Below are 144,179 nucleotides of genomic sequence, written 5' to 3' on the forward strand. Positions count from 1 at the left end.
CTTCTTTCCAAGTCTGCTCCCAAGAACTTAGTTGACCCCATTTGGGTTAGAATGTTCTCTTTCTACAAACAAGAATTAATTGTAGTCCTTGATTCAGTAACACTGGAACTCACAAAAATGTCCTTCTTATATGCCTGTCTACCAAAACACGTACAACTAAAAACAGAAGTAATATGAGTTTCCTCTATTTAAAAAGCAAGTAATTCTGTAGTATTAAATTATCATTTATATACAAAGCACTTGTCAAAACTTTAGTTGATCATATACTTTGATGTCAGCAGAGTAAAAAAGGAAAGACAACTGCATCACCTGAGAGATGATATAGTTCTATTGGCCAAAAGACAAAAAATAACTCAAGAAGACTTGGGGTGATGACTGGTCATGGATGCTAACATGGATTCTTACTACACCCACCTAAGGCTCCATTAATTCTCAGCTACACATTTTGGGTACCAATTTGTAAAAAATCAAGGCATTTATTGAAATATCAAGTAGTCATTTCCGGACTTACTCCAATAAGTTAAATTTTCTGATAGAAAGGATTTTTTAAATCCTTAAAACATAAGTGTTTTCCTGAAAATTTTGAAATTCACCTGAGAAAAACATTTGACTCTGAACCAAAGTAACGTGGATTGACATTTCTCCAAGTCCTATGTTCAAATATTATATTCAATGGAGAGCTATGCCCAGGGGCCATGAATTAATAGAGTTTAACTGTTATAATCATTGGTTGCTGTGATTATGTGTGATTTTAATAATGTGTAATATATATCATATATTTTTGATATGTAAATGTAGTTTGTATATAAAATGTTTATATATGTAGTTAAATAGTATAAATATATACATGCAGCTTAGATAGTGTTACAATGAGTATGTGTTTCTTTTATGATTTAGAAAAAATAAATTATTTCCATTCTTGGTGGGGAAAAACTACATCTCAGTAAATTCAGATTTTGAATATACCAATTTAGGAATTAAAGTTGTGCCAATATAGTACTTCTAGTTTTAAAAAATAATAGTGCCATATATATGTTTACCAACTTCTAGGAATTTCCACAGAAGATACACTTTGAACAAAATTACATATGGATTAGGTTATTCATTGCTATATATTTGTAACTACAAAATATTGGAAACAGTTAAAGGCCCTTACATAGGAGATTGACTTAATTAACTATGGTAGTCAACAGATCTTTGACAGAGGAGTGAAGGCAAAACAATGGAGCAAAGGTAGTCTTTTCAACAAATGGTGCTAGAACAAGTGGACATCCACGTGCAAAGAAAAACAATTAATCTAGACAGAGACCTTACACCCTTCACAAAATTAACTCCAAATGGATCATAGACGTAAATGTAAAACACAAAATTAAAAACTCCTGGAAGAGAGCATAGCAGAAAACCTAGATGGCCTTGGGTATGGTGATGACATTTTAGATACAACACCAAAGGCCTGATCCATGAAAGAATAACATAACTACACTGAAGGGGGAAAAATTAATACAAGTCATTTTGGAACACAGAATTGTGATTATAAATTTTTAGTCTTGAGACACAAAGAACTAAAAACATTTCTTGAATTCTACTTAGTAGATTTGTTTCTCTCAATGGTCTTGGTTAGTAATTCCTTCATTCTTCATATTATAGGATTGAGCAAATGAGTAAATATGTTGATAATGTTGGGAACCAAGTTTCTCACTGTTGGAGAAGGAAGATACCATTATGAAATGAGAAAGGGTTAGAAAGAACCATGTAGTACTGAATGGTAATTGAACTCATTGCATTTTACACATGTAATTATAAATATAAATAGAGATATAAATAGAGACACATAGACAAAGAGATGTAGCTATAGATTGTACTCTTGTTGACTAAAGGAGCCTAGATACAATGATACGCCAGAAGTAATTAGGGTACCAGCACCCACTAAATGGAATCAAGGCTCCTTGGAGAAATGGCCGATTCCAGAGTTAGCACAGATAAGTACAAGATGAGCTTAAAACATTATTTTTGGTATCAGAAAGTAAGGAAGTTGCTCAGAAAATAATGAGGATATGTCAAAAGGACACAAGAACCCACCTGTAGGAGCTTGCACAGGCCAAATTTGGGGCAATTTGAATACTTAACTAAACAATGATTCCCTGTATTTTAATCAATTGGAATAAAAAAGAATCCATGAGTCTATATAAATAAGAAACAAATAATAGGGCTTCCCTGGTGGCACAGTTGTTAAGAATCCACCTGCCAATACAGGGTACACGGGTTTGAGCCCTGGTCCGGGAAGATCCCACATGCCGCAGAGCAGCTAAGCCCACGCACCACAACTGCTGAGCCTGTGAGCCACAACTTCTGAAGGCCGCTGCCCGTGCTGCACAATAAGAGAAGCCACTGCAATGAGAAGCCTGCACACCGCAACAAAGAGTATCCCCTACTCACCGCAACCAGAGAAAGCCCGCGCACAGCAACGAAGACCCAACGCAGCCAAAAAAAAACTTAAAAATAAAATTTTAAAAAGAAACAAATAATAAACAAACAAACAAAAATAAGAAGGGAAAGCTTTTCCTTACAGTAGAAAGCTAATAAATGTAGAAGGAATAATGGCAGTTTTTAAAATCACCCTTTTGCAATTGTCATAGTAAAAATTGAATCAGGGAAGAATTATTAATGGATACTAAAGACAGGTGAAAATTTAATGAGAAACAGAATATTTATAGGGGCTCGAGTATCTCCCCACAAATAACCTCTAAATTATAAGGAGAAAGTACTATCTTTGCAGCAGAGAAAACTGGTGAACACCAACTTAACCAACTGACCAAATTTGGCATCAATAATAATGGCAAAATTGAACATCTTGTGCTTCCAGAAGTGAAGCACCGAGGACACACTGTCACTGATGTAGTGCTCCTGCCAAAAATGCAAAACATGGATCCAATCATAAGGACATATCAGACAAACCCAAACTGAGGGACAGCCTACAAAATAAATAGCCTGGACTCTTCAAAACGTTGACATTATTTGGTAAAGGCTGAGGAACTGTTGTACCAAAGAGGAAAGAAAACTTAATGCAATGCATGATTCTGTTTTGCATCCCAGAAAATAAAATATTTTAAAGGACATTATTGAAAATGAGAAAAAATTAAACTTGATCTGGAAATTAAATAATGATGTTGTATCAACATCAAACTTCCTGACTGTGGTTGTGTGACTTAATGTCCTTGATCTTAGGAGATACACCTTAAAGTTCTGGGGGGGTAAATGGGCATAATGACTCCAATATACTCTCAGAAAGTTCAGGGAAAAAAATAAAGCTATCCATAAACATACACAGAGAGAATATTAACAATCAGTGAAGATGGGTGAAGGTTATACAGAGTTCTTTATACTATTCTCACAACCTTTCTGTATCTTTGAAGTTCTTTCTAAATAAATATTTTTTAAATGCAACTAACTTTATTATTTACAATTTCAGATTTTAAAAGTAAGACAAGATCATTATTTAAAAAGTAGGCTACAGGGCTTCCCTGGTGGCGCAATGGTTGAGAGTCCGCCTGCCAACGCAGGGAACACGGGTTCGTGCCCCGGTCCGGGAAGATCCCACGTGCCGCAGAGCGGCTGGGCCCGTGAGCCATGGCCGCTGAGCCTGCGCGTCCGGAGCCTATGCTCCGTAACGGGAGAGGCCACAACAGTGAGAGGCCCGCGTACCGCAAAAAAAAAAAAAAAAAAAAAAAAAAGTAGGCTACATACTGAAAGTTATAAAGTAACGATTGTAAATCCCCTGTAATTCCATGAATTGTTAAATCAGTGGTGTCTTTCCTTAAGAATGATTTTACACATACATATTTCTTTTTAATGGGATAGATTATACCAAAAAAAAACTTACACCATCTCTATGCAAAATATGCAATTTTAATGTTTCTCTGACTGAAATTTTTATTTCTATGTTGAGCACCCATTTGATCTGATATCAAAAACAATTTAGTTGCTTTAAGAGAAACTCAGAAGCAATGAGGACAACCAGAGTTAAACTCAGTTCAAGGTTGTGACCATCCTTCACTTGTCTCCCCCCATAGTGGAGTCTAAATTCCAGGTTATCTTAGCTAGTTTCCAGGCCACAGTGGGGCAGGGGACCACTGATTGGAGGAATTCTGTCTATATACAGGGCATCAACATTTTTGCCACATAGCTGGAAATAGTTTCCAATTTTTGTCTTGTCTTTCAGCTTCTCTGAATTGTACGTTTTAAAACTAACTCTATAAGTAGAGTTTAAAAAAAAAACCAATGGCCCTAAGCTAATATTTAAATTACTTGTAATTAATGACCATAATTCCATTGAAGTCCTAATAGAAATAATTTGTTTTTTTGAAGCTCGTGCCACAAGATTTTTTTCTCACCAGCAAAGCCTGTGTCCCCTGTATGAACTGGTCTATATATATCAGAAATGAATCTGGAACATTGCTATTCTGCAAATCCAAAAATCTGACCAATGATATTGCCTCCCAAATGAGTACTGGGATCTCTTTGCTTAATAATCACATTTTGAAAAATTAAAGAGATACATATAGAGAGAGTTTTTTAAAAATTTTATGCAACGCCAAAAGTCACAAGATAAAAATTTTATCTCCCTCTTAGTATTAATTCCTGCCTCTCTCCACCCTGGCTTTAGTGTACAAATCAAGGTTGACAAACTTCAGACCATGGGCCAACTCTAGCCCCCCATCTACTTTTGTAAATAAAGTTTTGTTGGACACCAGTTACTCCAATTCCTTTTACATATTATCTATGACTACTTCCTTGGTGTAATGGCAGAGTTAAGTAGTTGCAGCAGAGTCTGTACAGCCTGAAAAATTTTATTATCCAACACTTAAAGAGAAGTTTTGCCAGCCCCTGAAAAATGATAGTATACTATACATGCTATTCTACCACTTCTCTTCATTGAACAATAGTCATACAGTCAATATGTAGATCAACTTCTTTCTTTACAGTAGTGGAATCGCATCCCATTGATTGCTTAAATAAACTCCATAATTTGCTCAACAAGTCTTTTAGGTTACCTTCTGGTCTTCGTAAAAGATGATATTTTCATGCATTTCTGCAAAGTATATCTGTTGACACCACTTTTACAAATGAAATTACTGAATAAAGGTAATGTGTACTTTTTATTTTAATAAATATTGCCTGATTGCCAAGTATAAAAAGTTTTATAACAAAACTGATGTAGAACTGATTCAAAAGGGAGACCTACTTCTCCTACTCTCCCTTCTATTTAGATAATGCTGGGAAGAAAAATATAGCCCAGGATTATAAGTGAGATAATAAATATAATAAGCAAGGAACAACATAGCACAATCTCTGGCAAAAAATGTACAACTTTAAAATAATATATTTTTATTGAAATGAAGAAGAGAAGAGAATAATGAAAATTATACAACATGGCTTTTAGAGGAGTCAAGGAAAAATAGAAAACTTTTACATTCTTCAGCAGAAAAAATCATTTACAGTTTGCCAAAGTTGTCTTATATATTAAGTTAAATAATGGTTTCAAATGTGGGCAAATATGTCTTTAGTTGCAAAATTTCAGAGACAGTCTGTAATTTTTCCTGATAAAAGTCAAGCCCAGTAAGAAGTTCCACATCACGGACCCGGGCAACATGTGCGTTGAATCTTTCTTCAATCCAAAGAGCTTCTGGTTTATTTTCCTGAAAAAGAAAAACAAAAGACTATTTTCCCTGGGGCATGATTTTTCATTAACAGAAAGATCTTTTATAACTTAGAAGTTGTCCTTTTTCCTGTGTTTTTTTGGTTGTTGTTGTTGCTTTTTTTTTTTTTTTTTTGCGGTACTCGGGCCTCTGACTGTTGTGGCCTCTCCCGTTGCGGAGCACAGGCTCCGGACGCGCAGGCTCAGCGGCCATGGCTCACGGGCCCAGCGCCACCAGGGAAGCCCACAGCCATTTTAATATTTACTTCAGATACAATTTTTTTTAAAAAATGAGACTTTAAAGATGAAGTTAAGTCCCCACATTCCTCTACTCAGAGTTAATCGTTATCATGAGTCAGTGCGAATCCAGTTTGTGTTTTTACACTTTTACTGCACATCAGTATACAATATATAGCATTGATTTATGTTTTCAAATTTATAGAAATCATGTAAGTGGCATTCTATAATTACTTTTTCATTCAATATTATGTTTGTAATCTATTCATAATGAAATATCTAGATCTAGTTAAGTCTTTTGTTTTTAGCTATGGTTTGTGGTAGCACAGTTAATTTTTTTATTGCCATATTGCTAGTTTTTTTGGCATTATAAATAATAGTGTCATGATAAATTACCACATGGCTTCTGTGTTCAAGAACATGAGTTTCTAGGATATAGAAATGGAATTGCTGGGTCATAGAGTACATGTAACTTTAACTTCACCAGATATTAAACCTAGCACTCCTCAAAGTGTTTATACCAATTTATAGTCCCATTGGCAATGGAGGATAATCCCCATTTCCCCACATCCTTACCAAACCATGATGTGAAATAGTGCTTTATCCCTGTTTAAGTGCTATTACCCTGAGTTATATTGAGTATCTTTTCAGATATTTCTTGGCCATTTGACTTTCAATAGGTTTTTAACTACATATAAAAAACAGTATAGTTTAAAACAGTATAATAAATAGTATAGTAAAAAAATGTTTTATACTATATATATAAAGGTTAGTGCAATAATTTAGAGCCATGGATTTCTGTGAAATTCCTTATTCTTTATTTATTAATTTCCTGATATTCATATGATATTGCTAAATTTCCAGTTAAATTTTTTAAAAGTAAGAAAGTTTACAAGTTTGTTTAATTAGATGAGTCTGCTTAAATGACTTTCAGTTGACTTCAGCATACTGGTTCACTTGTTTTTTAAATATGCAAGATTAAAATAGGCAGCTACTATTTGAGCCAGAGGAAGTATAAGACGAAACCACTGTTTTGAACCTCTGAAGTATTTCTCCATGTGAGATTCATGAAGTGAGTTATTATTTTTTAAAATAAATATGTGATGTACTAATATTAACTCATATTTCTAATGGGAATCCAATTCAGTCTTTTTTTCTTGCTTGCACTATTTCACATTTTAGTAACATTTAATAGTTTTGATGACGTTTTTCATAAAGTTTCCCCCCCATGGCTTTTATAACTCTATTTTCTCCCAGCTTATTTGGTATCCATCTAACTGAATGTTTAGGGAATACCTGACAGTCTTCGCTTTTTTAAAACTGCAATGAAATGATCTTAATGATCTTAAATGAAATGAAATGTACTTAAATGATCTTAAGTACAACATAATTATAACTAGGCAGGGGTGATACTCAAGCTATTCCATATCAGATAGTTCACCAGCACCAACCAATCTGAACAGAAGCCAGCTGTAGACAGCTGTTCTAGCTGTACCACTGCATCCCAAGAGAATAAAAGCCTTGTGTATATCAAGTTTTTATGAGCCATATTTAAATATATGCTTTTAGATATATATATATAAAATTTGTTGGTTGATTACGTATGTACTAGACCTGTTACATAAATAGAAGTATTGTATACACCTAAAATACAACTCAATTTGTTAGTTTTTTGAGGCAATACCAGTTTCAGTATTTTTCTCCCCTAACCACCTCCTTAATCTCTTCCTTATTCACTTACAGTCTCGTTATCACTGCCATCACACTGACAAAACCATTTTGTCAAGGATGACCTAACAGTAGAATTTTTGTAGACCTTTCACTTAGCTATTACCCCAAGCTTCTAAAAGTTCCTTCTTTGTCTTCCATAGCTCTGCTTACTTGTTTGATGACACCTTCTGTTTCCTCAGTTGACTTTAGTTTTTTCTATCCTGGAAGAATAGACATTTTCCTCCATCTGATCTTTGGATCTCTTCTCTCTATTTTCTCCCCTTCAGAAATTTTATTTCACTCCCGTGATTTAATACCAAATCTATCTCTATAGTTCTGTTCTCTTCCAAGTTCCATACCTGTATTGTCTACCCCTAATTCTATTTACAGTACAACCGTGTACCCCCAATTGCATTTCCAATATATACTAAGTTACAATAATGATAGTCACTTGGAGTTATGGCAGCATTCTCATTTATCTGACAGGAATTCAGCCATACAAAGTTGAGGGGAAAAAAAGAAAAAGGAGGAGGAAAGAAATGATGGAAGAACAAAGGAAGACGGAAAATATATAAGGAAATAAGAATCTAGTTCGCTACATCAAGTGTGAGGTGGAATCGTGAATCTACCATTTCTACAAATGGCATCTGTTCCCTTAAACATTTTATAGTGTGAGTACCTTCCCCCCACTCAGGGATTAGAATATTTAAAAGTGCAGAATGTTCATACAACATGACGCTTAAAGAAAGCCTATTTCATTGGGTGCTTAAAGCACAATTACCTCTTCTAATGCTGGTGGAAATGTTGGCTGAATTGCACTTATTAGGGTACAGCTTGTGTATGTACAGTACTTTGTGGGTGATTTGATTCTGGGTGATTTTATCTGTAAACAATTTCACTTTATGTTGACTTTAGAATGTAATTGCTTAATAAAATGTGATTTCTTTATAATGGCTACCATTTGCTTACTATGTATTTAGAATTCTTAGGGGTTTATATGAAATATTTAATTTTCAAAACAACATCATGAGGGGGTGAGTTTTTTATACATTTGAAGAAAGTGACACTCAGTTGTTTACCCAAAGAGGCCAAATCAGTAACTGAACCCAGATATCCAACTCCAAAACTCATGCATTTGCGTTCTATTCTATACTGCTTCTCACATACCCTCCTAGATATGCAACTAGTTTCTTATTTATTTATTTATTTTGCGGTATGTGGGCCTCTCACTGTTGTGGCCTCTCACTGCGGAGCACAGGCTCCGGACGCGCAGGCTCAGCGGCCATGGCTCACGGGCCCAGCCACTCCGCGGCATGTGGGATCTTCCCGGACCGGGGCACGAAGCCGTGTCCCTCGCATCGGCAGGTGGACTCTCAACCACTGCGCCACCAGGGGAGCCCTCAACTAGTTTCTTAATCAGAAGACCACCAACAGCAAATGTATCCTTCCCAAAACAACTGATTGTCTTATATATTTCCTGGCCAATCACACCTAAATTTTCAGTCACCTTTGGCTCTATCCTCTCTTCCCTCCCTATATCTAATTGACAGTCACATCTTACTAAGGTCACAATCTCTCTTATAATTATAGCTTGGTTTAAGTTTGTTTCATACTCATCATATTATGCCTCATTGTTATCTTTATAGATATCATAGTCTGATTACTATACTGCCAATTCCTTAAAATTTTGGAATATGTCCAATTTATTAGTGATCACGTCTTATTCAATAGAGATGATGCCCTGTTAATTTTGAGATCATCTCCACATTGGATGTTCAGGGAAAGCTTCATATCATTTGTACTTTACCTTGAGGTGTAGGTGGAATTTTTAGCAGATGGAAAAGAAGGGCATTCTAGAAGAGACAAGAGCGTGGGCAAGCACATGGAGGTAGGGAAAATCAAGGGGTGTTCAAGTAATTTCAAGAACCTCAGTTCGCCTGGAACTTAGGTCTGCAAAGTCAACTGAGGGTAAATGGTGAAGAGCCTTAAGTACAGGCTGGGAGATTTTTGTTTGTTTATTTTTGTAGTTTTATTCAGGGTAGATAGACAATCAAATGGATGAGAAAGGACGTCGTCATGAAAAATTAATTTTAAGATGAGCGACTTGATAGTGAAATACAGAGGTGAAGGAGAGGAGGACAGGAGACAGTAAAACTACTTAAAATTCATTTTCAAAAGTCCTGATAGAAGACAATAAGGGCCTAGACCAGGGATAGCGAATCATTTCTTCTTTTCGCACCCATTCTAACCAATCCAAAATGGCTGTCTAGAACCTCTATGATAAAGAACTATTTATTCCTGATTCAATGGAAAGGAGCACCACACCCTATCAGTCACCAAAGTCTGCCACTGGAAGATGAAGTGAAGAATGATGGCTTCCCCTTGTCTCGACTAAATAAACTTCTGACAGGACAAATAGGAAGAGATTCAACTACACAACATCTCCTGATAGCTTCTTGTTTGGAAACTCTTCCTCATTCTAGGACTATGAGTGACCCACTGCTTAGCCTCTAAACTTTGCCATCCATCTTGAGTCACTGAAAGCAACCATTCAACACTCAAGTCCAAATCCTATCTTCAAGACTCAAGCCTTCCTTACCAGAAAGTATTTTTCTTTTGAAATCCTACTACGTTTTATCTGTCCCTCTTTGTGCCACTTATTTTTCTTTCTTTTATTTTACTAGGCTTCTAAGTGATAGACTATGAGCCTTTTCTGCTAGAATTCACGTCTGATTTATCTGTGTATTGCCCATAGCACACAGTGCGATGAAGGCAGTTATGTGTTGAACAGATGAAAGAATAGAGATGAATCCCAACCTGGCTTAGAACCTAAGCTTTAACTTCCATCTCTACTAGCTCATGGGATTTTCCATGTGAACACCCATTTCTACAAACCAGATGTACCTACACTTAATTATCCTACCTACCTGCCAAAACAGTTCTCATTCCTAATCTCCCTCTTTTGTTTCCCCTAATTACCTGCATTTAAAATCTCTGATTCAGCTTTGAGTCTCCCTTTTCCTTTGGTTCTTGCATCCAGCCAGTTGCCAAGTCCCTCCCTTCTTCATTTCCTCCACAGAAGAGTCTTCCTAATCCTTTCAATCTGTTCAAATTCTGCCCATTCTTCAGGGCTCAGCCCTACTCCCACCTCAATTTATGTAACCTTTATTTGTTATTCCAGCCAAAAGTGTTTTGAATTTGAAACACTAAATACTTACAACAGTGTTTGACAATGAATCCCAACTTTGTAATGTCTCTTACTTCTAATTTTTAAAATAATTCTTATATGATCGACTGGCCCATTTATGTGTCTGTATCTCATTTATATATCAAAGTTATATATGAACTCCTTGAGGGCAGAGACAATGTATTCTTCCTTGGTGCATTCTAAAAAGCTTCTATCGTGATAATGTTTACTTAATAGGTATTCAATATATTAGCTGAATGACTTCAGTAAAACCCAATTACCAGAATACATATGTTTTTCTAGAAAGAACATATATGAAGTTGAAGTAACTATTTACATATAATTTGCTTTGATCCAAAAGGTTTTGAGGTGGCCTAATTCATGATGTTAAAAAAGGAATGTTATTCGAGCTAACTTATTTTGTAAATACATATATGTATTTAGGTAAATATATATACACATATATATACATACTATATATATATGTATTTTCAGACCTCATGTTTCAAGTCGATGGAATTTTTATATTTACATATTCATTTAAGAAACATTAATTTAGTGCCAACTTTGGGACAGAACCTTAAGGTTTGCATTCAGAATAAAAAGCCTAATAAGATACAACCCCTTTCCTTATTAGTGAATGTGAATAAAATACATCTAAATAAAATATATGACATGCATATATAAACACATGTTCATGTAAGCATATACATGTTTAAATTGATATTAATTACATAGAGATCAACAGTCTAAGGAAAAGTTCAAAACTGAGGTCATATTTACTACAACTCTAACCCACGAAACACCTAAAAAGTATACTGTAGTCAGAGCCACTTTTATGAAAGCCCAGATGAGCTCTGACTAATCATTTTCTCAGGGCCCAGGGCCTCTCCAGGAGCATACTCACGGGACAGCTCTCCACGTTGGTAGGTCGGTGAGGGATGACAAAGGGTAAGACGTCCAACCACCCAGTGCAGGCGTTGGGGGTTTGGCTCGTATTTTTACAACTGGTCAAGACCACGAAGTAGTGTGTTGGGATGGGAACACGGGTGTTGACTACATATCTAAAAACATAATTGAAAAGATTTGATGTTATTATACTTTTGCTTCTGAAGATTAGAAATGTCTTTTTATATTTTTAAAGAAATGTCAAAGTAAAATTATAGTAAAAGAAAGTAAATAAATAGAAAATACAAAATCTTACCACACATTTTTAAACCTTAATGAGTCTGAATCAAGATTATAGAAGTCCAAGCCTGGTCATTTTAACATCATGGGAAAATATTAAAATACAATGAAAAGCAGAGCATGGTATTCTGCCTCCTAGCTTTGTTGACTTATACATCACAGTGACGTGTCCTAATAGAGTAGGGGCTGGAAATGAAGGAGCTGGGATTTCAATTGTAGCTGCGCACTTCTACTAGTCGTTTGGATGTGTACTAATCCTCTAATAGTCTATGACTTTCTAACTTTCCTCAACTTTAACACGGAGGTTTTCTTATGCTACCAACTTCGCAGCATAGACAGGGACAAATCCATACAACTGATACGACAGTCCTTTAGTCTCAGATAACAAACATGAAAGTGCTTTTAAAAGTTTCAAATGCAAAGTAAAGGTAAGCTATTAGTGTGAGTCCACTAAAAGGAAAATGAACTGGTATAAGTAGTAATGTATTACTGTGATTTAGAATCAGAGCTAGACTGTCTGGGTTCTGGCTTTACTACTTAGCTGTGGAACTTAGACAAGTTAGTTAACCTCTCTGTGCCTCAGTTTCCTTTTCTAAATGGGAACTAATGGAATCTAACATGTGGTTGTTTTTCAGATTAAATGAAGTATCTGTAAATTCTTAGAAGCATACCTAGCATGGAGTAAAGTGCTATCAAATTGTTTGCTAGGATTATTAAATGGTGAAAGACAGGGTCAATAAACACTGAAATAAGGACAAGGCAAACAAAATTTAAGGCCACACACTTAGTGATGACGAATGTTATCTTATCAGAAGGTATGAGTATAAATCATTGCTTTACATAATCTAGGCTTAGTACAAGAGTTCAGCACTGTCCATTTTGATAATAAAGAGAAATCATGGATGACACTTCTAAAACTCTCTATTCCTGTGTGCTGAGTTCAAAAGTAATTCTTAGCAACGTGTATGACCAGGTTTAGTCCAAAGGTGTACAGTTTAGTAGGACTAGTTTTCTATAGGAAGCCTACACTATCTCCTGGGAGATACTTTTATGAATCATCCACTATCCAAAATATTGGGCAGTATTTTGTTTTTGGGTTTTTTTTGCGGTACGCGGGCCTCTCACTGTTGTGGCCTCTCCCGTTGCGGAGCACAGGCTTCGGATGCGCAGGTTCAGCGGCCATGGCTCACGTGCCCAGCCGCTCCGCGGCATGTGGGATCTTCCCAGACCGGGGCACGAACCCGTGTCCCTTGCATCGGCAGGTGGACTCTCAACCACTGCGCCACCAGGGAAGCCCTGGGCAGTATTTTGAATAGTCACTTCTTGATTTTTTTTATTTATTGCTGAACTGCTTCTCTATTTACTGATAGCACAGTGAGTCTTCCCTACCTCCTTAACCTTGACAAAACCACGTTTTCCCTTTCACATTAGTTTAGAAATTTTCCAAATAAAATTTTTTCTAAACTATTCCTGGACATTTTTTTCTTTGCCTATTAGTTTAAATCTTTGCCATATAAAATTTTTGCTAAATATTTAGATAGACTAGTTGAAAATAGTCAACAGTTGCATCTCTATATAAATATGTTATGTAATGTTTAGAATGCTGAGCTTTAATTTTAAATATTGAGGTTTCCCCTTATGATACCCTATTGCCAAATCAAAAGTCCATTTTGTTTCAAATTACTTACTCTGTAATTTCATCTGGAGCATCAAAATGACCATCGTAATTATAATCAAATATTGGTCCACTAACCACATTGACTCCATTTCTTTCCATGGCATGTTTTACAAGAAGAACACTATGGAAGTAATTCCACATTGCTAAAAATAAAAGAATAAAGGGTTAAAAATGTCTGCCTGTATTGAACATGGAAATATTTTCTATTATAAACAGGTACATTTAAATAGCATCCAATTCTGCTTTAATACTTGTCAGTGGTCATTGAGTAATACTGCAAAGTAGTCTATGCAACAAAAATAAACAGCCACATCCATGATAGCTTTTTGTTGCGGATGTAGTTACAGTCTCGAAATTACAGTTAAATATGTCTCCAAATGCCTCCCTAGGGCTGAGTTGCTTTGGGGACTGTATTAAAAAATGGTCAGAACACACACACTGCCTTATTAATTGTGACTCTAGGGACAAACACTTTTCATTTACTTATGGTGAGTATCAGTAGAATTTTATTTTGTGGTTAGCTCTTTACAGTAAAATTAGGATTAAAAAATTATCAAAATTCTAGCAACAAGTCACCCAAAGTTGAAGTAAGTTAAAAAGAATTTACGTTAGACATCCTTCCTGTTTCCATATTTAAAACATTAGAACAGGGACTTCCCTGGAGGTCCAGTGGTTAATACACCATGCTTCCACTGCAGGGGGCACGGGTTCAATCCCTGGTCGGGGAACTAATATCCCACATGCCACAAGGTGCGGCCAAAAAAAAAAATTAGAACAAAATGGCTGATAACAGAAACAAATTGCAATAAAAGATGTGTTTAGTTTAGAAGTTCAAAGAGTCACTTGGGTATTTTAAGATTCATAATCTAAGTATATACTTACTTTTGAATTCTTCATACATAGGGACCAAATTACTTGTAATTAAAGCATCATATTGACTATCAGAAGTTCTATTGTTTGCTGCAAAACAAATGAATTTTATTAAATCTAGCTATAAGAGAAAGTATGACATTCCACATAGTAGGCCCATTAGTATAACATACTAATGTAAATTTATTAACACACAAAACACAGAGATACAAAGCACTCTCCAGTGGAAGTCATCAATAATGCAGGCAGTTTTATGCATTTGATTGATAACTATAGTGGGCTGGTGACCCTCAAGAAGGTAGGTCCACGTCCTAACTCCCCATTACCTCTGAATGTGATAGGTAGGAAAATAGTGTCTTTGCAGATGTAATTAAAAGTTCAAGATGAGATTATCCTGGATTTAGGGTGGGTTCTAAATCCAGTGACTGGTGTCCTACAAGGAGAAGGAGGATTGAGAAGAGGAGAGACTCAGGGGAGAAAGCTATGCGAAGATGGAGGCAGAGACTGGAGTGATGCAGCTACAAGCCAAGCAACACCTAGAACCCCCAGATGCTGGAAGAGGTAAAGAAGGATTCTACCCTAGATTCTCTCTTGCAAAGGGAGCATGGCCCTGTCAACACCCTGATTTCAGACTTCTGGCCTCTAGAACTTTGAGAGAATAAACCTCTGTTGTTTTAAGCCACCAAGTTTGTGGGTAATTTGTTACAGCAGTCTCTAGAAAACAAATATAATACCGATAGGAAAGCATCATTATTGAATATACATAAAATAATAATGCTATGGGCTTCCCTGGTGGCGCAGTGGTTGGGGGTCTGCCTGCCGATGCAGGGGACGCAGGTTCATGCCCCGGTCCAGGAGGATCCCACATGACACGGAGCGGCTGGGCTCGTGGGCCATGGCTGCTGGGCCTGCACGTCCGGAGCCTGTGCTCTGCAACGGGAGAGGCTGCAACAGTGCGAGGCCCGCGTACCGCAAAAATAATAATAATAATAATAATGATGATGATGCTATGATAAATAACTCTTCCAAAGTAAAATTTTCTTAAGAAAGTGGGTTTTAACTCAGTGAAGACTGCTGACAGCACCACAAATGGTTGGCTTTGAAGACACATGGACTTGCCATCTAGAGGAGTGTGTGCTGAGCCTGTGTGCTCTGGAACTAGACTGCCCGGGTTGGAATCCCAGCTCCACTGCCCGCCAGCTGACCCACTTGGGCAAAGCGCTATGTCCCTCTGTACTTCATTTGTCTCATGGCATCTCTCTCACTGAAATATTGTGAGGATTTAAACTGCTGCAAGCCTATGAATGTTTATTATAATGTTTTTTACATTTAAACTACTCTTGGCTACCTTAACTAATACCCAAATGAAAGGTCAATGTATGGGAACCAAAAGGCAAGGAGAAGCAAGATTTTTTGTCTTTTTCTTTAAGATTTCACATGCTACTCACGGTCCTCAGATCCTCTACAAGCCTTTTCTACTTGTTAAACTAAACTTTGAAAGTTGTAAAGTCAATGAACATAACATTATCTTCTTTTCAGGAAACATAAGAATCTGCTTATAATGGAAATGCTAACAATTTGTAATGGAGAGTTAGAAGGTGGTTTCATTCAATCCTTAATATTTTTTGAGACAAGCTGTTTAGTTTTTCATTTCATTTCCTTGTCAAGACAAACATTTATAAACCAACCAATATCTTAGGGCTTAACAGATACAATTTTATAATGCCAATTTAACATTTTTTATTAATAAAATGTTGCAACTATTTAAGGTTTATCCTAGGGTTTACATAAATTTGGTGGCGCTCTAATTGTCTCTAGATATTGTGACAAGATATATCAGTTTATTATCCTAATTCTCTGTTAGGAATTTTACATTGATGTGCTACTTGCTTTCACTAGGCCTTTTTTTCCCCACTATAAATCTCAGAACCTCTAAATTATAAATCTCTAAATTGACCTCTTTGGTCATGGCTTCCAGAAAAATGAAGCCAAATATCTGGAGAAAACCCATTCTCAGAAGCTGAAATTGTTGAAAATCTCATGAGTAAATCAAGGAAATTACAATCCCTGCTGAACAGAGAAGAGATTTGGGTTTTAGAAAAATCACACTGGCTTTTTTCCGTTCCCGAGAGAGAAGCTTCCTGAAAAAATATTTCAAGTTTATTCAGCTGCTTAATCCACATAAAGCTGTTGGATATACAGCCTGAGCGAGAGGCCCCAATTCCAGCCTGATTTGTCTTCACAGGCACAGCGGCATTCTCAATGCAAGCCTTAGCTTGGCCAGTTACCAGAAAAAAAAAAAAAAAAAAAGTGTTTTTTTAGACGCTTGTGTCCCTCTCCAAAGAATCTTCAGTTTTAAAATTAAACTTAAACCTGCCGAACTCTCTGAACATCTGGGCCAGATTAGAGCTGATGTGTGGTTCCCAGTGCAAAATTTATTAGTCTTTATTATAGCTGTTGCACTTCTCCAGGCCAGTCCACAATCACTGGAAGCCTCCTGGGCAGCTAGTTCAGCCCAAGCAGGTAGTTTTGGTGGGGAGCATATGTTTAGGGCACATGCCCACATCCAGCTGATGAGGGCTTTCTAAGCTGCTGCTCTAAAAAAGAGTTATACAAACCAGGAGGATAGAGGAAGCCGTGGGTGATATTCTTGTCTGCTAAAGAGAAGGAACAATTTTGGCTCTCAGAAGGAGCAATCCTGACATCAGCCCGCAGACAGTCTGGGACAGTGGGAGGAAGAGGCGATGTGTCTCCCTGTTGAAAGAGAGAAAAGAAAAAAAAAAAAATGACGCCCACATTGTGGCTCACCCATCGCCTTACTTGGTTTGTAACTTCCCTAGAATGTTTTTCATTTAACCTTTTCTTATTTTGTTAGTGAATCAGGTCTACACAAGCAATGGAAATGGATGTCTTCAGCAATGTTTTCTTCTGTGGTTCCCTTCTGGTTAGGGACACGGGAAGGGCAAATCAAATACACCTTGGAAAGGAATATTTGCAGGTTAAAACCTGAATTGAGTGCAGAGGGATAATGGGAGCTACTGCTAAAAACCCAAATCTATTTCAGGCTCTAACTTTAGGTGGTGATATATACTGTGTTTGCAAATAAAAACTGAAAATAAAATATAAACTATTTTTAAAATACAGATATGACTTAAGGATAATATTCTTCAGTTGAGCAAGAACTTCTAATTAACCTAAGATTAACTCAAAGAAGCTGTAGTTGTATAAATTTACTTATTTGGGGACTTTAATAAATTTGTAGCTATGCTTTATTCACCTTGAAATATAGGAATATATTTTTATAATTTTCTTTGCAACTTTAAAGACTAATACAATAATTTATTTACTAGCAGGCATCTATAAATGTGCTGCCTAAGTACTTAAGGTAATACAGTATTACATAATCATATTTTGATGAGCATACAATTATGAGTATGTAAACATTTTGCTATTCATTTAATTTTTTCAGAAATTTTGATTTATATGCCCTCTACTGCCCACAACATATATATTTCTTTAAAAATTATTTTATAATTTATAAAAAAGAAGATTAAATTAAATTAGAATGTTCTTCCTCTATTCACTATATTGTGCTAAAAGCAAAAATTAGCTATGGTGTCTAAAACATATGTGGTAATTATTTTATAATATGTGCACACAGCAAATCATCACACTGTACACGTTGTAAACTTACACAATGTTATATGTCAATTATATCTCAATAAAGCTGGGGAAAAGTAAATAAATAAAATGTACAAGATCAATTCACAAAGGAAAAGGCAGCACACACTGTGTGCTACATTCATAGGCAGGAGAGCTCCGTGATGAGATACAGGACAGGAAGGAGATGAAGATGAGGGGAAACACAAGCAGAGGATGTACGCCTAACATGCTGCAACACTCCGGTTGGAAAACACTATACAGCAGTGGAGTAAATTTCTCAACTTGATTGTACACAAACATTTACCTCTGCTCCCCTCTGAAATCCCATTAAAAGAACAGTAATGATGAAGACACATAAGAGATGATAAGAAATTTTCAGAAACTGGAAGTCAGATAAGCATATGTGTTTACTACTGTAACCTTGACTTGGTAAACCAGTAAACACTGATAACAAAGAGCCTCTGGTTGGGAAAAGCCCAAAGAAACTGATTCCTTCTGTAGAACACCAGAAGCATAGAACTTGGAGTCTCCTAAAGACAGGGAATGTATGTAAAGTTGGAAAGAAGAGGATAGGTTGAAAGTCTGTAAAAGAGGCCAGACAGAAGCTTTACTCACTGGGGAGGTTGATCCAAAGAGACAACCAGACTAAAGGACACAAGGCACCCTGGAAAGCAGGTGAAAGCAATGGAATTAAATTTTAAAATCTATGCACTGAATGGTAAGATTCCCTCCAGTCTCATCACGCCCGTGTATGTTGGTTCACATGAGAAGTGTCCTTTCTTTGAAAAACAAACCAGCCTGAAAAGAAAACTAGATACAATTGGGAGTCCCCAACAAAATGTCTGGCTCTCCTCCTGATTAACCTGTAATGAAGCCTATCAGCTGGCAAGCTCAGCCCTGTAGCTTAGTGCCTCACCCTTAAATTATGAGCTGACAGCCAAGGACCACCAGATATGCATTGGGGTTGGGGAGAGGAACCAAGAAGAAAAAGAGACAATACAGACAGCAGAAGAAAACTCACTTCTCACAGAGATGAGAGTATGTACAGTATCCATAGAGAAAGAGCAGAAAGCATTTAAAAAGGAAAGAGATAACAGAAAGAGCTCTTGGGATTTAAAAATATGACAGCAGAAATAAAATATTCAATAAGCTCTAGAAGATGAAATTGCAGATATTTCTCAAAAAGTGAAGTAAAGAGAAGAGATGGAAAAAAGGAAGGCACATATAAACACATTAGAAGTCTAATGTCCTATTAATTTTGAAGAAAAACTGTTTCTAAAATTCTAAAGCTAAGCCCTCAATTAAGCATATAGATAGAATAAAAACACTTTGAGATGCATAAAGTCTCCAATATGTATCTTCTCCTCTTCCTTTCTTAGGAAGCTCCTCAGTGATATAGTCACCAAAACAAGGAGTAGACCAAGAAATATGAAGATATTAGTATTAGATGCAGTGTACCCGCTCCCACCATTTATTTCATTCTCCTTCTGGTGCAGATACTAGAAAGCTAAAAACATTTGTTTATATTCTTTCAGAAACATATAGTGAACAATTCTGAATGACCAGGTTTCTTCACTTGGTGTAAAGGGGCACATAGAGACGATGCAAAGTGGGAGAACTAGGGAGATTGACAGCCAACCCAGTCAGCCCTATAGACACCCAGAATATTGTGAGTTGATGTTTCCTGCCACACACCTTACCATTTTACTTCAAGAAATATGTAATATATGAATGCAGCCATTGATGCATTTTCCACAATATAAGGAAAGCGAAGTGCCTATATTCAATAGTTAAAATTATAAAAATCTTAAGGAGGGAAGTTTATTGTAATTTTAATGTGCCTGCAGCTATGGAAGTTGTGCTCAAACAATTCAGTTGGGCAAAATGTTTACTATTTTCTCAAAGTGGCATAGACTTTGGGTTGGGAGAAAAGGACCAGGATGTATTTAGTCAGAAAGTACTAAAAAATAGTTACACGTTTTCTGCTAACTGAAAATCTTAGATGTGTTTCTTATATATCAAACTTGAACCCCCAAATATAAATACATCAAGACTGGGAAAGACAGGATATGGCCTCCTTTATAAAGGTGAGATCATGCAGTAGGCAGCTCTCTAGAAGGATGGAGGGGAGGTATAGTCACATCATTTCTGAATCTTGGGCTCTTGAGAAAAGGCATAGTGAACTACCACCTTACTACCCCACCACTCCCCTACAGAAACACACACACACACACACACACACACACACAAATAGTTTCATCCTTCCGTCTGTTCAGAGTTCCTTAGAGTTTTTTAAGCCAGGGGATAGAAAGTCAGGAAAACAATAAATAGAATTCAGACACTCAGATGAAATCTGAACTCTAGTTCTCAAAATTCTTCAAGGGAAGTAGATGATAAGCACAGACAGGAAAGTGAGATACTTTCATTTCTAGTCTGGCATGGAGACAAAATAGAACTTAAACAAGGGATAAAACTATTTTCATTGAAGTTATATAGACTCTCCTTATCTGTAGACTGAATGTCAAAGATAAAACATATTTATTTGAAGATTGGATAATTGTGATCTTGCCTTATGGTAAGGATAATTATACACGTTTAAATTATTTTTCTGGTTGTGATTTTTTTCTATAGGGAAAAATATTTCTTATAGTTCAAAAAACAAAAAAAACCTTTTGCAATACACAATAATGTTCCTAGTTTTTAAAGATTCACAAAACACATTTGGGTCATAATTTACATTATCAGTGCTAACAAGCTTTAGAAACAAAAAAGACTTTGTAAAAATTTAGTTATGGGAGATTTTTCAAAGTGTACTAGATTTTCTTCTCTGAAAAAGCCCTTCGACTTCATATTCAATTTCTGAATTAGATATGCTAAATAATTGTAATTCTTGCTATTATTTTTAATTTTCCACCTAACAACATAAAAAACAATTCTCATCTTCCTACTGAGGAGGGCCAGAAGCAAAACCCTTATAAAGTCTGATCAACCTTAATGGTTTTGAAGCAACTGCTGTAGGACCATGATCTCAAATCACAGCTACTTCCCCCAAACTCTTCTGAGATAATAACAACAACAACAATTAGAAAACCCACCAAAACCACAGAAAAACAAAAGTTCCATAAAACTTAAAGACACAAGCCAATTGGATCCATGCTCCAAAAAGTGCTTATTTAAAGTCTGATTTTTCAGACACAGAGCTGATTTACAACATTTCTCTGTGAATCTCAAAACATCCTTGTATGTAATTTTCTTGAACCACGACATACTAACAGAGCAATTTCTGAATTAGAAAGCAGAAAATTGCTAGAATTCCATCCTCTCACATGGAAGGAGAAATACACAAGTAGTTCTGTGGGATCCTGAAAGGACAGGAACTTTGGGTAACAAAGAAGCTAGTTTTAAAACAATAACAAAAAAAGAATTGTACTAAACTCTTAGTCTGAGACCACTTGAAATCTCTCTGCCTTTGGTTTCCGTTAAAGCTCATATAAATTCAGGAATGCAAGACAGCAGGAGAAAGTATTAAACACATAAACATTCCCCTTAACTCCACATAATCCCTGGTACCTGGACTTTCCAAAATAGAGAATTGAATAATAAAACTGGCCTTGAATATACTGCCGCTCTCAAAATCAAAAACAAAATAGAAATTATTTTAAGGAATAAATAACTTCCTATTATTGTTTCATAGTACGCTTCATAGCATGTTGAAGAAAATCACAGACAACTGAACACTGTGCATATTAAGAAAGTGATGTTGCCATTAACCATACATATGAACTCAGGTAACTTTGTAAAATATTTGCTCACGTTGGAAAACAACATTAGTGCTCTCCTACCACTGACCACAATTAAACCATTGTCAGCGGGAGAGTTGACTTTCAGAACACATAAAGCCATAATTAGTAGTGGGAAAATATGCTTATTCCAGAAATCTTGAATTGGAACAAGAAGAGTAAATGAACTGGATACAACCAATCATTTCCTTTCCATAAAAAGAGATGGAAGATCTGTACCCTTAACAAGAACAGTAATAGGTAGGGGTTTGTCATCAGAATCTTTGTATATAAAATACTAAGATTTTTCTCTACAAAAACAGCTTCCTGATTATTTATTTACCCTTCTGGTTGGAAGTACTGCTTCATCTTTAGTTCTTTAAAAATAATGGTTGGGATTAATTTATCTGATGCATTCACTCAATAACCATTTACTGGGCAGCGGTATTGTGCCGGGGAATACGTTAAATAAAACCATTCCTGCCATGAAGGAGTGTTTGGGCTGATTTTTGGCAGACTTTGATTTTTGCTTTAATTTACATTTCCCTGATTGCTAATAAGTTTCAACTGCTTGGTTCATATCCTTTGCCCATTTATTAACTAAGATGCTTGCCATTCTCTTGTTTATTGGTAGAAATTTACTAGCTATTCCGGATCCTAATTAGTATTCTGTATACTCATCACTTGTTTCTTACATGCAGTGCAAATATATTGTCCCACCCATAACTTCATTTTTTTGGTCACACATTAATGTTAATGTAGTAAATTAATCAGTTTCCTCTATGTAAGTTTTGTTTTTGTTGTTGTTCTGTGTCCTAAGAAATCCTTGTCTATCCTGAGGTCATAAAGATATACACAAAGGAAAATATGGATTTGCTGTTCACATTTAGGTCTATAAATTCACCGTTAATTTAATTTTGTATGTGGTGTGAAGTAGGGATCTAATATTTCTTTTTCTTATGGTAGCCAATTGTCCCGGTGACATTAATTGAAAAGGAGTTTGCCAGATAGTGAAAGAGGTAAGAGGATTTAAACAATTGGATTCTCAACCTCAATCTGCAGAGACCTGTAACATAGGACACCTATACATGTAAGTCTAGTCTGGCTTCTTAGAGTACTAGATCCTTTAGGGAAGGATTACCTCTTACTCACATTGTATTTACTGTGCCTACCATGGTACACAGCAGATAGTATAGTATTTTAAAGTAATCAAATAAATAACAAAACCCTTTATAACTTAGTTACCATCACCTTTTAGGTGCACCCACCATATACTTGGGAAATACCAAATGAAATGTGTGCCTCTGTACTTCCTGTTGCTTCTCTTTGAAATCTTTTTTTCTACCTGCCATACCAATTAACCAATTGGCCTATAAACACTCTGCTTTCTCCAGGCAAAACACAATGTATTCCTCTTTTGCACCCATGTAGCACCTACAAGTACTTGTAAGTAAAACCTGGGACATTGTCTTATCAATACAAGCCACAGGTCCATTGAGCTCCCTTTGGGATCTCTACTGCAAATCAAAATTCAACTTTTAGTATAGTAAAGAACTACAATTTCTTTCCAGCCTGCGTGAATCAATGGACACAGGAACTTACCGGTTTAGGGACTGTATATGAACTCCAAAGGGGCATCCTGCTAGTTTTGTCAAATCCACTGACGTATTCCCTGTGATAAAGAAGACAGAGTTCCTTGTTCTTCTGTATAACCCTGGGCCTTCCAAATGGCAAATTTAGTTTCCCTGTTGTTTTTACTAAAATAAAAATAACATAAAATTAAAATGTTTGTGAAAATTAGCAAATGTTTCTATGTATAGTAACTACCCATCTCTGATGGATTATTATTTTCCAGGTACTCTGATAACTATTTTACATATTTAACCTCTTTTAAGTCTTACAACGACCCTATGAGGTAGGTGTTATTATTCCATTCTATAAATTATAAAACTAAGGCTTATATAAATTACTTAGCTAAACAGCTAACAGTTCACAAGACATATCCAAAGAGATAAAACTTTAAAATCAAAAGCACATACTTTATAACAAAGATGACTTACTTTCGTAATTGTCCTAGGAAAGAAGTTGGAATTTTATTAAAAGTATGCCTACTGTATTTATTCATTTTTAATTATCTGCCATTAGTCTAAATTCCACCAATTACTGATGGTTAAAAAATGTGCAGGGTATTCATGCCATGGAATAACACTCAGTAGATTATAAGAAGATTGTCAAAACAGCCAACGTATTTACTGAACTGTTACTGTGTGCCAGGCACCATTCTAAGTACACACGTATGTTAACTCATTTAGTCTTCATAACAACTCTAAAAGTAGGTATTTCCATTTTACAATGATGAAACAGGCCTAGAGAGCTCAATACAAGAATACTTGAAAGATAACAGGTTGATTGTAGTTAATAACACAGTATTGCACATTTGAAAGTCACTAAGGGAGTAAATCTTAAAAATCCTCATCACAAGAAAAAGAAAGTTTTTATAACTATGTATGGGACAGACATTAACTAGACTTATTGTGGTGGTCATTTTGCAATATATACAAATATTGAATCATTATATTGTACACTTGAAACTAATAAAATGTTATACATCAATTATACTTCAGTTAAAATTTTTTTAAGTAAAAAATAAAAGGGATAACAGGTAATAATAATATTGCTCCAGAGCAGACACTGTTCTACATTCTTTCCATGGGTTAGCTCTTTTTTTAAAATTTTTATTTTATGTCAGAGCATAGTTGATTAACAATGTTGTGTTAGTTTCAGGTGTGCAGCAAAGTGATTCAGTTATACATATATTCATGCATTTATTCTTTTTCAAATTCTTTTCCCATTTAGGTTATTACAGAATATTGAGTAGCATTCCCTGTGCTATACAGTAGGTTCTTATTGGTTATCTATTTTAAATATAGCAGTGTGTACATGTCAAGGATTAACTCTTTCAATCTTTTCAACTACGTGAGGTGAGTACCATTACTATAGAAGAGACTGAGGCACAGAGAGGTTAAGTAATTTGGCCCAGGTTACACAGAGGGGAAGAAGTAGACATAGGACTTAAACCCAGGCAGTTTGTCTCTTCACATCTAAAAAAGTGAATAGGGAACTGTAGACAACGCACCACCATTTCAAGGAATTGTTGAGTGCTTGAGACCATCATAACTATTCCATGCTGCTACTGTTGTTATTAGATCTGGGGCATTTTTCCCTCTTGTGTATTGGCAAGAAAATCTTTATGTTCAAAAGAACCTGTAAGCTTATTTTGGAGAACCTCCAAAAGGCAATATGGTATTCTGTTAGGTCTAAACATCGAAGACTTAACGTGCTTTCTATTGACCTACTTTCAGCTTGGGTGAGATTTAGCATTTGATTCACGCGTTCAAGGTCAGCATTCTGCAAGATAACATGGGAGATGGGGAGAAAGTGAATCATAGTAACAACACATGTTTTAAAAGGTGATCAAGATTATTTCTGCAGTAGTCACGTGAATGTTTTACTACGGAACAAAAAAGCCAGACTAACTTGAGTTTAAATTCCAGTTCTGCCACTACCTCAGAAATATAGAGACATTGCTACTCCCAGGAATACATTTTTTGTGTGGGAGTCTGCAAAGATGTAATTGATGATGGGGCAGATCATTCTGACCGTAGCTGGAATCAATTACTAAGCTGGGATGACAACATCCCAGGGTTTCTCAAGCTTTAATATATATATACACACACACTCACACACACACACACACACACACACACACACACACACACACGAAACTCCCTTGAGAGTCTTGCTGAAATGTACATTCTGATTCAGTGTGAGCCCAAGCTCGGGGGGCCTGAGATTCTGCATCTCCAATGAGCTTGCAAGTGATGCAGATGCTGATCCTGGGACCACACTGAGCAGGAAGGGACCTTCCTTACAAAGAAGAACTTGGGGTTTGCAGTCACATAGACCGAGCTTCTGTGACACTGGACAATTTACCTAACTTTTCGGAGCCCTCTTTATCTCTAAAGTGGGGAAGAAAACACCCACTTTATAATATTTATTATTATTACTTTAAATAGTGGTTCCATTGAGGTTATCTGGAGCAGTAGGAAACCCACACATTTACTCTGATTTTCAGGATGGATTTGATTTTTACTGGGAAGTTTAGACTTTTGCCCCTTTAAATCTTTTTTGGTTGGTAATTTACTTATGCATTTATTTCTGTGATATGATGTTATTTTGAGGATCAGAGAATGGAAAGCCTTCCCTGACCCCTGGCTCTAAGAATTCTTACCTGAGGCAGCTGGTGTTTATTTAGCTTTACAGCCACCCTTGGGACTTGGCATCAAATGCACCTCGACATTAGTTTTAGCTTGATGGAGTCCCGATAGTGGGCTCCAATTCCATTCCGATATCCCAGCCCCACCCATGTGCTTTAATTCTCACAGCGGGGCTTGGTCCTTGCATTCTGAGCTCCTGTTCTGATTGCTTGCCTTTGGGAGACGCCTCTTAGCACTGGAATCTCACCTGGTTGAGAGTCTCCTGGGATCTGAAATCCTGCTGCTGAACTCAGCTGGGCATCTGATCCACTAAAAAGACCTTCCCAATGCTGACTGTCTGTCAGGCAGCCTCCAAGCGTCCTCTCATCAAAGGGTTCTTCACTACTACCCAGAAGAATACCTCCCACTTGAAATGCTAGGCTTCCGGCTGAGCAGACTCCACAGCACCTACCCTAGTGGGTGTGTCAGATGCCAGATCTCAGTCCCTGCCCCCGCGGGCTATTTCTGCTCTGAAATAACCGAGTATGACCGTCTGATTCTTAAGCTGTAAGAAAGATGGTTTATGAGGGAAATCAAAGAGATTCCACTGTTTTGAACGATTACGGACAGTTAGCTCACCGTGGATTAACAATTGCCAAATAGTGCTTTCCAGCTTACAAAACATATTCACATACTTAATCTTACAATGTACCTCTCATTTCCAGATAAGGTTCAGAGAAACCACATATTCTCTTAGTAAATATCTGAGCTAGAACACAAACCTGGTTGTTAGCTACTCTGGTTATAGATGAGTTTGCCCCTTTACATTCTTATGGATACATGAAGTTATTACTTACACTTTGTAGCTCCGGGCATGAACATCCTAGAGTATCTGTGGGCAATGGAACAGTAAAGCCACAAACAGAAAACTTTGACACTTCTTCTGCATGAGATGGTTCATAAAAAGGCGCCTTCAGAAGATAGTTTAAACTACCATGGGTACCATTGTTTGGTGCTGGTTGAATGCGTAGAAGATCTGTTTAAAAATTAAATTCAAAGTAGTTTTAAAAAAAAAAAAAAAGTAGTTTTAAATTAGAAGGCAACAACATCTATGCAGAAGATGGGAGAAAACAAACACTTAGTGTTCACTTCTTTAGCAAATTCTGCTGCATTCACCACTCAGTTTAGCAGCTTCCCCCTCCCCTCCCAATTTCCATACCTAGTCTTTCTAGAAAATAGGAACAGTTGCTGTAAATGAGCCACAGGAATGTTTGTGAACTGTTTCTGTTCCTCCGGAGAAAAGCATCTCTGCTTAAATGATCACTTTGTGCCTTAAGTATATCATGGTTTTCTAGCATAAAAAAGCTACACTTTTATTAAAAACAAGTTTAAAGAACTTAAATAATTTACAATCTTACTTGTAGTATATTTATTTAATTATAGGAAAATACTCTAAGTACAGATACTTTTAAAATATTAAACTAGTGAATTTTGCTTAAAATTTAGAGAACTTTTTATAGTTTTTCCTATAAAAACAGAACATACAAATATTGCACAAACATAACCTTGTAAGTCCCTGCTGAGGACTACCAAAGAGATCTCTCCTAGAACTGCAATCCTAACTAGTTCTTTTTAAATCTTTCCTGGAAAGGGCCAGTAGCCCTGATCATAAACTCAGGCTTGGGAACAAAGAATTTAAGTTAATGCTACAACACATTATTTTTAAATGGATACTCTTTGGTCTCTAAGTTACATTCAATTACCACAGGCCAGTGGCAAGATGAAGAGTGACAACTGTGAGTGTACTTATGTTCCCAAATTCCTGTAGCTAAAGGTGAAATTGCAACTCAATTCATTGCCTTGCCTAGCTAAATGATGTGTGGTCTGAGGTAAGCACATAGGCAGGAAGGTAGGTTAGATTCCCCAAAACTCTAATTCTTTACTGTTTTTTAACATTGAGTGTAATGTGTCGATCCAAATAGGACTTTTTTACCATCCTTTTATTCCAGAAGCTTTCTCTCTGTAATTACAAGAAAATAGTTCTGTTTTTTGCTGTGTTATCCCTGCTCTGAAAAGTTGGAAGTGTAATTTTATTTATCTAAGCTCTATTAAATTAAATTTTCATGTAGTAACTAACAGAAAAGTTGGTCTCCCAGGGTCTAATGTTTATCATTACTAAAACAAAACAAAATGAAAAGAACTCACATTGACCGCTAAATAATTCTGAATAGTAAATAATTCTACCTCATCTTTCCTACTTTCCGTCTCCTTAGGACAGAGCATCTACTTCTGGGATTCAATTTATCACCAGCTTCAAAATTCATATTTTTAAAACTCAATTCATATATGATTGTTGAAGTTATATAGGTATACTTACCACACATTAGGTTATAGATTTCAATATTGTCAAACGGCTCAACTTCAGTCTGCTGTTTAAAACTGGGTCCATGTGCCAGAAAGATAGCCTAGGCAGTAATAGTCCACCTATTACTAGATGCCATGTAATCTCAAAAACAGATGTTGGAAGAGACACAATTTTCTTTTTCTCACAGCTCTTCTATTTGTATCTTAAGCCTCTTTAAGAATTCCTTTCCAGATTTTTTTTTAACAGTATGTTTTTTTTATTATTGAAGTACATTTGCTGTACGATATTATAGGTTACAGGTGTGCAGTATAGTGATTCACAATTTTTAAATGCTCCATTTATAGTTATCATAAAATATTGGCTGCTTTCCAGATTCGAAAATGATTTTTGCAACATTTCCACCTGAGATGTTGTACCAAGTCCAATCAAATATAATCCATACTGTGTTTACTTCTAACTCCGCCTGCTTCCGTAGCACCTCCTATGTCAACAGACTAGGAGAATACAAGCAGCACTGGACAACCAATGCCCGCACAATTCTACAATATCTGGACAACAGAAATTAGAAATTCATCATACAACATCATATATTCTTTTTATACTCCTTTCTTATCATTGTTCACATATGTTACTACTACATGACAAAAAAATGCTGACATTTCTAAGCATTAAATATTTTTGCACAACTTATACTTGCTCACTCATTTCTCAAAGACATCTCCCATTTACGTTTAGGATGAAGAGACCTAAATATTTTTATTTATGTTTAAATAATTAAAGGTAACTTTATATTATTTATAACAGATCTAATTTGTTTTAGATTCTAAATATCTAGAAGAACAGTATCAAACACGGATAGGCAATTCTTTTCAGGCTACAGGAATATAAATATACATATATATATTTTCCCAAGATAATCAGCAAAGAATTGGAGGCATAGGTTTTTCTTGCAGTAATTAACTCAATTATCAAATAGTACCCTAATTAATAGAGAAGGATGCTGTCTCCAGAAACTTCTCAAGTATTTACAAAGAGATATAATTCATCATGACAATGTTAAGAGGCAGTATATTCATATAGAGCCTAACACATTTTTCTTTCTTTGGAAAGGGGCGTGTGTGTGTGTGTGTGACAAATGGAACTAGATAAGACAATCAGGTTGCAAAATCATGAAGCTTTACTGAGGGGGGAATATTGGCTACACTTTACTCATGGGCTCTTTCAAATAGTTTCCTCCCTGGGCTCCAAGGACAGCACACTCTCCTGGTTTTCTTCTTCCCTCACTGGCTCTACCCCCAGGTCTCTTTGCTAGTAACTCTTTGTCTCCCAATCTCTTCAAGGAAAAGTGCTTAAGGCTCAGTACTTGCTCTCCTTCTCCACCTACGCTCAATCCCTGAGAATGTTACCTAGTCACATATCTTCGAAATAATTTATATACCCAAAACTCAATTTTTTTATCCCTTTAGGTAGACTCTCTAATTGCCTATATGTAACATCTCCACTTGCATGCCTAATACCTTGAATTTAACATATCAAACTAACTCTCCCTCTTTCCTCTCCAATCAGTGGCAGCCATGGTCTAATATCCTAACAGCCTAACAAAAGTTCTCTCACCTCCAACATATCAGACACGTTCCCATCTTAGGCCCTTGACACTGGCTGTTTCTTCTGCCTTGGACACCTGTCCCCTGAATACTTGAAAGGTTAATTCTTGCACCTTCTTCAAGTCTCTGCTCAGCCGTCATCTCCATGAATCTTACCATCTCCATCTTAGTTAAAGTTGCACCCTGCCCCCATGTCACCCCCAAACACCCCCAATTTCCACCTACTCTGCTTTACTTTTTCTTTATTTCCCGTGGCACTTATCTCCTAACATACCAGCCATACATTGCTCTGTTATGTCAATTGTCTATATCCACCTGTTAGAATGAAAACTTCATTAGGGCAGGGGTCTTTATCTGTGTTGTTCACAAAGGTATTCAAGAGTCCTGAACATTGTCCGTCACAAAGTAGGTGCTCAATAAATATTTGTTGTAAAAAAAAAGCAGTAAGTTACCTCCATGCTCTTAAACTCATTGTTATAACCATGGTTGCCTCCTCCACAGGATGAAGATGCTTTAGTCCTATAAAGAAATAATATTATTACATTCTGATGAATCTATTAATATGAGACCTTATTGCAAACTGAGCTTTAGTGGATTTTGATGTAGCCTCTCCTTTTATATAAGTAAAATTTTCTGTCAACAACAGCATAAATATATTTATTTTCGTGCTCAAATTCAGAGCCACAGAGGAACAAAGAGTGGTAGGAGAGAAGGAAGGAGAATTCCAGCATCTATAAATAGAATTCAAAGTATGTGGCTTTTAAACATTAAGAGGAGGATATACAAAGGCACTGATTTTTAAAAGCTTTGTCTTCGGGCTTACCTGTACATTTACACATTCATGTCTGTGTGATTAAGAGTAGTTTGATGAATATGTTAAGCGTTTCAGTGCTTTAAAAATAAATCTTTGGAACTGGGAAAAAATATCAATTCCTATTTTAGGTCAGAGATATCTAGGGAAAGAATATGAAAATATGAATAGAGAATACTCAGGGCAAGTTAATTATAATACTTGGGAAGGAAAAGCCAGTATATTCTGTAAAGTCAGAGTTTAGTTTTAACTTTTGGGATTTTCTTCCATAGGTTGTTGTTCTATTACTTGAAAGACTTTTCAAATTTAATTCGTTTATATTTTGCTACATTTTCACATTTTAGTCTTTGAATTGAGCAGTATTAGCAATTTTATATGTAGTTAGTTTTTATACTTGAAAACAAAATAGTGATAAAGGAACCTAGATCTTTTTAAAAGCAATAACGTTATACAGGTTCAAATTAGGCCCCTAAAGGGAAAATGACTAATATTTCCAAATGTTGGCCTTAAAAAGTATCTCTCATTTGTTTCCCCAATCCCCAGCTCCCAGCCCCTGGGCAAATACACACACACACACACACACACACACACACACACACACACACACAGGCACAGTTTTTGTTTTTTACATTGTAACCTTAATTGAGAGCAGGACTTTAGTGTCTTAAAAAATCAACTTTTAAAAAATTCATAACTGATTCTCACTCAGCTTAAATAAAAAAATAAATCACAAAATAAAAAATAAATCACAAGGCCACACTCAACTCTACCCAATAGAGGGAAGAAAGAAGAAACTAAGTACCACCTAGAATGGGGAAAGCAAGAGTAGTCCTTTTAATAGGGGGTTTAAGTTCAGTTACTCTGAGGTGCCAGTTCATGTCATCTTAGTTAATGCCAATAAAATTGTTGGTATGAGGTAAAACTTGTTCTAAAAAATATTTTATACTTATTCCATATATATTTGGTTCCCCAAGATTACTGGAGCTATTTGATTGAGTATAATTAAGTTTTAAATTCTGTGTGGGAAGCTAGAGTATTCATTAATGAAAGAAAGGAAAGGTCTTTTGAACTAAGCCATTGGTAAAATTCTCTAAAATTGATCCTTTATCTTTCTGTTTTCAGATAAATCTAGTTTTTGTTGGTTTGTTTTTATATTTCCAACCCCTAACCCATCTTCATTAGAAAACTTTAGTATTACAAAACCATATTTGGAAGCAAAAGATAAAAATATTGCTAGAAAAACCTCTCTTTTTTATTGCTTTCCAAGTGAAAACTTTAGAAGTCTGCTTTTCTAATTGCTCACATTCAAGCTTTCCAACCATTAATTTGCCTTTGGAAATTACATATGGAAAAGTGGAAGCTGGCACTTGGAAAAGATGAGTTGATTTTACCTTTCATAATTTAGCTCAACTTCCAAGTACTATCTAAAATCTTTTGGAACAAATTTCTTTTATCTTCTCCATGTCTAATTAATAAAGTCAAAATTAAGGCCCCGTTCCTCTGCCACAGCTGGGACATGACACACATGGGCAATGAGCAAGTCTTCTCTCCTGATACCCAGTTAGTTGCCAAGTCCTATCTTTCTCTGTCGTACCTGTTACATTTCCCTCGCTTTCCTCTACTGCCACCATTCTAAGCTAGATCTGGCCTGAATTGGTTATCCTGACTCTGAACTCCAAAATCTTCCCACATAACTCGTACACATACACACACCCCTAATTGTATTTAACCCTATATGTCCCTGCTGGAAATGGAAACATATATTTTAATGAGTACAAATGGAAGACAGAATATAATGAACTGGTACTATTCTGGAAAATCTGGGTCATAAGTTCACCATACTTTCCCAAAAGTGTGCTGACTAGTTTTACCATCCCCTACAGCTCCACTGCCTCCCTTGGGGCTGTCACCATGCTGAAGACTGGGTCACAACACATCTTTCTAACTGGCCTCCCTGCCACTTGCTTGACCATCCTCCTCCATATGGCAGCTGGAGTGAGCTCTCAGAAATGCAAATCCCAATATATTCACCTCCAGCCACCTTGTATCTCCCAGTGGCCTCCTACTCTTTTCACAAAGTCACACTCTTTAGTCCTGACAGATAAGGTCCTTCATGCAGGAGGACCTGAATGAAGGCAGCTTCATTCACTAGGTGCTCTAGCAAAACGGAACTACTTGCAATTCATGGACTCTAGTCCCTCTGCCTGGAAACCTGACCCTCTGCTTCTACCTTTCCTTGCCCCAGAGCTGCTACTGACTTAAAAAAAAAAAAGGGACTTCCCTGGTAGCGCAGTGGTTAAGAATCCGCCTGCCAATGCAGGAGTCACGGGTTCGAACCCTGGTCCGGGAAGATCCCACATGCCACGGAGCAACTAAACCTGTGTGCCACAACTACTAAGCCTGTGCTCTACGGCCCGCGAGTCACAACTGCTGAGCCTGTGTGCCACAACTACTGAAGCCCGTGTGCCTAGAGCCCGTGCTCTGCAACAAGAGAAGCCACTGCAATGAGAAACCTGCGCACCGCAGTGAAGAGCAGCCCCCACTCGCCACAACTAGAGAAAGTCCACATGCAGCAACGAAGACCCAATGCAACCAAAAATAAATATAAAAAAATAATTAAAAAAAAAAAGGTGATCCACTGCTCTGAGCAGAGAAAGAAGCAAATCTGAGAAGACACAGCCTGGCAGTGCTCAAGGTGTGGCAAGCAGAGGGGTGCCTTCCAGTAAGGAAAAGGGGTCCTTCTCCTCTGCAGACACAGCCTGTCCAGGCTTGGTGAGCTGAACAAGGGTTAGATTCCCGCTCCCACTCGTCTCCTTGGTTGAGTGCCTCTGTACAATGCACAGACTAGACAACTGCACAGGGAGACCCACTTATGTGACAGCATTTAGCCTAACCCATCCTGAGCCTTCAAAACCCAGAGCAGGAATCACACCTACGAGGAAGCGTTCTCTGACATTCTCTGGCATCCGCACCTGGGGTGTGAAATCACTCTTTGTTTCCTTGTGCCTTGTACTTGATCCCAGTGCAACAGTTGTTCACCTGATTATAACTGTTGTCATCCTCCCTCCCTGGGTGAAGATCCTTCGGGTGGGGACTGTGCCTATCTCCATTTCTTAGAAACGTGCCTGGACAAATCGATGATTTGTCAGTTTCCAGTCATAACATAAAAAGCTATTATTCATGTTATCTAAAAGGGAACTTTAACATTACTTCAACTAGTTTCAAATAATTGGGTTTCCCCAAATTAGTAAAATCTAACACATTTTATAAAGGGCAAAATAAGGAGGAAAATAGATTACACTAAATTTGCTATAATTTGAAAAGGCAATCTAGTTATCAAATATTGAACATTATAACTAAAGATGACATATTTTAACTTAGAAAATAGGCAGCCTGAGACTCATGTGTTAAGGGTTGGAGATAGGATACACCCAGGACTTAATCAGATGAGACTTCCTGTTGCTCTGATTGGGGCTGTAGTCAGCATTTCTTCTGATGTAAGTTAGTTTACGTTGTATATGAATAGCAAGAGAATAGTAATACCAGGTTCGTCTTGTGTTACAGATGAGACAATTGAAGACCTGAGATATTTATCTGTGCAAGTTCTCACAACAAACTAGGTATGGAGCCGGGACTTGAACTCTGGGGCTGCTGCTCTATGTACATCTGACTGCTAGCTAGTACATGTACAAAGCTCACAATTTGAGACTGAGTATTAATGTGTGAAACCCAGAGGTATCCTGGTGGCTGGGCTCTCCTTCTATAACCCATAGTCCATGTTGTTGAACTGATGGGCACCTTCTCATTTTGCACCATTGGTCTCCTAACTCCTTTGATCTCATACTCAACAGTAAATATTTGGAGAACTCACTCACATTTATATATTACATACACACACTACTAAAAATCTTATATATTTAACGTTAGTAAAGCTTAATTTATCTCACGTAATTTAATCTTCTTTTAGAGAATGCTGTCCTGACCCACAGGACAGCCTACTAAGCCAAAGGGCTATGAAACTCCAATTCCAAGAAGAAAGGTTAGTGTCATCTAGTGGCCACGTGTTAAACTGCACACTCCCTGGCCTAGCGGTGCCCTGCTTGGCTTTCCTGTTATCTCAGTGAATAGACTCTAGCAAATCTCCATTTCCTCATCCTGCACACATTTATTATGTTAGGAGCCCAACTTCCTCTCTTCCTTTGTCTCCTCTTCCTTTACTAAACATATCTTCTATTTATATCCACTTATGCATATGGAAAAAATACTGGAATAAAATACAAAAGTAGGGAATGTGAGTTAAACTACCAGATAGTGTGTATTTATTTGTTTACTGGCTTATTATCAGGCTTCTCCATTTGACAAGGAGGGCAGGAATAATTCCTGTAGCCCAAATGCCTAGAACAGGGTTTGGTACACACATAGCAAGCATCAATAACATTTTGTTGAGTCAATTAATTAATTGGTTATTTGGGGATAGAATGATTCAGAACGCTTTATATTTTCTCAAAATGGCCTTCTATTTTGCAAATGCTCAATGATCAATATGAATCACAATTATAGCTAGAAAAAAAGAAATGTTACAACTAATTGGTTAGCTTGGCCTTACAGCCATAAGCATGCTCTTTCAGAAAAACCACAAAGATGACCAAGATCTTAAAGAGCTATCTAATCCATTACTCGTTACCAGCCTCTGAGACAACTGATGCCATCTTTATATCCTGTCTGCCACCTAAAGGAGACCACAGTGGTCTCAGTGGTTAAGAGTGTGCTGGTTCTGATAATCTCTCGACAGTCAGCCTTCTTCCTCATTCTCGTCTACACTGCAAAGATTAGTAGGCTAAGACGGGCAACCTCGTAACGGTCATTTCAAATACAGAAGTGCTAGATAGCATATCAAAGGTCAAGCCATTGTCATACTCAGGAAAATTCATGTGATCTTAATAGCAGGGTAAGGTCAAGGAAATTTATAATGAAAGATGGCTGTTAAAAGTATTACGAGAGGGCTTCCCTGGTGGCGCAGTGGTTGGGAGTCCGTCTGCCGATGCAGGGGATGCGGGTTCGTGCCCCGGTCCGGGAGGATCCCACATGCCGCGGAGCGGCTGGGCCCGTGAGCCATGGCCGCTGAGCCTGCGCGTCCGGAGCCTGTGCTCCGCAACGGGAGAGGCCACAGCAGTGAGAGGCCCGCGTACCGCAAAAAAAAAAGTATTATGAGATAAGTTAATAGGCACACAGACCTCACAGCCTGCCACTGTCGATCCATCAGAAGATGAGCTTTGTCAATTCTGACATTTTTGGCATAGTGTAGGCGTTTTGGCAAATCAGGAGTCAAATAGGGTGTGAAATGCTGATCAGGTTTTCGGCACTGAAAAAGAGGTAAATTATTTCTTCATGACACCTATAAGATATGCAAACGAATTCAACAATTTCACCTCCTAAGATGATTTGTTAAACACTTTTTAAAAGTAAGAGAGCTGATTCACTTTGTTGTAAAGCAGAAACTGACACACCATTGTAAAGCAATTATACCCCAATAAAGATGTTAAAAAAAAAAAAAAAAAAAAAAGTAAGAGGATTTAAGCCTGGCTAATAAAATAGGAACATTAAACTTCTTATGTGTAGTCACATTCTCTAGTTATATTGTTTTTAATTGTTGCAACAATATTTAAGTTCTAATTTAACATATGATGTAAATTATATTGTTTGCTGTCTGAAGTTTTATTCTTGTGTATATACATTAAACCACCATAAATCTCCCCTCCTTTTTCGACAGAGAATAAATATAAGTTTGTATTTAGAGTAGCAATTACAAATTTGGAGTCTAAATTATACATGAAAAGTCTTATATAGACATTAATAAATATGAGTAAAAACTTTTTAAATTAGTTAAATTGCACCAAAAATCCCTTCACAATTGACTCAATTTACCCTTTAAATAACCTACATTTGCTTAATTTTCAAATCAAGTCAATAGTTTTTGAAATCTAGCCCAGTTCTCCCACTTGTGAAAAATTCATGGGTCTCTTCACAAACTGGAATGAAATTTTATTTCTTAATAATAACTGCTGTTAACTAGATGGCGTATTTAAAAACTTGGTAAAGGTGCAAATCATACTGGTATCTATACATGTAAAAAAAGTGAGCAAATGAGAAATAGAACTACAAAGAACCTTTTTCTCCCTCGACTTTTTTGAGAAACAACAGAAAAAAAAAAAAATACAGGTAAGGATAAGGGGAAATGAATTGTTTTCTACTTGCTCAGTTTCTTATTTATTTTAAGCGTCAACAATCTCATAAATATTTCAAGTCTGTGTCACTATTATCTCATGTTCAATTTGCATAAGAAAAAGAAGAGACCCTACAACATTGATTTTAAAAATTTAAAAGAAATATAGAGAGTAGGAGAGTGAAGAGAGTTATAGAATGAAAAAGGGCAGAGAAACTTATTTATTGCACAGATATTTCTGCCAGATATTTCTTTTTCTTGCCTACTTTTCCAGTCTTCTTATTTTTCTGCTTTTTCATGTATCATTACTTCTTTCTTAAGCCGCTATTTCTGTAACTTCCAGGCAAGCACATTGTGGCAGCTGCCAAGGATGCAGCTTCCTCAAAGGTCCAAGGGACTAGAATGTGCCCTTAAGGACCGCCGATCATTTGATGAGGCGCACTTTGCTGACTGGATGTACAGCCCGAGTAAATCCAGAGAAAACTTGTGGTACACTGCCAACCTCTGAAGAAGTATGGGGTTATTCTTTGCATCTGAGAATTTGAGATGAAGACACTAGAGTTGAGATATAATTTTGGTCCTTTTATCTAAGAACAAAGTTGATGCTGCTGTCTGTCATGCAGCCAGCATGTGTGGAACTTGCCACTTCATGTTTGGTTATGTTTGTCCAATATAAGCTCAATATAGGCCCACAAATCAGCATTCCTGGAAATATTGTACGACCACTTGGAACTTTTCCCTGGGAATAATGGGCTACTTCATAAAATGATAGTCCATTTCCTCAGGGCTCTGCAGCTCCAGGCCTGGTCCTATCTGTGATGCCATGTAATGGATTTCCAAAGCCTGCGATATCCAAGCCCTTTGCACCCCTAGGATTATTAGACATTTGCCATCATTTCACCAGTAGGACTACAGCTATATGGATCATGAGGTGATGGAAAAAAGGGAAAATGATATGTGGATTTAGAGAGTCCATTTGCTGGAAATTCTCCACTACCCTTCCAGTCAGCATGGGCACATTCCAGGTACACCCTTCACCACCTTCACCAGTAGGGAGTGAGATGATCCATCATGCTTACTCCAGATCAGAATATTAGGTATAAGAGACAAAAGGAGTGACTAACGCTAAAGAATTTCTGCTCAAGCGTTCATTCTTACTTCAAACTTGCAGTGGGTCCCAGGTTATAGTAACCACTCTTTCCCCAGCGTTTCCTTATTCACATTTTCAGCGTTCAATGATTCACATTTTATTCTCACAGTTTTTACTATGTTTGCATATCACCTATACGTAAATAAATCTAGCCCTATCCCAAGCCATGGTAAACTCATGAATCCATATAATAGATGTATATTTGCAAATATACTTTAAACATAGAACCATTAAAACCACCATAGAAGAATATTTTATTAATATTAAATATTTCATTTAATATAATGGTGGTTTTATACATAATATAAAACAAATAAATATTTCATTTAATATTAAAAATATTAAATATTCTAATATTTCGACCACTTTAAGCTATCTGGAATTTGTCCTGCTTATTTACTTACAACCTGGGATGCAAGAACCAATCAAAAGCAGTTACATTTATACTTAAGGGAGTTGATTTTTCTGACCTGTACAAAAAGATCTATAATATCTGTGCTTCACTATTTTCCAATATTAAATCATACAAAAAATATGAAAAATGATGCCGCCTGAAGCTCACTAGCCCAGCTCCTTTGAATGAAACATCAGCCCATTCAATTCAGGAGTCAGTGCCTCTGATACCCAAACAAATCTCCAATGGTGGTGTCAACTCCAAAATAAAAACAGCTAAGGTAAAACCAACTGACAGGAATTTAAAATAAAGTTGATGGAGGTTTAAGAAATAAATTACAAATGGCTTGGACTCGAAAATATAGAATACAGCTTTCTTGAAACTTAGATTAAAGACATCCATTAATTTAAACATATGTATTAGAAGACTGTATACTTACACTGAGGTTCCTAACAATTTCTTCAGAATTAACTGTTTCAAAAGAAAAAGAAGTAAATCACATTACAACTGATACCTGACAACTGCAAAAAAATATAAACAATTCAGGTGAATTTGACACAGACATTTATTAATGACTGTGATCTGGTAAAATCAATTAAAAAAGTACTTTAAGCAAAGAACTATTTTAGCATTTAAGAATGGAGTATATTTTAACTTAACAATATTAGACATTACCATAGACTTTAATGACAGACTGTAATTAAACATGGGATTTTCTCATTTGCTTCTGTGTGGTCTTCCCAAGAGGTGAGAAGAGGGGGCCTGGTAATCCCCGCATCCTCAGAATCAGGAGGCTATGGTTATTTGCTTTCAGTATTACCTTTATTTTTTTATGTGGTCATCTTCATACTTACAAGTAAAAAAATCATGAGGTATATTCAGAGTCCTGATGCGGGGGGCAGGTCCTCCATACATGTAGAAGTTTATTTGGGAAAAATAATTAGTCATATATTCTACTTTGTCACAATAAGTCTGATCCATTCCTGAATTAAAAAAAAAATTATTCACTGAATGTATAAGATGGTAACAATCGGTTGTCTTTGATCAGATCAAATAGGAGATATTTTATGTTACAGATCTCAAACCAAGTTTGACTGAGAACCTTTACAATTTACCCAATTATTTTATTCTAATTAGCAGGCCTTGAAAATCCTGGCAGTGGAAGACAAGGATCATGTTTATAAGAGAAGAACAGATAGGAATTATAAACAGATCATCTGTTCAATGTAGATCTGTTAAAGTAATTTCGAAGAAGAAAGTTCTCTGTAGGAAGCTAATTAAATCTTTATAACATCTGATTTTACATAAAGCAACATGATATATTTTTAAATCAAAAAATAACATGCATTTTTATAAAACAATACATTAAGCAAGAGAACAAAGTCTAGATAATTTTTACTTTTCATAAGTGTATTATTTAAATTTATATAAGAAGCATATGCTTTAAAAAAGAATTGGTAGTTAAACCTTTTTTATTTGAAGATTCTTCAGACTCCATCCATATTTTTATTATTTTTACCATTCATTTTATTATTTTTATATTTTATAATTTTTTAACAAAATATACATTAAAATATTTTCTTCTATTTTAAAACAATGGGTCAAAGTATTAGGGAACCATTTTAGAAACTTAAAATAAATGACTATGTCTCACATTATCTTGTTGTAAGATATAAACAATGTCCTGCAGACGTGTCCCTTTTCCTCTTCTCACCCCATCTAGATTACCTTGTCTAGAAAAGGTCCACTTCTGCTTTATGTACTTCCTACCACACCACATCAAGGAAAATACTTGGCATTGAGTTAGCACTTAAAAAATATTTGTTGAATGAATGAGTACTTTAAAAGTGAGGTTGCAGAGGGCATGACGCCTGTCTCACTTCTTTTAATATTCAGGTTGACTGAAATGGAGAACTACCCTCAAGCAGAGAAGTGTGGAGTGACAGGACTTTATAGAAGTCTATTCACATGACCAAAAAAATACACAGATCATGGTAAAACTAGCCAATTCAGTAAACTGCAGCCAATCTATATGAATGAATCATTCACTGAAAAGAAGACACTTTTTATGATGACAGCCCAGCCACATCCTTTTTAAGTACTACTAACTCCAAATATATAGAAAATTAAGTGTATGGATAGATTTTTCAGAGTGAATGTTAGAATAATTAAACTAAAAGTATAAATCTTAGTCCTCTATTCATCACAGCCTACTACAAAGCTCATTCTTTGCTCATTTAAGAGCTTCTAGGTCTAGAAATAGACTTTAAAAAATCTCTGTTTTTTTGTATGCTCCCCAAAGTGATAAGATTTAATCAATGATAAAATATGATTTTAAAGAAAGCATACCATGGTCAGCCAAGAGGATTATATTGACACAATTGACTAAGTTTCTCTGCTTTAGGCCTTCCATCAACAATCCAAAAGTGTAATCTACTAACTGTAAGGCTTGAATTACCTAAGGAAAAAAAATTGGAGTTAAGATTATCTTCATGGATTAAGGCTTAATTAACCAAACCATTATCTAATCAAGTAAAAATTAAATAATTTCCTTCTCTGAAATTGTTGGGTTTTGAAATAGGATATCAGAGCCCAGCACCCATACTACATTTACCAAATACCACTTCCCTATAGTTCTATAGACAAAAAAAAAAAAAAAAAAAAAAAATTAAACCATATTCCTTACAAAGGGAAATAGACTACTGGCCAATAAATACCTGAGAAAAAGTATTCAACTTCAACATTATTCAAACATTATTTAACTGCAAAGGTTTTCATGATAATTTCCAGTGCTGGGGAGAAGAGTCCATAGACACTTCTGTAGGAGGCTAAATGGTTACACGTGTTCCAGAGAACAGTGTGACAATGTGTAGCCAGAGAGTTTAAAAGGAGCATACCCTACAACCTAATAATTCTGTTTCTGGGCATTTGTCCAGAAACATACAAGGATATTCATCACATTATTTATTTACAATTTAAATAGAAGAAAAAAATTATACCATATCCTTAAGTAGGTATACTCAATAACCATGAAAAAATATTTAAGCAACCTAAATATCCATCAACAGAGGAATGTATAAAGAAGATGTGGTACATATATACAATGGAATATTACTCAGCCATAAAAAGGAACGAAATTGGGTCATTTGTAGAGACGTGGATGGATCTAGAGACTGTCATACAGAGTGAAGTAAGTCAGAAAGAGAAAAACATATATTGTATATTAACGCATATATGTGGAATCTAGAAAAATGGTACAGATGACCTAATTTGCAAAGCAGAAATAGAGACACAGACGTAGAGAACTAATGTATGGATACCAAGGGGGAAAGGGGGTGGGGATGGGAGGAATTGGGAGACTGGGATTGACATATATACGCTATTGATACTATGTATAAAATAGATAACTAATGAGAACATACTGTATAGCACAGGGAACTCTACTTAATGCACTGTGGTGACCTAAATGGGAAGGAAATCCAAAAAAGAGGGGATAGATGTATATGTATAACTGATTCACTTTGCTGTACAGTAGAAACTAACACAACATTGTAAAGCAATTATACTCCAATAAAAACTAACAAAAAATATTTTTAAAGAACAATGGCATAGGAAGATGATCACAGTACAATGTTAAAGTTAAAAAATTAAAGCCAAACTGTATACACACCCATACATATTGCATAATCCAATTTTGTTTTTAAATATATTCAGCATTTCATAGTAAAGTCACATATATGGAAAACCAAAAGAAAATATATCAAGGTACGGTTAATGGTGATTGTCTCTGAATAATGAGTTGGAGTTCATTTTTATTTTATTGTTTATATTCTTTTGTATTTTTAGACTTTTCTACACTTTATTGATATAGTATATTTAATTGACTTAAGGTTTAAGCAAATAACTTTTAACTAACATAACCTCGTCTTTTTTCAATGAATAAAAAAATATAATAGCACTTTCCCCACAGGATTGGGAAAAATGTTTAATCTTCTTAGTACTATTATAACAATGATTGCCTTTTGTTTTCTTTTTTGAGAAAGGATTTTACAAGCCAATTACTGTTAAGAGTGTTAGTGCATTATCTCATGAAACCTCTCAGCAAATATTCATGGAAGGTGCTATTGGAATTTCTAGCTATAGAGACCAGGAAACTTGAGGTTTAAAGCAGTTAAGTGACATGCTGCTGATCCCACAGTTACTAAGGGACAGGGCAGGACTTTAACTCAAATCATCTCTATATACTGCTAAATCTATTGTCAACTCCATGACACTTTCCTGACCCTCATTCCCAGGGTGACCACGCACTCTGGTTTGCCAGTGAGAGTCATGGTTTCCACCTGTCATCACAGCATAATTATGTTCCCTTTCACACAGTCCACCTACTCACTCCTCCCGGCTGTACTCAGAGCACTTCCTCCTCTGTCCTCCCCTGGCACCCTGGCATCCCGCTACCTTTGGACTCTCCACAGTTTAGAAATCATCTGTGCCTGTGTCCGTCTCCCCAGGAGCATGGGAGCTCCTGCAGGGAAGGGACTGTGCAACCAAACTCATCACCTGCTTCCTAAGCACAGAGATGTTCACAAAGTACACATTCCATAGATGGCACGTTGCACTGAACGTGAAGTGAGTAGATGCCAGCCTCCTAACAATAGCAATAGCAAAGCCATAAAGCCTTCCAGTTTGTGCATCTGTTTGGCCTCTTCTTAAGTTTTAAATGAGGCTTTGTCTTAATCCTTCTAGTTTCACTCTTCACTCTTTCTTTCCTTAGGACATCTCCGCTTCCATGCACCATCTGTATGCTGCCAAATGACCTGATTGCCATCTCCTTTGAGCTTTAAATCCATATTCTGTTGCCTTCTGGACATCTCCATTTGGATGTCACAGGCACCCCAGTCACAACATGATCTTCACCTCCAAGAAGATGCCCTTCAGTGGTCTTATTGGAGAAAACTGCCTGCTTATGCTAGAAACCTGAAAATCACCATTGATTCCCCCACCCCATCACCCATCTCACACCAAGTCATATCAAGTCCATCTCTAAAATGAATCTTAAATATACCTTCTTCCATCCATGATGGTTGCCACTACAACAGTCCAAGTCACTATCATCTCTTTCCTGAAATGTTGTAAAAGCTAACTCATGTCTCCCCACTTTCCCTTGCTCTCTCTAGCCCATTCCTCTTACATGATAAAAGTGATATTTAAATTCACATAGATCTGATCATGTCCTTCCTTGATGAAAATGCCTCAGTGCTTCCCATTGCACGTCTTATGGCCTAGAAGAACTCGCATGGTTTGGCGCTTGCCTACTTCTGTAAGCTTCCTCTTAGCCCTCTCCCCTGGTCCACAGTGCTCCTGACACCAGTGAGAGATAATCCTCATATAGCAATTCAAACAGTACCTGGCACAGAGCAGCACACAATAAGAGTTAGCTGCTATTCTTATTTTTACCATTATCATATTGTCTACTTGTCTAGCTACCTGTCCATTTGTCTGTCCATTTGTTCCTCTAATGTGCTCAGCTCTTCCCTTAATCAGGCCATTTGTGAAATTTTTATCTTTTTTGTTATTCGGAGAACTTTCTAACCATCTCCAACCCAGACTAGGTTAGCCCCTAAAGACCTTACAGGGCAACCTGATCGTTCCCTTTGCAGCACTTTTCCAAATTACACTTAAAATTTATTTGGGTACTAAACTAGAGCATTGGATAGAAGAAAAAGATATGGCACCTAAAGTCAGCTGTAGGGGTCAGACAAAGGCAGATTAGAGTATCCCCTCTCAGATCATATAAAGCAGGGATAACAATTAAAATGGAAAAGAAGAAATGGTGAATATGCTTTAGATAGTTACTAAGCCATTCACCCTTAGAATAACCTGATTAAGTGTTAGATTCCGTGAGACACTCAAGGGTGGTGTAGGAATATAAAAGAGGACTAATGGGTTCAGAGTGGTCAGACTTGAGCAGGGCTTATATTAGAAATCATTTTGATTTAATGAAAAGGAAGAAGAAGGGCATTTCTGACAAACACCTAAGTCATGCTGCCAGAATGAATATGCTTGCATTGCAACTGGGGAAAACTGTTAAATGAGTTTCCGTGGGGTAAGGAAACGCCATACTCATGGGGACCTTTGCAAATTTATATCATGTCCAAGACAATGCAGCCTTGAGTGGGTTTTAGAAGAGAATCTGCTTTTTTAAAAAAATCATATTTAAGAACTATATTTCTGTAGTAAATACAAAATGGTTTAGATAATGAAGTAACAAGTATTGAAGAGTCTACCTCAATTGTAATGGGGGCCTAGAAGGCGAATAACTCTACCTGATGCAATAATATATTGTCCATTTATAAGGAACTTCTGATTGGAACTGTGCTTGAATAGACAGCCATATATTCCACGATGGACTTTCAGGTGACATGGCTCGAAATGGGCTACATTAACATGTTAAGTTGACACACGGGATCTAGCCTTGATGTTCTCGTGATGTGAGATAACAATGCTGCATCTAAGTATTCAATAAGTGTTATCAAATTAATCAAGATGTGCTTAATAAGGCAGATATTCTTTTTACACTTTTAACTATTTTGTGGTTATTAAAGCAGATAATCATTTAGACTTTTAACTATTTTTATGTCTTCATGTATATCAAATACACTCGTATTCAGTGGAAATTAAAGAATAACGTTTCACGCTGTGGGTGAAGGCTAGATGATTTTAGGTTTGTTTAAAAAGAAAAACTTACTGCGGCACTGACTGGTCCCTGAGCATGTCCTGCGGAATCAGGTTGTTCCACGTATATGGTATAAAAATCAGGTCTAGGGGTAAAATTGAAACAGAGAAAGACGTTACCCATTTGGAATAAAGGTACAAGTTGGGTGTGGGAGATTTGTAGGTCTGGAACTTTGTGACAGTTTCCTCCTCTTTTTCTCCGGTCTTTCCTTCTCTACAACCAGGCCCAGTGGTTCAGTGGTTCTGCTTGGCTTTGGCAGGGATAGTGGTCTAGCAGGAAGTAAATGAGACCTTCCAGGATGTAAGCACTTGTCTGACTCAGTGCTGAAAATCTCTCTTGTTCTTGCTAAGACCTCTCTTGATGAGCCACAGCCCTCTGTACTTCCTACTTTATGACTTTCTGCTGACTCTTTTCTCTGCCACACTAGTTCTGTCTTTAAATGTCTGGTTTTAAGAATAATTCTTGGAAAATGCCTGTAAAAAGGAAACGCCAAGTTTTTTTCCAAAATGGTAATTTAAACTAAGAAATACTTTCATTTTATGCCCACAAACGTCCCGCTGTGCCAGCACTTCCCTGACACTAGATATTACCGTTCAGCTTTGGGCAGGTCCAGCCACTTTAACAATGTAAAGACCCTTTCTTCATATGTGACACTTCTGAAATGAAAAGTAAAAATAATTTTTAAAAATTAATCATATCAAAATAACTTCATTATATGCCTGCTCAGGAAGGCAGGTTGATATTTTCAGATATTTTGTGTCCATATATTATAAAAGTACTGAAAGGGATTCAGTACTACTCAAAGGGATTCCCGTTTTCAATACCTATATGGAGATACACTCGACTCACTATAAATTCAATGTATATTGTTTTCTTTCCTTCTCATCCATCCTTCCTTCACTGTTCCCCCGATTAAAATAGAAGGCCATTAATTACTATCCATTAGTTCAATTTGTTGATTTTTATTTACTCCATTCATTTATGCATTTATGTGCACTATCTTTTGTCAGACATGATTTGTTCATTTTAAACAGAATTTATCAGTGAGCAAACCAAAGACGACGTCCTTCCTAGAGGTTACATTCTAGTCAAGGAAGACAAACGATAAATAGGCCTAACACATAAATAAATTACAGAGTGTATTGAAAGGTGAAAAATGCTATGGGAAAACAAAAGCAAGACTAGAGCCAGAATAAGGGGCACTGAGAAACTGGAGTGGGAGAATTTGAATTTGAAAGCTTAGTGTGATGAGGCTAAGACAATACTGAGAAGGTAATTTTTGAGCTACAGCCAGAAGGAGGTGAGGGAGTGGGCTGTACAGATACATGGAGTGAGATTGTCTCAGACAGAGGAACAGCCTGTGCAAAGGCCCTACAGCAGAAGCAAGCCTGGTATGTTGGGGTCACCGAAAAGGTCAGTATGGCTCGAGCAGAGTGCCAGAACCCAGGAAAGTAGCTGGAGAGGAGTCTGAGAGGCAGGGGCACAGCAGGGCTCATACCACAAGGGCCTTGTAGGCTTTACTCTTTGCTAAACTGCAAGCCGTTGAAGTTTTTGGTGCACAAGAGTGTCATAATTGGACTTGTTCTTTTAAGTAATTATTCTGGCTAATAAACTGAGACTAGATTATAGGGAACAGAAGTAGAAACAGGGAGACGTGTAAAAAGGCAGCTGCAGTAGTGCAGGCAAAAGAGGATGACGGCTCGACCAGAGTGTTAATGCTGGGGGTAATAAAAAGCTCTCAGACTGCATATAATATTTTGAATTAGAGGCACAAGGGTTTGCTGACAGACGGGATGAGGGATGTAAGAGAGAGGAATCAATGTTGACTTCAAGATTGTTTGGCCCAAACAACTGGAAAAATAAAATTACCATCAAGATTAAGACCAAAAAAAAAAAAAAAATTCTAGGGCTTCCCTGGTAGCAACAGTGGTTAAGAATCCGCCTGCCAATGCAGGGGACACGGGTTTGAGCCCTGGTCCGGGACGATCCCGCATGCTGCGGAGCAACTAAGCCCATGTGCCACAACTACTGAAGCCTACGCATCACAACCACCGAAGCCCGCACACCTAGAGTCTGTGTGCCCCAACAAGAGAAGCACTGCAGTGAGAAGCCCGTGCACCGCAACGAAGAGTAGCCTCCCCTCACCGCAACTAGAGAAAGCCCGCGCACAGCAACAAAGACCCAACGCAGCCAAAAAAAAAAAAATTCTAATCATCCCTGCCTAGGCAAGATCACATCTGCAGGTATTTTAGTACCTGTTGTAAATCCTATATATGGAAGGAAAGGTGCCATTTATAGCCACATCTGATCCTGGCCAAAAGTAGGTACCAGCTTTTAAACCCTGATACATAGCTGTCAGCCAGATCTATAAGAAGAGAAAAATTTCAAATAAGTGGAGGTCAAGAGAATAACCAGTTTGAGTAGAAATGGTGCCATTTATGAGAAACTGAACGGTATTAACAGTTGCAAAATTTATTCAACTATTAAAATGTATTTAAATTATTTAAAATTTGTCTTTGCTGCGGTTTAGAAAAGTAATTATCCAGGCATCTACTTCAAAAATCAAAAAACATAGGACAGTAAGAAAGATCATTTTTCAAATTGGTAAAATTGTACAGTTCTTCTTTCCCTTTTAAAGATTTATAAAACAGAATGAGTAAAAACGTTAACAGATAATCTTTCTGAGTAATTTCCAGGTTGATACGTTTATAATACAACATCCAAGTTTCAACTGAAGACAATTTAGCTGAACAACTATACACGTTAAAAAGATTCAAATTATAATTATAAATAGTGGTGAAACACTGTCCCACCCCTAGCCCTTAGAAATTAAAAAGATAATGTAAAACTCAAAGTGGAGAGAGAAGAGAGATCCACTGTCACGTTGGGAAATGAAGGTTACTTTGGAGGCACAAGGAGAATGCTACATACTGGTTGCCCATGCCACCAAACTGGATTATTTTTCTCCTTTGAAGAAAGTGAAAAGTTCTTGTTGAGGTGTACATCATACATTTTATTGTCAATGATGCCATGTGATTCTGGATATAACCCCTAAAATGATAATTTTTTAAAAAGATTTAAGATAAAATAATAAATTAATAAAACATACATTTAAATTGAAATAGCATAAGACCCATAACTCATATTTGAAAAGATGCCATATACCCTTCAATATAAAACCCCTGGATATGAACCCTAATACCAAATATACATACTAGCATTATATATATACTAGTTCCACCGTGGTCTATAGCTGCAAATGAATGACATTAGGCAGATGAGTTGGGCTGATGGTTTTAATATAACTCATGTTATTAATAACTGTTTGTTAATTATAGATTCTATATTATAATAATGACTAGCTATTGGTTTTATTGGCAGTAATAGCAAGAAATTTACTACATGGATGCTTTTAAGTATCAGATAGCCTGGCAAATGGGTTAAAATGTGTTACCAGCACTTTAAAAGGAAGCCTGCCAAGTCTCTGTACTTCCTCCCTTCCATCCATCCATCAATCCAGTCATTCCTTCAATTCACATATTTTTATTGAATGCCCATGATACCCTATGCAGTTGTAACTACATTTAGAGAGATTTTTAGGGTCATTATTTCAGAACATTACTATATCTATGAATATGGATACATATGCATATGTAGGAAATTAATAGCACTTATGTATAATCCCTTATTTATATATACATGTATAAGTATTATATATTATGTATGTGTACATATAGTCAATTCTTGCTATTTGCAGTAGTTATGCTCTATAAAGTTGCTGCAAACACTGAATTAGTGAATATTGAACCACTGCTCCTAGAGAAAATAAAGGGTTAGGTTCCTGTGAGCCTCTGGTTACAATATTTTTGTCTACTGATCCATATGTAATCTTGTTTTATGTGTGTTTCTGTTTGGAGATCCCTTATTTAATATATATTTTTAGTTCAGTATAACTCATGACTGAACAAAGCTTATCTAACACACATATCTTCTCCATAAGGTACATCACAGACTTCTTGCTCTTAGGAACACTAGAAAGTACTTGAGCATCACACTTGAGGGCCATTGTAAACAGCAAAATATCCAAGAAAAAAACACAAACATGTGAAAAACATGGCACTAAATAGACAGTGGACTTTGAAAACATTTGTTTATAGAATGAGAGCTAAAAACAAGAAGCCAGAGTATTGCCTTGTTAGACCTCAGCTGGAAACATGTGAGCTGGGTAACTCAAATGTTTAGGCGGATCTGCAAAATGGAATCTGCATTTATACATGCACACACACACACGCAAATACACATATATACATATATACATACATATAATTACTTAAGGACTAAAATTTAAATAAGTTGTAATTACTGTTCCATACTAATAAAAGACTAAATGCAATGTAGTAAAGACATAATATCCTTTGGCAATAAAGCCTGAGGCAGAGGACGCCTTAAGATGTATTCTAAATCTATAAATATTAAATAAGTTAATCTTCCTTTGAGTTCATTTCGATCATTTCATGTACGTCTTCTCATACATTGAGGAGAATTCATTTGCTTTACTTGCTTTATCTAAAGAGGTATAGCCAGTTTGGGACTCCCCCGGTGGCGCAGTGGTTAAGAATCCACCTGCCAATGCTGGGGACACGGGTTCGAGCCCTGGTCCCGGAAGATCCCATATGCAGCAGAACAACTAAGCCCATGCTCCACAACTACTGAGCCTGTGCGCCACAACTACTGAAGCCTGTGCGCCTAGAGCCTGTGCTCCACAACAATGAGAAGCCCGCACACGGCAACAAAGAGTGGCCCCTGCTCACTGCAACTAGAGAAAGCCCGTGTGTAACAACAAAGACCCAACGCAGACAAAACTAAATAAATAAATGTTTAAAAATAAATAAATAGATTTATAAAGAGATATAGCCGGTTTGAATTCAATTATGAAACAAGAGACTTCATCAAATTAAATATAATAAAAAAAGACTAGGAAAGAAAGAAATTTCCCACATCAGAGTGGCTGTCCTCATACATAGCCTACCATTCCCAGCAGACCTTCAGATAAATGGAGGTTAATCAACAGATCAGAATAGAGGGTATTTCTCACATCCAAGAGGCTATCCTGGCCTGTCACAGAGGTAAATGAACCTAATGCTGGGACACTCATTCATAGTTAACATCTCACAGCCCTGGACTGACCCCATACTGAGACACTCCTTCCCAGCCTGAATTAGCTGTGACTGCCACCACACATGCTCGTGAAATGTGTGACCTGCGGCTTGGCCAGTTCCGCCTAAGCATGTCTGGTGTGGTCAGTTGCCCTTCCGGGGCCTGTCAGTCTTGCCACTGGGCTAAGCACTTACCGTGACAATGGTGTAATGATTTGGGAAGGTTTTGGTCGGATAGACAGGTCTCAGGTATTTTGAATGAATTCCGCATGTTTCTGCAGCAAAGGATAGTGAGAAATTAAGACGTTGTTTCTTCCTCAGAAGTTGTTTGAATAACTAAAAATCTGAACGTGAAAGTTTCACAGAGAAATAGAAAACTAATTAAGGGGTGAATTAGATGGAAAGAGGTCGAAATTCTGATGCTTAAAATTCCTCCATTCCAAGGAATGACAGTTTTCAGGAGAGGGGTGAGTTAAATCAAGGGTCAGGAAAATTTTTCTATAAAGAACCAGATAATAAATATGTTAGGCTTTGCAAACCCATATGGTCTCTGTTGCAACAGCTCAACTCTGCTATGAAGGCCTCTAAGCATCTACAGACAACATGTAAACAAATGAGCATAGCTGTGTTCTAATAAAACTTTATTTGTAGACATTGAAATTTGAATTTCACATATGTTTTTTGCATGGCACAAAATATTTTTTTCCCCAACCATTTAAGAATGAGAACAATTCTTAGCATTAACAGGCCTTACAAAAACAGGCAGAGTGGGCCAGATTTGGCCTGTAGGCCACAGCTTGCTGACCCCTGAGCTAAATGTACCCTGCTTTACACAGTGCCAGCTTTGTTTGCTTTTGCTGCTCCCCTCTTTCTGACCCAGGTCATTACAACAAGAATTTCTATATAATATCCGCTTCTCAGCTAGTTTTTATACATAAATTATCCAATATAACAAAAGTGAACACGACTATCTAGATAACTGAAAAGGAATTTAACTTGTATAAATGCATAAGCCCATGCCACAAAGCAATGTTACAAGATGAACTAACTTTCCCACTTATTATTTTCACTCAGTACAGTTTCCACCTGATCAGTGGAGTTTCCTGAGATCTCTTTTCCCCAAAGCACGGCATCAAATTTGCTTTCAGTTATTCTGTTGTTTTCGTCTGTGCAATAACTCTGCTCAAGGAGGTCAGAACCACTAAGGCACACTGATATTTCCTCAGCAGCAGTGAAGTATGAGAAGTTTTCCATACCAAAATCCTACCAACTCTAATTCTAAAAGAGAGCTTCACCATTAGAGATGCTATTTAGGTTAAGACAAAAAGTGCAAAGGATTATTGTCCAGAAAGCAACAAACATTGCAACTGGAAATAATGAAGGTTTTCTCAGATAGGCTTGGAACTGGTCTGCTTCCCAGCCTCGAGAACAGTGTTTCCAATAGGATCCAGGAATTTCCTCCTTCAGAAGATTCTTAGATCCAATACCAAGTCTACTAAATAGGACTCTGGTGGGAATGGGAGAGGTTGAAAGGTGGAAGAAAAGGAGCTCAAAAAATCTGCATTTCTAGCAAGCAGACCCCAAGTGGTTCTGATGTACTCGAGTTTGAGGCCTGCTCTAGGACATAACATATAATCAACATTTTTCTTTCTCAGTCAATACCCCCAATAAATAAATCATGTCCTCAATCAGGGAAAGACACATTTAATATTGTTAAGAAGTCATGTGATAGAAAATAAAATGAGATCTCATCCACTGATAAAAGAATTTAAGTGGGGAAAACAACCATACAATAGAGAGAGATATAAGGTCAGTTTCTGTTTTTATGTCCCTGAAACATGGGTAAATGGGTCAAATTCTTAAATGCCTGAAGGCACAGAGTATAAAATAAAAAACAAAGCTAAGCTACCAGTGACGTAAAAACATGACGCCTTCGTAGTTTTAAACAGGACACATCAGTTGACTATCTACAGATTCAAGCTACCATTTTCGATCACCTGCCTTTGAACCAGAGCTATTATAGAATAACTCATCAAAAGCAAGATCTTCTACCATTGTTTCTTCCAGGTCTTAAGAATCTAAATTATGACTGAACAGAATAATTCTGGAAGGACACACAATAAACCAATAAGAATAGTTGCTTCTACAGAGAAAAATGAGGAAGATCAGGAAAGAGAGTCTGTTGGTTGGTTGGTTGCTTTTTTTGTTTGTTTTTTTACTGTATACCCTTTAATGTCACTTGTCAAAGTTTATCATTTGCATGTTTTACTCCTTAAAAAACATATTTTTAAAAAGAAAGTACCAACCGAAAAAAATTCTGAAAATATAAATGGAATAAATATATATCCATAGTAACTATAAACTATAAGAAATGGAAGACTGAATGGATGAGTAGGTGAAATAGCTGAAGAATGTACAGATGCAGCAAAAGCAGTACTAGGAAAGAAGTTCATAGCAATAAACACCTACATTAAAAAAGAAGAAATTTCACATAAACAACCTAAATTTACACCTTAAGGAACTAGAAAAAGAACAAACAAAATCCAAAGTTAGTAAAAAAGAAGAAAACAACAAAGATTATAGCAGAAATAAGTGAAATAGAGAATAGAAACACAGTTCCAAAAATCAACAAAATTAAAGTTGGTTTTTTGAAAAGATAAACAAAATTGACAAACCTTTAGCTAGATTAAGGGAAAAAGAGACTCAAATCAATAAAATCAGAAACCAATACCACAGAAATAGAAAGGATTATAAGAGAGTGCTAGGAACAATTACACCCCATGAGCTGCATAACTTAGAGGAAATGGATAAATTCCTAGAAACATACAACCTTCCAAATCTGAATTATGAAGAAATAGAAAATCTGAACAGACCAAAAACAAATAATCAAAAACCCCCAAACAAAGAAAAGCCCAAGACAAGATGGCTTCACAGGTTAATTTTACCTAACATTTAAAGAAGAATTAATGTCAATACTTCTCAAACTCTGCCAAAAATCTGAAGAGGCGAGAACACACCCAAACTCATTTCATGAGATCAGCATTACCCTGACACCAAAGCCAGAGAAGGATACTACAATAAAAGAAAATTCCAGGCCAATACCTTCATGAATTTAGATGTAAAAATTCTCAACAAAATACTAGCAAGACAAATTCCACAGCACATTAAAAGGATCATACACCACTTTCAAGTGAGATTTATCCCTGGGATGCAAGGATAGTTACTACTAGTCTTGTCCTATCCCCAGTTTCACATCTAACTTTCCAAGAAATCTGACTTCTAGTTCAAGCTAAATCATTTCTATCTCACCTGACAGTTTGTTGATCCCGGCCCTTCTTTGTCTGCTCGCACCCACGTTAGGACAAGACAACAACCTCATGTTCTCACTAGAGTCCATGACCCCTTAGTAGTCACTGATATAACTCACTGCACTGTGGTATTAGTCCATGCTCAGTTTCCAGGCAGCTTGATAAGACACTAGAGATGAGGTTCTAGACTTCCTTAAAGTGATGCCTGCTGTCACATACCTCACCTCAACCCTACCATTCTTGGGAGGTCCTAATCCTAAATCTTTTAACACATCTACTCTTAATTGGACCTCCTAGAAATGAAGAGCCCATTTTGCCTTGGTAGACCTAATTAGTTACGGCTTCACACATTAAAGGATCGAGATGTTGTATAAATGACTTAAAAAATATTTTAAACCTTAGAAAGGAAAGCTCTTAACGGCCCAATATTTCACTGGTGTCCTTTCCAACTCTCAAGGGGATGAGCAAATAAAATAATTCCACTTCTAAAGGGGTCCAGTTCAGCCTGGCTAGATAAATTCCCTTTTGGACACAGGATTTGATATCCAGACTACCAAGGGAAATGCAGATAAGGAAACAGAAACTGAGAGTTGTTAATGGCTTTTCAGGCTAAAGTAACTCAGCAGTAAGTGACAAATCCTGAATTTGGATCCAGTTCTGTCAGAGACCCAACATCTAAATCTCTTTGCTAAAGATCTGCCTCAGAGAGTGTAGGAGAACCTGAAGAGACAAAGTCCCTTATGCTGTAGGGGAGAAGTAATTGATCTTTCTACAGTCAAGGAATTTTAGTGCTGGGATTAGTAGTAGAAATCATTAGGTCTAATCCTCTCATTTTACAGATGAGGAAACTGAGGCCCAGAAAAGGTGATCACCTTACTCAAAGTCAAAAGCTAGTTTTTAATAATTTGAAAAAAAATAAAAACAGGAAACCAGTAAAATTGTCAGAAATTTTCAGGACCATGGAGGTAAAAGAGGGCCTGGTAGAAGGGGGAAGTAAGAGAGGAACTGAAGGGCAGTGAAGACTATGCGCCCTAGAGCCAACCTCTGACACTTCTTAACTTGGTGTCCTCGGGTTCTCCATTCTTCTTTATTATTGACTTTATAAAATTGTGTGAAGTCCAAGTACCCTAACTCAGAAGTACATCATGATAAAGATGCCAATAAAAATAATAATTACAGTAATAACTGAAAATCATCCAATGTACACTATGTCCATGGTCTCACATTATTTCTATGAGGTGGTAAGTGACCATTTTACAGATAAAGAGACTAGGGCATCAACCGTGGAAGTAAACTTGCCGAAGGTCTCAGAATTAGTAAGTGGTGGAGCCAGGTTCCAGGAACTTTGATTCCAGAACTGGACAGAGATACTGGACTTTTCACTTACTGGAGCCTTGGTATCTGCCGATTCTGTCCAGTCTGCTCAGGCTCCTTCAGGTTCCCATCCTTAATGGTCATATCTACCTTGCTGAGACCCAGAACCCAGGGCTGACAAATGCCAATTTTGAGAGAGTATCCATGAACAGATTTTCACAGAGCAGAAGTTATATTCAAATATAAAACAAATCAACATAAACAAACAAAAAGATAAACACGCTGCAGAAGAAGGAAGGAGGAGCCAAGAAGGATGAAAATAGCTGTCGTGTAGTAAATGCATCAAACTCTTGAGGGGACCCAGAACTAAGATAAACCGCTAACATTAAAGGTCAGAAAGAAAAGTGTTAGTTAATCTAGACATTAACTAACTAGGTGTCTATCATCTGCATGTCCCTGATTAGAGGAGACTTACTCAGTTTATTGATATTAGGTATTAGAGAACCCCATGTCTGTAAATATTCAGCTCTAAATCCATCCATGGAAAACAAAATAACTGGTGGCAGGTCAAATCTGAAAATGGAAAATAAGAAATTGTCCATTATTTTGATTTTTTAAAAAAGATACTTTTCTGTACTACTTATAATTCTCTAAATTAGAAAACACTAAGAAAATACAGCCAGAAATATTTCTAAGTCAAGTTTTCCTTTCTCTTTTTAAAAATTATTTCCCTTTACAATCAGTATGTCCAGTACGTTATTAATCCATAGTAAAAATGTACAGTATTTTTTAAAAGGTGTTACATAAATTATCTGGGTCTTTCAACTTGAAGATCTACCACCCTTTGAGTTCTACAGTTTAAATAATGTTAGCTAACTTTATTTCTGTTTGCTCCTTGGCACTGGCTATCTGTGACACCCAGTTATAACCATACATGAAATTTCTCTAGCCCTGAGTGTTTACAATGACCAGGCAGTGCTCTGTGGAGAAAAAGGAAGGGATTGGCCTCAGAAAGACGAGTTTAATTCTCTGCTTCATTCTTTATGAGCTGTTTAACTGAGCAGCCATTCAACCTCTCAAAACTCAGTCCCAACCCCACACACCCAGCACTTTGGAATCATTACAACATGGCGCATTAGTATCATTGCCTCTCCTCAAATAAATGTATTTTACAGGAGCAGGTATACATGGAGCTAATTATTTATAGTTTTACAGTAGAAGTCAGCAGCGTGCAAGCAGAGCACTAATAAAACATCACCAGAAATGAGACTTTATATTAGAGACATTTCAAAATCCCAGCTTTGGGATGTCCTGGCTGGAGTCATTTAGATCTAAGTTCTAATCCTGATCGTAGGACCTTGGGATGTTAGTACAAATATTTCAACCATTTTTTAAGTCATTGTTGTAAAATATGAATATAATAACTGAATGTAAAAATGTTTTTTAAACAATAAAGCAAACGAAAGTACGTTATGAGTTGGAAGCCACAAGGAATCTAATCTTTTAACTGTTTTGTTCTAAGATGTAAACAGAGTGGGAGAAATTCCACCCTGCCTCTCAGCTACATTCCTGCGTGCCATCTGTTAAAGGAGAATAAACATGTCGGTTTCCTTCTCACCCTTCTGGGCACTGGGGCTGCTGGGCTGTGCCACACTCTTCTTCAACCCATGAGGTTTCTCCTGAAAAGCATAAGATCAAAATCTTTAGATAAGAAAAGAGAAACCAATGTTCAATGGACATGCTCTTTCCAAACGACTTAATTCATGTTACTGCAATGACAAATTTCTTCTAGAACATGTTAAATGCTACTTCACATGTTGGCAAGGTCAGTGCCTCTAGCGATTTGCACAGATTAGTAATCTACACTAACTGAATACCAGGAAACCCATCTTTACCAAGAAAATAAAGGGAATGCCTTTAACTGGAAAGGGACAATTTCTTTTTTCTTTTTTAAATAATGATTTTTCCCTCAAGGACAGTGTTTTCCCAACTGCTAGGAAAAATGAGTTTAATAAATATAGGTATATAATCTAAAGAAAAATAAAAGCATAAAAAAAAAAGAGAAATAGCCAATGAGAATAATTTTTTTTTTTTTGCGGTACGCGGGCCTCTCACTGTTGTGGCCTCTCCCGTTGCAGAGCACAGGCTCCGGACGCGCAGGCTCAGTGGCCATGGCTCACGGGCCCAGCCGCTCCGCGGCATGTGGGATCTTCCCGGACCGGGGCACGAACCCGTGTCCCCTGCATCGGCATGCGGACTCTCAACCACTGCGCCACCAGGGAAGCCCCAATGAGAATAATTGATATTAACATCAAATGGGGGAAATCAAACAAACAAATTTTTAAGATCATAACTAAAAAACTCTCACTCCATGGATGTTTCTGTTTATAAAACATTCCCACTAGTTAATGAAATAGAAATGATAGAATATGAATGTCATCATTTGCAACCCCTAATGGATCTAGGCAATGATCATCAATGGCTAACATGACCAAAAAAGAGACAAGCAGACAAGATGTTCCTCTTGATGGAAGTAACACCACTACCTGTGAAGGGTACATGGTAAACAGGTGGATAGATAGATAGATAGATAGATAGACAGATAGATAGATAGAAAGAAAGGTAAACACCTGAATCTGAACAGTCCTCTAGTTCTAACTACCAATTTGCAGGAAATATAGGGGATGACAAACTGCTTAAGTCACAGAGGATGCAATCTGCAAAACCCAGACTGGAAAATTCTACAGGACAAGTGACTCCATTTATCCAACATGTAAATTGCATGGGGTGGAAAAAAGGAAGGGAGAACCCACTTTTAAAGGACTTGAAATATATCAGCCAGTTGCAATGTATGGATTCTGTTTGGATCCTACTTCAAACAAATATTTTTTTAATATCATAAAACAAAAAAATCTGAACACAGATTGGACATTTGTTAACAATAAATAATTATTGAAGACATTTTAAGATATATTGATGTTATTCTAATTTTGTTAAATCTTCATCTTTTTTAGATACAGACTGAAAATATTTATAGATGAATGACAGTAACCTTGGGATTTGCTTTGTGGTAATCTAAAATTTTAAAAGAGAGGTTGGAGGTATTTTATTAAGAAAAAAGCCCCAAAACTTGAAAATAAGCAAAAGGAGGACTGATCATTAAATTTCATTTTAATGTCATGCTGGGAATTATTCAAAAAGCCCACCTATGGATTATCTAGTTACCTAGGAGTATATACCTTTATCTAGCTTATTCTTTACCACTTATTCATTTTACAACTTAGTAAGGGTAGGAGTTAATTGGTAGAAAACTAATAGCAATGTAACTGATTCTTATCTGATAGCAGATAAATTGTCCTGTAGCAAAGCAAATCATTTGTGTCCCACCACAAGTTACATCTTTAGGGATTTTATTCCAACATCCTCTCAGTTCTAATCTCTTCGATCCTCTGAGCCAGCTTAACATTCATACTGTATTGGTATGAGACAAGATGGGTCATGAGTTGATCACTACTGAAGCAAGGTGATTGACATATGGTTAAACACACTATTCTTTCCATATGTTAGAAATTCATCATGTTTCTTTTCAAAATTCTGAACTTAAAATATAAAAGTTAGGGCTTCCCTGGTGGCGCAGTGGTTGAGAGTCCGCCTGCCGATGCAGGGGACACGGCTTCGTGCCCCGGTCCGGGAAGATACCACATGCCGCGGAGCGGCTGGGCCCGTGAGCCATGGCCACTGAGCCTGCGCGTCCGGAGCCTGTGCTCCGCAACGGGAGAGGCCACAACAGTGAGAGGCCCGCATACCGCAAAAATAAAATAAAATAAAATAAAGAGTTATAAAATTAGGGCAGAAGGCAGGAGACCACAAAGCTCAAAGGCACTACGCTCAATGAACTTATTAGAGAAATAAGCAAACTGCAAACTACACTTGCCTTTGTGAATTTAGGGGGATTTTTAATGACACGATATTCACTATTAAATATCAATTATTATTTAAAAACAGACTTACCATTTCAGGCTTTTACTTTCCTTTCTGGTTGCCCCTTTTAGTGGATTTTCAGTTATATTTTGCATAAAACCTGATTCATCTATTAGTGTAAAACCTATTTTTTACTGAGGGACTATACTTAATAATGTTTCTACTATAACATTTTCCTCTTATTTAAAAAAATCAAAATTCACCTTAATCTCTTTTTTTGTCTAAAAATATTACACATGTAAGTTAGTTAGCTCTACTGGGTGTGGTGTGAGGAAAAAGGGGTTGATAGCTTGAAGCAGTCTTGTTGCTATGTGTACATGTACATTTTTCCTAAGTCTCATCAGATGTGCAGAGGGATTGGTGATTTTTTTTTAAATCTACATCACTTATAAAGTGGCAAAGCAGGTGAAATCAGGCATTGAATAACCTAGATTCTAACCTTGGCTCTCTGCATTACCTCCCTGCCAGTCCAAAATCAGTCATTTAACTAACTGCTATTCAGGCCAGAGAATCTCTTCTGTGATGTTTTAACTTTAGGATCTGCCGTCCAGTGTCTCAAACCACAAGAATGTCTAGCATAGTCATTGGACTGAAAAAGACCTTGCTTTACAGAACATGTAGAATGTTAACTTTTCTCTTCTCTTCTGTAATATCTTTGCTCTGAGCTCCCTTCCTCTATCATGCACAAAACCCATTTCTTCCCACAGTAAACACATTGGGTCTTTTCTTCCACATAGAATGGCTAAAAATTCTTGGACTTGTTTTAATGTCTGCAGCCTAGGCCAGCTCTAGGGTCACTGAACTCATGGAGGCAAATGGGTCAACACCTGCTTACCTTGGCAAACACTCTTATAGTCAGCACAGCAGTCTTTCTTCTGTAAACAGTCATCTGAACAAGAGCAAAGGCTGGATTCCAGTCTGGTCTCCCCACAACGAAATTTATTGCACGTCCATATTCGAGCTGGAAAATTACACAATTCGATTTTGAGCATACAACTTAATTTAAGCATCCAATAACAAAAATACAAATTCCATGCATTTCTTCTTGTATTATCCTATAGTCAAATTCTTGGTTTATCTCCATTCATAAATGAAAATTCATAATACGAATAAGGGGCAATCCACCAGTTTTCTTCGTTTGGCATGGGTGGCAGAGAGAAATGTAGCTTTATAAGCTGCAGCTCTGGTCTACCTATCAGGTACACCTCTGAGTCTGGAGAAACTCTGAACACCTGTCCTATTTCCACCCAAGGGTAGGAACTTCCAATGGTAAAGAGCTACTAACCTTGAGTGACTGTTGTCACCCAAGAGCAGCCTGCCCAGCCTTATCTAAGGAGAGACAACAAGGAAGTGGCAGTGACAACAGAAGTAACAGGAACGTGGTCAGGTCTGTAGGAATGTAGGCAGGCAGGGTACCTCCCAGCTGAGAGTGAAAGAAAGGTAGATCAGTTCCCCACCATGCCTCTGATATTTTCCCAGGCTAGGCACTTAATGTGAGATCAGTTTCAATAAATCCCAGTGCTAACAACAGCAAGAGGCTGGACTGACGCTGCTTCCTAGGGCCACCTGCCAGGAAACAGTGACTAGAATCAACATCAGCCCCTGTGCTCAAACAAATGCATTGGCTAGGTGACAGCTGTGTGTTTCAGTCACGCACGGAGTTCTGCATTCTTAATTATATACTGTGTACTTAGAAAGAAAAGAGTTCTGGAGATGAATTAAAAGGAGTACAGATCTTATCCATACTAGGCTAATACCCTCCTTCTTGCCCTTTTCAGAGAGCATAATTTAAGGAGCTGTACTGTCCTAATCTTCTCTCCTCGAACCACTAGACACCTCCCCCCACCACCTCCTTGATTTCTTAGAAAATTAAATATTGCAAACTGTCTCTTCTGCCTCAAGAACAGTGTTTCTCAAGTTGTGTTCTGTGGACCGCTGGCATCAGAATCGCTAAGAATCACCAGCTTTCCAGTGGAGTCTTATGCATCCTGAAATTTGAGAACCACTAAAAATGAAACTAAATAAGATGATAAGCCATGAGAAAACGCCCTTGAAACTTGTGTAATTTGACAACATTTCATCTACTGGAGACTGTTGTTCCTCAACCTCAGCTAAATAAAGTGTGGGTTCTATCTTTAGTACTGAAAGGGGGGTCAGGATAATACTAGATCCTGAATACAAGGTGTAATGGGCTGAATTGTGTCCCTCCCCTAAAATGTTGAAGTCTTAACTTCAACATGACTGTGAATGTGACCTTATTTAGAAAAGGATTTTGCAGATAACCAAGTTAAAATCAGGTCATTAGAGTGGACCCCAATCCAGTATGACTGGTATTCTTCTTACAACAAGAGGAAATTCAGACGTGGACACACCCAGAGGGAAGACTGTGAGGACGTGGGGAGAAGGCCATCTGCAGACGAAGGCAGAGCTTTGAGTTACGTCTGCCACAAGTGGAGGAACATGCAAGATGGCTGGAGACCCGCCAAAAGCTCCCTCACAGCCTCAGAAGGAACCAACCCTGCCAACCCTGCCAAACCTAGATCTTGGACTTCTAGTTTCCAGAACTGTGAGAAAATGAATTTCTGTTGTTTAAGCCACGCAGTTCGTGGGACTTTGTTATGGCAGCCTGAGCGAACTAATACACAAGGTGAGCATTTGCATGCAAATGTGCTATCATTAGATAGCACAACCAACATGCTAATAAACTTGCTCTCAGGATTCGTACTTGATCCCACACAGGTGTCTTCAAAGTCCCAGCAGCAGTCGCCTCGGCCTTTACATTGTACATCACACCGGCAGCCCTCTAGTCCTCTATGTGAAGCATCAAAGCATTTTTTCCTGCAGCTGCCTGTAGAGTGAAAGAATAAGGAAATCTGTGCTTAGAAGTTATCCGAAGTCTCATAGCTTGATGGTGCAAGCCCAAGAAGTACCCAGCACAGACTAGGACAGACAATTAGATCATTTTTATTGCACTGTATGACTCATCAATGCAAACTGATAAATAATGAGTGATTTTTCCCCAGGACTCCAGAGAGGTCCCAGACTCAGATACACCAGGGGCCATAAGGAGAGGGTAGGAGGGACAAGCAGAGGCTGAATGTAGTGGAATTGGTTGAAAGTCTGGATATGAAGCAGCAGCTACCCACCCCACCTCCCACTTCAGAATAGAAGGCTCAAAATTTGGAAGAAATTGGGAGGAGTTGCTTTCATCACAGAGACAGCAGACATGCAGGATGGCCATAATGAGAAAAAAAGATGAACAAGTCTTACTCTTAAATGTGAACAGATGATTACCAGACCTTTAAGGATAGCATCCAACATGAAAGACCAAAACAAACAAGAAAAAAAAGAAAAACTTTTGAAGAGGAAATATTGCAAGGAGCAGAAGAGTTAAACACACACAGGATCACGCACACACAAACACACAACTGATATTGAGATGCTCAGAAAAGAAATCGCATCCATTAAATAAGAAAGTAAACTATAATTTTAAAAAGGGAAATCACGTTCAGGGCGCTCTTGGAAATAAAAACATGAGAGCAGTAATGGAAAACTCAGTAGAGGGGTGTGGTAGGCAGAATTACGGTTTTCAAGAAGATTCCATCCCCTAATCCTCGAGACTGTGAATATACTGCCTTACATGGCAGAGGAACTTTGCAGATATAATTAAGGCTACTACTTAGTTGACCTTGAAACAGGGCGGTAGTACTGAAAAGTGAAAACAAAGAAAATGGAAATGATATTATTAAAGAAATCATAATAAAATTTCCCAGAATTGAAGAGTAAACATTATTATGTCAAAGGTGCTCACCAAATTTCACAGCAAAACTCACACCAAGGGATCAATAGGGATAAAGAGATCTGGGAAGCTCCCAGAGATAGATCAGGAGAAATGTATACAGGATCACAAGTCAGAATGATATCAAATTTCCTAAAAGCAACTCTGGGAGAGGGCATAGGTCAAATGGCATGTTGGATACACACCAAAGAGCACTATGTATTAAGTAGATAGGTACATAACAATAAGTGCATGCATGGTAATTGGATAGCTACAAAGTCCAGTGAGAAAGTAAGGGGAAAAGTTTATATGCCATTTACGTAAAACGTCTTTACATTTTTACATTCAGTCCTTTGAAACATTTTCCGCACTTGAACTTCAGGACAAAACAATCACCTGGCTTTCTTCCCACATTCCTGACCCTCCTTCTCAGTCTTCTGTGTTCTCCTTCCTTCATCTTCCAGTCCTTTAAGGTTGGCATACCCTGGTCACATTGCTTTAAATCCCATGTGTGATGCTGGTAACCACCATGTTGCATGTCCAGCCAGAACGTCCCCCAAAAGCCAGCCTTATATATACAACTACTTTTTGACTTTTCTACTTGGACATCTAGTAGGTATTTCAAATTTAACATATCCAAAACTGAGTTCCTGATTATTCTTCCCAAACCAGCTCCTTCTATAGCCTTCCCCATCTGAATTATGGAAATGCCATATTTTCTGATGTTCATGCTGAAAATCTTGAGGTCATTCTTGACTTCTCTGTTTCTCACTCCATAACCAATCTGTTGATAAAATCTATCTATTACATCAAAAGATCTCCAGAATCCAAGTACTTTTCATCAGTTACAATGCTACCACCCTGGTCCAAGACATATGGCTTGTCTATATTATTGCAATAATTTTCTAATTGGTCTCTCTATTTCTCCTGGTGTCGCTCTGCCATTTATTCATAACACAGCAGCCTGAGCGATCATGTTGAAAAGCAAACCACAGCATGTCATGTCATTCCTCTGCTCAAAACCTCCAATCACTCCCCATCACACTCAGAATGAAAGCCAAAAGCCGTATTTTGACCTACCAACCCCTCTGTGATCAACTCCTCTTTGGTTGATCTCATTTTATGACTACCCTCCCTCTGGTCCTCTTAGCTCTAGCTCACTGATCTCCTGTTATTCTTAAAATAGAACATGCCAGATAAGCTCATGCCTTAGGCCTTTGCACTTGCTATTTTCTCTTGCCTGTTATGTTCTTTTCCAAAATATCCTTGTTTCTTCCTCACTTCCTTTAGCTCTTTACTCAAAAGTTATTACACACACCCCACCCACCCTGACTCAATATTTCATGTTCCCCTTTTCAGTTTTACTTATTCCTTAGCACTTTCCCTTCATATTATATATATATATATATATATATATATATATATATAGCTCAATTTTAATTATCTGTCTTCCATGCTAGAATGTAAACCCTTTGAAGGATTTTTGTCTGTTTCCTTTATCACTATATCCCCAGTAATTAGAATAGTGCCTAGCACAGCGTTAGTGCTCAATTGTTGAAGAACAGGTAAAAAGGATGTGCACGTAAAATGAGAAATTTGTCACTCAAACTAGAAAAACTAGTTTAAAAACTCACACTAGAAAAAATATATATTGCCTATGAAAAGTAGGTTAATTGGAGCAGAGAATGGTGAAGACGATCAAGGGTTGGGGTTTAGGAAACAGTTGTGGTGGAAGAATGAGGGGGTGACTATGTTAGGATGCTGGCAAAAAGAAGCTGGCGTTAAACACCAATCCCCTGGGTGGGAGGGAGAGGAGAGTGATGCCACACAAGCCCTGATAGACTGAGATGAAAGGAAGAGAATAAGGAACAATGACTAGGGAGCCAGTCAGTAGCTGTACTAACGTAAGGAAAGGAGGGAAAGAGCTGGAATAATTGGAGATTTTGCTCAGAGATTACCATATGCCTTTTGCAATTAGTTTATGTGATTTGTGGGATGAAATAACCAAGAAATGATGCCCACCTGTGCTCACTAACATCAGAATAATACCACCAAAATGACCTGCCAACATTTGCTAGATCTAGGACTGGTACTGCAGCTCAGAAACACAACAGCCAAGTGACCAAGAAAAGACAGTAATTTTCCAGCCAATCCCCATCTTTTCAGTTCCACTGTGTTCCCATGTTACAGCAGGGGTACTGAGTGTTTGTAAATTACTAAGTGAAAACATAATCGGAAAATTGCCAGTTAACCTCACCAAGAGTCTCCCACTGAAGAAGACTTTCCCCATTGGAGTCAAATTAGAAGTTAATCAACCAGATAAAAAAGGAGAATAAATTATCTAACACTTGACCTCATACTTTCCCTTAGTAAAAGTGTCAAAACAATACATAGTAAGACTATAGAAAGTGCTCTTTATTGAATTGCTTGCAAATGGTTTATTTACTGTTCATACTAATGCAATATGGCAAAAGGGATGGGAGGTGTTTTGATACTTTGAGCCACGGATCTCCTATTTTTTCTTTGCTTCTTATGAGAAAAAAAATGTGAAGCTTTTATTGTGCACTACATTTCAGGAAAGTGGCACTGCCTAACCAAGAAATGGTGACATTTCTGGGATGGGGTAACACTAACGTGATATCAAGGTACAAAAGTGGTGGTAGGAAGTCATGGGAGTGAAGCAACTAAGACTTTCGAAGTCAAGTTTATCATAGGATATTAATGATTAGAGTAGGAGCTGGGAGAGAAGGAATCTTTGATTCAGTTACCAAAGTCCTCTATGAAAGTGAGGAAAAGGGGCAAATACTGGAATGATATGAATCTCAAAGAAGCAGGGAGATGAGGTCAAAGAGGGAAGTCCAGAAGCAGCAGTGGAGAGTGCTAACCACAGATGTGTGCTCCTGACAAGTGGGGCATGGGAGGAAAGGGGAGCCTAGCCTAGCCTAGAAAGGAGGCGAGTCCAGGTTATATAACAGGGAAGGGGAGGAGAAAGAAGAAAGAAGGAAAGTTTCTGAGAAAATGCTGAGGGGAGTACCTTGCTCTTCATGTTGCCTGAGTCCAGCCACCAGGCCTAATGCAAGTGACACAGCCACCAACAAAGTGAGAAGAACCTATTATCAAAAAAATGTGACTTTTACCATTTTGTTAAAATATACAAAGACCCAGATAACCGCCCTCCCTTGGTGATTGTTAAGGGAGCACAGCCTGCTAGCTTTTCGCATTACCAGATCCAACAATGATAAGGGGACAGAATTTTATTTAATGCCTGATTATTTCCAGGCATTAAGTAAGAAAGGTTTGGGAAGAATGTTAAAATACCATTTATTACAGATCTTCAAATTCAAATACGTTAGTCCTAGTTAGTTTAACCCCAAATTGAGTTAAAGTACAAATGAAACCAAGGGGCCATTTACCTTTGCCCATTTTCCTTTCTTAACTAGATACATGTTTGGAGATCATTTATTTAAAAGCATTCCAAAACTGTGAAATCGTTAACTACCTCATTCCCAGGAAGCAAGGTTTTTCTCTCCCACTCTGACCATCAGAGAATAATGAGAATATTTAACATATAAAAATATAATGTCCAGGGCTTCCCTGGTGGCGCAGTGGTTGAGAGTCCGCCTGCCGATACAGGGGACACGGTTTCGTGCCCCGGTCCGGGAAGATCCCACATGCCGCGGAGCGGCTGGACCCGTGAGCCATGGCCCCTGAGCCTGCGCGTCCGGAGCCTGTGCTCCGCAACAGGAGAGGCCACAACACTGAGAGGTCCGTGTACCACAAAAAAATAAAATAAAATAAATAAATATATATATATATAATGTCCAAATAATTAACTAGCAAATTATCTGCTTTGATCTGCAGTGCAAACAAATGTTTTAGGGGTAACCAGGAAGTCATGTGACCAAAGATTGTGCATGTCATTCATTATCACTACTACTAACAAAGCTCTTCAGTGTAATGGACTTTATACTGTTACTGAAGTTAAACTGTGATATAAATTAAACAGAATTCTTCCCACTGACCTCTTTCCCTATCCATTAAGTCCAATGATAAGCATACTGGATGACAGAGCTTAAATAATATGATCACCATAAAGAATACAAATGCAACAGGTACACAGATTAAAGTATTTTACAATACAAATAAACTTTGTTATGTTTCTTTTTTAAAAATCGCTTTTATAAAAGAAAAAAAACCAACATCAAAATTTGCTTAGATAATAAAAACCCTACATAAACTATAGATTTTGTCTGTTTTCCTTCTGAAAATCATCTGGAAATTAACATATCTAATTTTTACAATAGAAGTGAATTCAGTGATCGGGAAAATATGGTTAAAACACTGTGAAAACAATTTTTACATGAAGACTCAAAATTAGCCCAAGGGTCAGTGACCTTCCAGCAGGTATTCATTCAGTGGAGAGGATGGAGAGGGAAAAGTAAACATAAACAGTTATTAAATAACATCATTAGCACTTTTTCCCTTATTACGATGCTCAAGAGCCACAGCTGACTAAGGTTACTAACGCTACAAAGCAACAAGGCACTGGGAAACTTTCCTATGGTAAACCTCATGTGTCATAGATTTACATTTCAACTGTATCTCAGTTTACATCTTATTTTTGGTCCTTTGGCCATTCAAACTTGCTGGAAAAATAGACAACACCTAGCTGTCCTTAGGATGCTTTAAAACTTTTTAATGTTAAATCTTCATGTCTATTTCTTAGTGATTTTGTACTTGTTCCATATATTTATGACTTGCTCTCGCATTATTCTGTAATCTCCTCAAGGATAAAAAGGTTCATTTTCAATTTTGTATAATCATTGACTCTAAGTATGTAATTCTGAATAAGCTTCTTGATATTAAGGTGCAAATATATCTTAAACTATCTTATGCTATCTACAAAATGGAGGGGGAGTGCTTTGGACTACAGAAATCACTGAGAAACCAACATTTGGCTTTAGCTTGACTGAAAAAAGAATGCTAGAAACACAATAGGTACATTAAAAAATTTTAAATAAAACTTGTACTAAAATTTAGAAACAATAGGGTAACTTTGAAGCTATGATTTTAAACTATTGAGCTTCTGTTTACGTCTACTAACAACCCACTAAAAGGATACAACGAAGGGAAATAAACGATGAACAGACTTTGCTCCCGAGGAGTTGATAATTCCCTGAATTAATAAGGTAGGATAAATATAGTAAATGGCATAAGAGCTAAAAGAGAATGCCAAAGTTCCCAGAACAATAAATAAATAGAATATCTTGAGAGTTTCCTTTGTCATAGTCACTGAGCTCAATACGTATACACACTGTTTCATTTACTCCTCCAAACAATGCTTGCGTGACAGAGAGAATGGCAATGACATTAAGAAAAGTAGGGAATTGGGCTTCCCCGGTGGCGCAGTGGTTGAGAGTCCGCCTGCCGATACAGGGGACACGGGCTCGTGCCCCGGTCCGGGAAGATCCCACATTCCGTTGAAGGGCTGGGCCCGTGAGCCATGGCCGCTGAGCCTGCGCGCCCGCGTACCGCAAAAAAAAAAGAAAGAAAGAAAAAAGAAGAAAAGTAGGGAATTTAGGAGAAACTGCAGCAGTATAGGTGTGAGAAAACTATGCAAATGGTTTTAGCTGCAAGGAAGGTGCTGGATGAGGAGCCAGCAAGCAGGCACTTAGAATGGTGTGGTAGACACTCAGCAGGAGGTCAGAACTAGTGGCCGACTTGGAATTCTTGGTGGAGAATATGCTCTTAAAACCATTAAAGAAGGTGAGATTTCCTAAAGAAAGGATCTTTAGATAGGGTTTGGTGAAATGCATAATGAGAAGAAAGATAAATCAGCCAATAAAGCAGGTAAGGAGAAAAGTGATAAAAATGGGAATGTCAATGCCATCATGAAAGCAAGGGGAGAGAAGAATTCAAAATGAGAAATTGCTCCACAATATCTGTGTATTATTGTTAGGAGACTCAGAGGAGAAGGATAGGGGAGAAGGGCTGACTTTTGAGGAGGTGACTTGAGTACAGTAAAAGCAAAGCTAGAGAACAAAAAATGGTTGGGTGGTGAGAAAATTGAGACAATGGCTAGAGCTGAAAGTTTGATGGTAAAAGGAAAAGAGAATGTAATAAAGTCAAGGAAAGTTTTTTATTTTTGTTTTGTTATTGTTGTTGTTTTAGGACAGGGAAGATCTTACCATGTAAGGGAACAAGAAAGAGAAACTAGGAAAAAGAGACCATCTCTAGGAGTGAAGTAAAATAGGATAAAATCAAGAGTCCAACAAAGAATATAAGACACAGTGATTTTAATTCCTCACTCTCTTGTCTTAAAATATTCATGCAAAATAAATAAAAAATGGTGACTTGGGAGATAAATATAATTATAATCATGGTAAAATCAGTGCTGCTAAATGTTCTGCCACAGATCCCAACCTTTTAGATCAAATATTAATTTGTTGCTACTCAAATTTCTTATTTGCAAAATGTGATTCACTTTGCTTTAGAGTTGTCATAAGGGATAAAACTGAACACAATTACTTAAAACTTTACATTTAAATAGCAACACAAACAAATACAATCGGGGAGTCATACCCCTACCATTATTCACAAAGCTACAGAGACGAAAATGTTAAAATGTACTTACAATACAAATGATTTTGTACTTCTTAACAGTGTTTCTCATAACAGGTTCTTCCGTTGATAAACTCAGAGCAGAATCCATTGTTCTGTTAGCTGTATAAACCTGTTCTACCAGAAAATGGTAGAACTCCTTCGTTTTTCTAGTCTGGCAAAGAGAAACTGTATGAATTACGGGGCTGTAACTGACTTTTAAATGTTTGGGAAGAGCACAGCTCTTTAGTGATTGGGCAATCAAGAGAGAGGAAAAAATAACAGTGTCGAGAGATAAAAGTTCATTTCTAGTACATTGTAGACAACTGTTCTTTCTCTCCTCATAGTTTCTACTAAATACTAATCAAAATATATGTAACAAGAATAATATAATAATCAAATTTTAATACAATGATCATTGATTTTCTTTAAAAATAACCCAAAACAAAACACCTTGTTACCAAAATTCTAGAAAGTTTCTACATTTATATAAACTTCCTGTCACTGTTGAAAACTAACATATTAACCATGTGCTTTAACCATATAAAAACTCCAACTCTGCTAAATCTGTATAAAGTATTAATCATGTGATAATTATGACTTGCATTTTAGAGTATTCACACTTTGACATGTTTTCGCATGCGTTATCTCATGTCAAACATAACAGAATCCCTTACAAACACTGTATCCCTATTTTGTAAGATGAGTAAAGTAAGGCTCTGATTATTTAAATTATGTGACTTACTTGTCCCAAGTCACATTTACTAGATGCCAGAAGTGGAACTGGAACCCAAGTCTTCTATAGCCCCAAATCCAAGGTAATTTTCACTAACTAATTAAATGGGATCCTTTCTTATTTACATAGACGAGAGGGGGTTACTGATTTCTGATGAAAGAAGCTAAATTAGTAGCAGTGTGGCCTAAGAGAGTTCTAATAAATGGGGGGTTTTACACATTTCTATTTTAAACGGCCCTAAGGCAATAATTCTCAAAGTGTGATTCCATGGAACTGATAAATGAAATATCTTCTGCCATGTCAGTAAACAAAGGGTGTCACAGTCATCAACGATTGTAACCCTCCAACGTGAGCTGGTGAGCCCTGAGGAAACCCAGGGCTGAAAAGAATACCTGCCATCTAGCAGCCATCAGACGGCAGCCACTCCCTACCGTGAGCACTGAGGAAACTCAGGATATGAAAACACAGGATACTGGCCCCCAGATAGCTGAGGTGCATATCAAAGGAATGATTTCAGTGAGCCCAGACACTTGCATCTTCACATACATAGAAGAGCACTAAATTCCTTAACTTGAGATACCTGGTTTTCTTTAACAGTAATTTTTTGACGTACAGACTACCTGCCCTTTGTTACAAAACTTCTATATAAACTGGCTCCTCGCCTTGCCTCTTCGGAGCAGTTTCTCAGAAGCATCTGAAACGCCGTCTCCCAGGCCGCAGTCCTCATTTTGCCCCAAATAAAACTTAACTGGCAACTCTCACGTTGTGCATTTTTTTTAAGTCAACAGAACATTAGTCCTATGATAACCTCCTTTATTTAATCAAATAAAGCTTGAAAACTCTCTTTTAGTGTAAAGATTATAAAAATCCTGTAGACTGCAGTACATTCTTTGGAAACCACTATTCAAATTATTACAACCCTAAAGACCGTGAAAAGAAATAAGAAATGAATCTATCCTAATATACAATGACATAAATATTAAGAATATTCCTGAAAATTGTAGCTAAATCCCTTTTTCTGTTATTGAAGTGCACTCCCTTCATGAAAAAATCTGCAGCATAAAAGCCATGTTTCCTTTCGTGGCTTTGAGGATTTGTGCTATTCTTTCCCATCACTTTCTCCATCCACTCTGCCCCCCCACTTCACCAATTCCACCTACAGACCTGCTAGTGGAAGCATCTGCATTTGTTGCAGTAACAGAAGGAATTAAGGTTCAGAGAAAATCTAATTCACGGTCTTGCAGACTTCTTTCCATGGACCACAGCGAACTACCAGGTCTTCAAAAATTCAGAAATGAACAAAAACATATTTGAATACGTTTGGCAAATGGTTCTTTGTACCAGGTAAACTTAGAAGCACCCAAAGTAGTTTTTTAATTTTAAGTTTTTAAATTCTGAAGCCCAGGCTCCACAATGATTGAATTAGAATCTTCTGGACTTTTGGCAAAGGCGGCAGTATTTTTAAGTATCCTTCCACGTGATTTTTTTAATGTAGCCAAGATCAATCTGAGGCAGGAGACAGATGGGCTCCAGGCTAGGCATTTACAACTGGCCTGCTGTTTACATTTCATGGGGTGGGAAAAAGTGGGCTTCAGGACAGACACTTACAAGTAGCTTCCTGTTTGCATTGCCTGAGACAGGAGATAGGTGGGCTCCAGGTTAGGCATTTACAATCAGCCTCCTGTTTACTCTGAAATGGAAGTAACAACAGAGAGAGGGTAAATAGCCAGGCTTTGTCTCCTGTGGACACCTTAAGAAACCCTGTTTGAGTAAAGGCTCAAGAGGTAACATATTTCCCCTCCTTGGGGCAAGGGAGACACTACACATGCAAAGAAAGGTTCTTTGGGGTTCAAAAGCCAGGGGATGCTGGGCCATAATGTCCTGTTTTTTTCTTCCCAGATACCTTTGCATTGAAATCCATCTTGGCTGAGGGGTATGCGTGCACCTAGGGGAGGGTCCTGAGACAAATTAGCCAAGGGGACAAAACAAGACGATTGGCCAGAGGGAAGACAAAGACTGGAAGAACTGACCTGTATAAATGACTTAACCGCCTTTTACGGGGCTCCTCCTAATTGTGGGGGACGCCCGTACCCTTTCTCTCCTGGTGTGTATCTCTGCCTTGCTTCTGTTTTAACTAAACAAACTGTCTCTCTGTGTGCTCTCCCACTTGTTGTTGTGCTGTGTCTCTAATAATCAACTTTGTACCTGTTTTTAAAGTTTTTGCCTCCTTGAGAAATGCATTTTTCAATGGGAGAAACAGCCAGGGAAAATTTGCTTCTAGCCTCTACCCCTTGCTGGTCTAGTGGCTAGGATTCCTGGTTTTCATCCAGGCTACCCAGGTTCAACTCCTGGGCAGGGAACTAAGATCTCTCTTCAAGCCACCACTCACTGCTGCCTCTCTGAAATCAAGTCTAAACACTTGCTTTGAGTCCTGTATGCGCTTTTGGATTCTCTTCTGCAAACTTTCACTCTGGATTCTAATCAAAATTGATGACTGTACAGATAAAGCTAGAGGACCCGAGGGACTTGATCATCTGCCCAGATCAGCTTGGTGAGCGATCTCTCAGAAACGAGATTCTGCCATGTCTTCAGGCTCCCACTGCAGAGTATTTTGTTGTTATTGTTGTGCTATGACATACTGATTTTATAAAAGATAGATTAAGTCTACATTGCAATTTGCCTCAAAATTAGGAGATTCCTAGGACCTACGGCTTTTGTGTACTCATCTGACTTAAGCCTTCAGTTTTTCTTGGTTTCTGGGTTCTAATTGCCTATTTGCACTTAGGACAATCTATCTAGTCTCCTTGAGTCTGGTTCACAGTGCTCCTGGCTTTATCTACCTCTCTATGGTGGTTTGTTTTATATGTCAACTTGGCTATGCTATCATAACCAGTTGTTTAATCTCCCACACTGTCAGAACACCCCTCCCCTCTTCTTCCACCTTTGTTCCCCAACCCCCTTCAACCTTGAGAACACAAGAAAACGTTAGGTAAGGAAGTCAGGAGGCCTCTGATAAAGTCTTATGTCCGTTACAAGTTAATTGACTCTTGACATTAGATTCTTCATTTTCAAAGTGATCTCAGATTATCTCCATGCTAATAAATGTTGGATATTGTAATGGAGAAATATCTTAATCCTTCAGCTCCTGAGGGTAGTAAACCTCAGACAATCTACCTGGGACATGTACAGGTATGTACAGTAGAGATGTTGGCATTGCCCAGCTTCTAGTCATATTTTCTGCTATAACAATTCCCCTGAGTCCTAAGCTCCAACCTCTTTTGAGTTTCTCAAGTCTTAGAAATTTCTTAACAGTTCTCCTAAACACTGGACACCAGCCAAATCCACAGCTTCCAGGCAATTTAGACTTTGGACTAGACTGCCTGTGTCAACTGAACCTACGTTTTCTAAGTTACTTGAAACTTGGAAGCCTCACTATTCTTCTTCCCTTCAGTTTTAGAACAATCTCCACCTTCCGGGTTCTGAAAGCTTCACTCTGCATATTCTAATGCTTAGAACACTTGGGCTCTGAAAGGCAGCTATCATTACATCCCCCACCAATCATAAATATTTTTTACATTCTACAAGGTCCCCCTGTCCACAGATTCCTGGGAACTTTCTAGAATCACAGAAAGCCCACTTGTTAATGTCTCGGGAAAACCCCAAGGGCCTGCCAACATCAACTTCCTTGGGTCTTATAGAACTGCCCTTGCTGGTTCTCCCACTCGAGCTTGGGTGGTAGTTGGACAAGCCAGACTGGAAAAGGTCAGAGAAACTAGATACTCTGAGGGTGGTGGAGGTGAGGTAGATATTAGGCTCAGGTCCAGCAGAAAAAGTCCATCAAGACAGGGAGACCTCAAGTAACATAAGAGCAGGGATGCGTGGGCAGGTGGCCAACTTCAAGGAGGGCTTATTACGAAAAAAGGCTAACCAGATAGGCAGGTGGTATAGAAAGGACAGATGCTAGCCCTTGGCAAGTGGAGATCCAATATTGGAGCTGAATCTAGATCAAGCTGTCCAGGTGGGACTGGTGTTAGCAATGCAAAACCAGGACCAAGAGGCAGCAGTATACAGGAAAGGACAAGGCAAAATCTCACCATGGACTATAGGACCCTGGTTCTTGGAACTGAAATACTAATAAAGTGACTGGGTTACTAGACATCCAAACAATGATTGATAAGGTAGAATCAATGCTTGTGGACTGCTATCAGTATTTTGCATACCTACGTGTATGAAAAAACACTTCTCAAGATGAAATACATAAAATCTAATTACCAGTCAGCACAGATGCATATTGAAGACAGGTAACAGTAATTTTGAACCTCAACTAAACAAAAGGTTATCCTCCAACCCTAGGGGAAAAAAAAAGCTCTACTACTTTATTTTTAATTTTATCAATAAAAATTTGTGAAATTTGTTTCCTTTTACTATATAAGTACACACATTTTTAATTTCATACACATGCCTACATAGTATCTTTGGTTATGCCTCTTGGCCCACAAAGCTTAAAATATTCACTAACTGACCCTCTGCAATTTTGGAGGCTGGCACTAATGTACTTAACCAGAGAAACCCACCCCAGCTCATCACTTGAACCCTTGATTACTACCTCTGATGATTCAAAAATTCAGAAACCTGATTTGATGCCTCCAATTGTGGCAACTGTCTTCTACTGAACAGTCAACTTTTCTAAGGTTGTGTCTGGGGTCTGGAGAACTACTTCTCTTTCTTTGCCTCAAGTGCAGATCTGCCCTACTACTGTTAGAATTCTAGTGGCCCACTCTTGTTCATTTCAAAACCCAGAAATAATTTTATTTCCAAAAAATGTCCAAGCTTTCCTAGGCTCTTGTTGTTTTTAGTGTTTTCAAGGGAGTGTCATTCATGACACAATTTCTAGGGTCATTTCCAGAAGAGACATTCCAAAACTGGAGTCCCGCCATGCTGCCTGAGCTCACCAGTGTCTGGGAGAGCAGCCCCACAAGTGTCAGTTCATGAAGATAAGGGCTGTGAGTTCACTCCACTTCTTTAAACCCTGACAGGCACTGGGCTATTTCCCCAAAACTTGGAATCTCTCTGGCATTCCAGCTCCATTGAGGCAGGGGCTACATTAGTTTAGGCTTGCTATTTTGTTCCATTTTATCTAGCACAATGGCTGGCACCTAGAAAACATTCAATGAACATTTGCTAAAATTATTTAATGGTTTCAGACATGACCTTGGAGGTTTAAGTCATAAATGTCTAATGAAACAAATTGTTATAAATTATGACAACCTTACAGGTATGTGATCCAAAACTTTCTCTACATCTAGCATTTCAGAAATAGCTATTACCTCAAAGGAAGCCTCACCCATGAAATAACGCCATGGGTGCTTTTATTCAATGCAGAGTAACAATAATAACTGAGAACAACCAAGCCCCAGATTTTATGCCAGGTGTTAGGAGATGCAAGAATGTTCCGTTTCTGTATCTCTTCTAAAGAACTTCAGTCTGGTAGAAGAAACAGACATGTTAAACCATAATATAATGTGAGATGTGCTATACTAGTAGTATTAATGAAATGCCAGGGGAATAGAAGAGGAAATAATAAACTTTTTTCAGGGGATTCAGAAAGGTACCTATATTAGTTTGCTAGGGCTGCCATAACAAGGTACCCCAGATTAGGTGATGTAAACAGCAGAAATGTATTCTTTCATAATTTTGGAGGCTAGACGTTTAAGATCAAGTTGTCAGCAGAGTTGCATTTTTCTAAAGCCTCTATCCTTGACTTGCAGATGGCTGTCTTCACACAGTGGTCTCCCTGTGTGCACTTCCCTGATGTCTGTGTCATAATCTTCTCTTCTCATAAGGACACCAACCATCATGGATTGGGACCCACCCTAATGACTTTATTTTAACTTAATTACCTCTTTAAAGACCCTATTCCAAAAACAGTCACATCCTAAGGTACGGAGGATTAGGACTTCAACATATGAATTTGGGGGAAACGAGTCAGCCCATAACAGTACCTTAAGAGGTAACATTTCTAGTAAGCGCTATGTGACTTAAAAAGTAACTCAAGCACTGCTGTTGAGTAGTGAAAACATAAGTCCCATCACCCGTGCCAATTGTACTTACAGCAGAAAACTTTGTGCTTGTCATGTGCTTGCATGGATAGGCTTAAAGGGAAGGTCTGTGGACCACTTGAAATTATGCACAAAGTTTATGTGTATATATGTGTAGGTATATGCATAGGTATATGTATGTATTTGTTTTCTATATAGCTTACCTCTGAGTCTCAAAGGCAAGAGCTAAACCTTCTAAACATAACACTTTTAAGGATACAATAGCATACCTACAGAAAACAAAATATGTTTAACCTGAATATAATCATGAGAAATGAGACAAACCCAAATCGAGGGACATTCTGCAAAACAACTGCCCTGGAATCTTCAAAAATGTCAATTTTATGGAAAGTGGGGAAAAGAATGGGTTAATGAGCTCTTTCAGTTAAAGGAGATCACAAAAACCTAACAACTAAATGCAATGCAAGACCCTTGTTTGATTCCTGGATGGGAGAAAAAAAAAATATGTGAAGGACATTATTGGGACAGTTGAGGAACTGTGAGACGGATGTATTTTAGATAACAGTATTATATTGATGTTAAATTTCCCGAGTGTGCTATGTGTACTGTGGTTATGAAAGTCAGGTCCCACATGCAGGACTTTCAGAAAACACACAATGAAGTATTTAGGAGTGAATTATGACATCTGTAAATAATTCTCACATAGTTCATATAAAGATAATAGATTGATAGGGAGAAGACAAGGGACAGAGAGGAGAGAGACAGAGAGAAATAGCAAATGTGGTAAAATATTTAAAATAACATGTGATGATTGCAAAATTCCTGCCATTTTTCTCTAGGTTTAAATTTTCTCAAAATAAAAAGTTGGGGGGGAAAGAAATAGTCTTTCTGAGGAAATGAATGGAGGATATGATCTCTTCCATCTTCAAACAGGAAAGTAAATTGAGAAAGAGGAAGACATGAAACTGAGCAAACAGAAGATGCATGTAAGAGAGAACAAAAGAGAATCTCCAGGACACTAGACAGGATAGTAGCCAGGGGGCAAGCTTAGAGAGTAGCCAATCCAGACTGGCAGAGGAGGACAGAAGTTCCAGGAGGGATGTCTGCAAGAGGAAGATAAAATTGGTATATACTTTATGTATCTGAACTTCCTGAGAAGAGACAAATATCTCAGATGGAGGTTTCTGGATGAATTACTCATAGGCACATCCCAAACTAAGCAAAGAAAAAACATGGCACAATGATTAACCCCTAAAACAAAACAAAAAGTGTACAGAAAAGGAAAATATAATCACAATGCACTGTATTGCATTGTGTAAATAATAAAGTGTAAATAAGAGCTACAGAGTCAGAACAATATAAACAGTCTGTAATCTAACGAATAAATTCTGATACATGAGAAAAAGCGTTGAACAACGCTTTTTAAGTCTTTCATTTATAGACAGTTATTGTCTTACTCTGATGCTTTTACAAAAATGCTTACAGATGACTTGCTTTTATGCTCCAAAACTAAATTAGACTAGGTAGCAAAAGGACTTCCACTTTGTCTGAAGGTTATTTCAGAGAGGCTACTGAAGAAACAGGAATAGGGTCACCTTTAAGTATTTATGTCCCACACCCAGTGGAGTCTCTCCTAAACTCTCACCACATTCAGCACAATTCTGAAAGCCAACAAACTTCTTATGAAGTAATGTTGCTTTCTGCGCCTCGCACCACCTTGGTTTGATGTAATAACATTAATCTTGTAACCTTGCTTCCAGCATCACAGGAAGAAAACAACTACGACTGCGTTTTGTTGACAGATTATCTTCTTGCTCCCTGGAATGACTTACAAGAAGCCCCGTTGATAAGGCTGATCTAATTAGATTTACAGATGGTTCCTACTTAAGGGATGAGCAGGGACTTTACAGGGCTGGAGATGCAATCACATCCGTAGAGGATATAACTGAAAGCTTTTATTTATCAGAAAAAAAGTCAGCACAACAAGCCAAGTGAATTGCCTTAACTCTAGCTTGTCAACTAGCTGAAGACCAGGTGACAAATATTTATAATGATGGTCGCTATTCTTTTGGAGTGGCACAAAACTTTGGAATGCTATGAAAACAATGAGGTTTTTAACCTCTTCAGGACAACCTGTAAAAACTAAAAGAAAAGACAGGTTGCAGGGCTTCCCTGGTGGCGCAGTGGTTGAGAGTCCGCCTGCCGATGCAGGGGACACGGGTTCGTGCCCTGGTCCGGGAAGATCCCACATGCCGCCGAGTGGTTGGGCCCGTGAGTCATGGCCGCTGAGCCTGCGCGTCCGGAGCCCGTGCTCCGCAACGGGAGAGGCCACAACAGTGAGAGGCCCGCGTACCGCAAAAAAAAAAAAAAAAAAAAGACAGGTTGCAGAGTTATTAACTGTTATACAAGTGCCAAAACAGTTAGCAGTTATCAAGACAACAGGGCATTCCACATCTGACACTAGGGAAGCTAAAAGAAACAGCTTGCTGTTGCTGCAGCCCAACAAGCAGCTTTAAATATTCATCCTGTTCAGCCTCGAGAATGCTCACCGTTAACCCTGCTAACCCAGTAAAAGGTTTCTTTCTACAGGCTCAAGAAATTGCCGCTACAAGAAGGGAAGCGGACACGGCAAGAAAAGGGGGGAATTTTGACCCCACCACGCATATATGGTTTAGACCTGATGAAACAAAACGAAACAAAACTTACAGTGTCTAGTGAAGCCAAACTGCCATTACTCCAGCATGTACATTCTTTTTTTTTTAATAAATTTATTTATTTTTGGCTGCGTTGGGTCTTTCTTGCTGCACAAGGGCTTTCTCTAGTTGCAGCGAGCAGGGGCTACCCTCTTGGTTGCAGTGCGCAGGCTTCTCATTGTGGTGGCTTCTCTTTGTTGTGGAGCACGGGCTCTAGGCACGTGGGTGCAGTAGTTGTGGCTCACGGGCTCTAGAGCGCAGGCTCAGTAGTTGTGGCGCATGGACTTAGTTACTCTGCAGCATGTGGGAGCTTCCCGGACCAGGGCTCAAACCCGTGTCCCCTGCATTGGCAGGCGGATTCTTAAACACAGCACCACCAGGGAAGCCTCCCCAGCACATACATTCTTTAATCCATTGGGTATCTGAGAAAATGGTTTTCTAGGAAAACAATATTTTGGAAACTTTCACCCACAATGGTTCAAAGGAAATATATTACTTTATTACCAGGGTCTTATTAAGACACTTTAAAAAAAATTAGTAACTACCTTTACAGCAAACTCCCAAGAAATGAAAAGGATCATAAATTACAACCTAGAGATTCTGTTTATTGGAAAGGACATCAAATAAAAGATTCTTTGCAGCCACAATGGGAAGAACCTTATCAGGTATTAGTAACTAATCCACGCAGAGCCAAACTGAAAGACATTAATTCATAATTCACATCTCTCATTTTATAAAGCCTCCTCTGCCTGAATGAACTTTGACCCCTGTTTCTACACCTGGCTTCAACTAAGACAAGCAACACCAGGCTAGGGGGAGAAGAAGATGACAACAGCAGGAGACAACTGCTGGGTTGTCTGATGGGTCTATTCCCATCCTCCTAAGATTCTAAGCTGTTTCATCTCCATCCTCAGCACCTAGGGTTTCCAGCTTTCCATTAGAATTGCTATATCCTATTCCTTAGGGAGGTAGGTGCGTCCCCTGATCCTCAAATCTGGCCCAGTATTTCTCCTAAACCAAATGTCTATTTTCTAAGAGACAGAAAGAAAACCAAATTCTCTTTCTGTCTCTTAGCTCACTCCATTATTTACAAGCCCAAAGTGATCATCGCATTAGCTGATGACTCAAACAACCCATCCTGGCTTTCAGGGCTCTCCAATTCTGAGAGGTACTACCTTGGACTCACTCTCCAGGATGATTCAACTATTTGTCCTAAGACCAGCTCTAACAGCGATCCAAATATACTAGCCATTTTTACAAAGACATCCTGGTTGATCTCACTTTGCCCAACTCCTGCTGGTCACCTTTACCTCTATTTCTGCCTTAGCTTGTTTCCTGAACTTCGGACATATTTCCTGTTCTCAGCACCAAGCCTCCACTATGCAAAATTGCACTGATAAATCACACTGATCTGACCACTAGTATACTTCCTTAGGTACAGTTTTATGTTCACCCTTTTGCTCAATCTGCTGCTCCACATAATTTTTCTTTCTGCTAAAGCTTTGGTCATGTTTGAGGAAAGCTAGGACAGCTCATACTGTATTTATTTCTAAAACTACCCATCTATTAAATCCATGAGTTCATATCAAAATATCCAATTTCAATCAAGCACTGTAGGGTTCATCCTAGTTTTCTCTTTCCACATATGTATTCCCCTTCTCCCACGGTGTGAAACCAGACTTTCACTGAACTTATTATTTCTGCTTATTTGATAAACTCCCCTGTATGCAACCAGCCTCTCAACCTCACCACCACCCCTCCCACGCTTGGATGCCCACGTCACGCCACTTAGGTGCCTACAAGCTCCACCGAGCCACCACACACACACACACCCATCCTGGAGGACAGAGCAAATAATCAAACCGAAAAGGATTATTCTCAAGCCTCAAAATCTAGTGGAAATTGCTCAGCTAGATTTCAGAGTTGCTTGGAACTTGTGACCCCTTTATTCTTTTCAATTTTTCCCTTTTGGAATGGGAATGTATGTCCTAGGCTTGTCCTATCTGTCCTATCATTGTGCTTTGGAAGCAGATCTGGTTTCACAGCCTCATAGCTGAAGGGGAATTTTACCTCAGAATGCCTCACATCTGAAGCACCTATACCTGATTTAGAGGATATTTAGACGAGAGTTTGGACTTGGAACTGATGCTGCAATGGTTAAGATTTGAGAGCTGTTGTAATGGGCTGAATGTATTTTGCATGCTAGAAGGACGTGCATTTGGGGGCCCAGAGGAAGGAGCTTTGAGGTTGAACTGTATGCCTCCAAATTCACATGTTGAAGATGTAATTTATTTGGACAGAGGGTCCAAATAAAGAGGTAATTAAGTTAAAATGAGGTCATAATGGTGGGCCCTAATCCAATATGACTGGTGTCATTATAAGAAGAGGAAATTCGCCACAGACATGCACAGAGGGAAGACCATGTGAAGACACAGGGAGAAGACAGCTGTCTGCAAGCCAAGGAGAAAGGCCTCCGAAGAAACCAACCAACTGATAAATTTATGAATCATAAATATTTCTTATATATTTATCAAAATAAATAATGATAATAATGGATTTTGACTTATTGAGTAAAATAGGAAACCTTGATCTCAAATTTCTAGCACCTTGATCTCAGACCTCTAACCTCCAGAATTGTGAGAAAGTACATTTCTATTGTTTAAGCCAGCCAGTTTCTATTGTTACGGCAGCCCTAGCAAATAATACACTCAGCCTAACTCTTGAAGGTACTCTGCAGCAGGAAATTGGAATTCTTTCATTTCAGGTTGTTAGAAGCTCTTACATGGTAACAAGGGCATATTGTGTTGTATATACATATTACAAATGTTAAGGAACTAAATATCTGCCAGGTCAAAGCCACGCCAGGAGAATTATTAGCTCGTCACCTAGCAAGTGAACGACACGAGTTCAGCTGTACAAGGTATTCCACAGCCTTCAAAAAAAAAAAAAGTTAAAGGGCTTTTGGAGGCCTATGACTCCCAGCAGTTTTCTTCACTAGTTAAAGTTGATTATTCAAAAAAAGGCATGTTTTGTTAGGAGTTGGCGATGATAGTAGCATATGAAAAAAAAAATACAACATCAATAAAATATTAGCAGATAGAATCCAGAAATATATAGAAAGGATAACATATCATGACCGAATAGTATGTATCCCATGGAAGCAAAACTGGTTTAGCATTTTGATGGGGTTCAGGGCAGGCTGCCCCAAGATGTGCCACTCTGGCATGCTCAAAAGGCTTAGGAAGAACCTTTGAACTTCCACTATTTATTGTCTAAAATAATTTATGATAGAAGACCTGTCTGAGGAAGGAGTCAACACCATAGATACTACAGTAAAATATGAGCTAGGTGTGGTAGACAGGGAGGAACCTATCAAGGCTAGTTAGATCAAAGTCCTATCTGTGTTCCGCTGTCCCTAGATGGCCTAGCAAACATATGCTTACCAAATATTAATTCTTTTCATCTTCCTGTGAATGCCTTATGTCCCTCTGAAGTCCCAGACCCCTACCTCCTTCTCTCCAGTCCAGAATAATAAATATACCTCATCTTGCCTTACTGTCTTTGGAAATCTTTATGCTTATGAGGGTTCCCTGTATATATGTAATAAATTTGATTTTCTCCTGTTAATCTGCCTTATGTTATTTTAATTGCCATTCAAAAGAACTAAGAGGAAAAAGAGGGGGAAATTCCCTTCTCCCACAATTCAAAACCCCATCAATTAAACCCATCACATTAACAGAGTAAAACTGAAAAATCTCAATAGAGGCAGAGAAACATTTGACAAGGTTCAATATCTATTCATGATAAAAAAAACTTCCAGTAAACTAGGAATAGAAAAGAACTTCCTCAATCTGACAAACAGTATCAATGAAATGATAATGAAAATCAGTGAAAAACCTACAGCTAGCATCAGACTTTATGAAAGGCTGTTTTCCCCCTAAGATCAAGAACTTGGCAAAGGTGTGTGTTCTCACCACTTCTATTCAACATTGTACTGATGAAGGTCCTAGCCAATACAGTAAAGCATGAAACAGAAATAAAGGAAGAAGTAAGTTGAAAAGGAAGAAGTAAAACTGTCCTATTTACAGACGACCAACTGTGGACAGAGACGACTCTATGGGTTCTATAAAAAACTACTAGAACTAAAAAGTGAATTGAGCAAGGTCACAGGATTAATGACCAATATCCAAAGAGCAATTGTATTTCCATATGTTAGCAATAAACAACTGGAAAACAGAATTTTTAAAATGCTACTTGAAATACCATCCCTCCAAAATGCATATAAAATACATAAGATTAAATTTAACAAGATATGTAATATCTGCACACTGAAAACTATAAAAGATTGCTGAAAGAAATAGAAGAAGACTAAATACATGGAGAGATCAACCCTGTTTGTGGACTAAAAGATTTAATATTGCTTAGGTATCAATTATCTCCAAATTACACTATAGATTCAATTTAATCCCAATAAAAATCTCAGTATTTTTTGATCAAAATGGACAAGCTGATTTTAAAATTTATATGGAAATGTAAAGGATTTAGAATAACCAAAATAAGCTTAAAAAATAAATTTGGAGAACTTAAGCTACCTTACTTCAAGACTTACTAATTAGCTACAGCATTGAGACAATATGATATTGGCATAAGGATAGACAAATAGATCAAAAGAACAGAATAGAGAGTCTAAAAAGAGACCCAGACTAATACAAGGCAATGCAATGAAGAAAGAAGGGTAATTTCAACAAACGGTGATGGAACAAATGGATGAAACTAGAGGTATGATTCATCCTTTGGCAAAATTCCTTTCTATGAACACGTGAAACTACAAAACAAATTATCTGCTTCAAAATACACTGGTGAGACCAGCATTCCTATTCCAAAAGAAGAAGTCAAAAAGAAGGGGTCACATGGGTCCCAGGCGAGTCTGAGACCTGGCAGGGAAAATTCCATTCCATTTTAAGGCTGAAGAATAATTCTCTTTAGCTTGAGGCTCTGTTCTCTAGGCCCATCAGGGTGGCAGCTGAGCAACTCAGCCCTAGGCAGCAGCCATGACCCCTCTGGAAACAAGGAGGAGAGAGCCCTGCCCCACCCTAATGCATACACACACATGCACCCCACCTACAAAAACTAATTAAAGATGAATCATGGATGTAAATACTTGAACTATATATCTACACTATCTATACTAACTATAAAGCTTAGTTCTTAGAAGAAAACATTGGAGGATAGCTCCATGACCTTAGGGTAGACAAAGATTTCATAGGCTACTTAAAACAATAACCATAAAATTTAAACATAATAAATTGGACTTCATCAAAATTAAAATTTTCTGCTAATCAAAGACATCATTTTAAAAATGAAAAAGCAAGCCAAAACAGAGAGAAAATGTTCACCATGCATGGATTTGATAAAAGACTTGTATACAGAATATATAAGTACTCCTACAAATAAATGTGTATATAAGAAATCACCTGATTAATAGCAAGCAAAAGACTTAAACAGACCCTTCATGAGAGATATCTGAATAGCTTATAAGATACACATTTTTAAAAAAATCAACATCATTAGTCACTAGGAAAATCCACACCCATTGGAACGGCTAAAAGTAAAAAGATTGACAACACTAAATGCTGACAAGGATGTAGAGCAATTAGAAACCACACAAATTTGTAGTATCAGAGTGTAAAAAGAGTAAAAACCATTTTGGAGAACTGTTTGCCAACTTCTTATAAAGTTAAGCATATACTTACTATATGACTCCAAAATTCTGCTCTTAGAAAAATAATATATGTCTACAGAGAGACTTGTTTGAGAATGTTCATAGCAACTTTATTTGTAGTAGTCAAAACTGAAAATGTAAATATCCATCAACAGGTGAACCGAAAAATAATCTGTGGTGTATTCATACGATGGAATGATATACATGGATAGATCTCAAAATACAAAGTTGTGTGAAAGAAGTTAGACACAAATAGATACTGTGGGAATCCAATTATATAAACTTTGAGAACATGCAAACTAATTAATGATAACTTAAATTAAACCAGTGTTTGCCTCTGGGAGGGGGATTGGCTGCAAAAGGACTCTAAGAACTTTCTGGGAAGATAGAAATATTCTATCTCTTGCCTGAGGTAGTAGTTAAACAAGTGTCAACATTTGTCCAAATTCATGGAGCTGTATATTTAAAATATGCATTTCACTGTATACAAATTATACATCAATTTAAAAACAAGACTTGAGGGGAAACACTTGAAGAAGGTCTAGAAATGGCTGGTCAACTTTTATTCAATGAATAGAGCATCAGCAAGCAGAATAGAAAAATTACTTTGTATTTGGTTATGACAACTAATTCTTACCTGACCATTTTACCTACTTAATTGTACAAGCCCTGGCCAGTATCAAGAGTAGCTGGCATTTGCTGAGAATATACCGATTTCTCTGAAGAACCTAGGGGCAGGACAGGAATAAAGACGCAGACTAGAGAATGGAGTTGAGGACACGGGGAGGGGGAAGGGTAAACTGGGACGAAGTGAGAGAGTGGCCTGGACATATATACACTACCGAATGTAAAATAGATAGTTAGTGGGAAGCAGCCGCATAGCACAGGGAGATCAGCTCTGCGCTTTGAGACCACCTAGAGGGGTGGGGTAGGGAGGGTGGGAGGGAGATACAAGAGGGAGGAGATATGGGGATATATGTATATGTATAGCAGATTCACTTTGTTATAAAGCAGAAACTAACACACCATTGTAAAGCAATTATACTCCAATAAAGATGTTAAAAAAAAGAGAGAATATACCAATTTCGAAACACAGAGCCGAAACGTGGAAATCTGCTAGTAAATGAAAGCTGTCTTAGAAGTGAATCTGGTTGAAGACAATCCACAATAAAATAATCTGTTTAGCATACAAAAAAGAACAATAGGTTGCTAGGGTACTTGGATTTTAATAATTCTGGCTCTGTCACCCTTCTATAATAGCTCAGATATTCTGCAAAATACACTCTGCAATACAGTTCAGTGAATACCTAACACCATGTCTAGCACTGAGGGAACAGTGGATAAATATTCCATAAATGAAGTCCTCTACTACTTACACACAAAAGTGTTATATGAAGACAAAGAAGAGACACCTAAATCAGCTTGAAGAATGAGAGCAAGTTTCCACAAAAACGTCAACTGATGCTTCAAAGAATACAGCGGTGGGGGGCACACCACTCAGTGTATCTGCTCCGACCATGCCACTGAATCAACCTTCCTCTTTGCCACCCTTCTCCATCCCTACCCACCACCAAAGAGGCTATATGTATTTAGTAATTGATAAATATTATTTTTTGATGATCATAACTGAAAACAGTATATATTATTATTCGATTATTTTAATTAAAAATCAGTAGTGATGCGTTCATTCACCTTTTCAACCTTCACTGAAAGCCTGCTGTGCTTCTGGCACTCTGCAAGGCACTGAGGTTACCATAGTCGAGAAGGCATTGTCCCTGTCGTCTAGAAAAGTGAGCTTTCAACTCCTGGCTCCAGGCTGCTGACGGAGTCCTAGAAGGTCAGCAGCTCGTAGACATCAGGTTGCCCCAGGTCGCAAGAGGAGCATTTCCCGCAGGCTGTAGCCCCTGGGTCTCAAGCTTGTTTTCTTCCCGCCGTGCAAAAGCATCAGCACCAAGCAGGAAGCAATTCCCGCTTCAGCCGTGAAGTGGCGGTCTGCAGCCGACCGGGCCTCGGGGTGACTTAGGCTCGAGGTTCCACTTGGGGGCGCTCTCGTCTGGCTCGCGCGCCGCACTTCTCCACAGGCGGAACCATTTGACTGTGTCCCTGGTTTCTGCGGGTTTCGTAATCAGAGGACACCCAGCGATCCGGCTTCCGTGCAGCTTCCGGTTGTTTGCTGGGCCGTGCAGCTTCCGGTTGTTTGCTGGGCCCTGCAACAAACAGGGGACGGACTCAGCTGGGCGATTGGGGAAGAAACCGACCCCGACGAGCTGAGGTTTCCTACAGGCGTCTCCGGCCCTCTGCCCCTCCATTGCCGGATCTCGGGCCTGACCCGGGCAGCGCGCCTGGTGTCCAAGGAAGGCGGGGGAGATGGTCCAGATGGAGACGCAACTGCAGAGCATTTTTGAGGAGGTAGTGGTGAGTGGAACGGCCAGGGATCCAGGACGATGGCTGGGAGAGGGGGTGGCTCGCGGGCAACGACTCAAGAAACCTGGCCCGGGCAACCTCTCCTCCATCTCTTCTTTGTTGTGAAACCGTGTATGTGTGCAACGGTTGAGCAGTTCTCAAACTGCGGTCCAATTCCAAGTCTCCTTTGAAATCCACAACACCCTTTGTTACAGGCCAAGCAGGCAGGTATTGTTTGTTTCTGCGCGTTGCTGTTTAAGGTGACTTGCCCTTGTTGCATTGTATTATTTTGCTCGGTCACGCCCCTCCCCCTCCCTTTTTAAAAAAACAAAATTCACGTCGTTTACTTTTTTTTTTTTTTTAACAGAAAACGGAAATTATAGAAGAGGCTTTCCCTGGGTGAGTATATGCATGGCAGATTTTTGTGTTTTTACCTGAGTGTATCTTTGTAAGATTTTATTTAGGTCTGATTTGGAGGTTTTTAAGATTCACTATTCTGATTATGTTGAATTACCTTTTTAAAACTAGTGGCAAATAATGCTGTTTTTGTTTTTTAGCATGTTTATGGACACCCCTGAAGATGAAAAAACAAAACTAATTAGCTGTCTGGGGGCCTTCAGACAGTTTTGGGGTGGTCTTTCTCAGGTGAGCTCTGCATTTTTAATACACTCAGCTGATGATTTTTGACCCTTTCTTTTTTCACATTTTCTTTGATGTTGCTGTTAAGGTCTTTCTGGAAAAGGAGAAATAAAATTGTCATCATCTTTTACTTGTCAATTCTGATTTCCATTTGTTTCAATTTGTATTCTTCCAGTAGAGAATCTGTATTGAAAAATCAGGTTGACAACAGCACAGTGAGTTGTTTTTATAAATCTCTCCCAAGTTAGATTATATAAAACCATTTTGATCCTATGCTGATTTATTTGTACTTCGAAACAGCTGTGTTAGGGAGTGTAATGGATAAAATTTTCCATTTTTAAGGAACTGGAAACTGGCCCAGCATTGATACAAAGATGCCACAATAAGGATACAAAGATATAATAAAATTGAGGAAAGGAGCAGTAAAACTTAGTAACAGAGAACATTCACCAGAAAATGCAGCCTTGAAAAAGACAAAGTGTGTGATCCTTAAAGAGCTCATAGTCCAGTAGTACCTTATCTTCTCATGGTGCATTTTGGTAGGAAAATGAGAACTGTTTGCACTTGAGCTGCTGGTGGTTAAGACTTGCTACTCAGACATGAATCACAGAGTTTGAGTATATTCATTTTTTTTAATTTCTTTTACTTTTAATTATTATTTTTCTTTTTATTTATTTATTTATTTATTTATTTTTTGGCTGCGTTGGGTCTTCATTGCTGCATGCGGACTTTCTGTAGTTGCGGCGAGCGGGGGCTACTCTTAGTCGCGGTGCGCGGGCTTCTCATTGCGGTGGCTTCTCTTGTTGCAGAGCACGGGCTCTAGGCGCGCGGCCTTCAGGAGTTGTGGCACACGCGCTCAGTAGTTCTGGCTCGTGAGCTCTAGAGTGCAGGCCCAGTAGTTGTGGCTCACGCACTTAACTTGCTCCACGGCTTGTGGGATCTTCCCGGACCAGGGCTCGAACCCGTGTCCCCTGCTTTGGCAGGCGGATTCTTAGCCACTGTGCCACCAGGGAAGCACCCTAATTATTTTCTAATAGATAATATATTCATATGGTACAAAGTACAAAGGGTTGGACCAAAAGTTGGACCCAATGATGAATCTGCCTTCCATCTTTCTTAGCTTAATTGCTTGTTTCTTTTTCTGTCTGCAAACAGCATTCCCAGTTTATGTTTCCTTCTAGAAGTGTTTTTTTTTTTTAATACATTTATTTTATTTATTTATTTTTGGCTGCATTGGGTCTTCGTTGCTGCGCGCAGGGTTTCTCTAGTTGCGGTGAGCAGGGGCTACTTTGCGTTGCGGTGCGTGGGCTTCTCATTGCAGTTGCTCCTTTTGTTGCAGAGCACGAGCTCTAGGTGCACAGGCTTCAGTATATGTGGCATGCGGGCTCTAGAGCACAGGCTTAGTAGTTGTGGTGCAGGGGCTTAATTGTTCTGCAGCATGTGGGATCTTCCCCGACCAGGGCTTGAACCCGTGTCTCCTGCATTGGCAGGTGGATTCTTAACCACTGCACCACCAGGGAAGCCCCTAGAAGTGTTTTATGCATAGAATCATTTTTATAGAATGTTCATATGCCGTGTACACTGTTCATTAGCACCTTGCTTTTTTCCTCTTAATATTAAATTCTCAAAGTAATTCTACATCAATCCATTAAGAGTTACTTCTGCCTTCGTTTCTCACTGTCTTATAACAACACAATATTCTGTTATATGGCTGCACCTTCCTTTATTTAACCAGTCTCCTACCAACTGACACGTTGCTTCTTACCTTTTTTCGCTTTAAATAATACTATAATGAACAGTTTTATGCATGGGACACGGAATAAATTTATAGTATTGCTGGGTCAGAGGGTATGTCTATGTGTAGTTTTTATAGAAATTGCCTAATAGCTTTCCATAAGGGTTTTACCAATTTATACTCCCGATAGCAATGCATAAGAGTATCTGTTCCCTAGAGCCTCATAGTAGAATGTTAATCTACTTTTTGATCTTTGAACTTTTTGATCTTTGCCAATCTAAAAACAGGAGCAATTTTATTTCAGTGTGGTTTTATTTTTGCATTTCTCTGAGTGATGTTGAACATCTTTATGACATACTTTAATATTTTAATAATTCGTTAAACATTTTATGAGTTAAGACACAGCCCTTGTCTTCGAAAATTTTATATTCTAATGGAGGAGCTGGGAAGAAAACAAGTATTTCTAAATCAGCATTATATGTTCAACAGTAGAAGTGTGTATCAGGGACAGTGGTAGCACAGAGGAGCAGGACATCTTGAGGATATCCTAGAAGATAATCTGTGATTTGGGTACTACATTTTTGTATCAGATTTAAAGTTTTGCAAGTCTAGAAATTGGATATGTCATTAGATTCATAACTCATTCATAACTCATTCATAATTCATAACTCATTAGGAATTAGACTCACGAAATTCGCATGAGGCTGATGTACTAATTCATAGTGGATTTTTCCCCCAGTGACAGGAATATTTATATCTGCCATTAAGGGCACTGCTTACAATGCCGTACACAATCTTTGCTAGAGTTTTCTATTGATCATGAATATGTTAATAAAATCGTACTCTTTTTGGAGGTGCCATGTAGTAAAAATGGTGGAAGCTTATATAGTTGTATGATTTTAAGCTTACTATAACTCAAGTACTAAATCTGAATTTTTTCAGGTTTTTTTTTAGAATTTGTTTTCATCCATGAATTTATAATGGAGTATCTCATTCATAGTCTTGATATACTCCCAGGTACTATTAGCTATTTGTTAGTTACAAAATGTAAGTTTAGACCTAAAGCATAATCATCTTCTGATTTTCCAGGAATCTCACGAACAATGCATCCAGTGGATTGTTAAGTTCATTCACGGCCAGCATAGTCCTAAAAGAATTTCTTTTCTTTATGACTGCTTAGCAATGGCAGTCGAGACTGGTCTCCTTCCACCCAGGTACGTTTAATGGTGAATATGAGCAATCTAAAGAATTTTCTTTCTTTCTTTCTTTCTTTTATAAATTTATTTATTTTATTTTATTTATTTTAATTTTGGCTGCATTGGGTCTTTGTTCCTGTGCGTGGGCTTCCTCTAGTTGCGGTGAGTGGGGGCTACTCTTCGTTGCTGTGCGCGGGCTTCTCATTGCGGTGGCTTCTCTTGCTGCGGAGCACGGGCTCTAGGGCGCCCAGGCTTCAGTAGTTGTGGCGCGTGGGCTCAGTAGTTGTGGCTCACGGGCTCTGGAGTGCAGGCTCAGTAGTTGTGGTGCACGGACTTAGTTGCTCCGCAGCATGTGGGATCTTCCCGGACCAGGGCTCGAACCCGTGTCCCCTGTATTGGCAGGAGGATTTTTAACCACTGCGCCACCAGGGAAGCCCAGAATCTACTTTTTTATTAATGTTTAGAAATTGGTTGAGGGAATGAAGAAGGAAGTTGGGCTCAACAAGAAATCCTTTGTAATATCTCATTTTTAATTTCTAGGATGCAGTATTCTTAGAATTGTATACTTACGGTGCTCAAAACCAGGCAGACTTTGCCTTTCAGTCCAGAGACTAAAATCACTCACGTTGATGAGCTTGTTCCAGTTAACTTTTGTTGTTTTTGTTATATTCACTAGTTTGTTTATTGTATTTTTTAGATTCTACATATAAGTGATATCATACAGTGTTTGTCTTTCTCTGTCTGACTTATTTCACTTAGCACAATACCCTTCAAGTCCATCCATGTTGTTGCAGATGACACAGTTTCATTCTTTTTTTATTGATGAGTAGTATTCCACTGTGTGTGTGTGTGTGTGTGTGTGTGTGTGTGTGTATGTGTGTGTATGGCATGTCTTTTTTTATCCATTCATCTGTTGAGGGACACTTAGGTTGCTTCCATATCTTGGCAATTGTAAATAATCCTGCTATGAACATTGGGGTGCACGTATCTTTTCAGTTTAGTGTTTTTGTTTTTTTTGGCTATATACCTAGGAGTGGAATTGCTCGGTTGGTTCCAGTTTACTTTTGCTGTGTGATGAATTACTTCAATACTTTGTGGCTTAAAACAATAATAATCCTTTTATTATTAACATTCATGATTATTGTGCTTGACTGGGCAAGTAGTATGGAGTTTTTTCTCAGGTCTCGTGATTGCAATCAGCTAGTGGCTACGACTGGAGTCATGACAAAGGTTTCCCCATTCATATCTGGTGGATGATACCTGGCTGTCATCTGAGACATCAGCTGGCACTGTTGGCCAGAACCTACATGTGCCTTCTCCATGTAACCTGGACTTTCTCACAGCATAGTGGAGTCTAAGAGCAAGCATTCATAAGAGGGCTAGGCAGAAGCTTTACCACCTTGCCTTGAAAGTCATACAGCATCCCATTTGCCAGTATTAGGCCTGCCCAGGTTGAGGGGTAGAGAATGACACTGATACTTTTCATGGGAGGAGTATCAATGTCACATTTTAGAAGAGCATGTGGGATCGAAAGTCTTCTTGCAGCCATCTTGGAAAAATACAGTTTGCCACAAACAGGTAAATGGTAAATATTTAACCAATAGCTTTTGGTACATATCTTTCTAGTAAAAATATAATGTGATTAATATTATTTAGTTCTACTTTGTGTTTAGTCTTTCATATAAGTAAAAAATGTAAAATACTATACGTAATTTTTTGAAAGTGTGCTTGAGTAATATGTACCTGTATGAAAAATACTTACTGGAACTTCCCTGGTGGCACAGTGGTTAAGAATCCGCCTGCCAATACAGGGGACATGGGTTCAATCCCTGGTCTGGGAAGATCCCACATGCCATGGAGATCTAAGCCTGTGTGCCACAACTACTGAGCCCATGTGCCTTAGAGCCCGTGCTCTGCAAGAAGAGAAGGCACCGCAATGAGAAGCCTGCTCATCACAACTAGAGAAAACCCGCGCACAGCAATGAAGACCCAACGTGGCCAAAAAAAAAAAAAAAAACTTACTGTGGCAAATATAATATCCAGAGTACACAGACCTTGGCTATTAGAGAACTTGCAAAAATTCTGTCTTGTAATTGGAATGGGTATTCCTTTTTTCTAGGATGGTTTGTGAATCCCTGATAAACTCTGACACACTTGAATGGGAAAGAACACAGCTTTGGGCCTTAACATTTAAACTGGTTCGGAAAATAATTGGAGGAGTGGATTACAAGGTATTTTTTCCCTAATTATTCAATATAAAAAGTAATCGTTAGGTGTGATTACTTTTTCAGTGTACATATCTTAATTTCACATGGGAGAAATGAAGTGGAACCATTTACAAAATCTCCTTTTTTGTTGTATCTCCTGAAGGGATTTAAAATTGCTCAGTGTTTCTCACAGCTTCTCTGCTCCCCCCCCAACATTCTTAAAAATGCAGGTGGCTGGTAAATTTCTGTGACAAGTAGGGAAGTCACCAAGCAGACTCTGGGTCCCTTCATGCCACAAATCTTAGGATGTTGGGGCCCCTTTCCAATGAAAGCACAGAGCAGGTGTGTATGGAACTGAGAAGAGATGCAGGCATCAGTTGATGAAGGGAGCAAGTCCTGCTTCACCTTGACCTCCCTTGGACACATTTCCTTCCTTAACTGGTGTCTTCAGCCCTCTGCTCTTGACCAAAAACAACAGCATACAGTCTCTAATTGTGTCTCATAATACATCTCAGGAGCTCCATAGCTGCAGAAGCTTCTCCTTCATTCAAGCCACTTTTGTTATTGTCCTTTTTGAAAGACTTGCCAATACCTGACCCTGTGCTTTATGTCTGTATTTTTGCTAATCTAAAATGACTTGACTGATAAGTATTGGCTTGAATCGTGATTTAATACAGAATTAATTCTAAGAAGCTTTTTCTGATTATTTTCTCTGTACTTTATTTCACCTTTCTTAGCATTAATATGTAGTTTTTACCTCCGTACTTATTTGTATAGTGCTTTATAATTGTTTCTGATTTCTTTCATATATGTTTTGTCTGTCTTTTTTATAAGATTCATCACATTGTTTATACTATGGAATGAAATTTCTTCTCTATGTATCAGATTCTGCTCTGAAATAATGCAACTGGTGATAGATATGGATGACCAGTTAACAGAATGGCCTTATTCGATAAGTTTGAGGGATTAAAGTATGTGATGGATGATGAGAAAGGGGAACAAAGTTAGAATATGCAATGGGAAGGAGTAGAAAAGGTCATCTGCCAGAAAGTTTGTAGTATTGTCCATGTTTTCAGAGTATTTTCAAGTTATATTCAAATATATTTCTGTCCGTTAAGCTCAAATTAAACTTTTTGGACCCTCATAGTAATAGAAACTCTTCTAATGTTGTGACGGTCAAAAAAGCTTAGCAGAGTGTGGAAAGTTTAATTTTTATTTACAAGTGACTTTCTTCGTTCATTCATATTGCAAGCCATTCTTTAGAATTCTGCTTTGGAACATGACACTTCTCTTGGGTTAATGTTAGGAGGTTGAACGTTAGCTCTGGTTCAGAAAAAATCAAAAGTGTGACCTTGGGGGTAACATTTTTTTTTCCAAGTGTATAACCTTGAAAACTTTAGATGTTTTAACTAGCACCGGGGACGTTTTTATATTTTAACCTATGACTTTTTTGTTCTATCAGGGTGTTCGAGATCTCTTAAAAGTGATTTTGGAGAAAACCTTAACAATTCCCAATACAGTGAGCTCAGCTGTTGTACAGCAGCTTCTAGCAGCAAGAGAGGTAAACATGTCTGCAATTCATTGATCATATCCTAAAAAAAGTCTAGTTTTACATAGTTCTGTGCTTTTAAAACTTACGGTAGCTTGTAAAACGTTCCATTTCTTTACTTCTACAAAAATCATGTTTTAAAGGTTCTATTTCACTTTCATTGTATTTCAAAAGGAAATTTTATATTTTAATTAATTCATGGTTTTTAACTATGAAAGCAACAATATTGATACTAAAGTATTTTCAACCATTTTAATATCAATGGACCACTTAGAAGATCTTTGTGCTTTGTAACTAATGATGCAAGAATTGTTAGTCTGTCGCCTTCCTATTAGAGTCTACCAATAATTGATGCATTTTCAATGTTTCTTACTATCAGCAGTCATTTTATTATTTATTAATCTTCATTTTTAGATATTCACATATAAACAAAATTTTTATGCTACAGTTTAAGCCCAGTGAATCCATGAAGTAATATCTCTACCTCTTAATACCATAGTTCTTGTTGTTATTGCATTTAAGGGGCTTATCTGTGGGACTAGTCAAAATAATAACATCGCCCTCTTATTTTTCTTAGGTTATAGCATATATCTTGGAAAGAAATGCTTGTTTATTACCAGCATATTTTGCAGTCACAGAGATTAGGAAATTATATCCTGAGGGAAAACTTCCACACTGGGTAAATTTGATGTTTTCTAAAATTTTTAATAGAAAGTTTTATTGAAAATCGTTATACTAATCTGATTTTTTGTGTGCTTATTCTTTAATGATCACTTTATTCTTAGATAATAATGTGATTTTTTGTGTGTGCTTATTCTTTTAACACTTTATCCTTAGATAATACGTAATATGTATTTCTTTCATTTCTCTGCTGTCCTGCTGAGACAGTTTATATATTATGTGATGAAATATACATAGCTTCATCAAATAGCTAAGAACATGGTGGTATGACCTGGCTTAATTCAGGAAGAAATGAACTGGTCAGTAATTGTTTGGAAGGAAGCAAAAGAGAACTAACCTTTGAGTAATTTTATGTGCCAGGAATTGTACTAAATCTTTACATAATCTCACTTTATGTAAATGATTCTTGTATTCAGAGCAATCTTGATTTTATTTTTATACTTATTTGTTTTCTGTTTTGTTTTGTTTTGTTTCAGTTACTTGGAAACCTGGTATCAGACTTTGTGGACACCTTTAGGCCCACAGCAAGGATCAACTCCATTTGCGGTAGGATTATAATTCAAAATATACTAAATAGTACCTGGTCTTTAGTGATCTGACTGTTGAACAAAGTTGATGGATGGTATCTTATACATGTCTTGGTGACTTGTCATTTTAGTATAACTCTAGGAGCTTAATAATGTCCTTTTACTTGCTTCAGGTACTTTGTGATAAGTACAGGGAAGGAAAAGCAACTGTCTGGACTGGTCTAAGCTTCAGATAGAACCATTCTAGAAGATGTGTTTCCTGGTGATTAGAGGGAACTTTTAGTAGAGCTAGTAAAGCACCATGGAATCTCTAGGCAACTGGAAGTCGCAGTAGATCTGCCCCTCGATTATCTGACTCTCTCAGCCCATTCCAATTTACACTTTTGCTCTGTATTTCATTTATTTTGTTTTCCATTTTTTCATGTTTGTTAGATTCTCAGAATTTTCTTTTAAAAATAAGCACGTGATTTGCAGTTTTTGCAGTACTCATATATATTCCTGAATAATTTCTAGAAATCATGGTGGCCTCAGAACAGCCTGGAATATAGACATTATTTAGTCAATGATGAAGTTTTTAGCACTTTCTGTGAGTCAGGTGCTATTCCGGACACTGGAAATACAAAAACTAAACAGACACTAGACAGATAATTCTTAGGCTTTTAGTTTTTGTAACTGAGTAGATATTGACATCATTTAATGAATTATGGAAGGATTGAGAAGGATGATGATGAATTTAGTTTAAGTTATGTTGAACGAGGTGCCTGTGGGACATCGCAGTGACAGGATTTATCAGGCATTTGGATACGTGAACTGATTGGTGGTCATATACTACATCTAAGCCTTCTAGGAGCATCATGTTTAAAGTTACTCAGGTTGACCCTAGATTAAGCGTCTGTAAACTTTTTCTATAAATGGTGATATAACAAAATTTTAGGCTTTGTGGGCTATACAGTCTGCTGCAACTACTCAACTCTGCCATTACAGTGCAAAAGCAACAGTGTTCCAGTACAGCTTTACAAAAACAGGCGGATTTTGTCCATGGATTGTAGCTTGCCGACCTCTGTCCCTGGACAAATGCAACATTTGTGAGCTTAGAAGGCCTGTACAAATTGGTCTTTAACCATCTGGGCTAAAAATAATCAAAGAAAATTCCCAAACTTATATCTAATTAAAACATATTTTTAACCAGTGCCTGGTTCAGCATAGATGTTCATTAAATAGTTGTAGAGTGAATGAAGGACCAGGCATTTCTATGTTCACATTTATTTAGAAACATTTTTTTGTAATGCATACAGGCCGTTGCAGCCTTCTGCCAGTTGTAAATAACTCAGGCGCCATTTGTAATTCATGGAAATTGGACCCTGCAACTCTCCGTTTTCCTTTGAAAGGCCTCTTGCCATATGATAAGGTATGTTACTAAATACGATGGAACTTTCTTGATCCGTCTAAGAGTCTTCATCCTGGAGTATTTGATGTGTAATGCTAAACTGTCTCTTCATAGACTGAAGAAGTAAATATTTAATGAAAGATAGTTTATGGTTTATCATATGATTTCAATTTCCAAGTACAGCCTGTGGTTTATGATATTGCAGGTGTCTATGTTCCAACGGTTCACTCCTGGCAAAGCACTTGGTGTTAGAAAATTGAAGTTTTTAATTGATTCCTTGTTTTCACTTTTCCTTTACAAAGCAGGGACCAAAAATGAATTTGCAGTGTCCCTATTTGTTAGATTTTTTTCAAACGGGGAGGACAAAAGTAAGAGTAGAAATTTCTCAAAGGAAAAAAATCCACAAATATCCATAAAATGAAATATGTGATATAGACATAAAGCTATAATGAAATATGACATTTATTATCTTGGGGTTTGGAGTAGTGACAGAGCAGGGTATGGGGAGGGCAAGATAGTTTTCATGTAAATGTTTTCATGTCAAAAATGACATAGACAGGGCTTCCCTGGTGGCGCAGTGGTTGAGAGTCCGCCTGCCGATGCGGGGGACACGGGTTCGTGCCCCGGTCCGGGAGGATCCCACATGCCGCGGAGCGGCTGGACCCGTGGGCCATGGCCGCTGGGCCTGCGCGTCCGGGGCCTGTGCTCCGCAACGGGAGAGGCCACAGCAGTGAGAGGCCCGCGTACCGCAAAAAAAAAAAAAAAAAAAAAAAAATGACATAGACAGTGATTAGGAAACTTCCAAAAGTGAGGAGTGTAAAATAGTGCAACTAAAGTGACAATTCTGGGTTCTTGGCATATTAGTCAGCAAAACTTTAGAAGATGAAAAAGTGGTAAACTAAATGGAATTTGCAATCATGATAGCAGTAATAATGAAAACAGAGGAACTTATTATGAACTTACTATGTGCCAGGCACTGTTATAAGAGCTTACTTTGCAACAACTTTTATTCTTAACTATCATCTTAATATTTCCATTATCCAGATGATGAAACTGAGACAGTGAGTGGGGTAGTAACTTGACTAAAAGGCCCCACATTTAGGAAATAGTATAGTCAGGATTTGAACTCTTAACCCGTGTGCTATCAAGTCCTCTCCAAATTTGGAAATGATGTCTATGTTTACACTTGTAGGAGAATGATTAGAAAGATTTCTGGGGAAAAAAATCCTTTCCCTACAGTGATGCTTAAGACTTCCACGTGACTGTAGCTGAAGCCATTTCTAACTTTTCCTCTATGACCTTGGGCAAGTCCCTTCACCTCAGTTACATCATTTATCAAATGAGGGGTGGGAACAGATTAATTGTAAGCACTAAAATCCTATGATTTTTTTCCACTAGATACTGCCTACTCTGTGAAGGTAACAAGTGCCTTTAGAGGATTTTTTGATCCCAATTTCAAATTATTTGAATTAACATTAACTTTGATCTTGAAGCAATAATTTTCTTTATTTTCTTTAAAGGATCTGTTTGAACCACAGACTGCTTTGTTGAGATATGTTTTGGAGCAGCCTTATTCCAGGGATATGGTCTGCAATATGCTAGGTTTAAATAAGCAGGTACTGTACTGTGCTGGAAACCTAGTAAATTCTGCATAGAATCTGCACTATTCTTTTCTCTTTTCTTTGCTATAGCTAACTGAGCAAAACAGTTAAGAACTATTCGGTGATTTTTTTTTTTAATATATGGTTTATTAAACAATGTATTGTTCTTATTTATATATTGCTTTAAGAATATTTAAATTAAGAAGGAGATATTTTAAAAATTGGTTTATTTTGCATTGCTTTTTTTTCTATAAGGCCAGTTTCAAGTATACCTTTTGCCAGAGAAACCTACACATGACGTAACCATAATTTTTGACTTTTTTTGTTGTTTGGGTGTCTATTTTTATAACCCTTGGTATTTTCAGCATGGCCTCAATTGCTGATTTTTTTTTTTTTTCTTTTTGGTGTGTGTTTGTTTTTGGTGGTTTAACATGTGGGAGGGTTTGTGCTGACTCTGGGTTCCTTGAGGCTGGCCTCATAGTCACTGTTTTGTCTTTTCTTTTTTTCTTCCTTTATTTTTGTTCTGTCCTGTCTTGTCCTGCCCATCCTCCAATGCTCTAGACCTTGAACATTGCTCAGGTATGTTCACAACCTTACTGTTGTATTGTGACTAACGATACGCTGGCCGCTTTGTAGCCACTGATTCCATTTAGAGAATACATGTATGGTCGGGGCTTGAAATTGGCAGGACCATGCTGAGACCAAGGCCACTAAAATGAATTTCTTCTTGGGATATGAGAGTTGTTTTTGGTGGATTGTTTTTGTTTTTTGTTTTTGGTGTTTGTTTTTTTTTAATATTCTTTTTTTTTAATCAAATCAAGAGACAACACCTGGCACATGATAAAGCCTGTCACTTTTTTGATGGGTTGTTTTTCCTTCCCACTCCATTTTACTGTTTTTCATACTTTAGGGCTAAAGCTAGCCTGGTGGAATTTTCAGAGATGGAAAGATTTGTGGTGGCCTTTATCTTTCCAGACTATTAAAACATAAACAAACAACAACATCAATAAAAATACTTACGTTGCTTTGCCTAAAAACAAAAACAAATTAAAAACAAAACAAAAGAGAACAAAAGCACTTTAACAGAGATATGTTACTTTTAAAAGTTGGAGTGGTACGCTTTACATGGGGAAGTTTTTTTGGAAACATGGAGATTGACTAAGAAATGTCACACTCTTAGGTGACCCCACACCTGCTTGACAAACACCCTTCTTTGTCAGTCTTTGCCAGAAGTGTCCTCCTCCTGCAGTGAGCGCCTCGCAGCTGAAGTCCACCTGTGGCAGGAGGAACACGAAATGGCCAAACTTTATAAACCAAACTCTTATACAGTCCCAAGTCTGTTTCAGGACTTTGAGATTTTAAGCAAAATAGTGGTTCTCATTATTTTTGTTAAAAATTTTTGAGCCCAACATATTAAAATAGACCAGCTTTTTGATTTTAAAAAGACATTCTTGTCTAGGTTATATAAAATAGCGTTGCTGTTTGCAATACTATAGTGAAGGTTGTGCCAGTGCTTCCATTTATAAAGCCCTATTTTTAAGGACATATAGCTTGGCCATAAAACTTGCTCAGTGTTGAAACTTTGCATGCCAAACCTCACCCTAGTAGCAGTATCTCTTTTATTATTTTAAGTTTTTTCTTCTGAAAAATTTACCAAGTCTCCTTGTTTGGACAAGCCTTTGTTCATGTGAAACTGAAACTGCTTCACACCACAGTATCTGACAGTTAACCTCACATAACCTGTCAATGTAACATCTTAAACACCAAGTCTTTAACTCTGATCAGCTTTCACTTGAGTTAGAGGTAAGTATTCAGTGAACCTTGAAAGAATGCTTCATGCTATGTCTTAAAACTAATTTTTGCAGTGCACTTTAAGGCATACTTGACTCAGTTTCTTTTTGCAGTTTGATGAATAAATGTACCCATGGTAATTTGAGCTGCAAGTACCTTCTTCCCCCAGATATCCTTAGCCATCCTTAGCTTTTTGCTTTTGGGGGGCAGCTCTTCTCAAACTAGAAATTGACAAAATTTAGAGAAGGGTGTTTCTGATCTGATCCTTTCAGTAACAAGTTTCAACCTAAAAAAAGTTTATGACTAAGACATAAATCCGTAAAAAATAAAGTTTATAATGGAAATGCTGACAGAACATTATTAATATTGATCTCACTGTAGTGTAAACATTGTCAAAAGTTCACAATTCATCATTAATTGTTTTGGGAGAAAACTGTAGTGAGCGCACTTGTAAGGTATATGCTGCGTTGACTTGGTATATTATTTTTACCACCTGGAGAGTAGGGTAGACAATGAGAGCACACTGTATAAGAAGCATATGATTAAAAATAAACAAGTTATCTCATCACATCTTTTATCATTACAGAACTATATCCTGCACTATACTTTCTTGTCCTCTCTCTAGCAATGCAATAATTTACTTAAAGCTTTGAAACCTTTTAAGAGCTGTCCATATTGCATTTTCCAGTAGGAATTGGGCTATGGTATTTTATCCTAAAATTGGTTGCATTCAGAAGGTCATAAATAGCCCAGTTCTGTGACCAGCAAGGTAGTGTTCACAGTGTAAGAATCCTGTTTTGTGTATTTGCACAAGAGTTTGTATTCTTTGTACTGAATAAGAGCATTACAGAACAGATTCACTCCTTTTGTGGTGGTATATGAACTCTGGCTGCCCTGAGACGGTGAAGTACTAGACTATCACTCAGTTTATCCTTAAAAGGCACCATTGAAAGTGGTATTAACTGGCGTGGGACTCCAGTTCTGATTGGTAGAGAATATGATAAATGACATACGATGGGATTTTTCTTCCCAACCTGTCCTAAATAGATACTGCTTTAAAATTGATTTCTAGCACTGAAATAATGATTTTAAGTTAACTTACGCCCACCTAAGTACAATATGTTAAAATTGCACCACATAAGCAGTACCAAAACTTATATGAAAATGTCAGGAGCCACTTAATATAGGATATGCTTACTAAGACGGAAAGCCTTATCATTTGCCATTTTAAATAGTGGTGGGAAAAAATCAGGGCATGGGTGGGGCTTAATGTTAATGTTTCTGTTAATTCCTTGTGCCTGATCTTCAGCATTTACCAAAACTGAAAATTTAATACAAATTTCCGATACAGTTTGAGCTGTTATGCAGAAATTGCATTGTTAAAATACTGAATTTAGATTCTTATTGTTAACACAGGCTTTAACTAAACATACATATACATATGATGTAAACTAATTCAATTTGTATGCCTATATCTTAAGACTTAAAATTATGAAAGCTTTCAGCAAGTTGTGAATAGCCATAGACATAGCATCCATTGGCTACAAGAATTATCACACCCTGTGACTGATAATTAGCCTTTATTCACAGATCATTAAACTGATTTACGAATTTTCATTTCTTCCACTTTATAAAACTTACGTGGTGGAGAATCTTAATTTTAATGTAATTATCTTTTAGCAGTTGAAAACTGAAGCAAAACTTATTCTAAAGTAGTTAGTAGCACAGATCATTTTATATTCTAGACTTTTCCCTCTTTTTTTTTTTTTTTGGTATTATTAAAATTGGCGAGTAAAAAAAGGAACATGGTGTAAGCTATCCCTAAACTTGGTGTGAGAACTATCCTTGGATTTAACCAAAAACATCTGGGAAATATAGAGTTCATTCTGATAGATGTTCTGCTACCCTCAGACCAACCAGTGCATTTGGTGCCATAGAGATTCCTGACTGATTTGATTGTTAACAGAAAATCTGGGGGTAGTCTTGAGTCATGGTATATACTGAAAGCTTATCAGCTTTGACTGTAAATTTCCTAGTTGTTCTTACTTTGCCAAAATCTTAATATTTTTGGTTTTCCTCTAAATCATTAACTATATGACCATCAATCACTGCAGTACTAAAAATATGTAGGTAAAAATCCAGTTCTCTGAAACAAATAGCTAATACTAATAAGGGAAACTCAAAAATGACCCAGGTGCTAAACACCAATTTTGTTTAGTTTATTCTTTTTTCCTGAAGCAGACTGATGGAAGACCATCATGGATGGAGGAATAGATGACAAATTGGTTAGTTTCCAACTAGCAGCAAATTCCCATCACTGAAGAAAAATTCCTACTGGAAATTCTGGCTTTACTTCTTTTCACGAATTTTTCTGACTCTTGTATACTTTGAATGATCTCGCTCTAAATTTGTGTTGTCTGACACATTTCTTAGGTTGTTGGTGGTTGGCAGAACTAGTGAATTTCAAGCCCTGTACACAGTAGTTGTGCATGCTGATTTAAGAAATAGCTTGTAGTGTTGTCTGTTGCACTTTGCTCTGCTTCATAATGATAATTACATTTGGAGGAAAAGTACTGTAGTCCCAACTGGTGGTGTTAATATTGCTCTTCGTAAACCTGTAATGTGATTGAACTGTGATCATGGCATTGTGTTTTTGGAAAAAATATGAAACAACCATTGATGCTTACTGTTTTGGATAGATGTTTGTTTTATTTGCATGCTTTAAGAAAGTGCAGCTATATTGGAGCTTTACAAGTATGGAGCTGGCAGAAAGCATGCAAAAGAGGGGATGCTCTTCATTATGTTTTGTTTTTTTCCAAATTTGTCCCCATTTTGCATTTTTCCCCTAAATTTCAGGAAATCATATCCCTTTTTCATGGCAAAAGACTAATAATCACATCTAAAGTTTATAGGGAAAGCATCTATGTTAGTATTGTATTCATTAGAAAGGCCTCCAACTGCCTGGCTATTAAGTCATGTAACATTTTATTAAAAGTATAAAAATGGCTTAAAATATGGCTCAACATATTTCTTTTGGTAAAAGTACATTTTTTAAAATCACTTTAAAAAAGCATAAATCTTTTTGCCTCTAGAAAGGGAAGTTGCATTTTCATTTTTAGTGTTTAAGCTCAATTCTTTTTCTTGTTTTAGATTTTTAAAATAGTCTAATTTAAAATTAAAGCTGCATTATGTTTGGCTTCTAAGAGGGAAGAGCAGAGATTTAACTTTGAGATCAAGTTTTTTTTTTTTGTAGAGGAAGTTTTCCTTTCAGTATCAGATCAATACCACACGTTGAAAAATAGACATTGAGTAATCTGGAAGCCATTTAGATATACCTCTGTATATAAAGTTAGTGTAAACATGTGGTGATTACTTTTAAATAAATAGATCACACACTGCTTTGTTTGCTCTCCTGTCATAGTATTTAATTCCTGGAAATCCAGGGTTTTCATATTTTGAGCTAGATTGCAAGCTTAATACTGTTATCCCCATTTCATTTGTCTTTTAAATGATCTTTGTTCAAAAAATAAATAACAAAATTTTCTACTGTGTAGTGCCCTTTGTCATATTGGAACACTGATGTCTATAGTGAAAGTCAAAAGTTAATGGGAAGGCTGTTTTATGTGAGACCTGAAAAATAATTTTTTATGATACTCGTCCTCTATGATAATGTAACATGATGCAGCTTTAACAGACTAAATCTAACCTTAACTTTCTAAATTCAACTTCATTCCATGCTTCTCAGCCTCTTGTTACGATTAATGCCCATTAACTGGTAACTTCTGAAACTAACCGGGAGGCTTTTGGAATACTGTATTTAATCTCTGCCCTACAGCACAAGCAGCGCTGCCCTGTGCTGGAGGACCAGTTGGTGGATCTGGTGGTTTATGCCATGGAGCGATCGGAGACCGAGGAGAAGTTTGACGATGGGGGAACAAGCCAACTCCTCTGGCAGCATCTCTCGAGTCAGCTCATTTTCTTTGTGCTTTTCCAGTTTGCAAGTTTTCCACATATGGTCCTTTCTCTTCATCAGAAGGTAAGTACCACACCCTTTGTCAGAGCCACTTTACCTGTTGATTAGTATGTTTTAGACTGGTGTGGATGTTACCTAGTGAACGGAAGTTCCGAGCTCTGATTTCTGTTTTGTTCAGTGCCTTTATGGTTTCTTAACTTCTCATTTTCTTGTCACCATAAAAACTGCATTCACTTATTCATTCCACATATTCACAGTGCAAGGACAAGGAGATACAAAATGAAAAGGCACTAGTATAGTACCCTCAAAGAGCTCTTTACCGGTGGGAAGATATAGGTATAAACAATTTGATTATAATATTATAGTTCACATAATGGAAGCATGTTTCCTTGTGATAGGAATGAGAGAATAGTCCCTATTAAAGACATCAGGAATGGCTTTCTCAAAGGGATCTTGAAACTATTACTTGAAAGGCAAGTAGAAATTTGCCAAGAGGAAAAGATAGGAAAGTGTTTCCATAACAATAAGATGGTTATTTGGAAAGGGACAAAAGTGTGTGATAGCTGGAAAGAAAAATGTAAAAGGGAAAGTGTTGGTGAGATGAAGAAAGCAGGAAGGTAAGGCCAGACATGGAGAACTTTATATGACCCTGTGTTTGTTCTGAGTTAAATTTACTTTGGGAAGCAAATGAGGAAGGGAATGACATCATCATATACAAGTTGGAAAAATTACTGCTAATGACCACATGTAGGAAGACAGTGATGTAGAGATGGATGGAGCCAAAATCAGAAGCAAAGAAATTAGTAAGGGAGCTGTTGCAGTGGTCTGGGTGAGAGATGCTGAAGACCTAAACCAGGACAGAGAGGAGGAGCCAGAAACCCGGTATGCTGGGAGGTGAATACGACTTGGTGACGATAGGTGACAGGGAGTAACAGGAATCTAGGATCACTCACTGGTGTCTGCTTAGACAGGTGAATGGAAGAGTACAACAATGAATCCGAAACAGGGAATACGAGTGGAAGAGTAACTTGTGGAAAGGGTTGGTTTTAGGCATAAGGCTTTGGACACATTGAATGGGAATAAAATAGTGTTGTTGTATCTATAACATCTTGATAGTCTAGATTATTTGGGGGAAATATTTTCATAAGAGTTGTTAAAATCCTTTCAACCACCACTTACCCACCACCCCGATCACCACCACTGGTTTCTGTTATAATCTACAGGAAACCAGGAAAAGTGTGTTGGATAACCAGTCCTTGAGGAGTAAAAACAATAAATTTCATCCTTTTGGTACAATAAAGTACTCTTTGTGTTTTGATGAAATATTTTTCATAATAGTCGCAAATTAAGCTTGATTCTCATGCATACATTATTGACTTAATCATGTTTTAAAATATTTAATTTTTGATATGCATAGTTGTTTTGGAGGTCAGGGAGAAAACATATAATATTAAAATAATTTAAAAGGCTTTGCTGGGTGTGCCTTGAGTGGAGAAAAAGTAATTAGTAAATGTAAAAGTTAGATGCTATAAATCACAGCAAGATCCTTTTTGACCCACCTCCTAGAGAAATGGAAATAAAAACAAAAATAGACAAATGGGACCTAATGAAACTTCAGAGCTTTTGCACAGCAAAGGAAACCATAAACAAGACCAAAAGACAACCCTCAGAATGGGAGAAAATATTTGCTAATGAAGCAGCTGACAAAGAATTAATCTCCAAAATTTATAAGCAGCTCATGCAGCTCAATAACAATAAAACAACCCAATCCAAAAATGGGCAGAAGACCTAAATAGACATTTCACCAAAGAAGATATGCAGACTGCCAACAAACACATGAAAGAATGCTCAACATCATTAATCATTAGAGAAATGCAAATCAAAACTACAATGAGATATCATCTCACACCAGTCAGAATGGCCATCATCAAAAAATCTAGAAACAATAAATGCTGGAGAGGGTGTGGAGAAAAGGGAACCCTCTTGCACTGTTGGTGGGAATGTAAATTGATACAGCCACTCTGGAGAACAGTATGGAGGTTCCTTGAAAAACTAAAAATAGAACTACCATATGACCCAGCAATTCCACTACTGGGCATGTACCCTGAGAAAACCATAATTCAAAAAGAGTCATGTACCAAAATGTTCATTGCAGCTCTATTTACAATAGCCCAGAGATGGAAACAACCTAAGTGTCCATCATCGGATGAATGGATAAAGAAGATGTGGCGCATATATACAATGGAATATTACTCAGCCATAAAGAGAAACGAAATTGAGCTATTTGTAATGAGGTGGATAGAACTAGAGTCTGTCATACAGAGTGAAGTAAGTCAGAAAGAGAAAGACAAATACCGTATGCTAACACATATATATGGAATTTAAGAAAAAAAAATGTCATGAAGAGCCTAGGGGTAAGACAGGAATAAAGACACAGACCTACTAGAGAATGGACTTGAGGATATAGGTAGTGGGAAGGGTAAGCTGTGACAAAGCGAGAGAGAGGCATGGACATATATACACTACCAAACGTAAGGTAGATAGCTAGTGGGAAGCATCCGCATAGCACAGGGAGATCAGCTCAGGGAGATCAGCTCGGTGCTTTGTGACCGCCTGGAGGGGTGGGATAGGGAGGGTAGGAGGGAGGAAGGCGCAAGAGGGAAGAGATATGGGAACATATGTATATGTATAACTGATTCACTTTGTTATAAAGCAGAAACTAACACACCATTGTAAAGCAATTATACTCCAATAAAGATGTTAAAAAAAAAAGGTGCTAACTTTCTGAGAACAAGGTTTCTCTCTCTTTTTTCTTTAGACTTTATCTGTTTCTTTAACTGGCTGTGTAGATTTGTATTTAAACATTTTTTACAGTTAGCAGGGCGAGGACTGATTAAAGGCAGAGATCATCTGATGTGGGTTCTCTTGCAATTCATTTCTGGAAGTATTCAGAAAAATGCACTAGCTGATTTTCTCCCTGTCATGAAGCTCTTTGACCTTCTGTACCCAGAAAAAGAAGTAAGTTTTACTAAATAGTTAACAATGTGATTAGAATTATGCCTAATTTATGTTTAAGGATTTTAGTGTGATTTTGTGAAAAGAGCACTGGACTTGAACGCTGGAAACATGGTTCTTTTCCCAGTTTTTGTGATTGCTGTGATCATGGGATAGACATTCAGTTTTTCTTGACATTAGTTTACTCCTGTATAAAGTGATGAAATTGAACTAGATTATTTTTGAAGTTTATCTTAAATCACAGTTGAACATCTAGTATGACAAGCTCTTTCTCTACATTCTAAACAGGGTTGCAATTTTTAAAAGCATGAAACTGTTTTAATCTATACACATTTGAATGACCACACAGTATCAGTATCTGTTAATATGGTTTTTTTGGTTGTTTGCCAATTGAGTGTGTCACACTAGTGTTTTATTATATAAGGTATTTGAGTAAAATATGGTATATATTGATGATTGTCATTTTTTAGAAACATTTTATTATAGAAATTTTAAATGCACAAAAAATGTAGAGTAAGTAGAAAAAGACACTCCTGTCCCATCACCAAGAATATTCTTTTTTTGGCTGCGTTGGGTCTTCATTGCTGTGCGTGGGCTTCTCATTGCAGTGGCTTCTCTTTGCTGCAGAGCACAGGCTCTAGGTGCACAGGCTTCAGTAGTTGCAGCACACGGGCTTATTTGCTCTGCGGCATGTGGGATCTTCCCAGACCAGGGATCGAACCCGTGTCCTCTGCAATGGCAGGTGGATTCTTAACCACTCTGCCACCAGGGAAGTCCAAGAAATATTCTTATTTCATCTTCTTTCCTCATCTTTTTTATTAATGCCGATGATTTTAAAGCAAATTCCAGACATCCGTGTCATTTCACACATCAATAAACAATATGTTTTATGCTACTCATTTAGATCGCATGTCTCTTATATGTTCTTGGAACGCATATATTGTGACTTTTAGAAACTCTGTATTCATATTTATCACACTCAGTAAGATAATGATGTGATTAATTTTTTTCTTAATGATGTTTAATTTCTAAAGAATAAAATTTTTTTTAATAAGTTTATTTTTGGCTTCATTGGGTCTTCATTGCTGCACGCGGGCTTTCTCTAGTTGGCGGCGAGTGGGGGCTACTCTTCGTTGCAGTGCGCAGTCTTCTCGTTGCGGTGGCTTCTCTTGCTGTGGAGCACGGGCTCTAGGCGTGCGGGCTTCAGTAGTTGTGGCTTGCGGTCTCTAGAGCGCAGGCTCAGTAGTTGTGGCACATGGGCTTAGTTGCTCTGTGGCTTGTGGGATCTTCCTGGACCAGGGCTCGAACCTGGGTCCCCTGCACTGGCAGGCAGATTCTTAACCACTGTGCCACCAGGGGAGTCCAAGAATAAAAATTTAATGATTATGAATGCTTTGTGGCAGTAGGAAAAGCTTGACTAAGCACCTGTGGATTTCAGTTATTTTCTTGGCAAGTAAAAACAATCTTGTAATAGTTTCAATATCTGATAGCTGTTAGATCTTCTGATTTGTGTTATTGAACAGTTGGAGCTAAATTATGAGATATAGCAGAAATGGATTACTAAAATATATATAATTAGTTAATTCTACTCTTTCTTGTATTTAAATTGTTCTTTTCTAGTTTATCCCAGTTCCTGACATTAACAAACCCCAGTCAACTCATGCCTTTGCAATGACCTGCATTTGGATTCACCTCAATAGAAAAGCCCAAAATGACAACTCCAAGCTACAGATTCCAATACCTCATTCCCTAAAGCTTCACCATGAGTAAGTTGTTTGTAGCTTGACAGTTCATTTTTTTTAATGTAATAAATAGTGGGTTGTAGACCAATATTGGTCTCAGTATTTATGTGAAGTATGGAAATCTTCCCACATCCACTAGAGGTGAGGGTAAATATTTAATGTGTATGTTATAACTAAAGGGAACCTGATCAGTTGCAGCAGAAAGCAACTAGAAGATTAACCAAGCCTGTTCATATGTATGTGGAGATATATATATTTTTTTAATTTTCAGGTCTAATCTTTGCTTTTACATGTTTTACCTTAGTTAAAATACTTAATTTCCAAAACTGTGTGAAAATGTTTCAAAATTGTTTAAGTACTTGGAATTTGAGCATGATCTGACTGGGATATCTTTCACTCCCTGGGCTGCCAGGATTGATGGAGCTGATCTGGCTGGCATGCTCCCTTACATCATTTCCAAAGCTGCGATTACTCAGAGAAGATGCCCTCTTTTAGATAGGACTGGGCTTCCGTCAAGGGTTAGGAATAGCTGAACTTCTGAAAAGGACTGACTGACAGATCTCTTCATAGGAGACTGTAGGGTAGTCAGACTTCACATTTCATTTGGCTTTCATTTTATGAGGTAACCCTTAACCATTTTTCCTTAGTGACATCTGTAATGAAGGTATATTATTGTACTCAAGCAAATAGATAAGTAGGCTAGTTCATGAATCTGTGAGTTATTTCTTCATTATCTGAATCTCAGTGCAGTATATATAGTACATACTTAACAACCATTCAGTGTTCACTTATAATTACATTCTTTCTGAAATGCTTCTCAGTCTTTTATATGTGTTAACACTGTGTTTTGGGCAGAAACTATAATACCTATAGGAATAAATATATAGTTGCATGAAATTAAGCTTTTTTAGAAATGCAAATTACCTTTCTAGAAATTATTTGCATTTTTTTTCTGTTGAATGGAACTTGAAATTTTAGGTTCCTACAGCAGAGTCTTAGAAATAAAAGCTTACAGATGAATGACTATAAGATCGCCCTGCTGTGTAATGCATACTCTACAAATTCAGAATGTTTTACATTACCCATGGGAGCTCTGGTAGAAACTATTTATGGAAATGGAATTATGAGGATACCTCTTCCTGGAACGAGCTGTTTGGCTTCAGGATCTATTACTCCCTTACCAATGAACCTCCTGGATTCACTGACAGTTCATGCCAAGATGAGGTATGTTCTTTTTTATTTATTTCGTCCTATGCCAGGGAATTGATGTCAGTGCAGCAAAGACTTGATTTCATGATTATGTGTGTATATTTTATGGCCAGGTATATTTTTAAAAACCTTTAGGTTTATTTTATTACAAAAATGGTATTGTTTATTATAGGAATTCTAGAATATACAAATAAACCCAAAGAAAATGAAAATAATTGCTATAATCCCTCCATAAGAAATAAGCATTGTAAAATTATATTTATATATATGTATTGAGTCTTTTTTCTATGTTTAAATATATGAATTTATGGGGGTATTTTTGTTTTTTCAAAATGTGTTCTTAACTACAGTACTATTTTATAACCACCTTTTTCTCATATAATCTATTACACACCTGTTTTTTGGTGTTTTTTTTTTTAATTAAACATGTTTTTAGATCTAGTGCTCTTCAGGAACATCTGTTTTAATTGCTACAAAGAAGTCTTTTGTGTGTCTATGTGTGATTCTTTAGTCAGTTCCACGTAGTTGGATACTGAGATTGCAGTGTCTCAGTGTTATAAAGATGGCTATGAAGATTATCTTTCTGGCTATCTTTGCACCTTTCTGGCTGTCTTTGCACCTTTCTGGCTGTCTTTGCACCTATCCATAATGCATTTTTATTAAATAATTTGCTGGAAGTAGAATTGCTGAGTCCAGGGATGCAAAAACTGTAATATCTTTCCTATGTTGACTATACATAAGAGTGCTTTTAGTGGGCTTCCCTGGTGGCGCAGTGGTTGGGAGTCCGCCTGCCAATGCAGGGGATAAGGGTTCGTGCTCCGGTCCGGGAAGATCCCACATGCTGCGGAGTGGCTGGGCCCGTGAGCCATGGCCGATGAGCCTGCGCGTCCAGAGCCTGTGCTCCGCAACGGGAGAGGCCACAACAGCGAGAGGCCCGCGTACCACAAAAACAAACAAAAAAAAAAAAAAAAAAAAAAAAAAAAAAAAAAGAGTGCTTTTAGAATTGACATATATGGTTTCTAAAAGACAGAAAGGGCTGTGTTGGGTGTGATTCTAGAACCTCAAGTGCCCATAGGAGCCAAGCTGATAATGTAAGTGAGTGATGCCTGCCTGGGGCTGCATGAAGGCGAGTCAGGTAATAGTGTGCACGGAAGCCTGTGTGTATAGAGGGGTTGAGGCTGACTGGAGCGGGAGGGGCTCAACTTAACGGTGCTGCCACTTGTGCTAATTTCTGCAGTGTAAGGATGAACATTAGTGTATCTAGTTCTTGGTTTTTTTGGAAAGGGCTTTTATTTCTAGACTCTCAACCATTAAGTGTTGGCTCAAACTTCAAACACTGCCTAGGTCAAAGAGAATGTATGTGTGGACCTCCAGGTGGGGGGTCATTGGTTCTAGAAAAAACATGCTCTTTTTCAAATGGTTAACATTGTGCTAGAATTATACAAGCGCTTTACTGGCATATGTGACGAAATTGAGGAAAGTCCCTTTAGTACCTAACATTTGGGTCTTACCAGTGATTTGTTAAGTAATTCTGTAACAAAAGTTAATTTCTTAAATGGTTTTAGTTACATATTTGAAAAAGAAACAGCCTAAAACCATTCAAGCATGTACCCAAGTTTTGAGTTGGGTACATGAGTTATACCCAAATTTTGCTTTTCCGTGAGCAGAGATCCTGAGGCACGTTGAAAGCAGCGTGGAAACCAGAATCAGTCTCAGGTTGTACAGTGCATCACTACCATGTGTTCTGTACAACCTAAATGATTAAAACAGAGCTGATTCATTTTATATGTTTAAGTTCAGATTTATACCAAGTTCTCTATAAGTAGAATAATTCCTGTGTTTATGTCAAAAATAATGAATGTTTACTTTTATTTTAATATGTTGTTTCTCCTCAGCCTTATCCACAGCATTGCTACCAGAGTGATAAAACTTGCTCATGCAAAGTCCAGTGTGGCCTTGGCTCCAGCCCTAGTGGAAACGTACAGCCGTTTATTGGTCTATATGGAAATAGAGTCTTTGGGCATCAAAGGATTTATCAGTAAGACAGGACTTTCTGGTGTTTTTAACCATTAACGCTTCCATTCATTCAACGTATACTTCTCTAGTTGCTAGGGATATAGCAGTGTACAGAAATCACTGCCATCGTAGAGATTACCTGCTAAATGAGGAAGACAGACAAAAAATGTAAATAATCGAAATATGGAATATGTCAGGTGATAAACCTTACAGAGAAAAATAAAACAAAAAAGAGGGATAGACCCTCACAGAGGGTCAAGGGAGTGGGATGCATGTTTTAAAGTAAAGTTATGGTTAAGAAAGGGGGGCATGTAATTATGCTAGGTGCTTGGGATGCAGTGAGCAGGACAGACATGATGCCTGTACTCATATAAAAACCAGCGGTCCCATTTGCCTCTCTTTCTGGTTTGCCCGGGGCAGCAATAGGCAGGGGGTGTTCCTGCATTGCAGAAGACATTGTACGATGTCTGTTGGTTGTTATGCAGTTCTAAATAATAGATATTTTCTAATATGGAAGTGTTTTTCTGATTTGAGGTAATTTTAACTTTTTATTAATACAGTATCATTTTAACCATGGTTACTCTTTTTTCCAGATAATTGAAAGTCACATTACACTTTGTTAGCAGGGAGGAGGGGATGTGATGCAATTTGTGTATTAGAAAGTGATCCTCAAGCTTCAAAAGGTTGGGAACAGTAACGTTATGAAAGTAATTTAAAAGAGAACTAAATAAAAATAAAGAAGTGAGGAAGGTTAGAGTAATTTTTTTCCATATCCTCGCTCTTATTTTACCTTTCCAGATGAACTTGAGTATCATTTGTCAAATTCCAGGAAAAAAAAAAGCAAAGTTGGTATTGTTGGGTTGGCCAGAAAGGTCATTTTGTAACAGAAAAACTCGAACGAACTTTTTGGCCAACCCAAAAATAAGGATCTGGATTTTCTTCCTTAACATTAAAGTACAAATTATGGAGAAAATTTGGAAAATATATCAGTATCTATGTGTGCATGTGTATCTGTATGTTTGTATGTGTGTGTGTTCATGATCAGAATCTTTGCATGGATTTTATTCAGTGTGACTTTTCTTCAGGTATCTTTTAATACATAGCTTTTACTGATTGGTGCCTTAAACTGTCTTGTTCCTCAAGGTCAGCTTTTGCCAACTGTTTTCAAGTCTCATGCCTGGGGGATCTTGCACACGCTTCTTGAGATGTTCAGCTACCGGATGCACCACATTCAGCCTCATTACAGAGTTCAGCTCCTGAGTCATCTTCATACTTTGGCTGCAGTTGCACAAACAAACCAGAACCAGCTCCATCTCTGGTGAGCTCATTGGAGACTGTCTTTCCTTGGATTTATTAGAAACTTTGTTGGAGATGGGGAACTTAATCCATTACCTTACAGTATTTTTATTCACTGTCATAAAACCCCAGGGCTTCTGGAGTGTTTTATTTCCAGTATAGAAGAAGTAGAGTCCAGCTTTTTAAATAGAAACCTAGTAAGATAGTTGAATTATTGCCTAGGGATCTTTGGACTGAGAACAAGTACTTCCAAGACCTTTGACATTGTATTCTAACTTAGCCCTTTAGAATACTGGATTCAACTATACTTCAGATTATGGTTAAAGTATCACGTCATTTTGATTTTCTCTAAGTGAAAATACATTTCAAATTTTAAAAGCTGTACTTTTTCAAATGCTGTGCATCCAGGTGAAATTTTTTAGTCCTGCGGGCTACAAGCTATCTTTTTCAAATGTGTAAAAATGTCAGTTGGTTTTTGCTGTAAAATTTGGCACCTCGGGCTTTTAAAACAAATTAAGGAAAGCTCATTCCCACACAAAAGACGAGTTCATTTGTCTGGTTTTTTTTTTTTTTTTTTTTTTTGCGGTACGCGGGCCTCTCACTGTTGTGGCCTCTCTCGTTGCGGAGCACAGGCTACGGACACGCAGGCCCAGCGGCCATGGCTCACGGGCCCAGCCGCTCCACGGCATGTGGGATCCTCCCGGACCGGGGCACGAACCCGCATCCCCTGCATCGGCAGGCGGACTCTCAACCACTGCGCCACCAGGGAAGCCCTGTCTGTTTGTTTTTAACCAAAGAAGGGAAATTTATAGTTTGCAAGTTTTCCCGTTGTGATTAACCTAGAATTAGATTTAATTCTATAGTTCTGAGATTTTTATCTGCAGCTTAATCTTTTAATGATTGTTTTTGTTCTCCCACTTTTCAGTGTTGAGAGCACTGCACTCAGGCTTATAACAGCATTAGGTAGCTCGGAGGTACAGCCACAGTTTACACGCTTCCTTAGCGATCCCAAAACGGTGCTTTCAGCGGAATCTGAAGAACTGAACCGCGCCTTGATATTGACCTTAGCTAGAGCAACTCACGTAACAGGTACAGTGAATATGCAGCCACTACCAACAGACACAGATGAGTCAGAGTGTGCTGTGTCCCTCCTGACTACTAAGGGGCAGGGGGGAGGGTAACCTACTGAAAAGATTCTTCTCACTTGTTTCCAAAAAACCGGTTGTTGTTTTGATATCTTCACCATTTCAGTAATTAATGTAAATTCTTCTCTGTGTAGTACCATTTTAACTAGGTTGAACATCAGTTTTTGGTCATCTAACATCATTTGAAAGTCCTGAGCTTTTTGGTCTCTTTTTGGTCTCTTTTTGGTTCCTGAGCTTTTTGGTCTCAGAACCACTTTATACTCTTAAAAAATAATAATAATAATTGAAATTCCCAAAGATTTTCTGTGATATGGATTACATATATGATATTTACTTTGTCAGATATTAAAGTAGGAGTTTTTTAACTATTTGATTTATTTTAAAATAACAGTAATAAACCTATTGCATGTTAACATACATGATGTAATTTTTATGAAAAATAAACCCTGTCGTCTCCAAAACAAAACTTTAGTGAGAAGTACCATTGTTTTACATGTTTTGCATCTTCCTTTTTTTTTTTTTGTAGAGCTGCTTTTATTTATTTGTTTGTTTGTTTATTTTTGGCTGCATTGGGTCTTTGTTGCTGTGCGCGGGCTTTCTCTAGTTGTGGTGAGCAGGGGCTACTCTTCGTTGCAGTGCGCGGCCCTCATTGTGGTGGCCTCCCGTTGCGGAGCAGACTCCAGGCGCACCGGGCTTCAGTAGTAGTGGCATGTGGGCTCAGTAGTTGTGGCTCGTGGGTTCTAGAGCACAGGCTCAGTAGTTGTGGCACACGGGCTTAGTTGCTCTCTGGCATGTGGGATCCTTCCAGACCAGGCCTCAAACCCGTGTCCCCTGCGTTGGCAGGCAGATGCTTAACCAGTGTGCCACCAGGGAAGCCCTTTGCATCTTTCTTTAATGTCTGATGTAAAGGAACATTGCTGGATTCTCTTATTTGCTTCTACATCTCATCTATTGCAAGTGTTATTTTAGTAGAAGTAAGTAAAAAGGAAATGGCCTCACACAGGTAGGAGATGGAAAGGGGAAGAGTATTTTAATAGCATTTTCAGCTAATTATGAATATTGTTTGATGTCACACAAAATTGAAAAATTGATAGTTTCTTAAATGGAGTACAAAGTCCTATCAGTGAACTCTTTGTACTCTGTTACCTTATAACCCACTGGTCTATTTTGTACATTTAATGGATTTTGTGTTCATGCATATTTTGTAAATTCATGAATTGTTTTTTTAGAAAACATTGGTTTACTGAGTTCTGTAGATAGAGCTTGTAAATGTTGACACATTTCATTATGTAGTATAAGAAAATTACATTTTTTAATCTCACTACAGATTTCATTAGAAAAATTCTTTAAGTTTTGGAAAACTATTAGGCTTGTGGTAGTGTATATAAGTTTTCCAAAATTCTAATTTTCACTTGAAAGGTCAAATTTTATCATTGGTAAAAGATGCAGTCATTTGTTCTTCTTGAAGTGACAGACTCCCTTTGTTAATTTTCAAGAAGATGTCTGCCTAATGCCCAAATCCAGAAAACTATATGTTCTTTCAAGTAAAATTGGAATTCCATTGAAAAAAAGAACTAATTTGACCCAGTACTCAATCGCACAAGTATTTTTCCTCAAGACACCCATCATACTTTGGTGTGTAGGTGGAACACCTTATGCGTACTTCCATTTTATCACACAGAATATTACAAATAGATGTACTTAAGGGCTGAGATACAATCTTTTTTACTACTTTATCAAGGATATTCTTGTTATAAAGCAGAAACTAACACACCATTGTAAAGCAATTATACCCCAATAAAGATGTTTAAAAAAAAAATTTTTAAATAAAAAAAATAAAAAAAAGAATCCCAAAAAAAAAAAAAAGGATATTCTTAAGTGAAATGGCACTTTTTTTTTTTCCCTCCTAAGAGTGTTTTGTGGTGAAGATTACAGTGGCTGTTAGTATTGTTTGGTGCCACTGTTTGATTTGTTCTGAGGGCCAGCAGTGTTACCCACCATTGCTTTTGTGCCATCAGTGCACATTTCAACACAGTAAAATGGCCAATGATATCTTAGTAGTAGTATTATTTCAATAGCATTGACCTCATCGAATCCTTGAAAGGATATTGGGGACCCACAGAGTCTACAGACCACACTTTGAGAATGGCTATTTCAAAGAAACAGTTATTGAATTTAGCAACCTCAAATACCTTTGTGTAAACTTTCTTATTTTACATAAATAAACCTCTTTGGTTTAGAGAGTTATAGTCTATAGCTGTTTCAACCACCAGAAAAGATATGTGGTACTTTATTAATTCTATTTCCTTGGCTCAGTAAAGTGCTAATACCTCATTGTCAGAGTGAACTAAATGAGCAGTCGTGATGGGCCTGTACCAATCTTTTATCATTGGTGCTCCGTAATTTAAAAAAAAAAAGATACCAAATGTCTTTTGTCTTCTTTTCACTAGTTATGTCCACATTTACCGATGTGATTACTAGTTAAGTAGTGAATGCACTGCAGTGAAATTCTCTGAGTGTACATACTTGTGACTTTTCTGTGAAATCATTTATGAATTGTGGCCATGATCTTTTATATCTGGGTTACATCTGTTTGCTTGTGTTTAGATTTTTTTACAGGCTCTGATTCAATTCAGGGAACTTGGTGTAAAGACATCCTTCAGACCATCATGAGTTTTACTCCTCATAATTGGGCTTCACACACTCTTAGTTGTTTTCCAGGCCCACTGCAGGTAATTTCATCTTGAATTATATATTGAATATACAGTATATGAAATCATTCTTCCCATTTACTGTGTTATTCTAGAGAGTTTTGATGATACCCAGAGAAAATTAGCTTTTATTTCTTTTTTTTGTAAATCCTTGCTATTACTTCCAAAATCTCTTGAGTTTTTCCTTGTCTTATTATAGGACTGGATATGTTTCTAAAAATTTAATTGTTATGGCTTCATCTTACTAGTGAACAGTTTTAGAATCTTGTGAGATTTAACACATTAACTGAAAAATTCTTTCTCATAGAACAGCAATGGGGAGAAATGCAGTGTAATGGAGCTTCACGGAATACACATCATGTACATTTGACTGATTTTTTAAAATCACAAAGAGAAAAACTGACTGATTTTTTAAAATCACAAAGAGAAAAACTATAAACTTGGCTTTTGTAATATGGAGAAAGGAAAACCTCATCTGTCTTCCACTTTGCAGAGAAAATTTTAGGCATAATGAACATCTGTTTTCTGTAACTTCTAATAGGGCTGGAACAGTGGGTCTTTTCAAACTTATCAGAATCACCTGGAGGGCTTGTTTAGCTAAAGATTGCTGGACCCCAGCTGCGGAGCTTCTGATTCAGTAGGTCTGGGATAAGGCCTGAGAATTTGCGTTTCTTACAGGTCCCAGGTAACACTGATACGGATGGTCTGGGGACCATACTCTGAGAATCACTCGGCTAGTGTAATGATTTTCCTTATAAATATACTAAAATATGTAACCAAAGAGTACTTACATTTCTTTTTCTTTTCCATTTTTTTTTTCCCAAAGATGAGCAGAAGTATCAACAGATGATTGAAGAAAGTTTGAAATTCAGGCTTGCTTGGAATTTCTGTTTAGAAAATCTAGGAAAGAAATCTTAACAGATAATCCAGTCAAGCCTCTGTATTTTCCCAGTATAGAAATTCAGGCCTTGATTACTGAGCTGCTTGAGGTCACCTGGAATTTATTAGTGTTAGAGTCAAGGCTGGAGCTGGTTTCTTGACTCTGTAGCCATAGCCCTTTTTACTACAACCATTGAAATAAACTTCTGTTCTTCCTTGTAGGCATTCTTTAAACAAAATAATGTACCTCAGGAAAGCCGTTTTAATCTGAAAAAAAACGTGGAGGAGGAGTATAGGAAGTGGAAGTCAATGACGAATGAAAATGACATCATTACCCACTTTTCTGCACAGCGCTCTCCTCCTCTCTTCCTTTGTCTTCTCTGGAAAATGCTCCTGGAAACAGATCATATTAATCAGATTGGCTATAGGTAAGCCAGAAACCTAGATCTGCATTCCATTTGGCAATCCATTATACCCTACAGCAATGCAATTTATTTTTTACTCTCTGCTTTCCAGAGTGTTAGAGAGAATTGGAGCTAGGGCCTTGGTAGTCCATGTGAGAACATTTGCAGATTTCCTGGTATATGAGTTCTCTACATCAGCTGGGGGTCAGCAACTCAACAAATGCATTGAAATTCTTAATGACATGGTATGGAAGTACAACATTGTTACATTGGACAGATTAATTCTCTGCCTGGTAAGAATACATTTACTTAAGAACAGATTTCTAAGCAGTCCCATTCTCTTTTGGATCGATGTGTATGGCTAATGGATCTTGTGCTGATCTGTTCTGTGTTGTTTCTAAGGATTTAATAAATTTATACTATAGAATAAGTATTGCTATCAATTCCCTAAGGAACTAGAGATTCCCCAGTTTCTTCATTCATTCAGTAAGCATGTACTGAATATCTACTGTGTTGTATGTACAGAAGGTATAGAAGTAAATAAGACGGATGTGGTCCTGGCCTTGTAATGCCCTGAGTTGATTCTCAAAGGCTCCTACTAGAGGCAGGAAGTAGTAAAAAGTCACTGAATCTTTTTTCAGTACTTATAACCATTTCTGTACACTTTGGTAGCCATAGTCATAACTGAGTGTTTCTTATAGCCACCCAGTATTCCCCAAGCAGTTTTTTCTCCTGATTTTGATGTCTATTTCAGGCCAAATTTTAAGAAAAATCACTGAACCAGGCTGGACAGTGCTACATTTTTTTTAATACTATAGTGATGATATTTAGGGAGCTTAAGTGGTTAACATTTACCTCTTAGCTGTAGAGCATAGGTACAAAGATGGTTATAGTCTAGTAAGGGAAATAAGGTAAGTCTATAAATCAGTAAAATAAAAGGATAAGTTAGAGGTGTAGGGAAAATATTGCCAGGCAACAATGAGAGATTACATCTACCTAGGTGGTGGATCTTAAAAGGTAGGTTAAATTTCAAAAAATAAAGATGGACATTCTAGGTGAGAGCCAAAAATAGGCAAGAAAGGGTCAGATGTTGGAGGAATGCCGAACAGTTGTTTTGGAGTAGACTAGACATATAATGAAATTCTAATAATCGTGAGTTTTACTGTTTTCAAATTTAGACTCTAGAGCCATGCTTTTGCACAGGTTGGGCATTTTCATTTAATTTTTCTGTTCTTCTCCAAAGGCCATGCGTAGTCATGAAGGGAATGAAGCCCAGGTTTGTTATTTCATAATTCAGTTGCTGTTGCTCAAACCAAATGATTTTAGAAATCGAGTAAGTGACTTTGTGAAGGAAAATTCCCCAGAGCACTGGCTGCAGAATGACTGGCACACCAAGCACATGAATTATCACAAGGTACTAATTAAAATTAGTGCTTCAGTTCATCTCTTTTAAGGCCAAACTTTAGGTATTTGGCTAATTGACTTGGCTGTTTTCTCTGCAGCTCTGCTCTTTTCTCTCTGGTCTGTATAGAAGTGAATTAGCTCCCTAAACTTTCTCAAGGTTCTAGAGTATCTCTAATGTTAAGAATAAATTGAAACTACAGTTTTAGGAGACATGGGTACTTACAATACAAAATGAAAAGAGTTATTACCAATCCTTTCATATGTAAATCTCTTTTGGTATATCTTTGGGATAATAGAGATTTTGGGTGAGTAAAGGACTCTAGATTTCATTGCATTGCAGGAACAAACACAGTTTCATACTCTTCGAAAAATGACAGGTTTATTTAGCTCCTTTTTTAAGAAAATTACAAAAGATCCCATAAACATTTACCATTTCCTCACTTCCACAGAAATACCCGGAGAAGCTCTATTTTGAGGGCCTGGCAGAGCAGGTCGATCCTCCGGTGCCGATCCAGTCTCCGTATCTACCCATCTATTTTGGAAATGTGTGTCTCCGTTTCCTTCCAGTATTTGATATAGTAATCCACAGATTTTTAGAGTTGCTCCCAGTATCCAAGTCATTGGAGACTCTACTAGATCACCTGGGAGGCTTATATAAATTTCATGGTGAGCTTTTTCAAATTTTAATTCCATCTAATAGCTCTGTAGACAAAACTAAGCTGGGCATGACCATTTGGGTAATAGTAGTTCTAAAGGTTTTATTTTAATAATTTTTAATAAAAATGTTTTTGAGGGGCAGTGCTATGTGATGATGCCATGAAGTATAAAATAGAAAACATAAAAATATCAATAGTTAAATCATAGCCAAAAAAAAAGTAATATACTAGAGATCCCTTATTTTATATATTGTGTGATTAATTACCAAATCAGTATAGGAGGGAAGTATGAGTTCAGAACAGACTAATGTTACTATGAGCTAAACAGATCTTGGCAGGCTTCTTGGATGGATAGTGTTTGAACTATGATGTATGTGATTTGTATAAAGAGAAAGGAGAAGAGAGCATGATAAGCAGAAAGAATCCTTTGGAAAAATCATGGAGGTGTTAAAAAAACAAGGCATTTTGAAAACAATGGGCTAAATTGTACCTGGTGGTAGATCACCATAAATGCCAGGCTGAGAAGTTGGGATTTTATAACCTGCAGATATTCAAGAGTTAACTAGAAGTTACTGAGTAAAGTCATGGTATGGAAAGCATTCTTTTAGGAAGGTGAGTCCAGTTCTAGCCACAGCATGTCTTGGAAGGAGGAAGCCATTTCAAAGACTTACGTCAAGACGTTCGGGTGTATGATTAGCACCTAAACAAGTATGGTGGCATTGAAAATGAGAAAGAAGGGTCAGATAGCCAAGGAAGTAGGAATTGGGCTTGATTGACCAGTTATGGGGAAAATATCAAAAGAAAGAAATCAGGGACAACTCTAAAGTTTTGAGCCTGGTAACTGGAGCTTGGTGAGGTCAGTGACAGAGCACAGAAGTCCTGGAGCAGCCACTGTGGGGACAGGGCGTATTTATCTGGGGGCAGTTTTGCTTAGTCCTTGATCTGAGATGTCTCCCTTCAAAGCAGAAGTCTGAATTGCGTTTTAGCACTGCAGAGTAGGTATGAAGTTCAAGGGAGCATTCCTTTAAAAATGCTTTTCTTGGGGCTTCCCTGGTGGTGCAGTGGTTGAGAGTCTGCCTGCCGATGCAGGGGACACGGGTTCGTGCCCCGGTCTGGGAAGATCCCACATGCCGCGGAGTGGCTGGGCCCGTGAGCCACGGCCGCTGAGCCTGTGCGTCCGGAGCCTGTGCTCCACAACGGGAGAGGCCACAAGAGTGAGAGGCCTGCCTACCACCAAAAAAAAAAAAAAAAAAAAAAATGCTTTTCTTCTGTACTGGGTAATGTATGCACATGATGCAGTGAAAAGTAGTTAGTCCCATCCCTGTCCTCCAGCTAGGCAGTTTCTTTCCCTGTTGGCAATCACTATTACCGGTTTCTTGTGTATCCTACCTTAAATACTCTGGCGTTGGTAGTTTATTTTTTTTCACACATATTATGTAATATACACATTGTTCTGCACCTTATTTTTTTTAACCTTTATAATGTATTAGGGTTGATTATTTTGTATCAGTACGTACAAAGCTGCTTCATAGATACCATCATTGACCTAACCAGTCCCCTGTTTTTCACCATTTACACTGTTCTAATCTTTTGCTAGTATAAACAGGGCTGCAGCAACATTGCTTATACATTAGTCATTTTTGCAGGATAAATTTCCAGAACTGGAATTGCTGTGTCAGAATGTGATGAATATCCTTCAGTAGAAGCTGTGTATATTGTTAGAAGCCTTCTGCGTTGTCCTAGAATAAAAATATTCATTGTATGCAATTGCCCAACATGTGAAATAGTTTTATAACCTTCTGAGCTGTTTTTTGGTAATCTTGAAAATGAGGATTAGTTTTTCACAGTTGTCAGTAACCAGGTAACATTGTAATGATCTGTTTTCTATTTGGCAGATCGTCCAGTGACCTATTTGTATAACACTCTGCACTATTATGAAATGCACCTGAGAAATCGCGAAAGTCTCAAACGGAAACTTGTCCATGCAATCATTGGGTCACTCAAGGATAATCGACCACAGGGCTGGTGTCTAAGTGACACTTACCTGAAATGCGCTATGAATGCACGAGAAGACAATCCCTGGGTCCCAGATGACTCCTACTATTGCAAATTGATTGGCAGACTAGTAGATAATATCCTTTTTACTGTGATTTTTCCAGACTCTTCAGAAATAACTATATGTTGATTTGTGTGAACATATATTGTCTTTAAATATTCCAAGATTTTGATATATTCTAAGATTTCAATTTTTTAAGATCATTTTATTTGAAATGTTTTGAAGGTTTTGAAATCTTAAATTAGCAGCATTATGCCAGATAGGCAGAAATTTACTCCATTAAAATTTATATTTCAAAAAAGACCTTGAGAAGAGATCTGTTTTCAAGAAAAAAAATCCTATTCCTAAATAAATGTACTATGTGTTATAGAACATACATCTTGTTTGCCACTGGAGAACATAGAATTTTGTTGCTTTAAATAAATCCCTGAATGTTTTTTAAAACATTAATAGATAACAATAAAACCTTATTTTTTTTTTTTTAGTGAAAGAGATTCTATATTGGTATTTTTATTTCTTCACGTTTATGTTGTTTTAAATTATTAGCACACTGTGCTTAATATGTCTATACCTCATGCCACTATTTACTAGATAGAGCAATTTTACATAAATGGGCATGATTTCTTTTCGTATGCAAGGAATTATTTCCTGAAGTAAAAGAATTACTCATGAGAAAGTAATGTTCTTGTTAACTTTCCTATAACTATTAAAAGAAAATAGGTTGATAAAGCCTACAGATACCTTGGTTGCATCTATAGCTATCATGTCACAATTACAAGAGCCCACTTATATGAGACCAATTGTTTATACCTGTGGTTGACCACATGGTTGCTATCAGTACACTTGGGTCATGTCAAATTTATTTGTATTTGGTTTGTATTGTTTGCCTCTCAAGCTCTCCAATAAATCACTTCTTGAGACCTCATAATCAGATGAATTGGTAATCGAATGAGATGTTTACATGTGAAACATTTGAAAACTGTAAAGCATTATACAAATGTGAGCCTTTAATCTCAAAATAATCAAATAGTTATTGCTTTAATCATCTGCACCAATGGCTGGCAAATCTCCTGGTCCATTCCCAAACTGTGACTGGAGATTCAATGAGTTTCCCAACCCCGCTGCCCACGCACTGCATGTTACTTGTGTGGAGCTCATGGCCTTGGCTGTCTCAGGCCAAGATGTTGGAAATGCTCTTCTAAATGTTGTCCTGAAAAGGTGTGTATCCTGTTTCCTGCAATAAGATTCATTGTTTATTTGTAGAGAATGATATTTTATTTGGAGCTGTTTGACAAACCTGTTGTCCCAAGGCCAATGCACGTTGAATAGTGACTGTCTTTTGGATCCAGATCTTGTCTTTGTAATATAGATGAAATGGAATGAGCCCTGAACAGGGTCAGAAGACCTGGGTTTGTTCCCACTTCTACTCTTTATTAGCTGTTTGACGTTTAATTTAGGAATAATGTTAACTTCTCACTAAAGATAGTCTTTCAAGATTCCCTTCTTAAAGACCAATGTAAAGTAGGGGATAATGATTGGAGAAGAAGTATACATAAGTGAAATAGTCTTTTAGCTTAGCAGCCATTGTTAAAGGAGACGAGCAAAAAAAGAAGAAAAACCTTATTTAGCTTTTGTTTATATTTTTACTCGCTAAACATCCATTGTAGTTTTATTGAAATAGGTCAGTTGTCACCCCCCAAATGATATATGTTCTCAAAATAAGATCCATTGTCACTTTTATAATTTCACTCTTTTATTCTTTTTCCCCCACTAATAGTCAGCCTTTAGTGCCAAGAGAGAACATTACAGCATGGATGAATGCAATTGGATTGATCATCACTGCCCTACCAGTGAGTTAATCATTGTGATTTGTATAAGCTTGTCATGCAGTTAATGAAATGTTTCATATTTTTTAAGCTTTCACGTTGTTATTGCTTCAGAAATCTACAGTGACTATTTTGTTTGCATTTTGCATCAAATCTAAATAAATCTACCTGACTTATGGGTCCCTGCATCTCTGGTCCCACCTTACCTATCCAGCCTTAGTTTTCCCATTAAAATCTGATCTACTTTCAACCCGCATAACGTGTTATGTATCTAGAGCCTTTGCTCCTGCAATAATGCTTGTTGAGACATGTTTCAGGTACTTCTGCCATGTAAGGGAATATATCAGAACCTTATTCCTTCCGTCACCTTCTCTAAAGCTTACTCATTCTCTGCTGGCTTAGGGCTTGCTTCTTCAGTGAAGTCTTCCATGAGTTCTCCGCCCATGTGAAGTCTCCCTTCTGTGACCGCCACACGTGTCTAGTCAGCACCACACAGTTGTCTAACATCTTTGAATGTCAGTAATATTGTCTAAACCTGAGCTTTCCACACTTGTTTTTTATGCACCTTTATGAATCACTTTTTCCTTACACTCCCTCCAAAATATATATATACACACACACATAGTTATGAACTATAAATGTGTACCAGTGTTATCTGTATAATAAACTAGGCAAAGTCAATTTACCATGTAGTAAATATCAGATACTAAATGAACTGGACATGAGAAAGTGCTATTATTTTAAGCTTTGGAGTAGAATACTGGATATGGGGTGGAATACTGGATAAATGATATTTTTCACGAGGCTTTCTCCTGGTTTTAAAGGAGCCGTATTGGATCGTCCTTCATGATCGAATTGTGAGTGTTATCAGCAGTCCCAGCCTGACGTCTGAGACAGAGTGGGTCGGCTATCCTTTCCGCCTCTTTGATTTCACTGCTTGTCATCAGTCCTACTCTGAGATGAGCTGCAGCTACACGTTAGCTCTGGCACATGCGGTGTGGCACCATTCTAGCATCGGGCAACTTTCTCTCATTCCCAAGTAGGTATTACGATTTCTTAAAGACATTTGATTTATCATTTTGTTTTTGTTTTATAATCTCATTTATGCATGAGGTATATATCTCATTCAACAGAACAACTTAGAAGTAGAAGTCTTAAGTAGATTCTAGGTATCAGGAAGCCTCCTTTATTTCAGAATTGTTTGAATGAAATTAATTTGTATATACAAGTAACAATCTGGTATCTTGTTTTCCATTACCATTTTGGGAGGCTTAGTCAAATGCATTCTTTTTCCAGAATATATCCCAAAAGTTGGCTTTTGAACTACATAACTAATATTAGGCTATCTGCTGATTTTTTTTTGACTGTATAATTGGTATTAATTAGATTCACATTTCTTGAGAATGGCCTTTATATTAGGTTGGTTATTCTCTTTTTATTTCAAATAATTCACATTCTGTCATTCAGTAATTTTACTATTAGGAATGACTTCTAAATCTGAAGTAATTTATTTCAATAATCAAATGAAAATAAGAGCCAGTGAGAGATGTGAGATTAATTTAAAATGTTACCAAAATTAAAGGAAACGTTTTTAAGAAGATTACAAATTTTGCAAATACTCGGGTAGGCTGTATTAACAAAGTTCAAACAATTCAACTGATTTCAAGTAACAATAAATTTTTATTTTTAAATTTTAGGTTTCTTACTGAAGTACTTCTTCCTATAGTGAAGACTGAGTTCCAGTTGCTTTATGTGTACCATCTCGTGGGACCATTTTTACAAAGATTTCAGCAAGAGAGAACTCGATGTATGATAGAGGTAGAATAAAATCTGGGTTTTCCGATAAGATTAAGTTCTAAAAGATATATTAAGATTTCTTTCCCAGTGTTTTTCAAACTGCATATCATTACCATTAGTAGGAAAATCATTTTAGTGGGATCTAAGAGCAATTTTTGAGGCCTTAGTGTCCCCATAACTTAGTATGCCTATAACGAGTTTGATGTGTGATGTGTTGAACTGGAGATGCAGGGGAAAATATCTTGTCATCAAGGTTGAAAAGAAAGTTAAGGACAGAGAAGTGCATTTGAGAACATTCTCTATAGTACAGAGGAATTCATTAAAATGATGGGGATGGTTGAAGTCAATCACCTATAACAAGAGTATAGATAAAAGGAAATGAGCCAGGAGTAGACCCTTAAAGTGTGAGCCACCAAATGGAACTAAGAAGGTCCAGTATAAAGGCTCCTCCCCGAGATTGCAGATATCCCAGAAATTGAGAGGTCGTTTCTAGAAAAGGGATTGTCTAGCTCTTAAGTTTAAGAGAATACTATTAGAGAGAGAAGTTGCCTGTAAGCTCTGTTAGGAGGCAGTTTGTAGCACTCTGGATTCCATTATAAATGCAGGCAGTGTCATATTACCCTGTGCACAGAGATCTGTCTGATAGTGACAGTTCCTCAACAAACGTGTTATCCTCTGTGCTGATCTTGTAATGGAGTCCAGCTGCATCAAGCTGAGTTATTGAACCATTTTCTTACCATTTAAGTAGTTCTGTGCTGTTTGTTGAATAGATTGGTGTGGCATTTTATGACATGTTGCTGAACGTAGACCAGTGTAGCACCCACTTAAACTACATGGATCCCATCTGTGACTTCCTGTATCATATGAAGTACATGTTTACTGGTGACAGCGTGAAAGAGCAAGTAAGTTCACTTTAATTATTTTTTAATGACATTTAGTTTAGAAAACTTAAATATATGGCGGATAGACTTTTTTGTTTGGGTGAGTGGGGTTTTTGGTTAATTTTTTTCTTTTAAGGGGACAAGGTTAATAGACCTTTTTAGGCTACGTGGCCTATTACTCTGGACATAGTGTTAAAGTAAATACCTATTATAATTTCTCACACTTTTCCCCTTGATATTTGCAGCAAAACATCTGAAAAAGACCTGGGGGTTTATTAACAGTAAACTCATTAGGAAGAAACAGTACGGTATGGCTACTGAAAAGATCAGAGAGGCCTTGTGTTATAAGTGAAGCAGGGCCTAGTTTTCCCCACAGTGATTAGGGTACACTGTGAGGATGTGAGACAAATCGCAGCATGACGAGAAGACTAAAACCGGGAGGGTCAGGAGAATAACTAGTGAAGGGTATTTGAATTACCCTTCAAATTAACTTGAATTTTTAAAGTCCTGGGGAATTAATTGTATTCTTACTATTTGGGTGTTGCCATTTGGAATAGGTATTAAATTTGTTCTGTGTCACTTTAAAAGGTACACAAACTGGTGAAGTTAAAAGGGAGGCACGTTGTAACTCAGCATATAAAGAGCCATTCCCTGGGAGAGCTGTCTCAAAGTGGAAGGGTCCTCCTTAAATCATAACTGAGTTTCCTGTCAGTGGAAACCAGGATCTCAGCTGTTTTAGAAGGGTGGAGAGAGGGCAGATAGGTGGAATTAAGTGACCTCCCCTCCATACTTCAATGTTATTTCTCTCTAAAATGGGAAAGGAACATAAATTGATAGACGTAAACATATGACTCCTAGTCTGAGGGATTCATTCCTTGGAGCTGGCGACATGGGGTGGGGAGGGTGTTGCCTCCTTCATGCCTCAGCAGGTTTGTCAAGTGGGAACCAATTCAGAAATGTTCTTGTTAGCATATTCCCTATATTTGGGCCTAAGAAACTTTGACACAAGGGGAATACAAAAAGGAAGAATTATTAATGGGCTGATCTTTCCTAGTAAGATCCAAAAACATTTGAGTAAAGCTAAGAAAGCTATGGAACTGCTTGATGTATTTATTTCTTTAAAGTTTTTTAAGTCAGAGTAGATCTAATATTATTTAGTTTGAATTCCAAGTGTAAATCAAAACCAAAAAGTTAGCTTCATAGATAAATGTTATGAACGTAAGTTATTCAAAGAACTTCGACATATAATCGTGCTTTATGCTTCCCTTACGTAACACCTTATGTGAAGATGGTATCTTAAAAGGATGATCCCCTTGGTGGGTATGTAGAATTCCCAGTGTAAACTCTACTAGCTGCTGTCAGTGGGACGACTGGCTAGCTAGGTAAATGAGTATGTTTTTGTAAGTGTATGCATACATAGATAGACGCACATATATATACATATATGTGTGTGTGAGGGACAACACATGTTTTTTCTCATGTAAGAGAGAAGGAGTTTTATCTGCTTTTGTTAAAACACAAAACATGCAGAGAAACATCTCAGCCACCTGTTCCACTCCCTAGTTTATTGTCTCAGGGTATGTGTAAATTGCTTCTTTAAAGGTTGGAAATTGAAGTTCTCTGGTTAAAATACTTTTTAATGTGTTTTCATTTTCTAGGTAGAGAAGATTATCTGTAATTTAAAACCAGCTTTAAAACTTCGTCTTCGATTCATCACTCACATTAGCAAGATGGAACCAGCTGCAGTGCCTCCACAAGCCATCAATAGTGGGTCTCCAGCACCTCAGTCTAATCAGGTGCCAGTGTCCCTACCAGTGACTCAGTGAAGTCAGGGTGTGCTGTGGTGAGAACGGACTTGAATCTGTTAAATCTGAACTTGATCCTGCTACATAGTGGTGGAGTAGAGGCAGTGATGTTCAGATTGTTTTATTCTGATTCAAATGGTGAATCTGTTGACTTCCAACTCCCATCTCCCTATGTTTTTGTCTCTAAGAGATAAAGTAAGCTATTTTTTATATGAACAAGCTACGTTGTTCATATCCACAATGTACTAGAGCTACCTAGGAATGGGGACATAATCTGATTAAATGACTTTTACTAGGCACTCTCTGTCTTTCCTATCTTGGCCATTGTTTTTATTTTTTAGTATTAATGACTTATTCAGTCTTCAAATACACTGGTTTAAAGGCACCACACATGTAAAATAGTTACTACAAATCCTTTTATACATAAATCTCTTTCGGTGTATCTGGGATAAGAGATTTTTGTCAAGTAAAGGACTCTAGATTTCATTGCATTACTGGAGCAAATAGGTTCATATTTGCTTAAAATGGCTTAAGTTTTTTATCATAGATTTCCAAGTAAATGGGCTAATATTTCTAGTGTAGATTGGCAAGTTTTTGCCTTTGCCATGGACTTGAACTTACTATATGAAATGAGTTGGAAGTCATGTAAGAAAATAACAGCTAGGGCTTCCTTAGTGGCGCAGTGGTTGAGAAACTGCCTGCTAATGCAGGGGACACGGGTTCAAGCCCTGGTCTGGGAGGATCCCACATGCCGCGGAACAACTAGGCCCGTGAGCCACAACTACTGAGCCTGCGCGTCTGGAGCCCGTGCTCCACAACTAGAGAGGCCGCGATAGTGAGAGGCCCGCGCACCGCGATGAAAAGTGGCCCCCGCTTGCCACAACTAGAGAAAGCCCTTGCACAGAAACGAAGACCCAACACAGCAAAAATAAATAAATAAATAAATTACTAAACTCCTACCCCCAACATCTTCTTTAAAAAAAAAGAAAGAAAATAACATAGCTAGAAATGCATAAGCTTAATAAAATCATCCTTAAGTGGTGATTCTTTAATCTCTGTTTTTAAAAATAAATCAGTTGCTTTTCCAGGTTGACACTCTCACCTGTGTGTGTGTGTTTTGCATGTATTTAGAAACCTGTGTAGCAGTGACAGAACCTTAGAAAGAGATAAAGAGAAAAGAAGTTTCTAGGGATTACAGCTTTGAACAACATGGAAATATGGTCCCTTTTCAGGTTGGGTAGCTTTATCTCCTGAAATCAAGAGTTCCATTCTATGTGCGGGGGCTGATATAGGTGTTTATTTTTAATGCCAGCATATTTTTATTTGGAAATGAATGTGTGTTTCTCTAACGATAAGGCCTTTGCCAAAATGGGAATATAAGCTTTTTAATTTCACAAAAGTTAGCATTTCCATATCTTGAATTTCATACCAAGAGGGAATTGATACAGTTTATGCTAATTGTACTAACTTTTACCAAGGCAAAACATTTTTTCTGAAAGACCAAACCTTTGGGAGGATAACTAGAAGTTTAAACTAGTCGATTTGCTAATTATGTCATTAACTGTGAGATTTTTATATGACGTTTCCATGTTTACTTAGGCGGGTTAAGGTAATCAGTAGGCTTATGGTTACCCTCCCGAGCAACTCCAAAGCAAGCCAAGGTTATTGCTACTGCTGTGTTCACTGTCCGAGTTACTTCTTCTGGTGTCTTCCCCAGAGATGGATTCACTTCCATTATATCTAATCCTGACAGTAGCCCTACAACAACAAATGGAAATAATGTAATTTATTAAATAGTTGACATTTTTAATTTAGTACAGACTGACTTGAAATATTATCTGGGAATAGAAAGAGGTGTAATAACTGAAAACATTTCAGTCATTGCATCATGCAATGGACATTTAGGAAGTGTCTGTTGGGGCTCGATCTTCAGATTTGGGAGGTATCAATATATATTGGCCGGGTGTACACTTCCTTCTTTATTCACTCAGATTTTTACATACCTGTTTTGTAAATTTCTTCTGTGATGTAGAGACCTTCTCTGTAAGACAGACCTCCCTGGACTGGTGTGCCAGTAGCTGGTGTGAAAGACGGGTCCAGTCCATCAACATCAAAGCTCAAATGAATTGGCCTTTTCTTTCTTTTAAGAGGTGGGAAAGGAATTCAGTTTAAAGTTGGTGGTTTAATATTTCGTAGAAAAATACAGTTCTTACTTTACAAAAAGTAACAACCCAGTGAAGTTCCATGATTGTACTTCCTTGCTTTATTAATAACTTACATTGACCAGTGTCAGTAGCAAGTCCTTTTCATAATATTTATGTTACACACATACAAACACATACATACACACAAAGTATCATACCTTCCTAGTAGATAGCTGAATGCTTCTTCCATCACCTTGCCAATTCCCAGTTTATCCACTTCAGTCATTGAAAAGTATTTAATTCCCAGAATTTTCAAAATGTAGCTATGAAAGAGGATATATTAATCTACAATTTATAAGGAGACTGACCCTATGCCCTCTTGTTTCCTTTTAAAGAAAAGATCAGTGTGGTGAGATTTAAAAAAATATTTAAGTTTGGTGAACTGTATGTATATATCAATATATTTCTAAATAGCAAGTCAACGTAAAAATCCCCTGAATACATACACGTATACGTATGTACGTGTATACATATAAATATGTGTAGATATAGATATATAGACTTGGTGCTGAAAATAATTTTTTCTCATTGGCTCGACCAGCACACCTAGCAAGAGAAAGGACAAAAAGGAAGAAAAGTCACATCAAGGAATAAACTTACTGTTCCCCAGGGTCCACGTCTCTCAGGCCAATATACACAATATCTTTGGCAGATAGGCAGGGAGTCACCCAGGAGAATCCTGGGACATCGGGAATCTAGAATTGCAATGGTTCCATTGGGTTATATGTGCTTCTCTTGAGCAAATCTTACATTGAAAGTTAAGGACACTTGTTAGATTGTGTGTGTCTGGTTTAGAACATAAATCTCAGGGAAATCATTAAAATATAATACAAAATGAAGAATGAAGTGCCTGCCCGCCTGTGCTACCCTTGTTTGCTTTGGCCTTACCCAGCTTCAACCCTGTGGCCCACACCTAACCTGAATCACTTGTCAGCGTTTACCTGCCCTGCGCCCCATTTCCACTCTGCCCTGCTCTCCTGGAACTCTTCTGTAAAGAAATCAGTGTGCTTCCATTACTTTCGTAGCTTCCTTCTTTTCTTCTCTTTCTCAGTAAAGACTTAATCCAGAGGGTGGTTGAGAGTAGCTAAGGGAAATTTTCGATCAGACCTTTGGTTTGACCATATCTTCAGATGTCCTGGAGCCATGCCTGGCTCTTCCCATGAGCCGGCTACGCATTTTGCAAGCCTATCACTTTGGTCATCTGTTCGGAAGACATTGCTGCCGACATTTAACATTAAGGAGGTTTTGATCCCCAAGTATCATCACAACGGCCAATTTGCTAAGGTTGAATCAATAAAAATTGTTTTATTGATATGCTACAGCATATCAATAAAATTATGAACTACAATGTTAAATCTCATTCTGGAATTTCATCTTAACGTCTTTTAGAAAAGAAGTTTCCAAGGAGGAGGAAGTTCTTCCTCTTGTGGTTTAGATATATGCTTCTCATAGTAAAGATGCTAAATAATAAACCACCATAATCCTCATTTTAAAACTCCATGTTTGGGCTTCCCTGGTGGCGCAGTGGTTGAGAGTCCGCCTGCCGATGCAGGGGACACGGGTTCGTGCCCCGGTCCGGGAAGATCCCACATGCCGCGGAGCGACTGGGCCCGTGAGCCATGGCCGCTGAGCCTGCGCGTCCGGAGCCTGTGCTCCGCAATGGGAGAGGCCACAACAGTGAGAGGCCCGCGTACCCAAAAAAAAAAAAAAAAAAAAAAAACTCCATGTTTGAAAAGGCCCTATGATGTGGAGGGGACACTTGGTAAGAATGAGAGGCTATGGGGTTTGTAGTAGAAGGAGGAGGTGCCGGGAGACCAGTTCTGGTCCTTGCTGCACATTTGGTATGTCTGTTAACCTCTGTTAACTTGTTTATAGAGGATTCCTCTCTGCCCCACCTACTAAAAAGGGTAGTTTAAGAATCAGAAGGGAAGCTACATACGAAGTCAGTTTGCAAACTATCAAGTAAGGTAGAGGTACAGAGCCTCACCACCTCTATCCGCCCACCCATTGCTTATTGGCCGCCCAGAAAAAAAGTTTGAGAAGTTAATCAAGAAGATGGCACAGGGGTTCTTACTTCCCTTCCGCCTCCTGAACTTCTGCTAAAGATAATTCTTTTGTAACAAAATACCAACCAGCTGTTTACCTTTCCCTTTAGTTCCTTCAGGAGGAAAGATACAGGTTGTCCATGTAAGTTCCCAGTTGTGGTTGTCAGTGGAGTGTTGATGTCGGTGTGAGCATCCACCCAAATGACACAGAGATCTGGGTGGACCCTGGCATGGCCAGAGATGCTGCCAATTGCCAAACTTGAGAGGAAAAGAAGTTTGTATGGACATCAGGTTTGCAGTATCATTACATACATCATATCATAAATGCAACATCCTCACCTGATTTTCCCTTAAGTCAAAGTGGCTAATATTTCTGAGAGGTTTTAAACTGGAGATGCCAATTAAACAATGATAACAATAAAGTATAGCTTATACTTAATATTTACTAACGAGTTATATTTATTCACTTCAATGGCATTACTAATAAATTTGTAATTTTTTTCAAAACCACCTTCTAATAAAATTGCAAATTATAGTTTAACTAAAAATTAACTGTGTGAAAAGACAGTAGCCACACAAGAAATTTTTTAGCATGAGACACCACTCAACTCTCAGGGTTAACTCAGGCTCGTTTTCTGTACTCTCATCTCTCTTGGTAAATACTAATTCTCCCAAGTGAATTATGACAGAGTCCTTCCATTTTTCTTAAAATCCAATTCTTTTACATTTGGGGAGCATCACTCGGAAGTCCTTACATCCACTTCAGCCAGAGTATCCTGGGAGCTCACTCACTCAGATCCTCTGCTGGAACTTCCTAGTCTCCTGCTATGTATTTAAGGACCGGCTCTTAGCCAGATCCAGAACCCTCAAAGTTCATCTCAAACATTCCAAGCTCCAGAAAACTTGCCGGAATGAAAATGCTAAGTAATATCTTACACAAAAGTTAAAAGATCAGGATTTGCCATGCAATGCTTGCATTCTCCCACTTGTGAATGTTCAGGAATCCTCCAGAGAATCATGAACTTTCAGATTCTCAAAGTGGAAGCAGTCGTTTCTTGATGTTCAGGTATTGATGATTCAGCTTGATGTTTGTCTTTCCCTACAGGTTTCTTTTCCTTTGGCCATTAGCCACTCTTAAAATTTCCACTTACAAATTTTTCCGCTTAGAAAAGAAAGTGAGCTCCAGTTTCTCAATGGCAGTTTCGTCACAGAAGCCCTGGTAACTCTTTGGCTTTAGGGGAGAAAACGGAGGGGGATGAGGTAACTGACCCTTGCATCAAGAGCTATTGTAATGTTTGTACTTTTTATCTAATTATACTTCTTCTGATAACATATCGTGGGACCTTGAGAGTAAACATGGAAAGACTTGCACGCAAAAATTATCTTTGCCACATTATTTATAATGGTGAAAATTTGAAAATAATCTGAATATCTGAAAATATGGATATATATAGTGATATCACACCTTGATGAAAAATTAAGCAACAATAAACAATTATGCTTGCATATATCATGAAGTAACATAAGGAAATTGGTAGTGTAGACTAAGAACAAAACAGGATAATACACAATTGTTAAAATCATACACAAGGAAAAAATTGTGGCAGGAAGGAAGTGTGCCAGATTTTCAAAATTCCAGTAGAAAGGGTTGTTAGAGAATTATAACTGCCATTGTTTTTTCCCTTTTATATATGTGTGTGTATTTCAAATTTTTTACAATTATTAACTTTTATAACGGGAAAACGCATGCTTTAGTTGTTGACCTAAATGAATTGTTTCTATTATCAGTAATCAAGTACAGTAAACTGACTATGAATTTCCTCAGTGCTCATTTATTTAGAAATGTAAGCCTGAATATTTTGCCTAAGTCCATTCACATGTCATGTATCTTCTGCTGTTATACAGATAATGCAAGCCTTCAAACAGAGCTAAATTTATGTTTCCAAAATAAAGTAGTAACCAATAAATTTAAAAGAAAAAAGACAGAAAATTTGGTGTAAAATATTGATCAATGCTCTCCCTTCCTTATTTTCTCTCTTCTCATGGTTTTGGTGATACTTCCTTTACAGTATTTGTGCCAGACTTCCATAGAGATAATCATTAAAAAAGACCTGTGGTCTCCGCCCAGTACAAGACTGGTCCTTCCGTTCCTCTTGATTTCTGCCACCACATCAGCCAGCTGTTCACTTGCTTTTCCCACAGACCTTGGATTCTTCACGATTTGGAAGGGACTGTCATTAGGGACATCAGCAAAGGTCAGGGCCCCATAATCTTTCACATCACAGTCTATAATTAAAATTAAAAGTTTCAGGTTACTAAGTAAAAAGAGAGATTACAAAACAGCCTGTAGGATGATTCTAATTTTACCAAATAGGTGTATTTGCAAAAAAAAAAAAAAAGTCTGGAATGGCTGTAAAAACTTGTGAAGGTAAAAAATCTTGTCCACTGTTGCCTGACAGCATCATCCCACCTTTGCTGTACACCTGTGCCTGCTGTATACTGGGTTCTCTGCAAATATCGATACTTCTTGAATCGAGCCAGTTAGGCTAGACACGAAAGTGTGACAGTGATAAGCTGGTTCGCTCTTAATGGGTGGCATCACTGTCTTGGTCTCTGTCTCTGTTTATGTGCTGTCTACTTTACTACAATAAGCGTGTTTTGTATATGTAATGAAGAAATTGTTTTTAAAAGAATATGTATACATATATATTTATGCCCAGAAGAAAATACACCAATATTTTCTAAATTTTCTCACACTATATTAACAGCCCATGGTTTCAGTCCAATCTGTCACCAGCTGAAGCAGCTCAGCTCCCTGCTCTGTCCATCGTACCTGCCTCATAGTGGGACTGTCTGAATTAAATAAGAACGTATGATTAGCAACGAGCGTTAAAAGCTTTTGTGAGGTCAGGAAATAAAAGCTCTATTATTATACTTCTTTAAAAAAGAAATTGCAGCTAGCCCAAAGTTTCTAAGGACCTAGGTCACTCCCTAAAAGGCCCTGTTTAGGCTTCAATTTACCGAGCTTCATGTGATATAAGTACAGTGTTCTGAACTAACCAGTCATTGTATGCTGTAGTCATTAAATGTCCGTGTGTATCCATGATTCACTAACACCTTCAAGAGATTCAACCTGATATAAAATATGACCAAATTATGCTTGTCAACAGAGGGACTAGTCTAGTCCATTTCCCCAAGCATTCTGTTCTTTCTTGGGGTCATTTTTTTTTTTTTTTTTTTTGCTTTATGAGGTATAATTGTTATTCACTAAAATTCACTCACTTTAAATGTACAGGTCAACCAGTCTTAGAAATATCTACAGTCTTGCAACCATCACCATAATCAAGATTTAGAATATTTTCATCACCCCCTAAATTCCCTCGTGCCCCTTTATGGTCAATCCCTGCCCCACCCTCAGGCAACTACTGATCTTTGTCCTGCTATGCTTTGGTCTTTTCTAAAATTTCACACAGTTGGTAGTCTTTTGTGTCTGGCTTCTTTCACTCAGCATGACGTCTTTGCCATTCATCCATGTTCTTGCCTATGTCAGCAGTCTGTTCCTTTTTATTGTTGAGTACTATCCCGTGGTATGGATGTACCACTTTTTGTTTATCCATTCACCGGTTAATAGGCATTTCGTTTCCATTTCTTGGCTTTTATAAATAATACTGCTACAAACATTCGGGTGGTAGTGTTTATAGTATATGTTTTCACTTCTCTTGGGTAAATATCTAGGAGAAGATTTGCTGGGTCAAGAGGTAAATGTATGTTTATTTAAAAACTGCCAAAGTGCTTTCCAAAGTGGCTGTATCATTACGCATTCCCGCCAGAAATACACGAGGGTTCAAGTTGCTCCATATCCTCCCCAACACTTCATCAGAGTTCTAAATATAAAGATGACGTTTACTTTAGCCCATACTTTTAAAATTATATCACTTTGCATTTGCATGCTCGTATATATGTATGTATATGTATATGTGTACATGTATACACACCATGCAAACACTAGGTACTATTATTGTTATCATATTACTGTTTTCTTTTCTTTCCTTTCACAAATAGGGGTCCTCTTGCTAGTAGTGTACTTCCTGCTGCCCCTGGCTTTTCATTTTCAATTCCTCTGACTCCCCTACGACACACCCCCAGTTCTTGCACACACACATTCTCTTATGCAAGAGTCTGGCTGGAAAGACAAAAGATCTGAGTGAGGATATTAATCCAACAGTATTTACTGAGTATGCTCCCCATCGCTGCTTTTTTTATAGGCTGTACTTCTAAGGTTATAGCCAATGCTGCAATTCTGTGGTATAAATGTCACTCCAGACACACCCTCTTTTAGCAGGAGCCTGGTCCTTCCTTCAGAGTGAGAAGAAAATCAGGCTGATCCTTCAAGTTAAAAAGTACCTTGCTCAAACCAGTGGTTACCAGTGGGGAGGGGCAATATAGGGGTAAGGGATTAAGAGGTACGAACTATTATGTACAAAATAAGCTACAAGGATATATTGTACAACACAGGAAATATAAGCCAACATTTTACAATAACTGTAAATGGAGTATAACCTTTAAAAATGTGAAGCATTATATTGTACATATATGTAACATATAATATTGTACATTAACTATACTTCAATAAAAAGTAATTAATTTTTTCAAATTACCTAGTTCTTTAAGTTTCTCAAGCAGACCAGCCTTCCTCAATACTGTAGGGCCTTCTTCCACCCCTCCTCGTGGCTGAACAATTAAAAAATAGAGTAATACAGACATTATCATGACAACCTGATGCCCACAATAGGAACCCTTTTCATTAATCAATTGAAGAGTATCAATTTTTGAATACCTACAGAGTCAGGAATTTACATTATCTCATTTAATCATCACGGCAAGGTAGATTGAATTACCCCTATGTCAGATATGAAGATCCAGAATCAGAAAGATTATATAACTTTCCTAACAAGTGGGAGAGCCTTAGTTCACATCCGCATTCTTTAGTTTCCAAAACTTGCATCTCCTCTTCTCCATCGCACCGCGTTACCAGCACAGTGAACACATATTTTGTGCAAAAGCACTCTGAGAGATGGAGATAGAGTGATTAAAAGGAGAGGGCTTCTGTCTTTGAGTAACTAACAAGCTAATAGGGGATTTGGATATTTAATCCCAATTACAGCGCTTAGAGACTTGCTTCAACGCAGATACAAGATTCATAACCACAAAAACAGGATGATCCTAACTCTGCCAGGAGCAGAGTGTGTCAGAGAAGTCTGCGTGGAGTAGGCTGATATTTCTGCTGAGTCCTGCAACGTGAGTAGGTGTTCAGGAAAATAGATAGGGTGATAGAGAAACTTTGCAAACCAGGGGAACAGCTTGAGTAAAAACATAAGGAAGAAAAAAAAAAAAAGAGCATGGCATGAGAAAGACCTACTTGCAGGTCCTCACGGTGGTAAGTTAGGGCTCTTGGGGAGAAAGCAGGCAGCAGGGAAAATCATCACCCGGGAGCCGAAACCACAAAACTTACCCGGTATTTCAGGTATTTTGACCTGGTTAAGCACAGTTGGCACAATTCTACCTTTGCTCATTTTACATCAGGGAAGCTAACACGCTTCCTCCTGGCTGTAAGTCTTCTCCAGCCTCCTGGCAGATTAGCCACCTAAAGAACCGGTTCTTGCATGTGTCTCTCTGATTCTAATTTCCAACAAGCCTTTTCAATACAGGAGGTTACTTTGTGTTCTCAGCGGAGAAGGTGTGCCAAAAGACACGTGGATCTATCCCCAGGATTGTGCTGTGGCACCAAACTAAGTAGATATTTCTCCCCAACTCAAATTACAGGATGATTTGCCCTGGCTGCCGGGTAAATCCTCCATGTCAAATTCCTGTCCCTGGCAGCCAGGGACGCCCCACACTCAGATGGACACATTTGCTCCTTCACTCCACTCCTTTTTTGTATGACTCCCACCCCCTCTCAAGTAGATACAATTTCTCCTTCTTTAAACTCCAACAGCGTGCTGCTTGGCTCAGATTTTGCCTTGGTTTTGTGTTTGTTTTGTCTTTTCTCCATTATTAGATTTCAGTCCAATTTTTTCTACACTTCCAGCACTGTGTTTTGTAGTACTGAGCTGACACTTAGTAGATGCTCAAAAATTGTCAATTTGATAAAACCCCCTGCCCTTTTTCCCTCTCCCTTTCAAACTTTAGAACAAATCTCATACACCCCTTACAAATGAACTTATTTACAAAACAGAAATAGACTCACAGACATACAAAACAAACTTATGATTACCAAAGGGGAGACGGAGGAGGGGATAAATTAGGAGTTCGGGATTAAAATATACACACTACTGTATATAAAATAGATAACCAACAAGCACCTACTGTATAGCACAGAAAACTATACTCAACATCTTGTAATAACCTATAATGGAAAAGAATTTAAAATTTACGTTCATATGTAAAACTGAATCACTTTGCTGTACACTCAAAACTAACACAACGTTAGAAATCAACTATATTTCAATAAAAATTTTAAAAATAACACCATTCTGGGGCTTCCCTGGTGGCACAGTGGTTGAGAGTCCGCCTGCCGATGCAGGGGACACGGGTTCATGCCCCGGTCCGGGAAGATCCCACATGTCACGGAGCGGCTGGGCCCGTGAGCCATGGCCGCTGAACCTGCGCGTCCGAAGCCTGTGCTCCGCAACGGGACAGGCCACAACAGTGAGAGGCCTGCCTACCGCCAAAAAAATAAAAATAACACCATTCTGAAGTTTAAGAATTATAAAAAAAACACACACAACAAATCTTATACACTCCTTAGTTGATATGAAAGTCCTCCCTCAGTATCTGTAGAGGATTGGTTCCAGGACACCCACCATACCCCACCACCTCCCCATCCCCCCACCCCTACTCCCCCTACCCCCTGCTCCCTGCACAAATGCTCAAGTCCCTTACATAAAATGACATAAAGATATTCCAGATACAGAACCCGCAGATATGGAGGCCCAGCTGTATATTTATTACAATATCACAGTCGATCAGTTTCACAGAGTGACACTTTTTAGCTTTTTTTTTTTTTTTTTTTTTGTCTGATTCAAACTGCTTCTAATGATTGGTCTTTTCTCATTGTTCTTTGTTAGCTCTACTGACTTTGAAGCTGGGCTCCATTCCCTAACTGACTGCAACTCTAAGATCCGCTGTAGATCTAAAGATGCACCAGTGCAGGTCAGGAGCACAGGCTCTGGTATCAGACAGTCCTGTCTGGAATTACACAGTCAAAGCTGTGTGACCTTGAGCAAGTTCTCAAATCTCTCTGAGCCTTAGTTAACTCAACAGTAAAATCAATACAATACCTACTTCATTCTTTGCCACCACCTCCTCCCCTTAACCACTGCCCTGCAAGGGAATGGAGTCCTTTTTCAGATTCAACCTTCTAGCCCTTTAATCCTCCCTTTTGCCTATTTATCCAATTTTACCTCCTTTAAGTGAGGACAGAAATTTATATGTTGGCCATTTTTTTCCCTTCTATGCTATGGCTTAGTGTAGAAAAATCTCTCTCTCTGAGTCCTTACTATCACAAGACAATAAGCTTCATTCTCATGGGGCTATGTTTTTTTGTTGTTGTTGTCGTTTTTTTTGCTGTACGCGGGCCTTTCACTGCTGTGGCCTCTCCCGTTGCAGAGCACAGGCTCCGGACGCACAGGCTCAGCAGCCATGGCTCACGGGCCCAGCCGCTCCGCGACATGTGGGATCTTCCCTGACCAGGGCACGAACCCGTGTCCCCTGCATCGGCAAGGGGACTCTCAACCACTGCGCCACCAGGGAAGCCCCGCGCCATGTTTTAATAAGGAAGAGCTGTAGAAGTCAGGAAGGAAGAATTATGGAGAATGGAAAATGCCTCTGGCTATATTTCAAAATATTATCCCCTGGAATGGCTGTTATTATCAGCATTTGGCCTTCTGCTGAGGTCGAGGGGTCAGAGCATATTCAAGCCGTTTCCTCCCTTCCTTCCTTCCTTCCTTCCTTCCTCCCTCCTCTCTTCTTTCCTTCCTTCTTTTTTTATCAGTTATTTCAGTGCTATCTTTGTTAGAACCTGTCCCAAGAATAGGTGAGCACATTGTGGATTTTGCAATTACCCCCAGCATTAAAAGAAACACTTCTTTGTCAGCAAAATGTCCCTGTGTTTCAGGAGAGACCTTTGGAAGATTTCCAGGGAAAGTGAAGCAGTATTGACTGACAGTCCAAATGCAGTTTGCATCTCTAACCTCCGACCTGTCCCAATTTGTTTTGTAATAAAAAAGCCAGAGAGCAAAGCAAGAGTTCAAAACTAAGAGAAGAAATACATTGCTCAGACGGGCAAAGAGAAAGCTCTAAGACACCTGAGAAACCCCATTTAAAACAACCACAACCACAAAAAATCAGCCTGGGAAGGTGTCAATTCACACTCTATCCTGTTTGTTTTTGTTTTTGTACTTCCCCATCCCCCCTCTTTTAGCACAGACGCTTACAGGAGTCGAAGATATCTGTAATCTCATTAGATTTACCAGAATGAGTGTGCCTGGGCAGAAAAAAAAAAAAGACTGTACATTTACGTGTGGCTGGCATGTTCTGGAATCTGGGAGCTTGATAAATTCATTGGTCCTTTCAATGTGGTCAACTTGCAGGTGGGTTTCCTTTTTTGTTTTTCTTTTTTCCTCCCTCAAAGAGAGGTGCACAAGGGACTCTACCTAGTCCATGAAATCAGTACTTTTATAGAATCATGGAAGCCCTAAAATAATATAAATCACTCGCAAAGTTGATAAATCAATAATGTTTAGGTTATCCACATTTTTAAATTCTAAAGGCTGCTGCCCGTCTATGAAATTCTTCTAGGTGTTAATTACATAACTAAACAAATGTGTTTTCTTAAAATTCTATCTCCTTCTACATACACAGTAACACCAAAAGCAACGAGAGCACGGAAATCTAAATAAGTAGCTACAGTGCAGAAATATTCTATTCCCATTCAAATAAAAATATTTTCTCTTAAAAAATTATGAGGAAAAATTCAGCAGATTTAAATAAAATTAGCTGTGGCTGAGATTAGGAGCCATAAGAATAAATGGATTTGTGACCATAATTATACAATGATGCAAAATGGTGAGAGGACTTTAAAACATAGATTTCAGGTCAGGTTGTATCAGGGAATTTAACTAACTAGACATTAACACCTTAGTAATTTTGAAGTTCGAAACTTTCTCATAAATTCCGGTTATTCAAAACCAGGGTTTTTACTCACCTGGCCCTTTGAGAAAGGAGCTCCGATGATCCCTATGGATTTTGGCTTGGAACTCATGCTCCAGCACTGCTCACCGCTGCACCGGGGGTTTCGAGGCAGTCGTCACTCTGTGCAACTCTCAGTGACGGAGAGCACATATTTTTTTTCTATTTATAATTGAGTTAAATCTGTTTACTTTATTCTAATGAGGGAGAGTGGCTCCACCTACTGAAACAAAGCAACAGTCAAGTGGAAGTCCAGCAAGTTCATACTTGGAATAACTATGAGTCCTCTGGGTCTAGGTCTCTAATTAAGTGAGATTATTCATGTAGACAGTTCACACCCATTTGACAAAGCCAGCTGGTGACATTAATCTTTCCTAATCACCACTTTGATTTCCTAATTATCTTTTCTAGTCATAATTAATTAATCAAAACCACAGAAGAAGTGCTATGGTTCTTGCAGTGCAAACTCAGGGCATGGCACTTACCTCCTCCAGGTCTTTGCATCCTCCTGTGTCGAAAGGGCTGGGACTAGCAAGATGGTCTCCCACATCCCTTCCAGCTCTACAACGCTGAATTCAGTTTTCACTCTGGGATTAATGGTTAATCCACGAGGCACACCTCATACACCACCAGAGCACAGTCTCAGGGAAGGCATATGACTTCCTTTTCTGATTATTAATTAAAGAAAAACTTAATTGCCTGATTAATAACCCAGAAGCGTTACCACACTAATTTTGAAATACAATATGCAGGAAAGTAACAGTTATTGGACTCATAATATCAAAATGAAATAGAGATGCAAAAACAGCCACGACTGAGTTTTCATCATGTACCAGATGCTGTTCTGGTTTATATTATCTCATTTAATCTTTATGTAAATTTTATGACCAGTCTCTTTGTGTTATTTTACTGATGAAGCAACTAAAGTTCAGAGGGGTTGCCAAATGTCATAAAGAGGAAGAGCCATGACACAGTCGTAGGCATTCTGGATCCACCTAACCACTGGACTTTACATTCTAAATGCAGATGAAGTGTCAGCTATGTGTGCCTGTCAGACCAGTGTGTAAGACCTTATAGAAAAATCCAAACGAACTTTTTGGCCAACCCAATATATCCTAGATATTTACTTGGGGTATTTTATATAGCTAAGTATTAACCTCTTATGGTTTCACATTGCAAATAACTTTTTTCTAATCTGTCAGTAACCTGATAACTTTATATGTCATCACTCAAGATTTTTATTTTTTGAAATGGACAGTT

The 144,179-nt window shown here is 37.8% G+C and overlaps 3 protein-coding genes across 6 annotated transcripts; 1 reads left to right on the forward strand and 2 right to left on the reverse strand.

The window, feature by feature from the left end:
- Nucleotides 1–5,498: 5,498 nt before the first annotated feature.
- On the reverse strand, nucleotides 5,499–69,866 carry ENPP3 (ectonucleotide pyrophosphatase/phosphodiesterase 3). Its single transcript, XM_032651346.1, has 25 exons — nucleotides 69,715–69,866; nucleotides 66,115–66,190; nucleotides 62,028–62,150; nucleotides 60,138–60,263; nucleotides 56,940–57,000; nucleotides 55,797–55,894; nucleotides 50,895–50,974; nucleotides 48,475–48,594; nucleotides 47,799–47,908; nucleotides 46,134–46,199; nucleotides 45,556–45,628; nucleotides 41,160–41,268; nucleotides 39,665–39,793; nucleotides 39,250–39,281; nucleotides 36,278–36,405; nucleotides 30,685–30,751; nucleotides 28,641–28,728; nucleotides 27,121–27,299; nucleotides 25,364–25,415; nucleotides 23,610–23,764; nucleotides 17,184–17,319; nucleotides 14,578–14,655; nucleotides 13,706–13,838; nucleotides 11,737–11,893; nucleotides 5,499–5,696 (listed from the first exon to the last, which is right to left on the reverse strand). Exons 1-25 carry the CDS (start codon nucleotides 69,790–69,792, stop codon nucleotides 5,526–5,528), a joined length of 2,625 nt encoding a protein of 874 aa, XP_032507237.1. The 5' UTR covers nucleotides 69,793–69,866; the 3' UTR covers nucleotides 5,499–5,525.
- Nucleotides 69,867–87,045: 17,179 nt separating this feature from the next.
- Nucleotides 87,046–130,522, forward strand: MED23 (mediator complex subunit 23). 4 transcript variants are annotated; one of them, XM_032651068.1, is made up of 29 exons: nucleotides 87,046–87,305; nucleotides 87,661–87,692; nucleotides 87,851–87,938; nucleotides 90,757–90,881; nucleotides 92,983–93,094; nucleotides 94,533–94,631; nucleotides 95,197–95,298; nucleotides 95,777–95,846; nucleotides 97,123–97,235; nucleotides 98,735–98,830; nucleotides 104,442–104,642; nucleotides 107,454–107,597; nucleotides 109,215–109,360; nucleotides 110,315–110,560; nucleotides 112,441–112,583; nucleotides 113,705–113,879; nucleotides 114,783–114,946; nucleotides 117,610–117,734; nucleotides 118,815–119,020; nucleotides 119,109–119,289; nucleotides 120,240–120,410; nucleotides 120,850–121,066; nucleotides 122,952–123,188; nucleotides 124,165–124,330; nucleotides 124,890–124,962; nucleotides 125,763–125,977; nucleotides 126,636–126,756; nucleotides 127,506–127,637; nucleotides 129,275–130,522. In XM_032651068.1, the coding sequence occupies exons 1-29, from the start codon at nucleotides 87,258–87,260 to the stop codon at nucleotides 129,440–129,442; spliced, it is 4,116 nt and encodes a 1,371-aa protein (XP_032506959.1). In that variant the 5' UTR covers nucleotides 87,046–87,257; the 3' UTR covers nucleotides 129,443–130,522. The 4 variants fall into 4 exon arrangements, 3 of the variants coding, with proteins under 3 accessions (XP_032506959.1, XP_032506961.1, XP_032506960.1); XR_004352516.1 differs by having other exon boundaries at nucleotides 87,097–87,305; nucleotides 126,636–126,745; nucleotides 129,275–129,413; XM_032651069.1 differs by lacking the exon at nucleotides 87,046–87,305 and adding an exon at nucleotides 87,333–87,521 and having other exon boundaries at nucleotides 129,275–129,725.
- A 268-nt stretch (nucleotides 130,523–130,790) lies between these two features.
- ARG1 (arginase 1) lies at nucleotides 130,791–143,261 on the reverse strand. The gene is made up of 8 exons (XM_032651071.1): nucleotides 142,936–143,261; nucleotides 138,329–138,401; nucleotides 135,782–135,956; nucleotides 133,769–133,928; nucleotides 132,226–132,320; nucleotides 131,784–131,888; nucleotides 131,425–131,561; nucleotides 130,791–131,179 (listed from the first exon to the last, which is right to left on the reverse strand). The coding sequence occupies exons 1-8, from the start codon at nucleotides 142,990–142,992 to the stop codon at nucleotides 131,013–131,015; spliced, it is 969 nt and encodes a 322-aa protein (XP_032506962.1). The 5' UTR covers nucleotides 142,993–143,261; the 3' UTR covers nucleotides 130,791–131,012.
- Between the last annotated feature and the right edge of the window lie 918 nt (nucleotides 143,262–144,179).

The sequence above is a fragment of the Phocoena sinus genome, chromosome 12, assembly GCF_008692025.1.
Source record: "Phocoena sinus isolate mPhoSin1 chromosome 12, mPhoSin1.pri, whole genome shotgun sequence".
NCBI lineage: Eukaryota > Metazoa > Chordata > Mammalia > Artiodactyla > Phocoenidae > Phocoena > Phocoena sinus.

Bases quoted from the DNA above. Each gene is read 5' to 3' on its own strand.
- MED23 (XM_032651068.1), top strand. From the start codon at position 87,258: ATGGTCCAGATGGAGACGCAACTGCAGAGCATTTTTGAGGAGGTAGTG. The intron at 87,939-90,756 runs GTGAGCTCTGCA...CTGATTTTCCAG, and splicing joins TTTGGGGTGGTCTTTCTCAG to GAATCTCACGAACAATGCAT. The intron at 120,411-120,849 runs GTACTAATTAAA...TCACTTCCACAG, and splicing joins AGCACATGAATTATCACAAG to AAATACCCGGAGAAGCTCTA.
- ENPP3 (XM_032651346.1), bottom strand. From the start codon at position 69,792: ATGGATTCTGCTCTGAGTTTATCAACGGAAGAACCTGTTATGAGAAAC. The intron at 39,282-39,664 runs GTAAGTATGAAG...CTTTTGAAACAG, and splicing joins ACCTCATGATTTTTTTACTT to TTAATTCTGAAGAAATTGTT. The intron at 27,300-28,640 runs GTAAGTATACCT...ATTTTTAAACAG, and splicing joins AATCTATAACCTAATGTGTG to ATCTTCTACGCATTCAACCA.
- ARG1 (XM_032651071.1), bottom strand. From the start codon at position 142,992: ATGAGTTCCAAGCCAAAATCCATAGGGATCATCGGAGCTCCTTTCTCA. The intron at 135,957-138,328 runs GTAATTTGAAAA...TTTTAATTATAG, and splicing joins TGAGAAACTTAAAGAACTAG to ACTGTGATGTGAAAGATTAT. The intron at 131,562-131,783 runs GTATGATACTTT...ACCTCTTAAAAG, and splicing joins TTCAGCTATCTACTAGGAAG to AAAGAAAAGGCCAATTCATT.